Consider the following 144,146-nt stretch of genomic DNA (forward strand, 5'->3'; position numbering starts at 1 on the left):
CCAAGAACAGCTTTGTCCTGATGTTGGCTGCAAAAGCAACAAGCCTCCAGGTTCTTTTGAGATGGGAACAATCTTGCATGGGACAAGGAGAAGCAGGGGAAAGCAGTGGTTACAAATGAGGCGAGGGAGCCTGAAAAGTGGTTGCAAAGGAGAGAATATCTGATACACTTTGGGGAATCAGAGCTGCTGGAAGGGAAACCCAGCAGCAAATGTGTCACTGATGGCATGTGTTTGGCTTGGTATGATCACTTTGGAATATCCAGCTAGAATGTAATATCTGGTGTATGGTATGTGCATTTCAGTGTCAACATTTGTGTGTGTGTTGGGGTGGGTTGTCTGCCTGTTAGTTTGTGCTAAGCTGTCACATCCGCACAGGTGTTTATTGTTGTCAGGCTGTAATGATTGCATGAATGTTTGTGTCTGGCTTTCATGTTGGTGTGTGGGCCTGTCATGAGGTGTCATGTCGGCATGTGGTTGTGTTGTGTCTGCATGTGAATTTGTCTTGGGGTGTTGACTGTGCATATAGATTTAAGGAGGGATGTTGTACTGGTTGTTGGGTATGTGAATATGCATGCACTGGGTGTCATCAGGCCTGTTAGTTTGCCTGTTGTGCATGCATGTAGCTTTGTGTTGGTTAGTGGTGTGTGCCTATATTTTTGTTTCTGGCTGTTAAATCTGCCTGGGAGGTTGTGACAGACTGTCACCTCTGCATGTGTTTGTACTGGGCCATTGTGTCTGTGGCTGCGTTTCTGTCTTTGTGCATCCCTGTCAGGTGTCATATCTGGCTGGGGTAGGGTTGCCAATCCCCCATGATTGTCTTGGAGTCTCCAGGAATTTAAGATTAATCTGTAATTAAAGATTATGTCATGTGAGGAAATCTCCAGGAATACATCCAACCAAAATTGGCAACCCTACTCCAGGGGTGTGTACTGGAGCACTATGTGTGTGCATAGGGGTGCCCTGTGTTGGGGTGTCTGGTCTGTATTTACCTTTGTGATGGGGGTGTTGTGTCTATCCATGGGTTGGTGTCTTTCTGTGGGTTGGTGTTGTTTTTGTGCATGTGTGGGCTGTGTGTGTTTGTGTGTGGCCTGGTCCACAGTTATAATTTAGATCAACCTAGCTACATTGAAAAATTCACACCCCTGAGCAACATAGTTAAGCCAATCTAGCCTCCAGCGTAGATGCGCATAGGTCAACAGAAGCATTCTTTCATCAATTTAGCTGCTGCTGCTCAAAGATTCCTACAGGAATACAAAAACTCCTTTCGTTGATATAGGAAGCATCTACATGCTGTGTTACAATGGGACAGTTGTAGTACCGTAGCTGTGCCGCTGTAACGCCTGTAGTGTAGATATAGCCTGTCATAAATATAAAGGGAAGGGTAACCACCTTTCTGTATACAGAATTATAAAATCCCTCCTGGCCAGAGGCAAAACCCTTTCACCCGTAAAGGGTTAAGAAGCTAGGATAACCTCGCTGGCACCTGACCACAATGACCAATGAGGAGAAAAGTTACTTTCAAAGCTAGAGGGGCGGAAACAAAGGGTCTATCTGTCTGTGTAATGCTTTTGCCGGGAACAGAAAAGGAATGGAGTCTTAGAACTTAGTAAGTAATCTAGCTAGATATGCATTAGATTCTGTTTTGTTTAAATGGCTGGTAAAATAGCTGTGCTGAATGGAATGTATATTCCTGTTTTTGTGTCTTTTTGTAACTTAAGGTTTTGCCTACGGGGATTCTCTGTTTTGAATCTGATTACCCTGTAAGGTATTTACCATCCTGATTTTACAGAGGTGATTCTTTTACCTTTTCTTTAATTAAAATTCTTCTTTTAAGAACCTGATTGCTTTTTCATTGTTCTTAAGATCCAAGGGTTTGGGTCTGTGTTCACCTATGCAAATTGGTGAGGATTTTTATCAAGCCTTCCCCAGGAAAGGGGGTGTAGGGCTTGGGAGGATATTTTGGGAAAAGACGTCTCCAAGTGGGCTCTTTCCCCGTTCTTTGTTTAACACACTTGGTGGTAGCAGCATACTGTTCAAGGACAAGGCAAAGTTTGTACCTTGGGGAAGTTTTTAACCTAAGCTGGTAAGAATAAGCTTAGGGAGTCTTTCATGCAGGTCCCCACATCTGTACCCTAGAGTTCAGAGTGGGGAAGGAACCTTGACACAGCCTGGTGTGGAAGGTTTGCTGAGGTGGAGGAGAGGCACAAGAATCCAGCCCAGCTGTTACAAATAGGTGGCCCGCTGGCTTACAGGTCCGGCTTTTGCTTACCGTGCCGAAGGGCCAGGTGCTGAGGTCTCAGTGGTGGAAGTGGGAATTATGGGACTTCTCTTATTTGTATATAGAACCTCCAGCCTAGCACATACACAGGTTCTGGGCTCCATGCAAGAGCCCTTGGGTACAGCCTGCGATATACAAGACAGACGAATTGCTCAAAATGGGCCCTTCTGGCCTTAACTTCTGTGAAGCTTTCAAACCTGTGAGGAGCCCAGCTGAAAAGCATTTAGAGAGAGGGCCTCTCCCCCATGTCTCAGGCACAGAATGCCCCACTCCATCCATGGCCGTGACAGAGGGACCAGTCCTGTCCGCTCCCCACTGCACCTGAGCCAGATGCCATATGATCATGGGCCTCTCTGGCATCACAGGGTTACCACCTTGCAAATGGTCATCCCAGAGCCTCCCCTTGTCCCTTGCCAGGAGATATAGCCTGTGGGTGGGCAAATGCCAGCTGGCTGCAGCTATGACTGCCCCGGTTCAGTCCCCAGCCGCAATGAGGGGTGAGCCGGGCTTCCCCTCATCACCCAGGAGCAGACTGCTGAATTTGGAAATCTGCGCCAGCCCCAGGTAGCCTGCATGGACAAGCATTACCTGGCCTTTCCAAAGCCCAACACTGCCCCCATACCACGCCTGGGAAGTCCCACAGGCAAGCATGGACCTCAATCACCCTAATGTTGGGAGCCCCGGGTCTCAAACGCCAGTCCGCTGAGGAGCCTGTGTGTTCCAACCTGCCACCGAGGGGCCTGCTAGCAGCCACCCGAACTCGAAGCTCAGCTTTGGCAGAAGAGATCAGTCCTGGGATCTGATTAGTAAAACTCCAAGGGCCCTTATTGGGCCCCTGCTTCTATTTAAGCCAGGCAGAGGCATAGGGAGTTGCCTGTGTCACTAGGGTTTCCCTGGCTTAGGATTGTTTTACCGGCACTAGCTGCTTCTGCCGCTTGACTCTGACATCCTGGTGTCCAGACCCAGCCTGCACCTGGATCCTGGCTCCCGGTCTGCCCTTGTCTGCTGGGGATGGGATGCCCATTTTTCCGGGGCCCCTTAATTGGCTGGGGCCCATTGGCTAATCCGCCACTGCCCCTAACCAGGGCCGGATTTACACCTTACGTGCCCCTAAGCATCTTCAGCGCCTACAGCTGACCTTTGTGTTGCACACAGTTTGAGAGAGGTAAGGCGCCCCTAGAACACCGGTGCCCTATGGCATGTGCCTACTGTGTCTAATTGGAAATCTGGCCCTGCCCCTAATAAAGCCATAGAAATGTAGGGCTGGAAGGGGCTTCGAGAGGTCACCCAGTCCAGCCCCTGTGCTCAGCTCTTAAAGGCCCTGTCCTCAATACCACACTGGCTCCCTGCCCTCATTCCCGGATCTGCCAGCACTCTTGGTTCAGGTAGGACAGTCCTGGGTTCTGCGTTCCCAGTCCATGTTTGCCGAGGCAGATGCAGCCATGTCATGCTCAGAGCACAGCGGCTTGTCCTCTGGCTGCTCAGCAGCACCAGCTCCACACTGACTGCTTCTCTGCAATGCTCAGCAGGAGGCTGCAATTGAAGCTACCAGGCAGTGGGAGGAGAGAGTGGGCTCCAGATCCCATGCTGTGCCTGGCTGAACAGCAGCTGTCAGTCCCTGGGGAGAACTGGGAGGAAGAGGAGGAGATAACGCAGAAGAGATGCAGGGGGAGCCCCTTTGGCTTTGAAAGGGAGGATCTAATGTACATTCTGGGTGGTTTTTCAAATCTGAAGTTCCACTGAATACGCACACGGGACCGCCTGGCAGTTCCCAGGCCTGCCACGAATTGCAAGAATTGTCCCTGCTTCAAATGTGCCCTTCTGGCAGTGATCACGCACACAGAGCTAGAAGCATGCAAGACGCAGAAGTTGTGGGCCCCCCTCTGTGCACTGCTTATCAGTCTGTTATTTTGAATCTGTGGATTCCACCATGTGTGATGCTCCAGTGCCACCTGCTGGGCCATTGGATGAACAGCAGTAGGGAATCCATCTGTGGGAGTTCCCTGCGTAGGTGTACCCCTGTAGGAATCCGTTTCCTCTGCAGTGCAATGCAATGCAAGGATTACAGCAAAAAAGGCTGCACAGCTGAAAAGATCGGCTGGGAGAGGATGCAGAGTGGTGTGATTATGGCTCCAGATTGGCATGCAGGAAATTGGTTTCAGTTCCCAGCCTGGGTCATAGTCTCACAGTGACTTTGGGTACAGTGGGAATAATAATCCTGCCTTTGTCCGCCTTGTGTGGAACCAAGTTCTTTGGGACAGGGAGTGTCTCTTACTGCACGTGCAGCACCTGGCACAATGGGGCCCTGATCTTAGGTGAGGCCTCTACGTGCTACCTTTATTATGTGCAATAAACTGTATTGTGAGGCCACTTGTGCAAAGAAGGCCTAAGAAGGTTAGACCAAGTTCCTCCAGCAGGGGTGCTGGAACTAGGGGTGCTGGAGATGCAGCAGCACCCCCTGGCTTGAAGTAGTAATAACAACCAAATACATGTTTTCCATCATGTACAGTGTTTACATTTTTGTTCACTGGCTTTCAGCACTCTCACTATAAAAAATGTTCCAATGCCCCTATACTCCAGCCATACACCAAGTGATCCAATAGCTGACTCCCTCTGCGTGGGTTCTTATACTGTTAATTCACAACCGGCAGTAATTTATTGCGGTTATATGTCACCATCTACTAGTGCTGGGGAGATTTCCGTAATGTGTCCTTCCACTAGGAAAAGTAGTTCATATTGAAAGGGGAAGTTAAAAAAATCAGAGAAATGGGGTATAAACGTCCTGTGAAAGCAGCTCTGATTTTATTTATTATAACACTTTTCTTTCTTGGCATCGTCATAGAAAATAGCTGCTCAATGTGCTGCAGCAGTCAAAAAAGGCAACAGAATGTTTGGAAGCATTAGGAAAGGGATAGATAATAAAACAGACAATATCATATTGCCGCTATATAAATCCATGGTGTACTCACACCTCGAATGCTGCGTGCAGTTCTGGTCGCCCCATCTCAAAAAAGATACATTAGCATTGGAAAAGGTGCAGAGAAGGGCAACAAAAGTGATTGAGGGTCTGGAACAGCTGCCATATGAGGAGAGGTTAAAAAGACCTGGGTCTGTTTCAGCTTGGAAAAGAGGCGACTAAGGGGGGACATGATAGAGGTCTGTGAAATCATGACCGACGTGGAGAAAGTGAATAAGGACATGTTATATACACACATAGCACAAGAACCAGCGGTCACCCAGTGAAATTAATTGGCAGCAGGTTTAAAACAAACAAAAGGAAGCATTTCTTCACACAGCACACAGTCAACCTGTGGAACTCTTTGCCAGGGGATGCTGTGAAGGTCAAAACTGTAACTGGATTAAAAAAAGAATTAAATAAGTTCATGGAGGGTAGGTCCATCAGTGGATATTAGCCACAATGGTCAGCGGTGCAATCCCATGCTCTGGGTGTCTTTAATCCTCTGTTTGCCAGATCCTGGGACTGGATGGCAGGAGATGGATCACTTAATGGTTGCCCTGTTCTGTTCATTCTCTTTGAGGCATCTGGCATTGGCCACTGTCAAAAGACAGGATACTGGGCTAAATGGACCATTGGTCTGACCCAGTGTGGCCGTTCTTATGTTCCCTTATTTCAGGACCCTGAATGTCTGGGACCCCTTCAGCCTTCTCCCATCCCGCCCCCCCCCGCCCACCATGAGCATAGCTGTCTTAAGATGCAGCTTCTGGCCCAGGGTCCAATTTTCTATTGAAAACACTGAGCTTGAGTAATAATAATAATGCCTAGCTCTTGTGCCACTTCCCTTCTTACACCCAGAGGATCATAGCTACAACTCCAAAGCAGCTCATGAGATGAGGCCTGTTTCATCAGTAGATCTCAAAGTGCTTTCCAAAGGAGGTCAGTATCATTACACCCATTTTACAGATGGGGAAACTGAGGCACAAAAAGGAGAAGCCCAGAAAAAGGACTAGAAACCAGGTCTCCAGAGTTCTAGTCCCAAGCACTAGCCTGTAGGCCATACTGTTTCCAAGACATATGTATTAAGTATCAATAATCTAAATAATAATTTATCAATATGATATAGTAATTCCAGTATTGTATCTACATGGAAATGGCAGGAGACTAAAACGCAATGATGGTTATGGGGTATAAGAGTTGGGAAATGCCATTTCAATCCTCTGTTTTGCCATAGGCTTCCTGGGTGACTTTGGGCAATGAGACAATTTAAAGTCGCCCATTCCCTTGTGTTATCCTCCCCCTTAACTTCTCTCCCCTCTTTGCATTCCCTTGAGCTCCCATCTCTCACCTAAATTTGGCCGTTTCATTCAGGAAAATGAACTGGGAAGCCTCAACACCTGGGGCCAATTCAAAACATGCCTGGCATTATTGAATTTCAAAAGGGAGCTATGGTTTCACTCGTGAAGCAGAAGTGGACCTCTCCACCCCAGGGCTAGGGTTCAGTATCCTGTGGGAAGAGGTTGGACAGCAATTTAATCTGATCTGGTATCCCATCCATTGCAATGCAGCGTCAGGGTCTAGGATTTGAGAGAACTAGGTTCAATCTCCTGCTCTGAAATAGACTTCCTGAGTGACCTTGAGCCAGTTGTGTAACCACTCTGAGTCTCAGTTTCCACTTTTGTGAAATGGGGATGATAGCAATAAATTACAGGGCTGTTGTTAGGATGAATGCATTAAAGATTGGGAAGCGCTTTGAGATCTACTGATGTAAAGTGCTATACAAGAGCTAGTTATTATTATTATCTGTTCATTATTGCATAGCATCATCATTTAGACTAGATTCTGCAGGCATAACATGAACAAAAAATGTTAACCTTTGCTTTCTTTCCAAAATTGCATCCCTTTCTATTGATAGCAGGGCACTGTTGGGTATGGCACAGACATCTAAAAAGATAGATGTATTGGTTTATTAGTCTTATGTCCAGATGTGATGTGGCAGCATAATATCATGTCCACAAATCAGTGTTTTTAATTTCCATCACTTTCTCTAGGGCGTCTTTCACCTTTTGCTCATGAGGTTGTAGTTCAGGGGGGCTCAGCATGAGGACCACTACACCATAAAACTCAGAGAACACTTTGTCTTGGTCCAGAGGGTGGCTAGAGCTGTAAATACTTGAAGGACAGTGTCCCATAGAACATGGTGACGGCCATCAGGTGGGTGGCATAGATGAAGAAGGCTTTGGGCTTGCCCTCAGTAGAGCAGATCCTCAGGACAGAGGACAGGATTACATATAGGAGATGAGGACGGTCAGGAAGGTGCTTATCACAATGAAGCCAACAAGTACAAAGAGCAGCATCTCACTGACATGGGTGTCTAAGCGGAAGAGTGCTAGTACTGGAGAGATGTCACCACAAAAGTGGTCAGTGATGTTGGAGCTGCAGAAAGACAGTCTAAAATGCTTCCTGTGTGTATCACAGAGTTGATGGTCCCAGCCCGGTATGACAGAGAGGCTGTTCCCAGCTAGTAGCTCTGGGACATAATGGGCATATAGAGCAGGGGATCTATGCCATCATGGCCAGGAGGAAACCCTGTGTGGTGCCAAATACATTGTAAAAGTAAACCTGTGTGGCACACCCAGCAAAAGAAATGCCTTTCCTTTCTGCTAAAGAGGGTCCGACAGCATCTTGGAGGTGATGGAGGAGGAACAGCAAATATCTATGAAGGACAAGTTGCAGAGGAAGAAGTACATGGGGGTGTGGAGGCAGGAGTCAACCCTGATTAACATGATCATCCCAAGATTCCCCACCAGGGTAATAAGATAAATGACCAGGAACACCATGAAGAGAGGGACCTGCAGCTCTGAATGATCTGAAAATCCTAGAAGGATGAACTCAGACACCGTGCTTCCATTTACCTTAGACATAATTGTCACACAGGACACCTGTTGGGAGGAGAGAGAGAGAGACAGGGTCACAGAAAAAAGGGGTGATAATTGAAACCATCGCACAGAAATATCAGAATCATAGATACACATGGCCTGATGCTCCGCTCGCTTACACCAGTTTTACGCTTGTGTAACTAACACCATTGACTTCAGGGAGGAAAGGAAGAGTGGCAATTAATGAGATCTTTAAAACGAACAAACAACAAAACAGAAACCCCCCTCCCTCTGGCAAAAATTTGACCCCAAAAAGAGACTCCATAAGGTCTCCTAAGTACTTGGCTATTGCTATTGTTTCTGAGTGGAAGGTGCTCACTTACTAGGGTGATGGCTGGCTGTTTAAAACCCTTGACAGATAGATACACCTGATTTATAGCACTTTAAATTGGGTCCTCTGAATGTGGAGTTTTACTGCCTATTTTAAAAAAAGGAGTCCAGAGGCCATGATCTCATTCTCTGCAGAAATCAACTAAATGGAATTATAGGAGTAAAGGCAAAGGGATTATTCAGGGGGCACAGAAATGGATAAGAGGAAGAGCCAATGACTTGGAATAAGGCATGAAAGGACTTGTCTAGCATTAGGAAACATTCTTTAACAGCCAAAGCACCTGGCTAGAGGCAGAAATCTGGTCAGCTGGTCAGAGCCCCAGTGGTGCAGAGGTTCAAGATCAGTTAAGAGGAGAGGTGAAGAAGAAAGATGTAGGGAAAAGCCTCATAAATGCAGGAGGCCCCCTCCTCCCCCCATGAGACCTGATTCTATAGACAGACCTTCGCCTTGGAATTGCAGCCGTCCAAAGGAATGACATGTTACTTCTATCCCTGGACAATACAATCTGTAAGTCTGTCTGTCTGTACCTGAGGAAGAAGCTCAGTTCTGGTGGCCAGACGGTACCTGAAAATAGCACTAAAATATTAATACTCCCAGCCCCAGACAGTTTCTGGGCATGATTAATCATGTGAAAAGGAAACTAATGAAGGGACCTGAAAACAGTCTTCAAATATGTTAAAGACTATTATAGAGAGGACGGTGATCAATTGTTCTCCAGGTCCGCTGAAGGTCTACCTCCATATCCATGGAAGGCTTAATCTGTAGCAAGGGAAATATAGGTTAGATATTAGGAAAGGCTTTCTAACTATAGGGATATTTAAGCTCTGGACCAGGTTACCAAGGGAGACTGTGGAATTGAGATCACTGGAGGTGTTTACGAACAGGTTCAACACAAACACTTGTCAGGGATGGTCTAGGTTTACTTGGTCCTGCCTTAGATCAGGGGACTAGACTAGATGACCTTTCGCGGTGCCTTCCAGCCCTACATTTCTATGATTGTATGTCACAATCACAAGATGAAGTCTGTTCAAGCAACCATTCATTCCCTACCTCCCCTCAGATCCTTTCTTCTCATCTTACCAATGATCATTCCCACCCCTCTCCCATTAAAGCTGTTATTGCTGTTGTGATGTTGCACTCCATAATGTTTTATGGAAATATGCTTTTGAGTGTGAACATAACGTAACTGGAATATGCTTTATGCAAAAGGTCTCTTGTAAGGTATCATTATAAAGCTTATACTCTACTGAGTGTGTTCATCCTATTTGTATGAATGTATCATTCTTGTATCTGAAACTAGGAATATGAAGTATAACTCTGAGGTCCTATTGTGATTATGCAAAGTGTGGGCCATTAATGGTGGTTTGGAATCTTGATGGCTCCCATTGACTAGGACAATTGGTTGTAAATGGTCTGTTTACTTGCAAACATTCCTGGGTGCGTGCAGGCCCTGGAAGAATGGAGGCTGGGGACGTGTCACCTGATACTGGAATCCATCTTAAACCTGGTGCTTTTCCATTTAGAGGGAGGGGTGGGGACCCAGAGGGACAAAAGATTCCCACCTTGTGCCAAAGATATAAAAGGGAGTTGAACAGAACAGGGGGGACTGCTAGTCATGAGAAAACCCCTAGTTTTCACCTAAGATGTCTCCTGAACTAGCAAGGACTGTAACCGGGGAAAGGATTGAGCCCAGGACTAGGAAGGAGTCTAGTCTGTGAAAGAAGCTTATTGGAACATCTCTGAGGGTGAGATATTACCTGTACTCAGTTTCTTAATGTATTAGGCTTAGACTTGCATGATTTTGCTTTATTTTGCTTGGTGACTTACTTTGTTCTGTGTGTTATTACTTGAAACCATTTAAATCAGCAGGAGTTTGCCTGGGACTGGTAAGTATCCGAGTGTGTGTGTTTGCTTGCTGAGGAAGTATCCGAGCGTGTGTTTGCTGGGAGGGCAGGGGGAGAGCCTGAGTGAGTGTCTGATTGGCTGCTAGCCTGCAGGGGGCGGGCATTAGGGTGTCTGTGTGTTTGCGTCAGGGAAGCCTGGCTGTTTAAAAATAGCCAGAGCCTCGCGAACCAGCTGAGCGGCAGCGAACCAGCTGAGCAGCGGGGACAGCAGAGCAGCTCACAGCAGGAGTTTGCCTGGGAGTTCGCCTGGAGTGAGCCCAGTGAGGCTTACATCTTGCCAACGTCTCTGAGGAAGCTCATAGTAGGTAGGTGATATGGAAGGGGGGGGGTTCAGCTGTTGTGACCTGCACTGGATGTGCCATGTTTGTCTTTCTTCCACAGGACAGAAGCGACTTTGTCTGTACAAAGTGCAAGCTGGTCTCCATATTGGAAGAGAAGATTGAAGGTCTGGAGCAACAGGTAACGACCCTGCGTTGTATACGAGAGACTGAGGATTTTCTGGACGAAACTCAGGGTAGGCTCCTAGGGGCACAAAGCTCTAAAGATATAGAGCAGGTTGCACAGAGGAGCCAAGAGGCCAGTGAAGAAGCTTGGCAACATGTGACCTCCAGAAGAGGTAAGCGGAATGTCCGGGTTCCAGTAACACAAACACAGGTAACTAACCGCTTTCATGTTCTCTCCACAGGTACCATTGCGGAGAGTGGACCAGATGATATGTCTGGGGGGAGAAAGCAGAAGGAGACTCCGCTGGTTGGAAGGCATGAGATGCGATGTCCTGAGGTTGGGGGTTCCCCGACCACCACTCCCAGAGGAGAAGGCGGGGTGGTGGTGGTCGGGGACTCTCTCCTCCGGGGACTGAGTCATCTATCTGCCGCCCTGACCGGGGAAAACCGAGAAGTCTGCTGCTTGCCGGGGGCTAAGATTCGCGATGTGACGGAGAGACTGCCGAGACTCATCAAGCCCTCGGATCGCTACCCCTTCCTGCTTCTCCACGTGGGCACCAATGATACTGCCAAGAATGACCTTGAGCGGATCACTGCGGACTACGTGGCTCTGGGAAGAAGGATAAAGGAGTTGGAGGCGCAAGTGGTGTTCTCGTCCATCCTCCCCGTGGAAGGAAAAGGCCTGGGTAGGGACCGTCGAATCGTGGAAGTCAACGAATGGCTACGCAGGTGGTGTCGGAGAGAAGGCTTTGGATTCTTTGACCATGGGATGGTGTTCCATGAAGGAGGAGTGCTGGGCAGAGACGGGCTCCATCTTACGAAGAGAGGGAAGAGCATCTTTGCCAGCAGGCTGGCTACCTAGTGAGGAGGGCTTTAAACTAGGTTCACCGGGGGACGGAGACCAAAGCCCTGAGGTAAGTGGAAAGCGGGATTCCGGGAGGAAGCACAGGCAGGAATGTCTGTGAGGGGAGGGCTCCTGCCTCATACTGGGAATGAGGGGGCGATCAACAGGTTATCTCAAGTGCTTATATACAAATGCACAAAGCCTTGGAAACAAGCAGGGAGAACTGGAGGTCCTGGTGATGTCAAGGAACTATGACGTGATTGGAGTAACAGAGACTTGGTGGGATAACTCACATGACTGGAGTACAGTCATGGATGGTTATAAACTGTTTAGGAAGGACAGGCAGGGCAGAAAAGGTGGGGGAGTAGCACTGTATGTAAGGGAGCAGTATGACTGCTCAGAGCTCCGGTACGAAACTGTGGAAAAACCTGAGTGTCTCTGGATTAAGTTTAGAAGTGTGTGCAACAAGAGTGATGTAGTGGTGGGAGTCTGCTATAGACCACCGGACCAGGGGGATGAGGTGGATGAGGCTTTCTTCCGGCAACTCACGGAAGCTACTAGATCGCATGCCCTGATTCTCATGGGTGACTTTAATTTTCCTGATATCTGCTGGGAGAGCAATACAGCGGTGCATAGACAATCCAGGAAGTTTTTGGAAAGCGTAGGGGACAATTTCCTGGTGCAAGTGCTAGGGGAGCCAACTAGGGGGGGGCGCTTTTCTTGACCTGCTGCTCACAAACCAGGTAGAATTAGTGGGGGAAGCAAAAGTGGATGGGAATCTGGGAGGCAGTGACCATGAGTTGGTTGAGTTCAGGATCCTGACGCAGGGAAGGAAGGTAAGCAGCAGGATACGGACCCTGGACTTCAGGAAAGCAGACTTCGACTCCCTCAGGGAACAGATGGCCAGGATCCCCTGGGGGACTAACATGAAGGGGAAGGGAGTCCAGGAGAGCTGGCTGTATTTCAAGGAATCCCTGTTGAGGTTACAGGGACAAACCATCCCGATGAGTCGAAAGAATAGTAAATATGGCAGGCGACCAGCTTGGCTTAATGGTGAAATCCTAGCGGATCTTAAACATAAAAAAGAAGCTTACAAGAAGTGGAAGGTTGGACATATGACCAGGGAAGGAGTATAAAATATTGCTCGGGCATGTAGGAAAGATATCAGGAGGGCCAAATCGCACCTGGAGCTGCAGCTAGCAAGAGATGTCAAGAGTAACAAGAAGGGTTTCTTCAGGTATGTTGGCAACAAGAAGAAAGCCAAGGAAAGTGTGGGCCCCTTACTGAATGAGGGAGGCAACCTAGTGACAGAGGATGTGGAAAAAGCTAATGTACTCAATGCTTTTTTTTGCCTCTGTTTTCACTAACAAGGTCAGCTCCCAGACTGCTGCGCTGGGCATCACAAAATGGGGAAGAGATGGCCAGCCCTCTGTAGAGATAGAGGTGGTTAGGGACTATTTAGAAAAGCTGGACGTGCACAAGTCCATGGGGCCGGACGAATTGCATCCGAGAGTGCTGAAGGAATTGGCGGCTGTGATTGCAGAGCCCTTTGGCCATTATCTTTGAAAACTCGTGGCGAACGGGGGAAGTCCCGGATGACTGGAAAAAGGCTAATGTAGTGCCCATCTTTAAAAAAGGGAAGAAGGAGGATCCTGGGAACTACAGGCCAGTCAGCCTCACCTCAGTCCCTGGAAAAATCATGGAGCAGGTCCTCAAAGAATCAATCCTGAAGCACTTAGAGGAGAGGAAAGTGATCAGGAACAGTCAGCATGGATTCACCAAGGGAAGGTCATGCCTGACTAATCTAATCGCCTTTTATGATGAGATTACTGGTTCTGTGGATGAAGGGAAAGCAGTGGATGTATTGTTTCTTGACTTTAGCAAAGCTTTTGACACGGTCTCCCACAGCATTCTTGTCAGCAAGTTAAGGAAGTATGGGCTGGATGAATGCACTATAAGGTGGGTAGAAAGCTGGCTAGATTGTCGGGCTCAACGGGTAGTGATCAATGGCTCCATGTCTAGTTGGCAGCCGGTGTCAAGTGGAGTTCCCCAGGGGTCGGTCCTGGGGCCGGTTTTGTTCAATATCTTCATAAATGATCTGGAGGATGGTGTGGATTGCACTCTGAGCAAATTTTTGCGGATGATACTAAACTGGGAGGAGTGGTAGATACGCTGGAGGGGAGGGATAGGATACAGAAGGACCTAGACAAATTGGAGGATTGGGCCAAAAGAAATCTGATGAGGTTCAATAGGATAAGTGCAGGGTCCTGCACTTAGGACGGAAGAACCAATGCACCGCTACAGACTAGGGACCGAATGGCTAGGCAGCAGTTCTGCGGAAAAGGACCTAGGGGTGACAGTGGACGAGAAGCTGGATATGAGTCAGCAGTGTGCCCTTGTTGCCAAGAAGGCCAATGGCATTTTGGGATGTATAAGTAGGGGCATAGCGAGCAGATCGAGGGACGTGATCGTTCCCCTCTATTCGAACACTGGTGAGGCATCATCTGGAGTACTGTGTCCAGTTTTGGGCCCCACACTACAAGAAGGATGTGGATAAATTGGAAAGAGTCAGCGAAGGGCAACAAAAATGATTAGGGGTCTAGAGCACATGACTTATGAGGAGAGGCTGAGGGAGCTGGGATTGTTTAGTCTGCAGAAGAGAAGAATGAGGGGGGATTTGATAGCTGCTTTCAACTACCTGAAAGGGGGTTCCAAAGAGGATGGCTCTAGACTGTTCTCAATGGTAGCAGATGACAGAACGAGGAGTAATGGTCTCAAGTTGCAATGGGGGAGGTTTAGATTGGATATTAGGAAAAACTTTTTCACTAAGAGGGTGGTGAAACACTGGAATGCGTTACCTAGGGAGGTGGTAGAATCTCCTTCCTTAGAGGTTTTTAAGGTCAGGCTTGACAAAGCCCTGGCTGGGATGATTTAACTGGGACTTGGTCCTGCTTTGAGCAGGGGGTTGGACTAGATGACCTTCTGGGGTCCCTTCCAACCCTGATATTCTATGATTCTATGATTCTATGAAATCCTACTTTTTATACTTAATAAAATCACTTTTGTTTATTAATTAGCCCAGAGTAAGTGATTAGTACCTGGGGGGGGGGGAAACAGCTGTGCATATTGTGATGGGTCAGAGACTCTCTTGGGAGAGACCTGATGTGCTGAGACAACCTCTTAGCCCGTTTTCCTTGCCAACTTGGGACTTCAGTACCCTGCCTTGTTGAGCCAGACACACTAGCCTGCTGTAAACACAGACGCAGGTCTGAACCACGTCCCCCAAAAGCTGCAGGCTTAACTGAAAACAGCTTAGGAAATGCTCCAGTCTCCAGGACCCAGACACCCAGGTCCCAATGGGGTTCAAACCCCAAATAAATGTGTTTTACAAACAAATACGTAGACGATATTCATAACTTCAAATACAAACATGATACACAACTACAGACAGCATAATCATAACCAGCAAACTACAACCTTTCTATAGACACCCCACTTGACATCCTCTGTACAAGAACTGGTGCAATCATAGGACCCTGGTTGTAACAATGATCTATACAGTCACAGTTTATGTCAATAATGTAACACATATCTCTTGATCAGTGTTATAGCGGGTGGACAATTTATGAGTTTACCCTATATAAGGTTTATACAGAGTAAAACAGATTTATTTGGGGTTCGGATCCCATTGGTAACTGGGTGTCTGGGTGCTGGAGATAGGTGACATGGTGAGCGGTTTTTGGTTAAAGTCTACAGCTTTGGGGGCATGGACCAGACCTGCATCTGTGTTGCAGCAGGCTAGCATGTCAGGCTCAACAAGGCAGGGTTCTGGAGTCCCAAGCTTTGGCAGGGAAAATGGGCTCAGAGGTAATCTCAGCATGTCAGGCGACAGTCCCAAGGGAGTTTCTGTGACCGAACCCATCATAGCTGTAACATTTCTCACCAGGCCCTAATCTTCTTTACACTTCAGCAACAGAATTCCCTGGCTGAGCTCTGACTGTGGGGTCTTTATAGTGAGTTACGGTGCACAAAGCAGCCAGGACCTAAATTCCCTCTAAGCCACGCAACTGCCTATTAAGCCTCTCCCGCAGGACAGACCTGCCCCAGACTTTCCATGGCTGGGGGAGAGATGCCACCATAGCCCTCGGGCAGCCTGCACCCCAAACCCCTCATCCTTGGCCCCACCCCAGAGCCTGCACCCCCAGCCAGAGCCCTCACCCACCTGCACCTCAACTCTCTGCCCCAGCCCTGAGCCCCTCATCTCCGGCCCCACCCTGGAGCCCTCACCCCGCACACACACACCAATCCTCTGCCCCAGCCCTGAGTCCCCTTCCCACACTCCAAAACCCTCAGTCCCACCCCCACCACATGCATTTTGTTACGTGCACCAGTATGGTATGCATGGGAAAAATTAGAGGGAACAGTGGCCAGGACTGAACTGGCTTTCTAGAGACTTGGCTGAGCTTTGTTAGGTTTGTAAATGGAAAAGGTCTGATCCTGAGGGCACCAAGAAGATTAAATATTAGAAATTGTTAAAAAGGGACAAATCCTCAATGAGATTATTTTCTCAAATTAAAAGCACCAAGAGAGGTCTACCATAATTTTTGGTCATATTATTCCTTATTCATGAGTATTCAATTTGCTTTCTTCAATCTAGGTTTTTACTCCATGCCCATCACCATAGAACCTGACCTCTTGTTTCATGAATCAAGCTGCACAAGGCAGTAAAAACCAAAGTCCACTGGCTACTTTGGTTTCTTCCATCTACTGCTTATTTTGAGACAGGCAGTGGCCCAGCTGCCTCTGCTCTGATGCCTAAAGATGGGATTGGCCAATGATCCTCTTTGTCTTCTATTTCCCTCTGAAATGGGAGCCTTTGCCCTACTGATTAGCTGGAGATGAGCTGGGATTGAGTCAGTTTCTATCAGCTCCCCCACATCCTGCAATTAGCTCAAAGAGCCGAGTAGCAGAGAGATTCCAGGGTTGTATCACACGGAAGTTTATATGTGATTTTGGGATCTGAGCCCTGAAGTATCTCACACCACAAGGGGCAATGTTTGCACAGAAAAAGCAATTACCAAGTATGTTGATATTTTTCTTAGAGACACATTAATTGCACTCATGTGGTTTCATTTAAAATTAAATGATGCAAGTAGTAGAGTTATATGGGAATTCGTTGAAGGAAATTCCAATGAGCTGGAAATCCCAAATTTTGGTGAATTCTAGTGAGTTGCACCAGAAGGCATTTGTTACACAAAAGCCCCTTGGCAAAAGGCCCCCCCTGTTCTTTGCAAACAACTCTTGTCTCAAACCTGACAAACTCACTCCATCAAATACATTGCTTACCATAGAGGGTAATTTAAAATCCAGAACCTTAACACACAAGAACCAAAACCATCGAGAGACAAAAACAGGCTGCTCTGTAAAAACAAAGAGGCACAACTCACCCTGTTGCCCTGGATTTGAGGGGTGTGTGTACCCCAGAATGTGGTTAAGCTTATTGAAACCATGTTATGTGCAGTCAGCCACCATGAATTAATAAAACAGAACACATAGTATAGGGTTAATTTGAAAGCATTGTTCCAGATTTTAGATAAATATTTGGGATGTCCTAACCCTATTGCTTATGTCAGTGTGTGCTTAAATCTAATAAACTGCAGTTTTAGATAAATGCAAGTAAGCGTGCTCTAGCTCTTATCAGACAGAATTGCTGTGTTCCCATTGATTTATTCCTGACACCACCTGGAGTGAAACAGTGAAGTTACCATTGCTGTGGGTTCTGAGAACCCCGGGTAACAACCCCACCTTTCTCTAAGATGGCTCGCTTTTGCAAATTGACTGGAAACTAAAAGGAACAGTCACAAAAGTGAAATGAGTGAAAGCTTCATGGAAACATTTTAAAAACACTATAATAGAGACTCAAAGTATATGTATAAGACCCCCCCAGCCGACCAACCCCCCAAAAAGGTAAGATGACCAAAAATATGCTACCATGGCTAAACAACAGAGTAAAAGAAGCAGTGAGAGACAAAAAGACATCTTTTAAAAATTGAAAGTCATATCCTACTGAGGAAAATAGGAAGCAACATAAATGCTGGCAAGTTAAGTGTAACAGTATAATTAGGCAGGCCAAAAAAAAAAAAGAATTTGAAGAGCAACAAGCAAAAGACACAGAAAATAACAGATTTTTTTTTTTTAAGTTCATCAGAAGCAGGAAACTTGCCAAACAATCAGTGGAGCCACTGGATGATTGGAGTGCTAAAGGAGCACTCAAGGAAGACAAGGCCATTGTAGACAAGCTTGTTTGCATTGATCTTCACCACGGAGGATGTGAGGGAAATTCCCACACCTGAACCAGTCTTTTTAGCTGGCAGATTTGAGAAAATCTCTCAAATTGAGGTATCACCAGAGGCGATTTTGGAAAAAATTGATTAATTACACAGTAATAAGTCACCAGGACCACATAGTATTCACGCAAGAATTCTGAAGGAACTCAAATATGAAATTGCAGAACTGCTAACTGTGGTATGTAACCTATTGCATAAATTGTCCTCTTTACCAGATGACTGGCAGATAGCTAATGTAATGCTCGTTACATTTAAAACATTGTCCAGCTGACGGGTCACTGGGGTGAAATGGGTTGCTGGAGAATGGTGTAGTGGGTGTTCCGTGGTGTGTAGTTGGGGCCTTGGGCTGCCCCCAGTAGTAGGGTGTGGTCTGAGGGTGTCCCTTCTGGTATCTGCTCCAACTGCGACCAGGGTTGTTTCTCTCTCCTCCCTCCACCCATTTTGTTCCGGTTTGCCCCGCCTGCTCATATTGATCAGCATAAGAAGCAAGACTTTCTGCTGAGTCCATTTTCTTATCCCATAAACACTGTTTTATATCCTCTTTGGACATATTCAGGAATTGCTCCTGAGTCATCAAATCACACATTCCGTCAAAGCTAGTTACACCCCTTCCTTTGACACATTTATCTAACAGATCCTTCATCTGGTTTATATAAGCCACATTACTTAGTCCAGGTCCTCTCTTAAGGGCTCTAAATTTTACTCTGTAAATTTCAGGTATAACTTGAAATTGCTTTAAAACCAAATCCTTGAATGTATTAAAGTCAGAAGCCTCATCAATAGGCATCTTATTGAATATGTCCAGCGTTCTTCCAGTCAATTTTGCGACCAATAAGGTCATCTTGCGAGCTTCAGGAATTTGATGGAGTGTGCACAGTCTCTCAAAGGTGAGAAAATATTCAGTAATATCACTGGATTCATCATACGGTGGACATAATCACTCCCATTTGTGGATTGTTGGGGAAAGATTGTTAGGGTTATTTGAGCCTTTGCCTTCTCCATCTCCAGTGCATACTTCCTCTCTTTTTCCTTCTCCTTCTATTCTTTTTCCTTTGCCTCCATTTCTCTCCTGTGGGCAGCCTCCATTTCTTTTTCTTTTGCCTCCATTCCCATCTTTATGAGTTCTACCTGTCTTTCATGTTCCTTTTGTTTTTCCTCAGCTTCAAATCTGGCTAATTCCAACTTCTGTTGAACAGTGCAGTCTGTCATCCTAACCTCTCTGTTTTTAACTAACTTTACACCTGAGAGTTAGAAAGAAAAACAAACAAACAAACAAAAGCTGGCTTGTAAAATTTTGCTGTGCTGTAACCTGATACCCTTATTTTCCCCGATAGCTGTTCTCAGCCTACAGAAAAATCCTTTTGTTATGCCTGCTGCTCTGTCCCGCAGGCAGAGAGACATAATCTACAGCTGCAATCACCTTTTACAAAACCTTTTAAAATCCTGCTGTGCTTCTGGTTCAAAATTCTGGTTCAGCAGAATACGGACCCTGGACTTCAGGAAAGCAGACTTCAACTCCCTCAGGGAACTGATGGGTAGGATCCCCTGGGGGAATAACATAAGGGGGAAAGGAGTCCAGGAGAGCTGGCTGTATTTCAAAGAATCCCTACTGAGGTTACAGGGACAAACCATCCCAATGTGTTGAAAGAATAGTAAATATGGCAGGCGACCAGCTTGGCTTAACAGTGAAATCCTTGCGGATCTTAAACATAAAAAAGAAGCTTACAAGAAATAGAAGATTGGACAAATGACCAGGGAAGAGTATAAAAATATTGCTCGGGCATGTAGGAATGAAATCAGGAGGGCCAAATCGCACCTGGAGCTGCAGCTAGCAAGAGATGTCAAGAGTAACAAGAAGGGTTTCTTCAGGTATGTTGGCAACAAGAAGAAAGCCAAGGAAACTGTGGGCCCCTTACTGAATGAGGGAGGCAACCTAGTGACAGAGGATGTGGAAAAAGCTAATGTGCTCAATGCTTTTTTTGCCTCTGTCTTCACTAACAAGGACAGCTCCCAGACTGCTGCGCTGGGCATCGCAACATGGGGAGGAGATGGCCAGTCCTCTGTGAAGAAAGAGGTGGTTAGGGACTATTTAGAAAAGCTGGACGGGCACAAGTCCATGGGGCAGGACGAGTTGCATCCGAGAGTGCTAAAGGAATTGGCGAATGTGATTGCAGCGCCATTGGCCATTATCTTTGAAAACTCGTGGTGAATGGGGGAAGTCCCAGATGACTGGAAAAAGGCTAATGTAGTGCCAATCTTTAAAAAAGAGAAGAAGGAGGATCCTGGGAACTACAGGCCAGTCAGCCTCACCTCAGTCCCTGGAAAAATCATGGAGCAGGTCCTCAAGGAATCAATCCTGAAGCACTTACACGAGAGGAAAGTGATCAGCATGGATTCACCAAGGGAAGGTCATGCCTGACGAATCTAATCACCTTCTATGATGAGATTACTGGTTCTGTGGATGAAGGGAAAGCAGTGGATGTATTGTTTCTTGACTTTAGCAAAGCTTTTGACACGGTCTCCCACAGTATTCTTGTCAGCAAGTTAAAGAAGTATGGGCTGGGTGAATGCACTATAAGGTGAATAGAAAGCTGGCTAGATTGTCGGGCTCAACGGGTAGTGATCAATGGCTCCATGTCTAGTTGGCAGCTGGTATCAAGTGGAGTCCCCCAAGGGTCGGTCCTGGGGCCAGTTTTGTTCAATATCTTCATAAATGATCTGGAGGATGGTGTGGATTGCACTCTCAGCAAATTTGCGGATGATACTAAACTAGGAGGAGTGGTAGATACAGTGGCAGGTAGGGATAGGATACAGAGGGACCTAGACAAATTGGAGGATTGGGCCAAAAGAAACCTGATGAGGTTCAACAAGGATAAGTGCAGAGTCCTGCACTTAGGATGGAAGAATCCAATGCACCGCTACAGACTAGGGACCGAATGGCTCGGCAGCAGTTCTGCTGAAAAGGACCTAGGGGTTACAGTGGACGAGAAGCTAAATATGAGTCAACAGTGTGCCCTTGTTGCCAAGAAGGCCAATGGCATTTTGGGATGAATACGTAGGGGCATTGCCAGCAGATCGAGGGACCTGATCGTTCCCCTCTCTTCGACATTGGTGAGGCCTCATCTGGAGTACTGTGTCCAGTTTTGGGCCCCACAATACAAGAAGGATGTGGAAAAATTGGAAAACGTCCAGCGGAGGGCAACAAAAATGATTAGGGGACTGGAACACATGACTTATGAGGAGAGGCTGAGGGAACTGGGATTGTTTAGTCTGCAGAAGAGAAGAATGAGGGGGGATTTGATAGCTGTTTTCAACTACCTGAGAGGTGCTTCCAAAGAGGATGGTTCTAGACTATTCTCAGTGGTAGAAGATGACAGGACAAGGAGTAATGGTCTCAAGTTGCAGTGGGGGAGGTTTAGGTTGGATATTAGGAAAAACTTTTTCACTAGGAGGGTGGTGAAACACTGGAATGCGTTACCTAGGGAGGTGATAGAATCTCCTTCCTTAGAAGTTTTTAAGGTCAGGCTTGACAAAGCCCTGGCTGGGATGATTTAATTGGGGATTGGTCCTGCCTTCAGCAAGGGGTTGGACTAGATGACCTCCTGAGGTCCCTTCCAACCCTGATATTCTATGATTCTATGAAAATGATCTCAAAATGATCCCACTGCTCTGCCACCATGTCAAAGTTCCTTCCCCACTCTGAATTCTAGGGTACAGATGTGGGGACCTGCATGAAAGACCCCCTTAAGATTATTCTTCCCAGCTTAGGTTAAAAACTTCCCCAAGGTACAAACTTTGCCTGGTCCTTGAACCGTATGCTGCCACCATCAAGCATTTTAAACAAAGAACAGGGAAAGAGACCACTTGGAGATGTCTTCCCCCAAAATATCCCCCCAAGCCCTACACCGCCTTTCCTGGGGAAGGCTTGATAAGAATCCTCACCAAATTGTACAGGTGAACACAGACCCAAACCCTTGGATCTTAAGAACAATGAAAAATCAATCAGGTTCTTAAAAGAAGAATTTTAATTAAAGAAAAGGTAAAAGAATCACCTCTGTAAAATCAGGATGGTAAATACCTTACAGGGTAATCAGATTGAAAACATAGAGAATCCCTCTAGGCAAAACCTTAGTTACAAAAAGACACAAAAAACGGGAATATTCATTCCATCCAGTACAGCTTATTTTACCAGCCATTAAACAACTGAAAATCTAACGCATTTCTAGCTAGATTACTTACTAACTTAACAGGAGAACAACAAACAAGAAAGAACAAAAGTATAGTCTCCATGAACGAGCACAGTGTGTGTGCCTCCAGGGCAACAGTCTAGAAATAAACATCAGCCATTTCTGCAGGATGGAAGGGGTCATCTAACCATTTAAAGCTGCAGTATGCAGAAAAGAAGTCTTAACAGAGATTAGATAGATATACTGTGTCACCAAGAAGTTTTTGATGTTAGGATTATTGGAAAATGGTAAACATTGTTAAGAGCAGGAATTCTGGAAACTCAGGGGACTGTGAATGGGATACAAAACCCTTTTGTGTCTAGGTCAACTTTCTAATGTTAATGATGAGTAAAATACAGTAGAACCTCAGAGTTAAAAACACCTTGGGAATGGAGGTTTTTCATACCTTTGAAATAATAGACTCATAGAAGATTAGGGTTGGAAGAGATCTCCCCCACTGCAACTTGAGACTATTGCTCCTTGTTCTGTTATCTGCCATCACTGAGAACAGCCGAGCTCCATCTTCTTTGGAACCCCCCCCCCCCCTTCAGGTAGTTGAAGGCTGCTATCAAATCCCCCCTCACTCTTCTCTTCTGCAGAATAAACAAGCCCAGTTCCCTCAGCCTCTCCTTGTAAATCATGTGCCCCAGCCCCCTGATCATTTTCGTTGCCCTCTGCTGGACTTTCTCCAATTCATCCACTTCCTTTCTGTAGTGGGGGTCTGTAACGATGCTGGTTCTGGCGGGACCCAACTGAGCGTGCCAATTCAGGACAAATTGCTTAAAGCAGAGCAGTTACAGCCCAAGGCTGGGGTTTCTATGCACACCAAGGCAAACCAAACAAGCCAAACAGAGAAGACTTTGGTTTTACCCCACTGGCTAACCACAAGTCACACAAGCAATTCCCTTAGAAACTCCACTTTCCCAGTATCACCACCAGTGCCACTTGTTATGGGGACAAATGGTTATGAAAACCAATACCCCCGTAAAAGAAAAAAGGTTCTTTTGATCCCAAAGGACGAAGCCCCAGACCCAGGTCAATATACAAATCAGATCTTACCCACAAATCACGCTGTTGCCAATCCTTTAGAATCTAAAATCTAAAGGTTTCTTCATGAAAGGAAAGAAATATAGATGAGCGCTAGAACTGGTTAAATGGAATCAATTACATATAGTAATGGCAAAGTTCTTGGTTCAGGCTTGCAGCAGTGATAGAATAAACTACAGGTTCATATCAAGTTTCTGTAATACATCCACAGCTGGGATGGGTCTTTCCGTACTTCGTTCAAAGCTTCAGTGTAGCAAAGTCCCTCCAGAGGTAAGAAGCAGGATTGAAGACCAGCTGGAGGAGCTGCAGCAGCTTTTTATAGTCTCTTGCCATGTGGTCTCTCTTTCTTTGTTCCAAAGACCAGCTGTCCATCACACGGCCTGGAAACACCTCAGAGTTCTGTCCATAGGCAGGTCCCTGCGTACCTTGCTGAGTCGCAAGGCGTGTCTGCCTTCTCTCAATGGGTCAGTTGTATAGTTGATGGTCCTTAACAGGCCATCAAGCAGGCTAGGCAGAGCTGACACCAATTTGTCTGGGGTGTCACCCAGAAACATAGCATAAGGTTGAAATACAGACAGTATAGAGCCAATACTTATATCTTTAAATACAAAAATGGTACATGCAAACAAATAGCATAATCATAACCAGCAAACCATAACCTCATCTTAGACACTTTATTTGACCCCCTTTATACAAGATTCGGTGCCACTACAGGACCTTGGTTGCAACAATGTTCTATATGGGCCCAGTTCAAGTCAATAACGTCACAGGGGCCCAAAACTGGATGCAATACTCCAGATGTGGCCTCAGCAGTGCCGAATAGAGGGGAATAATCATTTCCCTCGATCTGCTGGAAATGCTCCTACTAATGCAACCCAAAATGCCGTTAGCCTTTTTGGCAACAAGGGCACACTGCTGACTCATATCCAGCTTCTCATCCACTGTAATCCCCAGGTCCTTTTCTGCAGAACTGCCACGTGGCCAGTCAGTCCCCGGCCTGTAGCAGTGCATGGGATTCTTCCATCCTAAGTGCAGGACTCTGCACTTGTCCTTGTTTGAACTTCATCAGATTTCTTTTGGCCCAATTCTTCAATTTGTCTAGGTCATTCTGGACCCTATCCCTACCCTCCAGCATATCTACCTCTCCCCCCAGCTCATCCGCAAACTTGCTGAGGGTGCACTCTATCCATCATTTAGATCATTAATAAAGATGTTGAACAAAACTGGCCCCAGGACTGAACCTTGGGGCACTCCGCATGATACCGGCTGCGAACTAGACATCGAGCCATTGATCACTACAATCTAAACAGCTTTCTATCCGCCTTATGTTTGTAACTCTGAACAAAATATTATGGTTGTTCCTTTAAAAGTTTACAACTGAACATTGACTTAATACAGATTTGAAACTTTACTATGCAGAAGAAAAATGCTGCTTTCCTTTTTTTTTTTTTTTAGTAGTTTATGTTTAACACAGCACTGTGCTGTATTTGCTGCTTTGTGTGGTTCTTTCTTTCTTTCTTTCTTTCTTTCTTTCTTTCTTTCTTTCTTTCTTTGGTCTCTGATGCTGCCTGATGGCGTACTTCAGGTTCCAAATGGGGTGTGTGCTTGACCAGTCAATTTGTAACTCTGGTGCTCATAACTCGGAGGATCTACTGTACATTAATGAGCCTTTGTACTTCAAGGTTATTGATGCATCTTGATGCTACCGGTCTAAGGAAGCAGGCCCTCACAATGTTCAGCCTCGTTGATCTCAGCCTCAGTAGGCAATGTTAAAGAATTCATAAGGTGCTCTGATATGTTGTGATGTACACAATAGAAATATATAGACTGATAGATGAGCACATAAGGGAATAGAAAATAACTTGAACATTTCCTTTTCAGATAAATTCATTCATATTTAAAGGGACATAGTTATTTTTTGAAGCAGGCAATCAACAAAGCAAAAAAAAAGTCCCTAATGCAAACTGTCACTTTTCGTTTGATATATACAGTAGCTGGAATGATGCATGAGCCCTGGAGTGAGGAATCATCCATCCATGTATGTCATTCTGTATACAGTTTAGCTGCCCCTTTGCCTTCAGCATAGTGGAGGCATCACATTCAAATGTGTCCACTCATTTTGGGTGCTTGTGCACAGTTTGAAAATATGGTCCATGACCACCATTTGCCTTAGTTTATCCTTCCTTAACAGAGGGGTAGTCCTACTGCCAGCTTTACAGGCAGTGGTGGTTTGGCACTGAGCTGCTCAGCCATGTGGGGACTCCTGTGAATTCTTTTTAATATGATTCTAGAATGAGGGGAATGTATTCCACTTCATTTGTTGGTCACCTCTCCAAAAGTCTTTGTACGTAAGTTCCTAGCGTTGGTCTATACACATTCCAGATACCCTGGGCCAGACTCTTCTCTCAGTTACCCTGGCATAACTGCAGAGGAAAGCCGATAATTTCAGTAGAGTTCATCTGGATTCAGAATCACACCATCCCACAACATATTTCCGGTGTAATGCATACCAGACTCTTGTACATAAGATTTGGGTTCCACTCTCAACATTGCTCATCCCCAACTGGGCAACTTCGGGCAAATCCCTTAAACACCTTGTATCCCAGGTACTCTACTTTGAAAATGGATTATATGAAATGAACACGCCTCTGTAAAGTGTGTTGAGAGCTATATCGTATAAATGATGTATGCTACTCTTACTATTTCTCATTTTCAGTTCTGCAGCAATTGTATAAACTTTTATCCACAGTTTATTTTTCTCTTCACTGGATTAATCCTAGTTTTGGGCTTTGGGCTAGTCATCAAGGCTATATAAAAAACACACACCTAAGGCTCTGGGCTCTACCTCTGGCAGCTTCATGAACAAGAGAATCATATGCTGCTTTTCAACATGACAGCACAGAGTACTAACCTCTAGGTCACAGGGCCTAGTGATGCCGAATGGAATGTGCATCTTGTACTGTCCAGTGTCCTCCTGGAAAATACAAGCTCATATAAAGTCTGTCATTTTATTAATAGAAAATGATATGCACAAACCCTGTTCTCAGAGGTTTCCAAACATTTTGATACAAAAACACACTGGCTTAGATAAAACAATAAAACACATTTATTAACTACAGAAAGAAAGATTTTCAGTCATTAAAAGTAATGAGGCATAAAAGTCATAATTAGTTACAAAGAAATAAAAGGTAAAATATAGGGCTGTCAAGGGATTAAAAATTAATCACGATTAATCGTGCAATTAATCACACTGTTAAAGAATAGAATACCATTTATTTAAATATTTTTGGATGTTTTTACATTTTCAAATATATGGATTTCAATTACATCCCGGAATACAAAGTGTACAGTGCTCACTTTATATTATTATTGTTTTTATTACAAATATTTGCACAGTAAAAAACAAAAGAAATAGTATTTTCAATTCACCTAATACAAATAATGTAGTGCAATCTCTTTATCATGAAAGTTGAACTTACAAATGTAGAATTATGTACAAAAAAAATCTGCACTCAAAAATAAAATAATGTAAAACTTTAGAGCTTACAAGTCCACTCAGTCCTAATTCTTGTTCAGCCAATCCCTCAGACAAACAAGTGTGTTTACATTTGCAGGAGATAATGCTGCCCGCTTCTTGTTTACAATGTCACCTGAAAGTGAGAACAGGTGTTTGCATGGCACTGTTGTAGCCAGCGTCGCAAGATATTTACATGCCAGATGTGCTAAAGATATCCCTTCATGCTTCAAGCACCCTTCCAGAGGACGTGCATCCATGCCGATAACAGGTTCTGCTCGATAATGAGCCAAATCAGTGCAGATCGACGCATGTTCATTTTCATCATCTTAGTCAGATGCCATCAGCAGAAGGCTGATTTTCTTTTTTGGTGGTGCAGTTCTGTAGTTTCCTCATCGGAGTGTTGCTCTTTTAAGACTTCTGAAAGCATGCGCCACACCTCATCCCTCTCAGATTTTGAAAAGCACTTCAGCTTCTTAAACCTTGGGTCAAATTCTGTACCTATCTTTAGAAATCTCACATTGGTACCGTCTTCGCATTTTGTCAAATCTGAAGTGAAGGTGTTCTTAAAACGAACAACGTACTGGGTTATCATCTGAGTTTTCTATGACATGAAATATATGGCAGAATGCAGGTAAAACAGAGCAGGAGCCATAATTCTCCCCCAAGGAGTTCAGTTACAAGTTTAATTAACACATTTTTTTTAACGAGTGTCATCAGCATGGAGGCATGTCCTCTGGAATGGTGGCTGAAGCATGAAGGGACATATGAATGTATAGCATATCTGGCATGTAAATACCTTGCAATGCCACTTACAAAAGTGCCATGAAAACGACTGTTCTCACTTTCAGGTAATATTGTAAATAAGAAGTGGGCAGCATTATGTCCCGTAAATGTAAACAAACTTGTTTGTCTTAGCGATTGGCTGAACTGGAAGTAGGACTGAGTGGACTTGTAGGCTCTAAAATTTCACTTTTTTTTTTTTTTTTGAGTGCAGTTATGTAACCAAAAAAAATCTACATTTGTAAGTTGCACTTTCACCATAAAGAGATTGCACTTCAGTACTTGTATGAGGTGAATTGAAAAATACTATTTATTTATCATTTTTACAGGGCAAATATTTGTAATAAAAATAATATAAATGGAGCACTGTACACTTTGTATTCTCCGTTGTAATTGAAATCAATATATTTGAAAATGTAGAAAAACATCCAAATATTTAATAAATTTCAATTGGTATTCTATTTTTTAACAGTGCAATTAATCATGGTAAATTTTTTAAATTGTGATTAATTTTTTGGAGTTAATCCCATCAGTTAACTGAGATTAATTGACAGACCTAGTAAAATGCAATTAATACCTACCTTAAAAAGCTAAATGAATTTAAATCAAAGATTTCTCTCACCACATGCTTTTGCAGTCTTACTAGCTGGATGCCTTTCAGCCAGAACCCTTCCCCAGTCCAATGCTCCTTTCCTTTTCGTTCAGATGGTGTTGGTGCTATGAGCAGAGAGAAAGGGAGGAAGAGTACCTTTGGGGAATTTGTCTTCTCCTCTTCTAGTCATTTCTTTTTTGAAAGAATCATCTCCAGATGAAGTTCAGAAGACAAAGTCTGAGAGGACAGAAAACCCCAGTTGTTTGTTCGTCAAAATGTAGATTTCTAGCTCACACCCTTCTTCCTGCACAAGAATGGCCTCTTAACCAGGTGATAGTCCATTTGATTTTGTTGACACCTGACTGAGGCATCAATTTACCTTTTGACTCTGAGGAACTGGTTTGTGCCTGCTTTTGTAAACTTGGAACATCTCAATAATGTTATACAGTAGAATCTTATAACTTTACATACAATGTTGCCACACACATTTTACCAGGACAATGATGATCAGAAGATTATGAGCTTTCAGATTATACCTCACAAGGCATACTGTGTACAAAATTTATCATAGTCTTGGAAAAGCTGTGAACATGAGGGTACAAACTGTCACACTGTGTAAATTATTTATTTTCCATCATATTATCTTGTGATGGCTGTCTTTAATTTACGAAGCAGAAACTGGGCTGACAGTACAGCTTGACATCTGACGCTATTTCAGGAAGACAGGCCTCAGGTTTTATGTGCTCGTAAAATATGGGATAATCTGATGGCAGCACATGTAACTTGTAGTGTACCTTCAAAAAGGGAATCCACCAAATTCCCTCAAACAGCTAAAAAGTCAGTTTTAGAGGCTACCAGAGACATTCTTAGCTCAGTTGTGAAACATACATGGTGAATCTAAAGAACGATGCATTACTGTATAGAATGAGGGGCTGAGTTGCCACTCTCTTGCATATAGGTTTTATGCCACTGTTACGCTATTGCCATGAGAAGGAAAGATTGTGTAGCAGCTAGAGCATTAGCCTAGCACCCTGTAATCTGGGGCTTAGTTCACAGCTCAACTGCAGACATCTTGTGTGACCCTGAAGGATCACATTTATTTTCTCTGTGCCTCAGCTCTTCATCTGTAAAATTGAGCTAATACTGTGCTACCTAACATGGAAGTTGTGATGATAAAACCAATGAAGATTGTGAGGTGCTCAGAGGTACTATGTAATATAAGGACCTACAAACGTTTATGAATCCTGTTATAAGGCAGGCATGTGTAGTTACTCCCATTCATAGATGGACAAAGGGAGGCAGGAAGAGTTTAAGGAACACATTTTCATATTTATCCACAGTATATCCACTGAATTAGTGAATGCTTTTGAAAATATAGTGTACCTTCTAAAATGTAGTGTACCTCCTCTAAATAGTTGGAATGAGACGAGGCAACTACATAGTATACAGCCTGACAGATTATTTTATTTCAAGCAATTCCTACTTTCCTAAAGGAATATCTTTGATTGCTCAGCATTGAATCTGCAAAGTGAAAATAAAGTTGCTAACACAAATGGTCATTTTTTTTCCATTTTGTATTTATAGTAATTGGAATTATATGGGAGCCCTGGAGTGACGTATCTTATCTACCTTTCCTGTAAGCATCAGCAACTACTGGAGCATCTTATCAAATGATTCCCCACAGCAACTAAGGCGAACTCAGATTAACCTCGAGCTGACCTGAGACAAAACGCTTCAATTCTGGTCAACAAACCAAAATATTTAGATTATGTTCGACCCAACCTAAAATGAAATATTTTGTTTCTGTTTCCTCAATGGAAAATCAAAAAAATAGACAAAATCACAATTATAATAGTTTCATTATTGTTCTTTCTTTTTTTAATTACTGCTGCACATGGAGCGGGGGGTCTTCCTTGAGCAGTCCACAATGATGCTCAAGTCATTGTCCTGGGTTTTCACACTCATAGAATTCAGCCATGTAGATTAATAGTTCATCGTTCCCCCACACTTCCCTGCTTCCCAGTGTGCTTACTGTGTGTTAATGCAGTGAAACGCATCTGCCATCATGTTCCATTAGCTGCTGGGCAGGGCTACACACACAGTTCTGCCCATGCCACTCCATCCCAACTTGCATCCCCCTGCCATCGCAGTCCTGAGCTTTCCAACACACAGCTCTGTCAATACCCCTCAATCCCAACCAGCGGGCCCTAGTCCTGGGTTCCTCGTACACACAGCTCTGACAATGCCCCTTCATCAGGACACACAACCCCCTCTGCTAGCCCATACGCTACCCTGGGCTCCCCACACATAGTGTTCTGCTAATGTCCCTTAGTTCTGACCTGCAGCCCCACTGCTATGCCAGTCCTGAGCTCCCTTCCCTGCCCCCTTAGCTCTTCTGATGCCCCTCAATCCTAACCAGCTCCAAATAATTCCTTTCTCTTCCACATGGTTTTGTGCCTAATTTGTACAATCAACTCCACTTCTGTGGCACACATGAACTTCAGGGCCTACAATTTCAAAAGCCTTCTCTCATTTTGGGCACCTCCATTTTTGTGTCCAGCTTAAGATACTGAAGGCCTTGTTTCCCAGAAGCATTGAGAACACTCAGTTCCCATTGTTTTGAAACTACATCATAGGTATGGAACAGCTTCTGTATGAGGAGAGATTAATAAGATTGGGACTTTTCAGCTTGGAAAAGAGACAACTAAGGGTGATATGATAGAGGTTTATAAAATCATGACGGGTGCAGAGAAAGTAAATAAGGAAGTTTTATTTACTCCTCATAATACAAGAACTAGAGGTCACTGAAATAAGTTACTAAGCAGCAGGTTTAAAACACATAAAAGGAAGTATTTCTTCACACAATGCACAGTCAATCTGTGGAACTCCTTGCCAGAGGATGTTGTGAAGGCCAAGACGATAACAGGGTTCAAAAAAGAACTAGATAAATTCATGGAGGATAGATCCATCAATGGCTATTAGCCAGGATGGGCAGGGATGGTGTCCCTAGACTCTGTTTGCCAGAAGCTGGGAATAGGCGATGGGATGGATCACTTGATGATTACCTGTTCTGTTCATTCCCTCTGGGGCACCTGACATTGGCCAAGGTCAGCAGACAGGATACTGGGCTAGATGGACCTTTCGACTGGGCTAGTCTGACCCACTGTGGCCGTTTTTATGTTCTTATGGCGTGCTCAGCACCTCCAAAAATCAGACCTTCAGGGTCTAGAATTGGGCACCTAAAAAATGGAGGCATATAAAATTAGAGGCTCTTTTGAAAAGCCTTTCAGATCTGGGTTCAGTGCTCCAGGATGAGGAGTGCACATTTCCCCCGCTGTGTAGCATTGATGTGCTAGATTCTTGGCTGATGTAAATCAATATTGCCCCACTGAAGCCAAGAGTTACAGTTATTCATTCCAACTGGCCCATCAATGGTTACTCCCTTATACAGTGGATATGTTAGAACAAAGAAATTCCCTGAAATTAATGGAGGTACCAGCAGCCCTATGGAGCAAGCGAGACTTATTCTTTATTGATTCTCCACATATCACATCAAATGAGGCCATATTTTCCTCCCAATCATTCTCCTCAGGGCTTCCTTCACCTCTGCATTTCTCAGGCTGTAGACAAGTGGATTCAACATGGGGATCACCACTGTATAGAACACAGACACCACCATGTCCTGGTTGAGGGCATAGCTGGAACTGGGACTTAAATATATAAAGCTAAGAGTCCCATATAACATAGTGACTACAGTCAAGTGGGAGGTGCAGGTGGAGAAGGCTTTTCTTCTCCCCTTGGTGGGACGGATCCGCAGGATGGCAGCCAAGGATGATCAGGAGAGAAATGGTTGCTTCCATGCTTCCCAAGATGAAGAGCAGCATCTCGTTGATGCTGGTGTCAGAGCAGGAGAGTGCTAAGAGCGGGGGGATGTCACAGAAGAAATGACTGGTGACACTGGAGCCAGAAAAGGACAAGCTAAAAGTAAAACTCGTGTGCATCATAGAACTTACAGCGCTGCACGCATACGATCCAGCCACCAGCTGGGCACAGACTCTGTGTGACATGACAGCTATTTAGAGTAGCGCGTTACAGACAGCCACATACCAGTCATATGCCATCGCTGACAGAAGCAAGAGATCAGCAGTGGCGAAGATAACAAAAAAATACATTTGTGCAGCACAGCTGATATAGGAGATGGCTTTGCTTTCCGCTAAGAAGTTCACCAACATCTTGGGTATGACAACTGAGCTGTTACAGGCATCTACCAGGGACAAGTGGCTGAGGAAAAAATGCATGGGTGTGTGAAGCTGGGAATCCATTCTGATTAATGTGATCATCACAAGATTCCCCATGAGGGTGATAAGGTAGATTAAAAGGAACAACACAAAGAAGGTGACCTGCAGCTCTGGACAATCTGGGAATCCCAAGAGAATGAACTCAATCACTGTGGTATAATTGGCCATGCTCTGATATTCATCCTATGATATCTGTGGAGAGACATGCAGCAGAAGATCATTTGCAAGTAGAGTCCTTCCCTAAAACTGACTTTGACTTTAGGAGCAAATGCACCAAGTACAGTCAGAAGAAGGTTGGTTTGTCCAGGCAGAAATGTGTCTGATACTAACCCTACAGTGCAGACTGGGAATCAGTAGCCCCTAGAAGTAGAACCCTGCACGGGACTACTTTTAATCCCCCTCCATCCCATCCTGCTATTATAGCTGCACGTCCTGTGGGAAACGCGGGATCCCAGTTCCGCTTCAGGGCTCTACACTAGTCCTGCGCAGGGCTCTCCCTGGAAGGCAACACTGGCCTGGATGATACCAGTTTCTTTGTGTAGGGCCTGATTCTGCAAGGTGCTGGTGGCCCGGTCTAGCTGTCACAGAAACCAGTGGAAAGGTTCGCAACGGGAGACAGATCAAGTCCAGTGTTCTTCCTGAGGGTCCTGAGCACCACCACCTCCCAGTAAATTTAATGGAAGACAAGGGTGCTGATCTCCATTCAGGATAAGGCTCTTTCATTCATCCATTGTCTAATATATTTTGCCATCAGGAGATTTCGCCTGACATTCAACCTAAACTCTCCTTTTCTCCATTACATCCTCGGACTCCCACTTAGAACCTTTGTGGTACTTACACCATTCCTTCTGGGCCAGATTTTCAAAGAGCACAGAACAACCCCTATTTAGGCACCTAAAGAAAGTAGTTCTTTATTTTCCTAGATGCTGCATTCCTTTCATTTACTCATTTCCCCATTTCATCTTGAAAAGCATTCACGTTGTCCGGCCCAATTGATTGTTTATAAACCTCACTGCTGCCTGTTGCTTTTATTTCTCTTCCCCAAACCATTGTTCTTGACTTGTTGTCCACTTAATATGTGCTACATAGTGTTTTAGGGATAGACGCTAGACTTCAGGGACAGTATTCCCCAGGATTGCTTTTCTTTCCTTTATCAAAATCTGCATCATATTTGCTCTTCTCTGTCTTTTTGTTCTGTGTTTGTACAGTACCTAGCACAGTGATGGAGATCCGGGACTGCAGCTCCTAGGTGTTACTGCAATACATATAAATTCATTAAGAATAATCAACGTCATCATCGTCAATAGCTTAATAAAGACAAATATTTATGCACTGTTGTAAAGATAAAGAATGGCCGGAATTGTTCTATAAATATATCTGTTCTGTATTTGAAACAAAGCTGTATGATACGAATATCATATAATGATCATGAAATACTTTCTCTTCCAATTCTAATCTAAGGAGCATGTTAAATATCACTTTTACAGTCAGCATTTTTAAATCAGCAGACCTGGATAACTTACACCCCAAGACTTTCAAAAGTGTTGGCCAAAGAGCTCTCTGGACCTCTGCTGATCATTTTTAAGAGGTCTTGGACAAATGGGGAAGATCTGGAAGAAAGTTGATGATGTGCCAATGTTTAGAATATTTAACTTCAATCTGAGGCAAAATGAAAGAATGGATGATATGGGAGTTAATCAATGAAGACTCGAGGGACGTGATCGTTCCCCTCTATTTGACATTGGTGAGGCCTCATCTGGAGTACTGTGTCCAGTTTTGGGCCCCACACTACAAGAAGGATGTGGATAAATTGGAAAACGTCCAGCGGAGGGCAACAAAAATGATTAGGGGACTGGAACACATGACTTATGAGGAGAGGCTGAGGGAACTGGGATTGTTTAGTCTGCGGAAGAGAAGAATGAGGGGGGATTTGATAATTGCTTTCAACTACCTGAAAGGGGGTTCCAAAGAGGATGGCTCTAGACTGTTCTCAGTGGTAGCGGATGACAGAACAAGGAGTAATGGTCTCAAGTTGCAGTGGGGGAGGTTTAGGTTGGATATTAGGAAAAACTTTTCCACTAGGAGGGTGGTGAAACACTGGAATGCGTTACCTAGGGAGGTGATGGAATCGCCTTCCTCAGATATTTTTAAGGTCAGGCTTGACAAAGCCCTGGCTGGAATGATTTAGTTGGGATTGGTCCGGCTTTGAGCAGGGGGGTTGGACTAGATGACCTCCTGAGGTCCCTTCCAACCCTGATATTCTATGATTCTATGAAGAATAAAAAGATGATAATGTAATTAATCCTGACCAACATGGTTTCATGGACAATAGATCTTGTGAATCAAATTTAATATACCTTTTTGCAGAGATTACAACGCTGGCTGGTAAACTGTTTGAAGTAAAATTTACTTAGAATTCTGGGAGGTATTTTCCTTAGCCTCACACGACATCATAAACCAGGGCTGTGAAGAGGATTTGGAGGTAATTATAGATAACCAATTTAATATGTGCTCCCAGTGTGATGCTATGGCTAAAAGGGCTACTGACATACCTGACTGCATGCGCTGCATGAAGAGTGAAACATTGAATGAGAGTAGGGAGGTGACATTTCCTCTCAATAACATTGGTGACACATTGCTGGGAAATTGTATCTTGTTCTGGTACCAGTTTACAGAGAGAGAGAGAGAGAGAGAGAGAGCTCTGCCAATATCCTTCAGTCCTGAACTGCAGTGCTCCTTGGTATTCCAAGCCTGAGGCCCGATCATACTTCTGCCGATACCTTTGAATCCTAACCTTCAACTACCCCCTTGCTATTCGAGCCACAGGCTACACACTCAGAGAGAGAGAGAGAGAGAGAGCTCTGCTGATGCCCCTCAATCCTTACTCACAGGACCCCAGTTATTCCAGCCCTGGACTCACCATTCATTGCTCTGACCCACAGTCAGACCCACAGTCTCTCTGCCGGTCCAATACTGTGATCTACTACATATCTCATTTTACCGCAGTGCATCGCTTTCCGTTTAATATGAACATTCGCACAGTTTGTTGAAAAAGTCTATGATTTTAAAAAATAGTTCTCATGGGTATCAGTACAGACATGATTAAAATAATGGAATTTCAATTAGTGTTTGATTTTTAAATATATATAAATATATATGTTAGTCTTTATGAGTGCACTCAGTCAAAAAGACACAGGTTTTATGTTTGAAAAGAGGTTAAAATAATTCAGTTATTTGACACCTTCATATATTCTGAAAGAAATGAGCAACCAATAGCATGCAATGATATAAATATAGATAATGTCATATTTTGTGTCATTTCTACAAATTGTGGCATATCTAGCTAAGAGATTAGCAACCCAATTCACTCTCATTATATGCAGCCCAGATATGTCAAGGTCTCCAGTTCAGGAACGTACTAAAGTACAATCCCAACTTTAAAGCCTGTGTCTCCATTCAGTTTATGATTTTTAGCATCTAGCAAAGTGATGAATTTAAGCTCGCAGGCTCATTTTAGAATCACAGAATCATCGAAGATTAGGATTGGAAGAGACCGCGGGAGGTCATCTAGTCCAACCCCCTGCTCAAAGCAGGACCAACACCAACTAAATCATCCCAGCCAGGGCTTTGTCAAGCCTGACCTTAAAAATATCTGAAGAAGGAGATTCCGCCACCTCCCTAGGGAACCCATTCCAGTGCTTCACCACGCTCCTGGTGAACTAGCTGCTATCAAATCCCCCCTCACTCTTCTCTTCTGCAGACTAAATAAGCCCAGTTCCCTCAGCCTGTCCTTGTAAATCATGTGCCCCAGCCCCCTAATCATTTTCATTGCCCTCCACTGGACTCTCTCCAATTTGTCGACATCCTTTCTGTAGTGGGAGGCCCAAAATTGGTTGCAATACTCCAGATGTGGCCTCACCAGTGCTCAATAAAGGGGAATAATCTAATAATGTAGAAGTGGAGATATGTCTGCATCTGTTGTCCTGGCAGGGTCTGGTGCCACTTTGAGTTGGTGGGTCCTGGTCTGTCAAGAACTAGCTTCTGAGAGATTGGAGGGGTGTTTGAAGGCCAGAAGAGGGGGTTCAGTAAAGATTGCTTTCAGAATGGGGTCCCCATTGAGTATGGGTTGTAGTTGTTTGATATCCCATATGGGTTCCAGTGTGGGGTGATAGATGACAACTAGAGGTGTGCAGTCAGAGGGGGTTTTATTTCTGTATTGAAGCAGGGTCCTTCAACTATGTGAGTGAAATCGGACAATCACTACACTCTTAAACGAAAATGATAAAAGACCAAAACACCACCTGTGAGTGAACACTTTTCACAAAGTGATCACTCTATACGTGACCTCGTAGTCCTCATCCTCAAAGGAAACCTGCACAACATTTTCAAAAGATGAGCCTGGGAGCTTAAATTCGTAAGTTTTCTAGACACTAAAAATCAGGGACTGAATAGAGACACTGGATTTATGGCTCATTACTACAATCTGTAATCCACTAACAACCCCACCCCCCGCTTCTTTCCTCCCTCCTCGCTTCTTGTCCTCCCTATGACAGGAGGGGTGTTAATGGGCCACTTCACCTTGAATGGTCCCTTGAAATATGTGTTAACTAGTTATGCTAAACAATCTGTTCCACTTTGTATTTAGCTGTGACACTCTGACTTATCTTCCCAGACCTGAAGAAGAGCTTTGTGTAAGCTCCAAAGCTGGTCTTTCTTGCCAACAGATGTTGGTCCAAGAAAAGATATGACTTCACCTTGTCTCTCTAATGTCCTGGGCCCAACATGGGTACAACAACACTGCCTACAACAATGGTTAATTTAGTAAGGCTTTTGAGACAGCCCCATGTGACATTCTCATAAGCAAATAGTGAAATGCAGTCTCGGTTAAATTACTGTAAAGTGATCATAAGAACGGCCATACTGGGTCAGACCACTGGTCCATCTAACCCAGTATCCTATCTTCCCACAGTATCAGAGGGGTAGCCATGTTAGTCTGAATCCACAAAAAACAATGAGGAGTCCGGTGGCACCTTAAAGACTAACAGATTTATTTGGGCATAAGCTTTTGTGGGTAAAAAAGCCCATTCCTTCAGATGCATGAATCCTATCCTATCTTCCCACAGTGGCCAGTGTCAGATGTTTCAGAGGAAATGAACAGAATGGGGCAATCAACAAGTGGGTGAACAACTGATTGAAAAACCATACTCCAAGAGTAGTTAGCTATGGTTCATTGTCAAACTAGGAAGATATATCTAATGGATATAATGAAGGGGTAAGTCCTGGGTCTGATACTATTCAATATTTTCGTTAATGATTTGGATAATGAATTCAGTAAAGACAAATGCAAAGTACTTCATTAAGGAAGAAAAAATCAAATATACAACTACAAAATGGGGAATAACTGCTGAATAGGTGGTAGTACTGCTGAAAAGTACCTAAGGGTTAGAGCAGGTCACAAATTGAGTATGTTGACAATGTGATGCAATTGTGAAAAAGGTTAATTCCATTCTGGGGTGCATTATCAGAAGTGTTGTATGTAAGACACGGGAGGCAACTGTTATGCTCTTCTTGGCACCAGCCAGGCTTGGCTGGGGTACTGTGTCAAATTCTGGGATCCACATTTTAGGAAAGATGTGGATAAATTGAAGAGTCCAGAGGAGAGCAACAAACAATTGATCAAAAAAAAATTTGCCCAACTTTAGACCTCACCAAAGCCAAAATAAACAATTCTACATCAAAACATCTGGGAAGTTGGGTGGACACAGAAAAGGACAGACGGAAGAGAAGAGAAGAAAGAAAATGACACAAAAAAGACAATAGATTAGAAGTGGTTTTGTTTTTTAAAAATGGCGTAATTTAAAAAGTTGTACCCGTATTGTTTAGTTCTCCAACTATTTTTAATGCTACATTTTCAAATGAAACTTTTCGTTTTAGATACTGAATAGTTCTGATTTCTTATTTCCATTCATCACACATGAGTAAGTAAAGAGAAAGTCCCACCTTTAAATTTCATTTACTGTCCCTTTGCTCTTGTGTTATGAGACAGGGAGAACAGAATCATAGAATCATAGAATATCAGGGTTGGAAGGGACCTCAGGAGGTCATCTAGTCCAACCCCCTGCTCAAAGCAGGACCGATCCCCGACTAAATCATCCCCGACTAAATCATTGTCAAGCCTGACCTTAAAAACTTCTAGGGAAGGAGATTCCACCACTTCCCTAGGTAACGCATTCCAGTGTTTCACCACCCTCCTAGTGGAAAAGTTTTTCCTAATATCCAACCTAAACCTCCCCCACTGCAACTTGAGACCATTACTCCTTGTTCTGTCATCTGCTACCACTGAGAACAGTCTAGAGCCATCCCCTTTGGAACCCCCTTTCAGGTAGTTGAAAGCAGCTATCAAATCCCCCCTCATTCTTCTTTTCTGAAGACTAAACATCCCTAGTTCCGTCAGCCTCTCCTCATAAGTCATGTGTTCCAATCCCCTAATCATTTTTGATGCCCTCCGCTGGACTCTTTCCAATTTTTCCACATCCTTCTTGTAGTGTGGGGCCCAAAACTGGACACAGTACTCCAGATGAGGCCTCACCAATGTCGACTAGAGGGGAACGATCACGTCCCTCGATCTGCTGGCAATGCCCCTACGTATACATCCCAAAATGCCATTGGCCTTCTTGGCAACAAGGGCACACATATGTTGACTCATATCCAACTTCTCGTCCACTGTAACCCCTAGGTCCTTTTCTGCAGAACTGCTGCCGAGCCATTCGGTCCCTCATCTGTAGCGGTGCATGGGATTCTTCCGTCCTAAGTGCAGGACTGCACTTGTCCTTGTTGAACCTCATCAGATTTCTTTTGGCCCAATCCTCTAATTTGTCTAGGGCCCTCTGTATCCTATCCCTACCCTCCAGCGTATCTACCTCTCCTCCCAGTTTAGTGTCATCTGCAAACTTGCTGAGGGCGCAATCCACACCATCCTCCAGATCATTTATGAAGATATTGAACAAAACTGGCCCCAGGACCGACCCTTGTGGCACTCCACTTGATACCGGCTGCCAACTAGACATGGAGCCATTGATCACTACCCGTTGAGCCCGACAATCTAGCCAGCTTTCTATCCACCTTATACTCCATTCATCCAGCCCATACTTCTTTAACTTGCTGGCAAGAATACTGTGGGAGACTGTGTCAAAAGCTTTCCTAAAGTCAAGGAACAACACGTCCACTGCTTTCCCTTCATCCACAGAGCCAGTTATCTCGTCATAGAAGGCAATTAGATTAGTCAGGCATTGCTTGCCCTTGGTGAATCCATGCTGACTGTTCCTGATCACTTTCCTCTCCTCTAAGTGCTTCAGAATTGATTCCTTCAGGACCTGCTCCATGATTTTTCCAGGGACTGAGGTGAGGTTGACTGGCCTGTAGTTCCCAGGATCCTCCTTCTTCCCTTTTTTAAAGATGGGCACTACATTAGCCTTTTTCCAGTCATCTGGGACCTCCCCCGATCGCCATGAGTTTTCAAAGATAATGGCCAATGGCTCTGCAATCCCATCCTCCAACTCCTTTTGCACTCTCGGAGGCAACGCATCTGGCCCCATGGACTTGTGCTCGTCCAGCTTTTCTAAATAGTCCCGAACCACTTCTTTCTCCACAGAGGGCTGGTCACCTCCTCCCCATGCTGTGCTGCCCAGTGCAGTAGTCTGGGAGCTGACTTTGTTTGTGAAGACAGAGGCAAAAAAAGCATTGAGTACATTAGCTTTTTCCATATCCTCTGTCACGAGGTTGCCTCCCTCATTCAGTAAGGGGCCCACACTTTCCTTGACTTTCTTCTTGTTGCTAACATACCTGTCAATCTTCTCTATGCCATTTATTACTTTATATTCTTTTATCACATCCCATTTATTCATCTCTTTTCTAAGGTAAACAGTCCCTATCTGTTCAATCTCCCTTTATATGAAAGTTATCCGTGGCCTATATCTATGACGAGCTAAAAGACTAACTCCAGTAATAAACCTCTTCCGTGGCCTAGCTACCAGAGGGAGAGGTAGTTACCTAAACTCTACCAGAGTTGAATCCATATTTCCCCTATGCTGAGAAGTTTGTCCCAAGCATCTGAAGTCTCCCCAAATTCAAGCCTCAGATTTAAGCTCCATACTTATAACCAACCTATCTTGGGCAACAGTGGGGTTTGAAGCAGACACCTTCAGTACTAGAAATAAGAACCTGTGGTATCTGAACTAAGCCCCGCTAGCTACCACTGTGAGTTATGAGAACATTATGTAACCCACACACTTCCTGGGTGTGGTGTTCTGTCCCATCTAAGTGGCCACTTAGAGAGAGACTCCTCCGGCTAGGAGGAAACTGAGCTTTGGGGGGAGGGATAGGTCAGTGGTTTGAGCATTGGCCTGCTAAACCCAGGGTTGTGAGTTCACTCCTTGAGGGGGCCATTTAGGGATCTGAGACAAAAATGGGAGATTGGTCCTGCTTTGAGCAGGGGTTTGGACTAGGTGACCTCCTGAGGTCCCTTCGAGCCCTGATGTTCTATGATTCTATGACATTAATGAGTCTGCTGTACAGCCTGAGCTAAGATCCATATGGCATTTAGCTCATGCGGTAGAGGCTCATGCACTAAGCGCCAGAGGACCCACATTCAATCCCGCCCACTGACAACCTGGTCTGTCAGTGTTACAAATTGGGGCCCGAACAGACAGGGACTTGAGGATTGCTCAGAGCTCACCTCTGAATTCTTTTGAGGAATATTACAGTTAGTTATAAAATAATGTAGTGTTATTGGATATTATTGAATTTGTGCACAGTATTAATATTATTAAGATAATGAATCTTTAGTCATGTGACTAATATGAGAAGGATGAAGGGAGAACAAAAAGATATGATTCTTTGTGAATTTGAAGATGCTGTTCCTGTGATACACATAGGAAGGAAATGTGTGTTGCAGAAGCTAGGGCAGAAATGGGATGTGACTGCTATTCATTTTGACATGTTGTCATAAATATAAAGGGAAGGGTAAACCCCTTTAAAATCCCTCCTGGCCAGAGGAAAAATCCTCTCACCTGTACAGGGTTAAGAAGCTAAAGGTAACCTCGCTGGCACCTGACCAAAATGACCAATGAGGAGACAAGATATTTTTCAAAAGCTGGGAGGAGGGAGAAAAACAAAGGGTCTGTGTCTGTGTGAAGCTGTTGCCGGAGACAGAACAGGAATGGAGTCTTAGAACTTAGTAAGTAATCTAGCTAGATATGAGTTAGATTATGATTTCTTTAAATGGCTGAGAAAATAGCTGTGCTAAATAGAATGAATATTCCTCTCTGTATGTCTTTTTTGTAACTTAAGGTTTTGCCTAGAGGGATTCTCTATGTTTTGAATCTAATTACCCTGTAAGGTATTCACCATCCTGATTTTACAGAGGTGATTCTTTTTTTACTTCTATTAAAAGTCTTCTTGTAAGGAAACTGAATACTTTTTCATTGTTCCAAGATCCAAGGGTTTGGGTCTGTGGTCACCTATGCAAATTGGTGAGGATTTTTACCAAACCTTCCCCAGGAAGTGGGGTGCAAGCGTTGGGAGGATTTTGGGGGGAAAGATGTTTCCAAGCAATGTTTTTTCAGAACCCAGATAAAGTTTGGTGGTGGCAGTGGAAGTCCAAGGGTAAAATAGTTTGTACCTTGAGGAAGTTTTAACCTAAGCTGGTAAAAGTAAGCTTAGGAGGTTTTCATGCAGGTCCCCACATCTTTACCCTAGAGTTCAGAGTGAGGACGGAACCTTGACACATGTTGACGTTTATATCCACTGGCTCTGTGCCCAGAGTACCTCAGTGCAGGGATCAGGGATATTCTGTGTATCCTGACAGAGGGTTCAAGACTGAGACATGGGCTGTGGTTACACCTGTGGGTGAAAGGCAGACTAGGTGGTAAACAGATGCTACACCAGTTATAGACTGAGGTCCAGTAGAAGCCTTTACTCCTGCTGTGAGTCTCCCTCCTGATATGCAACATCTTTTCTTAGAGAAGGTGCTGAAACCTACCAGTGAAACTGTGACTGATGTGAAATTTAAACTGAAATGTTTTTTGGGTAATTCACCCAGCCCCAATGGAGAAGTAGATTCTCCTACTTGGAGAGCAAAAGGCAAAGAGATGATGGAAAACAGCGAGATTTCTGACAAAGTCAAAAGAAGGAAGATTATTGCAAGTTTATTACCCCCAGCATTGAAGGTAGCCTTAGGAGCTGGTAGCAAGGCACCCACTGTAGAATGCTTTGATATTTTAGAGAAGGCATATAGAAGTATCATAAACGCATCTGAGCTTAAGGTTCAATTTTCTGAGACACACCAACACCCTAGAGAACCACCTTCTGCATACCTGCCTAGACTGCATGCGTTAGCCCAAGAAATTCTGGACGCTGGTGGGGTAAAAGGTACTGAATTGGACTTTTATATACAAGATCAATTTTTCCATGGTTGTTGGCATGAATCCTTATTAAATACACTCTTAATAAAAGGGATTAATTGTCGTTTTATTAATTGTATTATCGGCTGATAATAGCCAACCTTAATTGATTTGTCTCATTAGAATTGGTATGGCAACCCCCGCATCTTTTCATGTTCTCTTTATATATATATATATATATATATATATCTTCCTACTGGATTTTCCACTCCGTGCATCTGATGACATGGGTTTTAGCCCACGAAAGCTTATGCCCAAATAAATTTGTTAGTCTCTAAGGTGCCACAAGTACTCATTGTTATTACACCACACTTCTTTTTGAGGTAAGATCCACTGAAAGGGAGCACTCTGATAAACAAAAGAGAAAACTTCTACAAGAACTAGAAGAAAAAGGAATGCCATTGAGTAGGAGCAGTTTGCAGTTGCTAAAGGCATCTGAAAATACTTCCAGTGCCCATGAAGAAGTCACTGCAATAGACTGGAAGGAGAAATGTCTGCAGGCTGAACAGCAGTTGGTAGAACTGCAGTTGACCCAGCCAAGTTCTGAAATGTTCATTTCAGATACACGATTTACTCCTCAAAGACGCAAAGAATTTAATAAAGAACCAATACCGAGATTTAACAGAAGAAATCCTGTATGTTTTAACTGTGGGCAAATAGGACATTTTCAAAATGAATTTCAGAATTATCCTAACCCCAACTTAATACATCAGCAACTGACTTATGTAACCCACAGACCTCTTGGGTGTGGTGTTCTGTCTCATCTAGTGGCACCGAGACCACTTAGAGAAAGTCGGCTCTACAGCCTTAACTAAGCACCATATGGCTTTTAGCTCTCGCAGTAGAAGCTCATGCACAGGTCCCAGATTCAATTCCGCCTGCTGACAACTGGGGTCTGTCAGTGTTACAATTAGAAGCATCTTTTCTATTCTGCAGTAAGAAAATCTCACCAAATGCTCCTAGATTTAGTTCTCTGTGGATAACTTGTGGCGGCTCCATAAGCTGCGCATGGAATCCTTCACTCAGGGTGTAGATCAGAGGGTTCACCACTGGGGTGAGGATTGTGTAAATGACAGAGATGTTCTTGTCAGCTGAGAAATTGGAAAAGAGCCGTAGATAGATGAATATGCAGGGCCCGAAGAACAAGGTGACAACTGTGATATGAGACGCACAGGTGGACAAAGCCTTCCACGTCCCATCTCTGAGGCAAAGCCCGACTGTGACTAGGATGACTGTGTAGGAGGCAAGCAGCACCAGGAAGCAAGCCAGGGAGATCCGGCCACTGTTGGAGACCATGAGCAACTCAATGACATAGATATTGGTGTAGGCGAGTCTGATGACAGGGGGCACATCACAGAAGTAGTTGTCAATCTTATTGGGACCCCAGAATGGGAGGTGGATGGTAATAATGGTCTGCACAATGGAATGGACAAAGCCCCCCACCCAACAAGTGGCCACCAGCATGCAGCATGTGAGCCTGCTCATGACGGACATGTAGTGCACTGGCTTGCAGATGGTGACGTAGCGGTCATAAGCCGTCACCGTCAGCAGGAACATTTCTTTTGCTGCCATGAAGTGCAGGAGGAAGAGCTGGGCCATGCAGCCATTGAAGGAAATGGTCTTCCCCTGGGAAAGCAGGTCAGCCAACATCCTAGGGGAAGTGACAGAGGCATAGCAGAGATCAATGAAGGACAGGTTGCAGAGGAGGAAGTACATGGGTGAGGTCGGACAGGAATCGGTCTTTATGGTGACAATGATGAGGAGGAGATTGCCCAGAACAATTGCCACATAGGACAGTAAGAACAGGACAAAAAATACAAGCTGCATCTGTCTAGAGTGGGAAAGTCCAAGGAGAACAAATTCCGTCACCACCATGTGATTCCTCTGCTCCATGGTTTCAGTTCATGCCTTTATAGAAAAGCTGTGGGGGGAGGAGAAGGACGTTACAGCCACACTCATGACTGGTGAATAATGAAGTCCATGGTACAACATCAAGACTCATACTTATAAATAAACAAGCAAAGACATTTATATAGTTGTGTGAATAACAGAAATTTTTGTTTCATTGCAATTCCAAAAAACTGGGGCGACAAACTTGTTTTGAGTTGAACCGAAAACATTTTTTTTCAAAATTTTCAATGTCAAAATAAAAAAATAAAAATAAAAACATGTCAAAGAAACATTTTGTTTACCCTGAAACAAAATATTTGTTTTGATTTCAAGCATTTTTAATGGTTCTAATTTAAAAAAAAATAAATAAAAGTACAGGACATTTTGAAATGAAATGTCATTTCAAGCCAAAAACATGTATGTTGATTTTTGCAGAATTATTTTGTGTGAGATTTTTTTCCTGAACAACACAGTACAGCAAATCTGACATGAATTTGTGAAGCACTAACTGTGTTGCTGAATCTGTATATTTTACCCTGAAAATCTTCAACTGAAAAATTTCACCCCACTCTACATTCTGGGTATGGTAGAGAGATCAATTGTGCCAGAAAATTGCACGATAAACAATGAGACGCCACGATGAATTGTGTTTTATCTGCACTCTGCCCACTAATCCATCCCTACTGAGCTGATCCTAATGTTCTAAACCTCTGAACACTTTTCATATAGACATTTGTTTTGTGTGTGTGTGTTTGTTTGTTTGTTTGTTTGTTTGTTTGTTTGTTTGTTCGGAATCACCAGTTACAAAATGTTTCTTGCCGTTCCCTAAAATAATAGCAATGCCTAGCTCTTGCATAGCATGTTTCATCACTAAATCTCAAAGCATTTTACAAAGGAGAAACTGAAGTGCAGAGAGGTGTAGTGACTTGACCAAAGCTTACAGGTCTCCCCTGAGTCCCAAGCCAATCTACTACATAGTAGTCCAGTGGGAAATTCCCTCTACCTTCTTCCCATCATCTCTTAATTACACTTTTCTGAATTTCAGAGCTAGTAACATTTAGACCAAAACTAAAGACAGCTCTAAGATCCAGTTAGAAATGTGTATCTTTTAGCCCTGTGATGAAGCTGGGAATTTATCCTTTCCAGTGATAAAAGCTTTTGCATCCCAGCTCACAAGCTATATCACAAGGAATCTCTGGGAAAAGTTGTCTGTCCTTTGTTACGCAGGAGTTTCAGGCTATGTCAGGGTTTCCTCGCCACTCTGAACTCTGGGGTACAGATGTGGGGACCCGCATGAAAGACCCCCTAACCTTAGAAGTTCCAGCTTAAGTTAAAACCTTCCCCAAGGCACAAATCCTTTTCTTGTCCTTGGACGGTATTGCTGCCACCACCAAGTGATTTAGACAAGATTTAGGAAAAGGACCACTTGGAGTCCCTGTTTCCCCAAAATATCCCTCCAAGCTCCTTCACCCCCTTTCCTGGGGAGGCTTGAGAATAATATGCTAACCAATAGGTTAACCAAGTGAGCACAGACCAAACCCTTGGGCTTTTAGGACACTAAAAACCAATCAGGTTCTTAAAAGAAGAACTTTATTATAAAGAAAAAAGTAAAAGAAGCACCTCTGTAAAATCAGGATGGAAGGTAATTTTACAGGGTAATAAAAAGATTTAAAACACAGAGGATTTCCCTCTAGGCTTAACTTTAAAGTTACAAAACAGGAATAACCCTCCCTCTTAGCACAGGGAAAATTCACAAGCTAAAACAAAAGATAATGTAATGCTTTTTCTTGCTATTACTTACAAATTTTGTAATTTTAGATGTATTATTTTAGTAGAAGCTGGGTTACCTGCTTGGTCTTTCTCTTTGTCTCGAGAGGACAAAGAGAGCTCAAACAAAACCTCCCCCCACCGATAAGAAAGATTGGTCCTTTTGGTCAGGTGCCTACCAGGTTATTTGAGCTTCTTAACCCTTTACAAGTAAAGGAGTGATTTTATGCTACCCTTAGCTGTATGTTTATGACACGCTCCTCCAAGTCACAGATGGTGCTGGACAGCCTGTTCCACACTGGCTGTGATTTCTTCCTGGAGCTTTAGGGGAAAACAGGGAGCACATTAAATTTATGCAGCCCTACATGGGTGATGAAGGCTGACCGTTTCTTGGCAGATTTATTTAGCTGTACTTGCCAGTACCCCTTGGTTAAGTCTGAGGTAGAGATGAACTGAGCACATTTTAGTTTTTTTAATAGCTTATTTGTGCGTGGCACTGGATAGTTGTCTGGGTGAGTTACAGCATTTAGCTTACAGTAGTTTACACAAAAGCGTATTTTCCCATTTGGTTTGGGAACTAGAACCACTGAAGATGCCCAGGCACTTTTAGAGGGTTGGATTACCCCCATTTGTAGCATGTTTTGGATTTTTTGTTTTATAGCAGTTTTGACTTGAGGAGCCACCTGGTAAGTTTGGTTTTAATTCAGCAAGCAGTACCTGTGCTAATGGAGTGGTATGCCTGTTTGGTCCGTCCTGGGGTGACTGAGAACATTGGGGCGAAGCTAGTGCACAGCTTCCTGATTTGCTGTTGCTGCACACGTGCGAGGGTTATTGAGAGGTTTACCTTTTTTCGCCAGCGTGGAAGGAAAAAATCATGGAGCAGGTCCTCAAGGAATCAATTCTGAAGCACTTAGAGGAGAGGAAAGTGATCAGGAACAGTCAGCATGGATTCACCAAGGGAAGGTCATGCCTGACTAATCTAATCGCCTTCTATGATGAGATTACTGGTTCTGTGGATGAAGGGAAAGCAGTGGATGTATTGTTTCTTGACTTTAGCAAAGCTTTTGACACAGTCTCCCACAGTATTCTTGTCAGCAAGTTAAAGAAGTATGGGCTGGATGAATGCACTATAAGGTGGTATAGATTGTCGGGCTAAATGGGGAGGAAAGGTAGGTACGCTGGAGGGTAGGGATAGGATACAGAGGGCCCTATACAAATTAGAGGATTGGGCCAAAAGAAATCTGATGAGGTTCAACAAGGGCAAGTGCAGAGTCCTGCACTTAGGACGGAAGAATCCCATGCACCGCTACAGACTAGGGACCGAATGGCTCAGCAGCAGTTCTGCAGAAAAGGACCTAGGGGTTACAGTGGACGAGAAGCTGGATATGAGTCAACAGTGTGCCCTTGTTGCCAAGAAGGCCAATGGCATTTTGGGATGTATACGTAGGGGCATTGCCAGCAGATCGAGGGACGTGATCGTTCCCTCTATTCAACACTCATCGGGAGTACTGTGTCCAGTTTTGGGCCCCCACACTACAAGAAGGATGTGGAAAAATTGGAAAGAGTCCAGCGGAGGGCAACAAAAATGATTAGGGGACTGGAACACATGACTTATGAGGAGAGACTGAGGGAACTAGGATTGTTTAGTCCGCAGAAGAGAAGAATGAGGGAGGAGGATTTGATAGCGGCTTTCAACTACCTGAAAGGGGGTTCCAAAGGGGATCGATCTAGACTGTTCTCAGTGGTAGCAGATGACAGAACAAGGAGTCAGATTTCAGAGTAACAGCCATGTTAGTCTGTATTCGCAAAGAGAAAAGAAGTACTTGTGGCACCTTAGAGACTACCCAATTTATTTGAGCATAAGCTTTCGTGAGCTACAGCTCACTTCATCGGAAGCTTATGCTCAAATAAATTGGTTAGAACAAGGAGTAATGGTCTCAAGTTGCAGTGGGGGAGGTTTAGGTTGGATATTAGGAAAAACTTTTTCACTAGGAGGGTGGTGAAATAATGGAATGCGTTACCTAGGGAGGTGGTGGAATCTCCTTCCTTAGAAGTTTTTAAGGTCAGGCTTGACAAAGCCCTGGCTGGGATGATTTAGTTGCGGATTGGTCCTGCTTTGAGCAGGGGGTTGGACTAGATGACCTCCTGAGCTCCCTTCCAACCCTGATACTCTATGATTCTATGACTTCCCCAAACGGTCTGTAGTAGTAGACACCTTACATTTAAAACATCGCCCAGCTGACTGGTCACTGGAGTGAGGTGGGTTGCTGGAGACTGGTGCTGTGGGACGATAATCATAAATATAAAGGGAAGCACTGTATACAGTGCTATAAAATCCCTCCTGGCCAGAGGTAACATCCGATTACCTGTAAAGGGTTAAGAAGCTCAGTTAACCTGGCTGGCACCTGAACCAAAGGACCAATAAGGGAACAAGATACTTTCAAATCTTGGGGGTAGGGGAAGGCTTTTCTTTGTGCTCTTTGTTTACGTGTTTGCTCTCTCTTGGGACTGAGAGAGGCCAGACAGAAATCCATCTTCTCCAACCCATCCTAATCCAAGTCTCCAATATTGCAACCACTATAGGTAAGCCAGGCAAGGCGGTTTAGTTTATCTTTTGTTTTATGTGAATTTTCCCTGTGTTAAGAGGGCGATTTATTCCTGTTTTCTGTAACGTTAAGGTTTTGCCCAGAGGGGGATCCTCTCTGTTTTGAATCTGAATACCCTGTAAAGTATTTTCCATCCCGATTTTACAGAGGTGATTCTTTTACCTTTTCTTTAGTTAAAATTCTTCTTTTAAGAACCTGATTGATTTTTCGTTGTTCTTAAGATCCAAAGGTTTGGGTCTGTGTTCACCTGTACAAATTGGTGACCTAATCTGTTTAAGACGTCTTTTAGGATTAGGATGAAGAAAATGGTTGTGGTTGCAACCATGATGGTGTAGCTCACTCCTTCCCCTCTCTTGTCTTTCAGCCAGCCAGTGTTCCCCTTTTCTTTGCCTCTGCCCAAAGTCTCTTTCTGAGGACTTCAAAGGGGATTATGGGCAGAATAGACCATTCTCTCATTGTTTTGTCCATCAATGACACCTAATTTTCATCACACCAATTTTGGTTCATTGATTTATGGTCCTACACTTCTTTTTTTTACAGGCATGATCTTAAAATAGTCCTTGAATTATATCAAGCAGGCCTTTTCATTTAGACTAATTCAGTCTTTAATATGTCTACACTGCATTTGGGAGCAAGTGTCCCAGCCCAGGTCAACAGATTTGTGTGAGCAGGGCTTGCATGAGCATGCTAAAATTAGCTGGGTAGACATGGCTTTGACACTGTTGTTCGGGCTGGAACTTGGGCTCTCAAGTGTATCCATTGCCCAGGCTTAAAAGTCAGCTCACCAAGACATACCCTTTCTGTCTCCGTTTTGCATCTTTCCCCATCAACATTTGTTGTTATGGGTCAGGGACCGGGAACCTTTGGCACGTGGCCCATCAGGAAAATCTGCTGGCAGGCCGGGATGGTTTGTTTTCTTGCAGCGTCTGCAGGTTCAGCTGATCGCAGATTCCACTGGCCACGGTTCGCTGTTCCAGGGTTGCGGTCCCGTAATGAGGGTTGCGGGAAGTGGAGGCCAGCACATCCCTCAGCCTGTGCCGCTTCCTGCGGCCCACATTGGCGTGGAACAGCAAACCGTGGCCATTGATAGCTGTGATCGGCTGAACCTGCAGACGCTGCAAGAAAACAAACCATCCTGGCCTGCCAGCAGATTTTCCTGATGGGCCACGTGCCAAAGGTTGTCGGTCCCTGTTACAGGTTATTGTGACTTTTTATGAACTTTTACTCACTTTTTACAGTTGAGTTTTCAGTTAGGGTAAATTTGTAGACTCAATTATCACAACAGTACTCATATCTATGGAAGCCAGGCCATTTTCACATTGATGCCTAAATATGGATTTAGGTGCCTCACTTTAAGAAACCAAGAGTTCAAAGTGTCTGTCTTGTGTTATATGTTCCAGGGCAATACAACGAATCAAGACAGAGGCCATTTTGCATCTTTATTTTTTTTAAACTTTATTATTATTTATTAAGAATGGAATAAAATAAATACCTAGCTCATATATAACACTTTTTATCCATAGAGCTCAAAATGCTTTACAAAGGAGGCAAATAGTATTATCCCTATTTTACAGATGGGGAAACCAAGGCACAGAGAGCCAAAGTGACTTGCCCAAGGTCATCCAACAAGCCAGCGGCAGATCTGAGAGGCACTAGGAAACTCAAAAATACCAGTCAATACTTCTGTCTCTAATGACCACAGTGACATCTAGACTTTCTGCCAACTTCTTCATTAGGGCACAGAAACATGTATTTCATCAACCACTTCCCTTTACAGGATCAATATGCAGAAAGAATTTCTCTCTGTAATTTCTATGAGTTTTCAATTTTTCTGAGGACAGAGGACTGTTGCCTACATGCAGTGAAAGGTTTGCATAAGCCAGATGAACACCATTTCCTTCCCAACATCCTTCTTTATTAATTTATTCAAATCCACCACAAATGGTATGTTGCCACACATTTATTTATTGCCATAACTTGTTTCATTTCCTTCTTTCAATCCTCTGGGGAACAGCCATAATATTTTATAATAGAGCTACATGCAAATAAACACTCATCTTTCTTATGTTCTCTCCCACTTTCTAGAGGAATGAAAAAGCTCTGGAAAGAGGTGCAGGCAGTTAAAATGGATCTCAGCACCTGCCCTGATGCTGAGATAATGTCATTGGCTTTGCCTGTGGTGCTGTTTGCGTACATAGAATGTTGGTTCCATCCACTGAACATTTAAAAATGTGAAAAAAAGATCTGTGACCTAGAGCTGAAGACAATTGTATCCCATTGCAAGACCCAACATCTGTCTAGGCTCACTAACCTTGAGCTGGATTAGAAAATCCTGCTTTCCAAGGTATGTCCTGCTTTGAAATCCCCTCCTCCCTGGATTGGAACTGGTGATGTAAAGGGGAAAGGCACCATGTGTCAGCCTCAAAACCTTGAGCCATTTCCTTTCCCCAAAACTGTCTTCCTTAAAATCCTTACTCTTGATCCCCCGCCCCCATTGCTCAGCAATTAACTCATTGCTTTAATTCTGCAGAGCAGACTACAAAACACCAGAGGGAGCAGAGAGACTTCTTTGACTTGATAGCACTGTAAAGGGTGTACTGACCTACAGGGCAGTTTAAGTGACTTGTTCAGTTTGTGGCCGAGAAGAAGAATGAACCTAGCTCTGTTGAGTCCCTGTCCAGTAAACCATCTGCTCTCCATGAGTCAGGGAGAGATGGATTAAATGATTCCTTTCCACCCCAAAAGAATCTGTGATTCTGTGACCCTAAATCTTTAAATAAATACACATCAGGCCAAATTCAGTACCCAAAAACAAAACACCTGCATGTCCCATTATCCCTTACATCAGTTATGTCTATTGCTATAGGACATTATATCTCATTCGCTTAGCTAGTCCCCTTAGAATCATAGAATATCAGAGTTGGAAGGGACCTCAGGAGGTCATCTAGTCCAACCCCCTGCTCAAAGCAGGACCAATCCCCAATTTTTGCCCCAGATCCCTAAATGGCTCCCCCCAAGGATTAAACTCACAACCCTGGGTTTAGCAGGCAAATGCTCAAACCACTGACCTATCCCTCCCCCCTTCTTGTGCTGCACTTCCTCACTTATTATTCTTTACCAGGTTAACCAAGAAATTCACTGAGCAAGGACTCTGGTGTTTATGGCTGTTCTCAGAGCATTTTTCACATCCTTGTTCCTCCGACTGTAGATCGGGGGTTCAGCATGGGGATCATTATGGTGTAGAACACAGAAGTATTTGTCTGAATTGGGTGAATACCAGGAGCTGGGGCGGGAGTAGATGAACTGCAAAGTCCCCTCATAGATGATGACAGACGTCAGGTGGGAGGCACAGGTGGAGAAGGTTTTGCGTCTGGCTGCCGCGGAGCGGATCCTCAGGACAGAGATGACAATGAAAATGTAGGAGATGAGGATAAAAATGACAGAGATGACTTCCACGGAACTGTCATAGGTGTAGAGCAGGAGCTCATTGAGGGTGGTGTCGGAGCACAAGAGCTTGAGAAGGAGAGAGAGGTCAGAGAAGAAGTGATTGATGATGTTCGGGCCACAGTAAAACTTAAACATATCTGTGGCTGTGATCAACATTCCTTCCCTGACTCCAGAAGCTGCTGCTGTTAGCAAGGAGATGAGGAATGTTGATCAGGGCACCTGGGTTTAAGAAGGAGCTCACTTCAGTTTGTGGCGTGTGTGAGGAGCTGGAAGCAAGAGGTGCTAGGAGCTGAGAGTGAGAATGAGGACTGTTGGAGGACTGAGGAGTACAAGCATTATCAGATACCAGGAGGAAGGTCCTATGGTGAGAATAAAGAAGGTGTTGGGAAGAGGCCATGGGGAAGTAGCCCAGGGAGCAAGTGATCAACATTCCTTCCCTGACTCCAGAAGCTGCTGCTGTTAGCAAGGATATATATATATATATATATATATATATATACACCACACGTGACAAAGTTCCTCCTCTACCTTGGTGGGTCTTGTGCTTATTGACGGATTTGCTCACCTCAGAGATTCACGACAGCCCTCAGTTTGGCCATTTTCATGAACCCACAATCCAGGTCAACTCCTCCTGTGTCTGACCAGGAGTTGGGAGGAATTCGGGCCCACCCTCTACTCTGTGTTCCAGCCCAGGGCCCTGTGAATTGCAGCTGTCTAGAGTGCCTCCTGGAACAGCTGTGCGACAGCCATAACTCCCTGGGCTACTTCCCCATGGCCTCTTCCCAACACCTTCTTTATTCTCACCATAGGACCTTCGTCCTGGTGTCTGATAATGCTTGTACTCCTCAGTCCTCCAACAGTGCGCGTTCTCAGCTCCTAGCACCTCTTGCTCCCAGCTCCTCACACATGCCACAAACTGAAGTGAGCTCCTTCTTAAACCCAGGTGCTCTGATTAGCCTGCCTTAATTGATTCTAGCAGCTTCTTGATTGGCTGCAGGTGTTCTAATCAGCCTGTCTGTCTTAATTGTTTCCAGAAGGTTCCTAATTGTTCTGGAACCTTCCCTGTTGGAGGACGGGACCGTTTCCTAGCTCGCTCCTTAACTATCTGCTTTCTATTCTTTCCTAAAGCCCCCTGGCCTGGATTTTTCTTACTTTTGGACCCTGCCTTAGTTTACCCCCGAACGGGCCGGATGCTTTTTGTGTTTTTCTTTTGTTTTGGTTTGATTTTCTGCCGCTTTTTGCTTTTGTCTGAGTGCTGACAGGCTGCCATCTTACAGCCGGCACCACTCGCCCCCCTCGCCTGCTTTCGGGCGCAGCTATTTGTTTTTGCTGAGACCCCCGGAGGAGGGGGGGAAGATTGCTGATTTTGCTATCCAGAGGGGAGAGTGGAAGCCCCCAGACCCAGCCGCTTTGCTGGCAGCTCGGACTATCTCTACAACATTCTTCGCATGCCGGAAGCCTTGGAACACAGCCAACATGGCCGGAGAAGAAGGATTTCAGAAGACAGGAGAAATAATTTACGAAGCTATCAATCACCGTGAAGGGGGCCGTACGATTGACTAATTTTTCGAATTCTACTCTCGTGGGGGGGAGTTTGACTGTGTTTTAATCGCGTTTGTGGCGGCACAGGGGGTGTGGCAACAAGCTGCCCCCTGATCCATCGGTGCCCCCCTCACCCCCCCCCCCCACTACTACAACTGTCACGGCCCCCGCTGCTTCGTCCCTGCTGGCAATCTGCCATCTGCCTTCGGATCCGGCTGTTTGCTTTGGACTTTGCCTTTCGGACCGGACATAACAGCTGACCAAACGAGACTCTTTGGACAAACGTGCGTGGGTTTATACCGCCCCCCCCCCTTTCGGACTGCTTATTTTACAGCCTGCCCCTATTATTGAATTCCCCCCCCCCCTCCTTGTCCACCCCATTTGGTATTTTTCCTCCTTTCCCCCGCCTGTAGCCTAGTAGGGAGGAGTGGTTAACTCACCTCCCCCTCTCCCCCCCTTCTCCTTCCGGTTGTCTCCCCGTCTCTCCCTGCTCACGATGGCAGGGAATGGGAGGGGCGAGGCCCCTTTGGCAAATTTAGTTGTTTTTCCCCCACCCCCCCCCGCCCAACCCCCAACCTCCCCCCCCCCACCACAATTGTCAAAATACTTGCCACCGCCCCCGCTGGGGCACCGGCAGCAGGAAGTACCGGAGTGCTTACTGCTGCTGCTACGCCCCCTGCCCCCTCAGGTTCTAAGCACCCCCTGCCAGCTGGCCGCAAAAACCAGGGCGGGCCGAAAGGAAAGGGCCCCGCTAAAACATCTGGGCCCTCCATGGCAGGGGCTGCCCCCACAGCCGTAGCCTCGTCATCGACCGCGACGCCCCTCCCCGCGGTTCCCTCCACCAGCTCTGCGAGTGCCCCTCCCCCGGGCCCCAGGACGTATGCCCGGGCGGTGGCAGGTTCCCCCTTGCCTGCCGCCTCGTCATCTCGCCCACCCACTGCCTCCGCTACCATCACCAGCAGCCGGGGCCCTTTTTCCACCTTGACCAGGAGGCACGGTGTCCGTTGCCTCCTGGTGCCCACCTCACCCCACGTGGAGACATACGTGCAGGCGTTGGCGAAGGTGGAAGGCCCCACGGCTATTGTGGCGGCCTCCAAGATGTATGGGAAGGTCGTTTTTTTCTTAGCTACGGAGGCTGCCGCCCAAGAGGCGGTGGAGAGGGGCCTGGTGGTGGTGGGGGTGTTCGTCTCCCTAGAGCCGCTAGAAGACCTGGGCGTTCGCCTCGTCCTCACCTCCGTTCCTCCCTTTTTACCCAATGCTGCCCTGTTACCCGCTCTCTCCGCCCTGGGGAAACTTACATCTGTCATCAGCCCTCTCCCTTTGGGCTGCAAGGACCCCACCCTCCGTCACGTCCTTTCTTTCCGCCGGCAAGTGCAGCTTCTACCGCCGGCGGGGGTGCGTGACGGGGAGGCGCTCGAGGGGTCCTTCCTAGTCCCCTACCAGGGAGCCCGCTATCGGGTCTTTTACTCCACCGGAGAGGCCCGGTGCTACCTCTGCCGCTCGGCCGGGCATGTCCGCAGAGACTGCCCTTTGGCCCAGAGGGGAGGGGCACCCGAGACCCCCGAGACCCGGCAGGATATCGGCCCCGTTGTTGCCGACACCCCTGGCTGCCCGGCACCTGAAATCAACCCTCCTCCTACTCAATCCATCGCTGCTCCCGCCCGGGCCCCGGAGACTTCTTCCCTACTATGCCCAGGCGAGCAAGGGAGTCCCACCCTTGCTATTGCCACTTCAGCAGAGCCTATGGAGGAGGGTGTGACAAAGATATTATCGGGCATAGGAGAGGGCCCACCCCAAGGAGAACCCCCTCCCCCTCCTCATGCTGCCTCACCGCTACCCCCCCGAACCCCTGAACCATCGCCTCCGCCCCCCGACACGACCCCTGCTAACCAGCCCCCTGACGACGCTATGGAGGGCTGGAACCTAGTCCAGGGGAAACGGAGCAAGCGGAAGGCTCGAGCTCCGCTGCATCCATCCAACGCGGAAGCCCCCCGGAAGACCAGGAAGGGAGGCACTGACATCGAGCCCTCCGCTGCGACCGCGAGTGAGATCCATCCGCTGGTGTCGGGAGGGGAAGACAGACTGGCTTTGGAGGGCAGGACCCCCCCTCCACGGGAGACCCTCCCCTCCGAGGCCCCTGAGGATGCCCCTTCTGCCCGGATACCATCTGAACCCCCCGTGAATCCCGAGGCGACTGCTGAAGCGGGCCCTAGAGGAGAGGCCCCCGGGGTAGCAGGCATTGGCCTCTCCTCCATGTACGCGGAGATTGAGGCCCTAGATTTGACCCCGGTCACCCAGGGAGAGGATGATCTACTCCCAGCTGGCCTCGGGATGGGCAATTTCACCCCAGCCCCTTTTTCCCCAGGCTCCCTCCCCCTGCTTGCCTTCCCGGGCGAGCATCATGCAGAAGATGGTCTACCACCTGATGCCACGGCCGCCAAGACCACCACGGAGTCAATGCCTAGCATTACTGGGAGCCCCCTCCCTTACCCCTTAACCCTCGTTTCTGCTCAGGAGGCACCTTCCTTTAGCTGCTTGCCTCCTGAATTTCAGAGCCTTACCTCTGCCCCTGCCCCCTCCCCTGCCCCCACCCAGTTTACCCCCTCCTGCAATGCTCCTGCCGCCCCTGGGGTTGCAGATTTCCCCCAGGGAGCAGTTTCTGCACTTTTTAGTTGCGACCCATTAGGAGCTGGAATTTTTCCCCCGCCATCCCCTTCCACCCCAAGGCATGAAATGGATTTAACAACCCCAGCCTGTCAGACGCCCCGTCGGTGGTCCGCACCTTGCCTACCCGCCTTAGTGGACCTCGCGGCTGTATTAAGAATCCCACCGGGGAGTACCCCGGGAACCGTAACCCCATCCCCCCATGAGCTGCGGCATGCACTACGGAAGTTCTTAGAACACACCCGTGGTGCCCGCAATAAAGTACAGCTAGCTCTTCAGCTCTGGGGGGACTTTGAACAAGTTTTTCAGGCCACAAGGGCCCTTATAAAGGAGGGCAGAGGGCACGGCAGGCGCGGTGCTACGGCCTACGAGCGGGCCCGCAGCTTCCAAAGCGATCTACTCATCTATGAGATGGGTCACGGGTTGCTGCGCAACCCGCCGAGGGCCACGAACACTCCCGCCACTGAGAAACCCCCACCCCCCCAGCCCTCCGCATGATGCCCTTTATTATTGCAACCTTGAATACCAGGGGCTGTAGGATGGCTCTCCGCAGGTCCCAGGTGCTCTCTTACCTTCGGGAAGGGGGGTACTCTGTAGTTTTCCTGCAGGAGACCCATACGGACCCGACCTTTGAGGACAGGTGGCGGCTGGAGTGGGGGGACGGGGTCTACTTTAGCCACTTCGCGACTTGGCAAGCTGGAGTGGCGACCCTGTTCTCCCCCACCCTACAGCCCGAGGTGCTAGGGGTCACTGAGGTCGTGCCGGGCCACCTGCTGCACCTTCGAGTCCGTATGGAGGGGCTCGTGGTCAACCTTGTTAATATCTATGCCCCGCAAATGAGCCCAAAGCGGCCACAATTTTACCAGCGGGTGTCCGACTTTCTCGGCACCCTAGATTCGCACGAGTGCCTGGTCCTGGGAGGGGACTTCAACACCACCCTCGAGGAACAGGACCGCTCAGGGGCCGAGCCGAGCCCAACTGCTGCGAACATCCTCCGGGGAATAGTTGAGTATCGCTCCCTAGTGGATGTCTGGCGTGACCATCACCCAGATGACACCTCCACGTTTACTTTTGTCCGGGTGGAGGCCCATCGGTCACACCACTCTCGGTTGGACCGTATTTATTTATCCCGTTTCCACCTTTCACAGGCTCACTCCTCCACCATTCGGCCGGCCCCTTTTTCCGACCATCATTTAGTTACTATAACAGTCTCCCTCCGGGCAGAGAGACCGGGGCCGGCCTATTGGCACTTTAATAATAGCCTGTTGGAGGACGAGAACTTTGTGACGTCCTTCCGGGAGGTTTGGCTGGCCTGGCGAGAGCAGTGGCGTGCCTTTCCCTCGGTGCGGCGCTGGTGGGATTTAGGGAAGGTACGCGCCAAGCTCTTCTGCCGCGACTACACTCGGGGCACCAGCCGGCGGAGAAATGCGGCGATAGAGCAGTTGGAACGGGAGGTCTTGGAGCTGGAGAGGCGCCTGGCCGCTGACCCCAAGGATCCGTCCCTCTGCGGAGCGTGCCGGGAGAAGCGGGAGGAGCTTCGGGCCCTCGAGGACTACCGGGCCCGAGGTGCCTTCGTCCGGTCCCGCATCCGCCTCCTTCGGGAGATGGACCGCGGCTCCCGCTTCTTCTATGCCCTGGAGAAAACGAGGGGGGCCAAGAAACACGTCACCTGCCTTCTAGCGGAAGACGGCACCCCCCTCACAGATCCGGAGGAGATGTGTGGGAGGGCCCGCGACTTCTACACAAGCCTTTTCTCCCCGGATCCGACCGATCCTGACGCTTGCGAGGTGCTCTGGGAGGAACTCCCCACGGTCAGCGTAGGCGACCGAGACCGGCTGGAGCTGCCTCTCACCCTGGCCGAGTTCTCGGAAGCCCTCCGCCGCATGCCCACCAATAAATCTCCGGGCATGGACGGGCTGACCGTGGAGTTTTACCGCGCGTTCTGGGACATCCTCGGCCCAGACCTAGTCACCGTCTGGGCTGAGTCTTTGCAGGGCGGGGTCCTCCCTCTGTCGTGCAGGCGAGCGGTGCTCGCCTTGCTGCCAAAGAAGGGGGACCTCCGCGACTTACGAAACTGGCGTCCCCTCTCACTCCTTAGCACGGATTACAAAATCGTAGCGAAAGCAATTTCGCTCCGGCTAGGGTCCGTGATGGCGGACGTGATCCACCCAGACCAGACCTATACTGTCCCGGGTCGCAGCATTTTTGACAACCTCTTTCTAGTCCGAGACCTTTTGGAACTCGGGCGGAGAGACGGTCTGTCGTTCGCCCTCCTGTCTCTCGATCAGGAGAAGGCGTTCGATAGAGTAGATCATGGGTACCTCCTGAGCACCCTGCGGGCGTTTGGATTCGGACCTCAGTTTGCGAGTTTTCTCCGGGTGCTGTACGCCTCCGCGGAGTGTTTGGTTAGGCTCAACTGGACCCTGACCGAACCGGTCAGCTTCGGGCGAGGGGTGCGGCAGGGGTGCCCCCTCTCAGGCCAGCTGTACGCTCTGGCGATCGAGCCTTTCCTCTGTCTCCTCCGCAGGAGGTTGACGGGGTTGGTGCTGCGGGAGCCGGAGCTGCGGCTGGTCCTGTCGGCGTACGCCGATGACGTGCTCCTTGTGGTCCAGGACCCGGGCGACTTGGCGCGAGTGGAGGCATGCCAGGCCATCTATTCGGCAGCCTCCTCCGCCCGAGTCAACTGGGTCAAGAGCTCTGGCTTGGCAGTGGGGGGCTGGCGGCAGGTAAGCTCCCTCCCACCCGCGCTTCAGGCCATCCGGTGGAGTGCCGGCCCTCTGCTCTATCTCGGCGTTTACCTTTCTGCCACGCACCCTTCTCCGCCGGAGAACTGGCAAAATTTGGAAGGCGGAGTGATTGAGCGGATCAGGAAATGGACGTGGCTACTCCGATGTCTCTCCCTTCGGGGGAGAGCACTGGTGCTTAACCAACTAGTCCTGTCCACGCTCTGGTACCGGCTCAACACCCTAGCCCCGGCGCCGGGTTTCCTGTCCCACCTCCGGAGATTGATTCTAGAGTTCTTTTGGTCAGGATTGCACTGGGCCCCTGTTGGAGTTCTTCATTTACCCCTGAAGGAAGGAGGGCAGGGCCTGAAGTGTCTGTACACTCAGGTCCGCGTTTTCCGCCTCCAGGCCCTGCAGAGGCTCCTTTACAGTGCAGGTAGTTCGACGTGGAGCATACTGGCGCACGCCTTCCTGCGCCGCTTCCGCGGGCTCCGATACGACTGGCAGCTCTTTTATCTTTGTCCGAGAGGTTTTCCGCGAGACCTCTCCGGGCTGCCGGTCTTCTACCAGGACCTCCTCCGGACCTGGAAACTGTTTCTCACGACCAGGTCCGTGGCGGCCACCGTGGGAGCAGATCTCCTCACGGAGCCCCTGCTACACAACCCCCAACTCCGTGTGCAGGTGGCAGAGTCCCGCTCGGTGCGCCAGAGGTTGGTCCTGGCGGAAGTCACGAGGGTCGGAGACCTCCTGGACTGCGACCGGAGAGACTGGCTGGATCCCCTGACGCTCGCTCGGCGCATGGGGCTCTCCAGCCCCCGTACTCCCCGGCGTGTACTTCGGGAGGTGAGGGCCGCCTTGACCCCCGCTGCTCGGGCTTATGTCAACCGCGCCTTGCGTGAGGGTGTACCCCGCCCATCCTCTACCCCAGGCCCACCGGACCTTTCCATTGGGCCCCTACCCTGCCGATCCCGACAAACCCCTCACCCTTTCACAGCGAGACGGCTGCATGAACTGCAGCCGGTCAGTTTTCAACTTGCATCACGGAAATATCTGTATACACTCACGCTTCACACCCTTCACGCCCACACCCTGGTGTCCCGCCCCGATACAAAGTGGCGGGACCTCCTGCTACCTTTGGAGGGTGAGCAACCTCGGTGGGCCAGCCTGTACTCCACCCTGGTCCCGAGGCCCGTCGGGGACATCAGTTGGCGGCTCCTTCACGGAGCTGTGAGCACGGGCGTGTTTTTGACACGGTTTACTTCCATCCCGGATACTTGTCCTTTTTGTAATGTGAGGGAAACCCTGGCGCATGTCTATTTAGAGTGTGCCAGATTGCAGCCCCTTTTTCGGCTCCTCACAAATCTTCTATTGCGCTTCTGGCTTCATTTTTCTCCCCACCTCTTTATCTATACACTCCCCATCCGTGGCCCCACAAAATCGTGGGATCTCCTGGTTAACCTCCTCCTAGCCTTGGCTAAAACAGCCATTTACAAAACCAGAGAGAAGAGGTTGGCCCATGAAACATCCTGCGATTGTAGGGCCTTTTTCCGATCCTCAGTACATTCACGTATCTGAGCGGAGTTTCTCTGGGCGGCGTCCACCGACTCCCTTGACACCTTCGAAGAGTGGTGGGCGCTGTCCAGGGCTCTCTGCTCGGTGACCCCGTCCGGTTCCCTCCGTCTGACCTTTTGATGGAGGGGAAGAGCGAGAGACACCAGCCCCAGCCATTGCTGCTGTGGACACCATCGTCACTGTCATCTAGGAGGGGTCCTATAATACGTGGGTGTCCCCCCCACCCCCAAATCACCCACCCCGCAGCCGTGCCCATCTTGCCGGGCACTCTCAGGGGGGGATAATCGGTGATACCGGGCGCGGCACTGGGTAACTCGAGGGGGTGGAAGACCACGAGTGTCGAGGAAGCCCCCCTGCTCTGGACCCAGGCTAGCCTGAACACTTTCTCCCTCCTGAAAGCTGCTGTGTTATACCTTCTGTTTGCGTTGTTTTGTTGCATACTTTGATTTGGTTCTTTGGTAATTTTTGTAATTGTCACAATAAAATTTTTTTTCTGTTTCAAAAAAAAAAAAAAAACACAAAAAACCTTCCCTGTTGGAGGACGCGACCGTCCCTCGCTTGCTCCTCAGCTATTTGCTTTCTTTTCTTTCCTAAAGCCCCCTGGCCTGGATTTTTCTTACTTTTGGACCTTGCATAGTTCCCCCCAGAACGGGCCAGATGCTTTTTTGCGGTTTTTTTTTTTTTGGTTTGATTTCTGCCGCTTCTTGCTGAGTGCTGGTCGGTTACCAGCTTGCAGCCAGCACCCGCCCCCACCCGCCTGCTTTCGGGCGCAGCTATTTGTTTCAGCTCTAACCCCCGGAGGAGCGGGGGAAGATTGCCGATTTTGCCATCCGGAGGGGGGAGTGGAAGCCCCCAGACCCAGCCGTTTTGCTGGCAGCTCGGACTTTATTTCTTATCTTTAACATTCTTAGCATGCCGGAAGCCTTGGAACACAGCCAACATGGCCGGAGAAGAAGATTTCAGAAGACAGGAGAAATAATTTACGGAAGTTACAAATCATCGGGAAGGGGCCGTAAGACTGAGTAATTTTTCGAATTCTATTCTCGTGGGGGTTTTTTGACTGTGTTTTAATTGCGTTTGTGGTGGCACAGGGAGTGTGGCACAGAGCCGCCTTCCGATCTATCGGTGCCCCCCCACTCCCCCCACCGTTACTACAACTGTCACGGCCCCCCGTCATTCGTCCCTGCTGGCAATCTGCCACCTGCATTCGGATCCAGCTGTTTGCTTTGGACTTTGCCTTTCGGACCGGACATAACAGCCGACCAAACGAGACTCTTTGGACAAACGTGCGTGGGTCTACACGCCCCCCCCGCCCCGGATTGCTTACTTTACGGCTTGCCCCTATTATAGGATTCCTTTCTGTTTTTCCCCCCCTCCCTGTCCAACCCTTTTGGTATTCCCCCCTCCCGCCTGCAGCCTAGCAGGGAGGAGTGGTTAATTCGTTTTCCCCTCCCCCTTCCTCCTTCCGGTGTCTCCCCGTCTCTCCCTGCTCACAATGGCGAGGCCCCTTTAGCAAATTTAGTTGTTTCTCCCCCACCCCGCCCCGCCCAACCCCCAACCTCCCCCCCCCACGATTGTTAAAATACTTGCCACCGCTCCCGCTGGGGCATCGGCAGCAGGAGGCACCAGAGTGATTACTGCCGCTGCCCCGCCCACTGCCCCTTCAGGTTCTAAGAACCCCCCGCCAGCTGGCCGCAAAGGCCAGGGTGGGCAGAAAGGAAAGGGCCCCGCTAAAACATCTGGGCCCTCCATGGCAGGGGCTGCCCCCACAGCCGTGGCCTCGTCATCGACCGCGGCGCCCCTCCCCGCAGTTCCCTCCACCAGCTCTGCGAGTGCCCCTCCCCCGGGCCCCAGGACGTATGCCCGGGCGGTGGCAGGCTCCCCCTTGCCTGCCGCCTTGTCATCTCGCCCACCCACTGCCTCCGCTACCATCACCAGCAGCCGGGGCCCTTTCCCTGCCTTGACCAGGAAGCATGGTGTCCGTTGCCTCCTGGTGCCCGCCTCGCCCCATGTGGAGACATACGTGCAGGTGTTGGCGAAGGTGGTAGGACCCACGGCTATTGTGGCGGCCTCCAAGATGTATGGGAAGGTCGTTTTTTTCTTAGCTACGGAGGCTGCCGCCCAGGAGGCGGTGGAGAGGGGCCTGGCGGTGGGGGGGTTTTTCGTCCCCCTAGAACCGCTAGAAGACCTGGGCGTTCGCCTCGTCCTCACCTCCGTTCCTCCCTTTTTACCCAATGCTGCCCTGTTACCCGCTCTCTCCGCCCTGGGGAAACTTACATCTGTCATCAGCCCTCTCCCTTTGGGCTGCAAGGACCCCACCCTCCGTCACGTCCTTTCGTTCCGCCGGCAAGTGCAGCTTCTACCGCCGGCGGGGGTGCGTGACGGGGAGGCGCTCGAGGGGTCCTTCCTAGTCCCCTACCAGGGAGCCCGCTATCGGGTCTTTTACTCCACCGGAGAGGCCCGGTGCTACCTCTGCCGCTCGGCCGGGCATGTCCGCAGAGACTGCCCTTTGGCCCGGAGGGGAGGGGCACCCGAGACCCCCGAGACCCGGCAGGATATCGGCCCCGTTGTTGCCGACACCCCTGGCTGCCCAGCACCTGAAACCAACCCTCCTCCTACTCAATCCATCGCTGCTCCCGCCCGGGCCCCGGAGACTTCTTCCCTACTACGCCCGGGCGAGCAAGGGAGTCCCACCCTTGCCATTTCCATTTCAGCAGAACCTATGGAGGAGGGTGCGACAAAGATATTATCAGGCATAGGAGAGGGCCCACCCCAAGGAGAACCCCCCCCTCCTCATGCTGCCTCACCGTTGCCCCCCCGAACCCCTGAACCATCGCCTCCGCCCCCCGACACGACCCCTGCTAACCAGCCCCCTGACGACGCTATGGAGGGCTGGAACCTAGTCCAGGGGAAACGGAGCAAGCGGAAGGCTCGAGCTCCGCTGCATCCATCCAACGCGGAAGCCCCCCGGAAGACCAGGAAGGGAGGCACTGACATCGAGCCCTCCGCTGCGACCGCGAGTGAGATCCATCCGCTGGTGTCGGGAGGGGAAGACAGACTGGCTTTGGAGGGCAGGACCCCCCCTCCACGGGAGACCCTCCCCTCCGAGGCCCCTGAGGATGCCCCTTCTGCCCGGATACCATCTGAACCCCCCGCGAATCCCGAGGCGACTGCTGAAGCGGGCCCTAGAGGAGAGGCCCCCGGGGTAGCAGGCATTGGCCTCTCCTCCGTGTACGCGGAGATTGAGGCCCTAGATTTGACCCCGGTCACCCAGGGAGAGGATGATCTACTCCCAGCTGGCCTCGGGATGGGCAATTTCACCCCAGCCCCTTTTTCCCCAGGCTCCCTCCCCCTGCTTGCCTTCTCGGGCGAGCACCATGCAGAAGGTGGTCCACCACCTGATGCCACGGCCGCCAAGACCACCGCGGAGTCAATGCCTAGCATTACTGGGAGCCCCCTCCCTTACCCCTTAACCCTCGTTTCTGCTCAGGAGGCACCTTCCTTTAGCTGCTTGCCTCCTGAATTTCAGAGCCTTACCTCTGCCCCTGCCCCCTCCCCTGCCCCCACCCAGTTTACCCCCTCCTGCAATGCTCCTGCCGCCTCTGGGGTCGCAGATTCCCCCCAGGGAGCAGTTTCTGCACTTTTTAGTTGCGACCCATTAGGAGCTGCAATTTTTCCCCCGCCATCCCCTTCCACCCCAAGGCATGAAATGGATTTAACAACCCCAGCCTGTCAGACGCCCCGTCGGTGGTCCGCACCCTGCCTACCCGCCTTAGCGGACCTCGAGGCTGTATTAAGAATCCCACCGGGGAGTACCCCCGGAACCGTAACCCCATCCCCCCATGAGCTGCGGCATGCACTACGGAAGTTCTTAGAACACACCCGTGGTGCCCGCAATAAAGTACAGCTAGCTCTTCAGCTCTGGGGGGACTTTGAACAAGTTTTTCAGGCCACAAGGGCCCTTATAAAGGAGGGCAGAGGGCACGGCAGGCGCGGTGCTACGGCCTACGAGCGGGCCCGCAACTTCCAAAGCGATCTACTCATCTATGAGATGGGTCACGGGTTGCTGCGCAACCCGCCGAGGGCCACGAACACTCCCGCCACTGAGAAACCCCCACCCCCCCAGCCCTCCACATGATGCCCTTTATTATTGCAACCTTGAATACCAGAGGCTGTAGGATGGCTCTCCGCAGGTCCCAGGTGCTCTCTTACCTTCGGGAAGGGGGGTACTCTGTAGTTTTCCTGCAGGAGACCCATACGGACCCGACCTTTGAGGACAGGTGGCGGCTGGAGTGGAGGGACGGGGTCTACTTTAGCCACTTCGCGACTTGGCAAGCTGGAGTGGCGACCCTGTTCTCCCCCACCCTACAGCCCGAGGTGCTGGGAGTCACTGAGGTCGTGCCGGGCCACCTGCTGCACCTTCGAGTCCGTATGGAGGGGCTCGTAGTCAACCTTGTTAATATCTATGCCCCGCAAATGAGCCCAAAGCGGCCACAATTTTACCAGCGGGTGTCCGACTTTCTCGGCACCCTAGATTCGCACGAGTGCCTGGTCCTGGGAGGGGACTTTAACACCACCCTCGAGGAACAGGACCGCTCAGGGGCTGAGCTGAACCCAACTGCCGCGAACATCCTCCGGGGAATAGTTGAATATCACTCCCTATGGACGTCTGGCGTGACCATCACCCAGATGACACCTCCACGTTCACTTTTGTCCGGGTGGAGGCCCAACGGTCACACCACTCTCGGTTGGACCGTATTTACTTATCCCGTTTCCATCTTTCACAGGCTCACTCCTCCACCATTCGGCCGGCCCCTTTTTCCGACCATCATTTAGTTACTATAACGGTCTCCCTCCAGGCAGAGAGACCGGGGCCGGCCTATTGGCACTTTAATAATAGCCTGTTGGAGGACGAGAGCTTTGTGACGTCCTTCCGGGAGTTTTGGCTGGCCTGGCGAGAGCAGTGGCGTGCCTTTCCCTCGGTGCGGCGATGGTGGGATCTAGGGAAGGTACGCGCCAAGCTCTTCTGCCGCGACTACACTCGGGGCACCAGCCGACGGAGAAATGCGGCGATAGAGCAGTTGAAACGGGAGGTCTTGGAGCTGGAGAGGTGCCTGGTCGCCGACCCCAAGGATCCGTCCCTCTGAGGAGCGTGCCGGGAGAAGCGGGAGGAGCTTTGGGCCCTCAAGGACCACCGGGCCCGAGGTGCCTTCGTCCGGTCCCGCATCCGCCTCCTTCGGGAGATGGACCGCGGCTCCCGCTTCTTCTATGCCCTGGACAAAACGAGGGGGGCCAAGAAACACGTCACCTGCCTTCTAGCGGAAGACGGCACCCCCCTCACAGATCCGGAGGAGATGTGTGGGAGGGCCCGTGACTTCTACACAAGCCTTTTCTCCCCAGATCCGACCGATCCTGGCGCTTGCAGGGTGCTCTGGGAGGAACTCCCCACGGTCAGCGTAGGCGACCGAGACCGGCTGGAGCTGCCTCTCACCCTGGCCGAGTTCTCGGAAGCCCTCCGCCGCATGCCCACCAATAAATCTCCGGGCATGGACGGGCTGACCGTGGAGTTCTACCGCGCGTTCTGGGACATCCTCGGCCCAGACCTAGTCACTGTCTGGGCTGAGTCCTTGCAGGGCGGGGTCCTCCCTCTGTCGTGCAGGCGAGCGGTGCTCGCCTTGCTGCCGAAGAAGGGGGACCTCCGCGATTTACGAAACTGGCGTCCCCTCTCACTCCTTAGCACGGATTACAAAATCGTAGCGAAAGCAATTTCGCTCCGGCTAGGGTCCGTGATGGCGGACGTGATCCACCCAGACCAGACCTATACTGTCCCAGGTCGCTGCATTTTTGACAACCTATTTCTAGTCCGAGACCTTTTGGAACTCGGGCGGAGAGACGGTCTGTCGTTCGCCCTCCTGTCTCTTGATCAGGAGAAGGCGTTCGATAGAGTAGACCATGGGTACCTCCTGAGCACTCTGCAGGCGTTTGGATTCGGACCTCAGTTTGTGAGTTTTCTCCGGGTGCTGTATGCCTCCGCGGAGTGTTTGGTTAGGCTCAACGGGACCCTGACCGAACCAGTCAGCTTCGGGCGAGGAGTGCGACAGGGGTGCCCCCTCTCGGGCCAGCTTTACGCTCTTGCGATCGAGCCTTTCCTCTGTCTCCTCCGCAGGAGGTTGACGGGGTTGGTGCTGCGGGAGCCGGAGCTTCGGCTGGTCCTGTCGGCGTACGCCGATGACGTACTTCTCGTGGTCCAGGACCCGGGCGACCTGGCGCGAGTGGAGGCATGCCAGGCCATCTATTCGGCAGCCTCCTCCGCCCGAGTCAACTGGGTCAAGAGCTCTGGCTTGGCGGTGGGGGACTGGCGGCAGGCAAGCTCCCTCCCACCCGCGCTCCAGACCATCCGGTGGAGCGCGGGTCCTCTGCTCTATCTCGGCGTTTACCTTTCCGCCACGCACCCTTCCCTGCCGGAGAACTGGCAAAATTTAGAGGGCGGGGTGATAGAGCGGATCCGGAAATGGACGAGGCTACTCCGATGTCTCTCCCTCCGAGGGAGAGCACTGGTGCTTAACCAACTAGTCCTGTCCACGCTCTGGTACCGGCTCAACACCCTGGCCCCGGCCCCGGGTTTCCTGTCCCACCTCCGGAGATTGATTCTAGAGTTCTTTTGGTCAGGAACGCACTGGGCCCCTGTCGGAGTTCTTCATTTACCCCTGAAGGAAGGAGGGCAGGGCCTGAAGTGTCTGTACACTCAGGTCCGCGTTTTCCGCCTCCAGGCCCTGCAGAGGCTCCTTTACAGTGCAGGTAGTTCGACGTGGAGCATACTGGCGCACGCCTTCCTGCGCCGCTTCCGCGGGCTCCGATACGACCGGCAGCTCTTTTATCTTTGTCCGAGAGGTTTTCCGCGAGACCTCTCCGGGCTGCCGGTCTTCTACCAGGACCTCCTCCGGACCTGGAAACTGTTTCTCACGACCAGGTCCGTGGCGGCCACCGTGGGAGCAGATCTCCTCACGGAGCCCCTGCTACACAACCCCCAACTCCGTGTGCAGGTGGCGGAGTCCCGCTCGGTGCGCCAGAGGTTGGTCCTGGCGGAAGTCACGAGGGTCGGAGACCTCCTGGACTACGACCGGAGAGACTGGCTGGATCCCCTGACGCTCGCTCGGCGCATGGGGCTCTCCAGCCCCCGTACTCCCCGGCGCGTACTTCGGGAGGTGAGGGCCGCCTTGACCCCCGCTGCTCGGGCTTATGTCAACCGCGCCTTGCGTGAGGGTGTACCCCGCCCATCCTCTACCCCAGGCCCACCGGACCTTTCCATTGGGCCCCTACCCTGCCGATCCCGACAAACCCCTCACCCTTTCACTGCGAGCCGGCTGCATGAACTGCAGCCGGTCAGTTTTCAACTTGCATCACGGAAATATTTGTATACACTCACGCTTCACACCCTTCACGCCCACAACCTGGTGTCCCGCCCCGACACAAAGTGGCGGGACCTCCTGCTACCTTTGGAGGGTGAGCAACCTCGGTGGGCCAGCCTGTACTCCACCTTGGTCCCGAGGCCCGTCGGGGACATCAGTTGGTGGCTCCTTCACGGAGCTGTGAGCACGGGCGTGTTTTTGACACGGTTTACTTCCATCCTGGATACTTGCCCTTTTTGTAATGTGAGGGAAACCCTGGCGCATGTCTATTTAGAGTGTGCCAGATTGCAGCCCCTTTTTCAGCTCCTCACAAATCTTCTATTGCGCTTCTGGCTTCATTTTTCTCCCCACCTCTTTATCTATACACTCCCCATCCGTGGCACCACAAAATCGCGGGATCTCCTGGTTAACCTCCTCCTAGCCTTGGCTAAAACAGCCATTTATAAAACCAGAGAGAAGAGGTTGGCCCATGAAACGTCCTGCGATTGTAGGGCCTTTTTCCGATCCTCAGTACATTCACGTATCTGAGCGGAGTTTCTCTGGGCGGCGTCCACCGACTTCCTTGACACCTTCGAAGAGCGGTGGGCGCTGTCCGGTGTTCTCTGCTCGGTTACCCCGTCCGGTTCCCTCCGTCTGACCCTTTGATTGAGGGGAAGAGCGAGAGACACCAGCCCCAGCCATTGCCGCTATGGATACCATCGTCACTGTCATCTAGGAGGGGTCCTATAATACGTGGGTGTCCCCCCCCTCCCCAAACCGCCCACCCCGCAGCCGTGCCCATCTTGCCGGGCACTCTCGGGGGGGGATAATCGGTGACACTGGGCGCGGCACTAGGTAACTCAAGGGGGTGGAAGACCACGCGTGTCGAGGAAGCCCCCCCGCTCTAGGCCACCAGGTAACTCAGGAGGGTGGAAGACCACGAGTGTCGAGGAAGCCCCCCTGCTCTGGGCCCAGGCTAGCCTGAACACTTCTCCCTCCTGAAAGCTGCTGTGTTATACCTTCTGGTTGCGTTGTTTTGTTGCATACTTTGATTTGGTTCTTTGGTAATTCTTGTAATTGTCACAATAAAATTTTTTTCTGTTTCAAAAAAAAAAACAAACACCTTCCCTGTTGGAGGACGGGACCGTCCCTAGCTTGCTCCTCAGCTATCTGCTTTCTTTTCTTTCCTAAAGCCCCCTGGCCTGGATTTTTCTTACTTTTGGACCCTGCCTTAGTTTACCCCCCCGAACGGGCCCGAAGCTTTTTTGATTTGGTTTGATCTTTGCCACTTTTTTTTGCTTTTTTCAGTGCTGACAGGCTGCCATTTTGCAGCCAGCACCACCCCCCCCGTCTGCTTTCAGGCGCAGCTATTTGTCTTAGCTGAAACCCCCGGAGGAGGGCGGGGGGAGATTGCCGACTTTGCTATCCGGAGGGGGGAGTGGAAGCCCCCAGACCCAGCCGTTTTGCTGTTTTGTTTGGACATTCCAGCCCTATCTTTATAACATTCTTGGCTGCCGGAAGCCTTGGAACACAGCCAACACAGTTGGAGAAGAAGATTTTCAGAGACATCACCCCGGGAAGATACAAATCATCGTGGGAGGGGCCGTAAGACTGAGTAACTTTTTGACTTATACTCTTGTGGGGGGAGTTTGACTGTGTTTTAATTGCATTTGTGGCGGCACAGGGGGTGTGGCAATAAGCTGCCCCCTGATCCATCGGTGCCCCCCCCACCATTACTACAACTGTCACGGCCCCCCGCCATTCGTCCCTGCTGGCAACCTGCCACCTGCCTTCGGATCCAGCTGTTTGCTTTGAACTTTGCCTTTTGGACCGGACATAACAGCCGACCAAACGAGACTCTTTGGACAAACGTGCGTGGGGCTACACCCCGCCCCCCTCGGACTGCTTATCCCACAGGCTTGCCCCTATTACCGGACCCCAATTCCTGTTATTTCCCCCCTCCCTGTCCAACCCATTTGGCATTTCCCCCTCCCCCTCCCCCCGCCTGCAGCCTAGCAGGGAGGAGTGGTTAATTTGCTTCCCCCTCCCCCCTCCTCCTTCCGGTGTCTCCCCGTCTCTCCCTGCTCACAATGGCGGGGAATGAGAAGGGCGAGGCCCCTTTAACAAATTTAGCTGTTTCTCCCCCACCCCCCCGCTCAACCCCTAACCTCCCCCCCGCCACGATTGTCAAAATACTTGCCACCGCCCCCGCTGGGGCACCGGCAGCAGGAGGCACCAGAGTGATTACTGCCACTGCTGCGCCCACCCCCTGCCCAGGTTCTAGGAACCCCCCACCAGCTGGCCGCAAAGGCCAGGGCAGGAAGAAAGGAAAGGGCCCCGCTAAAACATCTGGGCCCTCCATGGCAGAGGCTGCCCCCACAGCCGTGGCCTCGTCATGGACCGCGGCACCCCTCCCCGCAGTTCCCTCCACCAGCTCTGCGAATGCCCCTCCCCCGGGCCCCAGGACGTATGCCCGGGCGGTGGCAGGCTCCCCCCTGCCTGCTGCCTCGTCATCTCGCCCAGCCACTGCCTCCGCTACCATGACCAGCAGCCAGGGCCCTTTCCCCACCTTGACCAGGAAGCACGGTGTCCGTTGCCTCCTGCTGCCCGCCTCGCCCCACATGGAGACCTACATGTGGGCGTTGGCGAGGGTGATGGGGCCCATGGCCATTGTGGCAGCCTCCAAAATGTACGGGAATGTGGTCTTCTTAGCATCAGAGGCCATTGCCTAGGAGGCGGTGGAAAAGGGCCTGGCAGTGGGGGGGGGGTGTTCGTCCCCCTGGAGCCGCTAGAGGACCTGGGCATCTGTCTGGTCCTGACCTCCGTTGTTCCCTTTCTTCCCAATGCTGCCCTATTACCCACCCTCTCTATCCTGGGGAAACCCATCTCTGTCATCAGCCCTCTCCCGTTGGGCTGCAAAGACCCCGCCGTCCTTCACGTCCTCTCTTTTTGTCGGCAAGTGCAGCTTCAACTGCCGCTGGTGGCACATAACGGAGAGGCGCTCGAAGGGTCCTTCCTGGTCCCCTATCAGGGGGCTTATTACTGGGTGCATTACTGTACGGGGGAAGACCGGTGCTACCTCTGCCAGGCGATGGGGCACATCCGGAGGGACTGCCCCTTCGCCCGGCAAGGAGGGGCATCCGGGACCCCCGAGCCCCGGCAGGGCACCGTCCCCGTCATCGCCTGCGCCCCTAGCTGCCCGGCCCCCGAAACCACCCCTCCTCCTTCCCAGTCCACCACTGCTCCCGCTCGGGCCCAAGGGGCACCTCCCCCACTATGCCCAGACGAGAAGGAGAGCCCTGCCCCCGCTTCTTGCAATCTGGCGGGGCCTGTGGAGGAGGGTGCAGCAGGGACACCGCCGGGCATGGCAGAGGGACCACCCACAAGGGGAATCCTCCCTCCCTCATGCTGCCCCCCATTACCCCCCCCGAGGCTCTGAGCCATCGCCTCTGCCCCCTGACATGCCTGCTAGCCAGCCCCCGGATGATGCCATGGAGGGCTGGGCCCTAGTACAGGGGAAGCGGGGCAAGCGGAAGGCTTGAGCTCCTCTCTTCCCATCTGATGCAGAGGCCCCCCGGAAGACCAGGAATGGGGGCACCGATGCCAAGCCTTCTGTCTTGCCCATGGGTGCATTCCATCCACTGGTGCTGGCTGGGGAAGACGTGGCAGCACCGGAAGGCAGTATCTCCCCTTCACGGGGGTCCCTCCCCTCCAAGACCCCCGAGGGAGCCCCTTCTGCCCTGGTACCATCTGAAGCCTCTGTAAGCCCCGAGGCGACCGACGCGTCAAGTGCCAGCAGGGAGAACCCCGGGGTGGTGGAGGGCGATCTCCCCTCCATATATGAAGAGACCGAGGCCCTGGGTCTGACCCCGGTCACCCAGGGGGAGGACAACCCTATGCCAGCGGGCCTCGATCTGGGTGACCTCACTCCAGCCCCCTTTTCCCATGCTCCCTTCCCCTAACCGCTATTTCCGCTCCCACCTCCAAGGAGCCCCTGGACTCCTCCATCAACCCGGCCGCAGATGGCACCCCGCTGACAGCCACCGAGCCTGTTCAGGTGACAGCCAGTGCCACGCGGCCAGGACCCGAGCCACCAGGGGCACCCCTCATTGGTGTGGAGCAATCGACTTCCTTCCCGGGCAGGGGCCCTACAGAAGATAGTCCACCTCCTGATGCCGTGGCTGCCAAACCCACCATAGAGCCTGCACCCGGCATCGCTGAGAGCCCCTCCCCACCCCCTTAACCCTTGAGCCTGATCGGGAGGCGCCACCATCCAGCTCCTTGGCTTTTGAAGCCCAGAATCTCGCCTCTGCCCCTGACCCTGATGCTGTCCCTATCCCGTCCACCTCCCGTGATGTTATTGCCGCCCCTGGGGCTGTCTCCTTCCCTTTTCCAATAGATGACCCCCAGGGAGCGGCCTTTGTGTTTCCCTGTCCCTACCAACTAGGGGCTGCTATCCTCCCTCCACTGCCCCCTATTGCCCCGAGGTTCGAGGCGGGCCAAATGGCGCCAGTCCATCAGGCGCCTCGTCAGGGGTCCGCACCATATCTGTTCGTCTCGGTGGGCCACGGGGCTGTACCAAGGGACCTGTCGGGGAATAACCAGGAGACCGTAACCCCACCCCCCCATGCGCTGCGAGAGGAGTTGCGGGAGTTTTTAGAAGATGTCCGTGGCTCCCACAACAAGGTACAGCTTGCTCTCCAGTGATGGGGGGACTTTCATCAAATCCTCCAGGCCGTGAGGGCCCTCATGGAGGAGGATAAAAGGACCAGGAAGCAGGGCGCCGTGGCCTACCAGCGGGTCCGCCTCTTCCATGACTCCTTACTCACCTACAGCGTAGGTCACGGACTGTTGCACGGGCCGTCGGGAGCCGTGAGTGTCCCTGCTGGCAAGGATCCCCCCCAGCCCTCCTCATGGCACCTCTCACCATCGCAACGTTGAACACCCGGGGCTCTAGGATGGGTCTCCGCAGGTCCCAGATGCTCTCCTTCCTTCGGGAGGGGGGTACTCTGTGGTTTTCCTGAGGAGACCCATGATCTGGCTGCCGAAGACAGCTGGTGGCTGGATTGTGGGGACAGGGTCTACTTTAGCCATCTCACAGTTCGTACGGCTGGAATGTTGGCCCGAAGTGCTGGGGGGTCACCGAGGCTGTGCCGGGCCACCTGCTGCACCTCCGGGTCTGAATGAAGGGGCTCATGGTCAATCTCATTAATGTCTATGCCCTGGCATTGAGCCCGGAGCGGCTGCAATTCTATCAGCAGGCATCCGCCTTCCCCGGCACCTTGGATCCTCATGAATGCCTGGTCCTGGGTGGGGGCTTTAACACCACCCTCGAGGAGTGGGACTGCTCGGGGACCGAGCAGTGCCCGGCCACAGCGGACATCCTCCGGAAGATAGTTGACCATCACTCCCTGGTGGATATCTGGCGCGACCACCACCCGGCTGACATTTCCACGTTCACCTTTGTCCGGGTGGAGGCCCATCGGTTGCACCACTCCCGGTTGGATCGCATTTATTTATCACGTTTCCACCTTTCACGAGCCCACTCCTCCAGCATCCGGCCGGCCCCATTTTCTGACTATCATTTAGCCACCGTGACAGCCTCCCTCTGCGTGGAGAGGCCGGGGCCGGCCTATTGGCATTTTAACAACAGCCTGTTGGAGGATGTGGGCTTTGTGACGTCCTTCCGGGAGTTCTGGCTGGCCTGGCGAGGGCAGCGGCGTGCCTTTCCCTTGGCACAGCGGTGGTGGGACCTGGGAAAGGTGCGCACCTGGATCTTCTGCCGTGACTACACATGGGGCGCCAGCTGACGGAGGGGTGCGGCGATAGAGCAGTTGGAATGGGAGGTCTTAGAGCTGGAGAGGCATCTGGCCGCCAGCCCCGAGAATCCACCCCTCTGTGGAGCATGCCGGGAGAAGAAGGAGGAGCTCCGGGCCCTCGAGGACCTTCGGGCCCGGGGTGCCTTTGTTCGATCCCGCATCCACCTCCTTCGGGAGATGGATCGCGGCTCCCGCTTCTTCTACGCCCTGGAGAAAATGAGGGGGGCCAAGAAACACATCACCTGCCTTCTGGCGGAAGACGGCACCCTCCTCACGGATCCGGTGGAGATTTGCGTAGAAGGCTCTCGCCCTCCCGCACTTCTTTTCTCCCCGGATCCGACAGATCCTAACGCTTGCAGAGTGCTCTGGGAGGAGCTCCCTACAGTCAGCGCCGGCGACCGAGACCAACTCGAGCTGCCTCTCACTCTGGCCGAGTTCTCGGAAGCCCTCCATCGCATGCCCACCAATAAATCTCCGGGCATGGACGGGCTGACTGTGGATTTCTACCGCATGTTCTGGGATGTCCTCAGCCCAGACCTGGTCACCGTCTGGGCCGAGTCTTTGCAGAGCGGGGTCCTCCCTCTTTCATGCAGGCGAGCCATGCTCGCCTTATTGCTGAAGAAGGGGGACCTCCGCGATTTATGAAATTGGCGTCCTATCTCGCTCCTCAGCACGGACTACAAAATCGTGGCAAAAGCAATCTCGCCGCGGCTAGGGTCTGCGCTGGTGGATGTGGTCCACCCAGACCAGACGTACACCGTCCCGGGCCGCAGTATTTTTGATAACCTATATCTGGTCCAGGACCTTTTGGAACTCAGGTGTAGGGATGGTCTGTCATTCGCCCTCCTGTCTTTGGATCAGGATAAGGCATTTGACAGGGTGGACCATGGGTATCTCCTGAGCACTCTGCAAGCGTTTGGCTTCAGACCCCAGTTTTTGGGTTTTCTCCGGGTGCTGTATGCCTCCGCAGAGTGTCTGGTCAGGCTCAACTGGACCCTGACCGAATCGGTCAGCTTCGGGAGAGGAGTACAGCAGGGGTGCCCCCTCTTGGGCCAGCTGTACACTCCGGTGATCAAGCCCTTCCTCTGTCTCCTCCACAGGAGGTTGACAGTGTTGGTGCTGCGGGAGCCGGAGCTGCGGCTGGTCTTGTCGGTGTACGCCGACGACGTGCTCCTCGTGGTCCAGGACCCAGGCGACTTGGCGCGGGTGGAAGCTTGCCAGGTCATCTATTCGGCAGCCTCCTCTACCCGGGTCAACTGGGTCAAGAGCTCTGGCCTGGTGTTCGGGGACGGCTGGCAGGCGAGCTCCCTCCCAGCCGTGCTTCAGGCCATCCGGTGGAGCGTTGGTCCGCTGCTCTATCTCGGCATTTACCTTTCTGCCACGCATCCCTCTCTGCTGGAGAACTGGCACAATTTAGAGGGCAGGGTGGTAGAGCAGCTCCGGAAATGGACAGGACTACTCCGGTGCCTCTCCCTTCGAGGGAGACCGCTGGTGCTTAATCAACTAGTCCTGTCCATGCTCTAGTACCAGCTCAACACCCTGGTCCCAGCCCCGGGTTTCCTGGCCACTCTCCGGACATCGATTCTGGAGTTCTTTTGGTCAGGACTGCACTGGGTCCCTGCAGGGGTTCTCCATCTACCCATGGAGGAGGAAGGGCAGGACCTGAAATGTCTGCACACTCAGGTCCATGTCTTCCGCCTCCGGGCCCGCAGAGGCTCCTTTATGGTGCAGGTAGTCCAGCGTGGAGCATATTGGCACATGCTTTCCTGCACCATTTCCGAGGGCTCCGATACGACCGGCAGCTCCTTCATCTCCATCCGAGAGGTCTTCCGTGAGACCTCTCCGGGCTGCCGGTTTTCTACCAGGACCTCCTCCAGACCTGGAAACTGTTTTCAACGACCAGGTCCGTGGCAGCCACCGAGGGGGCAGATCTCCTCGCGGAGCCCCTGCTACACAACCCCCAGCTTCGCGTGCAGCTGGTGGAGTCCCCCTCGGTGCACCAGAGGTTGGTCCTGGCAGAAGTCACAAGGGTCGGAGACCTCCTGGACTACGACTGGGGAGACTGGCTGGATCCCCTGACGCTCGCTCAGCGCTTGGGGCTCTCCAGACCTCGTACTCCCTGGCATGTACTTCAGGAGGTGAAGGCCGCTTTGCCGCCCGCTGCTCAGGTTTACCTCGACTGGGTCCTGCACGAGGGGGCGCCCCACCCACCCTCTACCCCAGGCCCCGCCGGACCTTTTAATTGGGCCCCTGCCCTGTGGACCCAACCAACCCCCTCACCCCTTCACTGTGAGCTGGCTGCATGAGCTGCAGCCGGTCTGTTTCCAAACCGCACCAAGGAAGCATACATGCTCGTGCTCCACACGCTACATGCCCTCACCCTGGTGTCCCGCCCCGATACAAAATGGCAGGACCTCCTGCCACCTTTGGAGGGTGAGGAGCCCCGGTGGGCCAGCCTATATTCCACCTTGGTCCCGAGGCCCACAGGGGATGTCAGTTGGTGGCTCCTTCATGGAGACGTGAGCACAGGCATGTTCTTGGCATGGTTCACCTCTATCCCAGACACCTGTCCCTTTCGCGGCGTGAGGGAAACCCTGGCACACATATATCTGGAGTGTGCCAGGCTGCAGCCCCTATTCTGGCTCATCACAAAAATTTTATTACGTTTTTGGTGGCACTTCTCCCCTCACCTTCTTATTTATGCAGTTCCAATCCGTGGCCCCACAAAATCACGGGATCTCCTGGTCAACCTTCTCCTGGCCCTAGGTAAAATGGCCATCTACAAAACCAGAGTGAGGAGGTTGGCCGATGGAGTCTCCTGTGACTGTGGGGCCTATTTCTGATCCTCGGTCCGTTCATGTACCCGGGCACAGTTCCTCTGGGTGGCATCCACTGACTCCCTTGACGCCTTTGACTAGCAGTGGGCGCTGTCCGGGGTTCTCTGCTCGGTGTCCCCATCCGGTTCCCTTCATTTGACCCTTTGACCACACTCCTGCCCCTGTTATTTCATTAGTTGTCCCCTGGATTTATTTGGTGTCCAGGTCCTGTGGATCCCCCTCTTAGGCTGGGGGGGATCCTTTAGTAGTGGGCAGGTGGATTACTCGCCTGGAGCCAATAGGATTACTCTCCTGTAGCCATCTGGCCCGACCCTGTCACACACATACACACATTATATTATTTATATATTTACATACACACACATACACACACACGTAACTCTTCAGGGCATTTGGGACATATCTCTCAGGGGTTATGACAGCACTTGATCTCAGGGGTACATATTGCAAGCAATTAAACTGCCATCAGTGTTGTTTGTGGTTTTTATTTTTTTCATGATTATTTTTAATCCACCTATTACCATAATTTCCTGGGCACAGGACAGACATAAAAAGCAGCCCAGAAAATTAAACTGCCCCAGTAGGCAACACAAACTGTTCTTCATATTAGAATGATGCAATTTGCATGATACAATATGATACATTTTACATGGGCTTGGAAGGTTTAGATTTTAACTGATAAATGTCAATAAACATCCATTTCCCCAAACACACACTCAACCAATGGGGAAAAAAAATTTCCATTGATGATTGAAATTCACAGGTAAGCAAAATATTGCCTTGTCTGACTCCCCCAATAATTTCCTACATCTGTGAAAGATTAAATAAATAAAATTAGAAAAAAATGCTGAAAAATAAACTGGTATTATCCCTCAAAATTATATATAACAAAATTGAATTCTGCCAAGCCTAATTGTACAGATTTAGGGAAATTTGCATTCTTGTTTTCCTAAGAAGTGTTCTGTGCCCTCTAGGAGCTGCTCTGCACCATGCAAGATCAGGACCCTTTAAATGGTGCCGTTGCAAGTCCTGTTCCTGATGCTAATCAATGGCTGCTATTCTCCGTATTATTGGCCAATGCTGAAAATTTTGGGACTGGTTCTTATTTCCACTAAAGCCACTTTATACCACCTGATGCACACTTTATACCAGCATTAATGGAAATGAGAATCAGGCCCTTTGTCCTTAATGTGTTAAGAATTAAGACACACAGGCAGATTCTCTGCTGGTGTGAATAGGTGCAGCTGCATTGACTTCCCAGCCATGAGGAGGTGGGCATAAAGAGCAGCAGACAGATAACCCATTTGGTTTGGGTGCTTGAACTCAGCTGTGTTTGGCTGGAGTACTGAAAGCAGTTACTTGCATGTGAAGTTCGCTAGTGCTTCTTTTTCTCTCTGACCCACCTTAGTTCAAAGAGCTGTGGCTGAGGTTTGCAAAGCCATCTAGGTAGGGGAATTACAGCTTACCCAAATTCCACCCATATGAATGACAGTCACATGTGCCAGCTGAAAAGCCACTCCTCAGCAGGGTTGCAAAGAACTGAGCTAGGTTTCTCCTTCAAATACTCCTGGGATGTATGAGCAGGCAGCTGCTGAATTACTTCCTTCCTCCTCTCCCTCTCCCTCCCCTTTCACAGCTCATCCTGCCAGCTCCTCTCCATGCATCACAGTGAGGAGGCATAAATAGCCAGTGCTGCTGCTCCCTGATCCCTACCCACAACACAAAACAGTCCCAGCAGGTGGCCATAGTGTGTGGGGCCATAGAGAGTGACAGTCAGAGAGGAAGATTGGACCATTGAAGGAAGAAAGTGGGATGAGGTAGTGGGAAAGGGCCTAACTGGGGGGCAAAGATAGAGAATGAGGAAGGAAAAGAGAGACTGAGAGAAGGCAAGAGGAAGGGAATAATAGAGGGGCAAGCAGGGTTAAGGATAGCCTTGTGGGTAATGGAAGGGGACTCCAGGTGCTGCTGATTTGTCTTTTGACCTTGAGGGAGTCCCATGACATCTGTGTCTCAGGTTGCACACCTGTAAAGTGGGGATAATGATATTGACCTACTTTCTAGGTGCATGAAAGCCCCTTAAAGACCCTCAGATGGAACTAATAGCATTAATAGATTTTTATTAGACACAAGGACACAGACTGAGACCACAGAATAACGCTGACTCAAGGAGCTCATTAGAACTTGCCAGCTCTGGATTTAGACACTGGTGCTGAGACTTGAGATGCTGCCTAAGTCACTTGGAAATCCAACGCAATTACATTTAAAATATTCAACGGGGGCATAATATTTCCCAAACAAAAGAGCAAACCACATACTTGCAGTTGGCATGACTTTTATTATAGATTAACATGCAAAATCCTCCTGAGGCCTGAAAAGCCTAATGTGCCTGGCTTGTATTGGAAGATCTTCCCTCTTGAATTGACCCACGGCCATGCCCACCAGCAAATAGACATAATGCTGTGGCAGACACAAAAACATGGTCATGATGACAGAAAAGCTGTTGTGTAGGTGTAACACCAACTTATCCCAGTCGTTGGAAGGCAGGATCAAACCTCTGGAGCTAAATGCAATATGGCCCTTAGCTAAGGCTGTAGAGCAGACTCATTAATGTCTCCCTCTAAGTGGTCTCAGTGCCACTAGATGGGGCAGAACACCACACCCAGGAGCATGTGGGTTACATAGACACAAACTGAATTGCATACCCTGTATCTGACTAAGATCACTGCACCGCTAACCAGTTACAAAATCAGAATTCTAGCTGTTGTGTGGACGGGATGTTAAGTGTGATCTCACTCATATTTACAAAACTGCATATATTCTAGAACAGAATGACATCCTGACCTCCCCATGGGATCACTCTTATGACTTGAAGCACAAGGATATCCTTGTAATTTTTACCACAGCACATGCTGATCCTGTTCCTGATCTTGTTCAGATAGGGACTCAATGCATTGCTTTGAATTTTACCCAAATGCTGAAGGTCAGTTAGACCTTCGTAGAGGCATATGTCTTGACCTCAGCCCAGTGAACCAGAGGTGCTGAGCCTGTGACCTCACAGGTATGTTTACACGGCAGTGAAATGCCCACAGCTAGCCCATGTCAACTGATTCAGGGTCCAACTGGATCCCACGCTCTGGGATCCAGTGAGATGGGAGGATCCCAGAGTCCCAGCTCCAGTCCAACCCTGGATGTCTACAGTGCAGTTTTATAGCCCTGCAAACCCAAGTTAGCTGACATGGGCCAGCTGCAGGGGTTTAATTGCAGTGTAGACATATCAAGGGACAGGCCCCTGTGAGTATTAGCCCAGCAAGCTAGGCTTGGTGCTGGTGCAGCAAGCTAGGTGCTGAATAGGTAATCTCAGAGACACCCCTGTCATGATATGAGCCCAGCCAGATAATGAATGCCATCACAAAGGCCTGTGCCTTGACATCAACCCAGTTAGCTGGAGGTGCTGAACTAGTGACTTCACAGAGACCTGAGCCTTGACATCCGTTCTGCCAGTTAGAGGAGATGATGGGTTATCTTTGCCAGCATTCCCATATTTTGAGATATGGCCTGCTAAAAATGGGTCAAACTGAGCCACAATACATGACATAATCTGATTTCCTTGCATTATTTCGACCTACGTTAGTAGGATGCCCCCCTGTTTTAGGTGGGGATAAGTAATAAAAAGAGAACAGAAAAACAGGGGAAGAATGTTTAGTGGAGTATAAGGAAGTCTAACAAAGTTCTGATTTTTCCCATGCTGACTACTTCGATGCTTTTTTTAAAAAATCAAATATCAAATTTTTTCCAAAAAAAAAAAAATCTCCTCATTTTTTGGTGCCCCCTGCTTTGCTGGTGCCCTAAGCACATGCTTAGTCTGCCTATTGGGTAATTCAGCCCTGGAGATAGGCAGAGCTTGTAGGAGAAATCCAGCATGATCTATCAGGAAAAGGAAATTGGTCAATATCTTTTTCTGTATATCAGTCATTTATTACTTTAGTAGTAAATATAATTGTGGTATACTTGAGAGGATGACTTTCCTCCATCTGTGACTCTTTCAAAGCAGCTGCTCTACACATGAATGCTATGAACAGATTGCTCAGAGACATACAGTTCCCAGCAGGTGGCTCCAGGAGCAGTGCATCCTGAGCAGTAGGCATTGCTTGTGGATCGCTTCAAGTGATCATACTGAACCCAAGTATGTCTACATGACAAAATGCAAAAACTATTTCTTTGCAAAACAATTCCAGCAGCAATGAACTGGAATCTTTCCTATTGGCCAGATAATTATTATGAGGGGAAAACAGAAAAAGATCCTGATTCTTCCTAAACTGGTATCATCCATCTGGAATTGACCTCAGCTAGTGTCTACCACCCCTTAAAGGAAGCAATATTTTTTAAAGATATTCAGTGTAAAGTTAGATAGAATCATAGAATATCAGGGTTGGAAGGGACCTCAGGAGGTCATCTAGTCCAACCCCCTGCTCAAAGCAGGACCAATCCCCAATTAAATCATCCCAGCCAGGGCTTTGTCAAGCCTGACCTTAAAAACTTCTAAGGAAGGAGATTCTACCACCTCCCTAGGTAACGCATTCCAGTGTTTCACCACCCTCCTAGTGAAAAAGTTTTTCCTAATATCCAACCTAAACCTCCCCCACTGCAACTTGACCCCATTACTCCTTGTCCTGTCCTCTTCTACCACGGAGAATAGTCTAGAACCATCCTCTCTGGAACCACCTCTCAGGTAGTTGAAAGCAGCTATCAAATCCTCCCTCATTCTTCTCTTCTGCAGACTAAACAATCCCAGTTCCCTCAGCCTCTCCTCATAAGTCATGTGTTCCAGACCCCTAATCATTTTTGTTGCCCTTCGCTGGACTCTCTCCAATTTATCCACGTCCATAAATCTACAATCTACAAAAAGATAAATCTACAATTTATCTTGTAGTGTGGGGCCCAAAACTGGACACAGTACTCCAGATGAGGCCTCACCAATGTCGAATAGAGGGGAACGATCACGTCCCTCGATCTGCTCGCTATGCCCCTACTTATACATCCCAAAATGCCATTGGCCTTCTTGGCAACAAGGGCACACTGCTGACTCATATCCAGCTTCTCGTCCACTGTAACCCCTAGGTCCTTTTCCGCAGAACTGCTGCCTAGCCATTCGGTTCCTAGTCTGTAGCTGTGCATTGGGTTCTTCCGTCCTAAGTGCAGGACCCTGCACTTATCCTTATTGAACCTCATCAGGTTTCTTTTGGCCCAATCCTCCAATTTGTCTAGGTCCCTCTGTATCCTATCCCTACCTGCCACTGTATCTACCACTCCTCCTAGTTTAGTATCATCCGCAAATTTGCTGAGAGTGGAATCCACACCATCCTCCAGATCATTTATGAAGATATTGAACAAAACTGGCCCCAGGACCGACCCTTGGGGGACTCCACTTGATACCAGCTGCCAACTAGACATGGAGCCATTGATCACTACCCGTTGAGCCCGACAATCTAGCCAGCTTTCTATTCACCTTATAGTGCATTCACCCAGCCCATACTTCTTTAACTTGCTGACAAGAATACTGTGGGAGACCGTGTCAAAAGCTTTGCTAAAGTCAAGAAACAATACATCCACTGCTTTCCCTTCATCCACAGAACCAGTAATCTCATCATAGAAGGTGATTAGATTAGTCAGGCATGACCTTCCCTTGGTGAATCCATGCTGATCACTTTCCTCTCGTGTAAGCGCTTCAGGATTGATTCCTTGAGGACCTGCTCCATGATTTTTCCGGGGACTGAGGTGAGGCTGACTGGCCTGTAGTTCCCAGGATCCTCCTTCTTCTCTTTTTTAAAGATTGGCACTACATTAGCCTTTTTCCAGTCATCTGGGACTTCCCCCGTTCACCACAAGTTTTCAAAGATAATGGCCAATGGCACTGCAATCACATTCGCCAACTCCTTTAGCACTCTCGGATGCAACTCGTCCGGCCCCATGGACTTGTGCACGTCCAGCTTTTCTAAATAGTCCCTAACCACCTCTTTCTCCATAGAGGGCTGGCCATCTCCTCCCCATGTTGCGATGCCCAGCGCAGCAGTCTGGGAGCTGTCCTTGTTAGTGAAGACAGAGGCAAAAAAAGCATTGAGCACATTAGCTTTTTCCACATCCTCTGTCACTAGGTTGCCTCCCTCATTCAGTAAGGGGCCCACACTTTCCTTGGCTTTCTTCTTGTTGCCAACATACCTGAAGAAACCCTTCTTGTTACTCTTAACATCTCTTGCTAGCTGCAGCTCCAGGTGCGATTTGGCCCTCCTGATTTCATTCCTACATGCCCGAGCAATATTTTTATACTCTTCCCTGGTCATATGTCCAACCTTCCACTTCTTGTAAACTTCTTTTTTATGTTTAAGATCCGCTAGGATTTCACCGTTAAGCCAAGCTGGTCGCCTGCCATATTTACTATTCTTTCGACTCATCGGGATGGTTTGTCCCTGTAACCTCAACAGGGATTCCTTGAAATACAGCCAGCTCTCCTGGACTCCTTTCCCCTTCATGTTAGTCCCCCAGGGGATCCTACCCATCCGCTCCCTGAGGGAGTCGAAGTCTGCTTTCCTGAAGTCCAGGGTCCGTATTCTGCTGCTTACCTTTCTTCCCTGCGTCAGGATCCTGAACAAAACCAACTCATGGTCACTGCCTCCCAGATTCCCATCCACTTTTGCTTCCCCTACTAATTCTTCCCAGTTTGTGAGCAGCAGGTCAAGCAAAGCTCCCCCCCTAGTTGGCTCCTCTAGCACTTACACCAGGAAATTGTCCCCTACGCTTTCCAAAAACTTCCTGGATTGTCTATGCACCGCTGTATTGCTCTCCCAGCAAATATCAGGAAAATTAAAGTCACCCATGAGAACCAGGGCGTGCGGTCTAGTAGCTTCTGCGAGTTGCCGGAAGAAAGCCTCATCCACCTCATCCCCCTGGTCCGGTGGTCTATAGCAGACTCCCACCACTACATCACTCTTGTTGCTCACACTTCTAAACTTAATCCATAGACACTCAGGTTTTTCTGCAGTTTCGTACCGGAGCTCTGAGCAGTCATACTGCTCCCTTACATACAGTGCCACTCCACCACCTTTTCTGCCCTGCCTGTCCTTCCTGAACAGTTTATAACCATCCATGACAGTACTCCAGTCATGTGAGTTATCCCACCAAGTCTCTGTTATTTCAATCACGTCATAATTCCTTGACATCACCAGGACCTCCAGTTCTCCCTGCTTGTTTCCAAGGCTTTGTGCATTTGTATATAAGCACTTGAGATAACCTCCTGATCGCCCCTCATTCTCAGTATGAGGCAACTCGGAGCCCCGCCCCTCACAGACGTTCCTGCCTGTGTTTCCTCCCGGTATCCCGCTTTCCCACTTACCTCAGGGCTTTGGTCTCCTTCCCCTGGTGAACCTAGTTTAAAGCCCTCCTCACTAGGTTAACCAGCCTGCTCACAAAGATGCTCTTCCCTCTCTTCGTAAGATGGAGCCCGTCTCTGCCCAGCACTCCTCCTTCATGGAACACCATCCCATGGTCAAAGAATCCAAAGCCTTCTCTCCGACACCACCTGCGTAGCCATTCGTTGACTTCCACGATTCGACGGTCCCTGCCCCGTCCTTTTCCTTCCACGGGGAGGATGGACGAGAACACCACTTGAGCCTCAAACTCCTTTATTCTTCTTCCCAGAGCTACGTAGTCCGCAGTGATCTGTTCAAGGTCATTCTTGGCAGTATCATTGGTGCCCACGTGGAGAAGCAGGAAGGGGTAGCGATCCGAGGGCTTGATGAGTCTCGGCAGTCTCTCCGTCACATGAATCTTAGCCCCTGGCAAGCAGCAGACTTCTCGGTTTTCCTGGTCAGGGTGGCAGATAGATGACTCAGTCCCCCGGAGGAGAGAGTCCCCGACCACCACCACCCGCCTCCTTCTCTTGGGAGTGCTGGTCGGATTGACAATTACTTGAGCCAGAGGGTCTTTGGTTACCTCAGGCAGGGGGACCAGCAGTCAGAACTCCTGAGTTCTATTCCAAGCTCTGGGAAGTGAGTGGTCAGAACTGGGGTGGGGTTAGAAGAGACACTGGGAGTCAAATATTAGGTTCAAGACCTGTCTGTGGTAGGAAGTGATTAGAGCAGGAAGGGATGGGAGTGGGTTTCAGGACTCCCAAATCCTATTTTCAGCTCAGAGACATGCTGGCCAATCCAAGTCCAGGACTAGGAGTCAGGACATTGGTACCTCTATCCTGTTTTCTACTCTAACTCCCTATTTGACATCAGAAAAGTCCCTTCCAACACCCCCCACCCCCACCCATATCTCCATTTCTCCCTCTGTAGAGCACTTTGAGATCTGCAGATGGAAAGAGGTGTATAAAGGGCAAACACGTTAACTCATCCCTTAGCTTCTCCTATACCAAACAAGGAAGGCCCTCTCTTGCTTCAGTAAAGAGGAATTGCTTTTATGTGCTTACTAATATAATGCCCATGACACAGGTAAGCATCTATTCAGTAGAGGGTAAGTGAAGCAATGAAATGACTATCGAGACAAACATTACAGGACCATCATGCAACAAGGAAGTCTAACCTGTGGGTCTCAACCAACTAGGACAGGACAGTCACAACTCCCTGTGTTGCTACATAGAAGTGTGTGGGTGGTTTCCAAGTGTGGAAGAGGTTGAGAATTACTGATCTACAGCACTGAAACCCCAAAGAACAGCTCAACCAATTAAGGCAGAGATGTCTGTTTCCAAACCCAAAATAATTTATTGCAAAACCATCAGACAAAACAGATCTCAGTGCAACAGACAATGAGCACCAGTTATAACTAGACTTAAATTACAAATGGACAGAAAAAGAAAACAGGCTGGAGCACAGGAGATAAGAGCTCAGAACCCATCTCACAACCTTGATCACTTGAGTCCAAACCAAAGTGTTACCTCCAACAGTTACTGATCTCCCCTCCCCCCAATTGCTGGTTAACTTGCACAGTGCTTGAGATAGGTCTTGGAGGAAATAATATACCACGGGGGAGAGAGAGGAATGGCCTATGTAGCAGAGTTTCTGCTAAAGCACAAATGAGATACTCTTGAAAAAAAATCTTGGTTTTTGTGATCAGTGGTATCGGAAAGCAGGTGCAACTTGGGTAGCTGGGTCAGCTTCGATTTGCCAACAAGGAGGGGAACACAAAAAAGATTGAACGTGCCCATCAAAGCAAGGTCAGCATCCCTGCCCCTGGGGGTCTGATTACAGCACTGTAGGGGGCCAGAGACAAAAAGAGTTTAGGGCACGAGGGTCAGAAGTGGGATAAGAAAAGACTGTCAAATCGGGGTCTGGCTGCTGTCACTGGTGACAGTCACTTCCAGGCCAACAGCTGGAGAGGACACAGCTTACTCCCAGTCCAAGGGCTGGCAGATTACAAGGGGGGCAGCATTAACATGTCCGAAGCAGATCCCTGGGTAGAAGAGAGGGCAGATGGGCTCAGCAAACTCAACGCTGAAGGTGTAGATGTGAGAATCGTCTGTCACATTATAGAAGGAGACCTTCCCTGCCTCATAGTCCAGGAACACCCCAACCCGCTTGGGTTTGACTCACGGGCACAGCAGCGTGAAGGGAGTAGTGGTGGCCGCATACTTCCCATTCCACAGCCGCACTCGCCAGTAGCCAGTGTCCAGCTTGGCATCGATCTTGGCCTTGCGGCTGACTGACTCATAACAGACACCCAGGGCCCACTGGGTCTTGTTGCCCACATCCACCTCCCAGTAGTGCCGGCCTGAGATGTAGGAGGCTGAGCCCAGCACACAGGGGTAGATGACGAAGCACCGCGGGGTGTCGGGAAGCACCTGGGAGACATTGATGAAGTGCACACTCTTGAGGTTCTTTGAGAGCACCAGGTTGGGGTGAGCAGTCTCAGGATCCAGAGTCATGTCCCCTAGACAGAAGAGATTGGGAAAATAACCGTTGCTCATCTACCCCCACCTAAAAGTGAGGGGCCAACAGGTGCCTAGCAATCTCCCTGCCCTCACAGTAACCTCAGAAAAAAAACGGGGGGGGGGGGAGAGCATGAGACATGCACATTTAGAATAGAGTCATAGGAGCAACAAGAGGTAGATCAGTTGGGGACTAGAGACATTTAGTCTCCAGAGGCTCCCCCATACACACGAGCAGCAATCGTGCCTCAGCAATCCACCTGCAGAGAACATCCTATAAGAGGCAGAGAAAGACTGCTTCCATGGCTCAGTCAGCCCTGGCCCCCTTGCGGAGGGTGCACCAGCGAGGGGGACAATTAATGCCAGTGGGAACATGCCTGACCCACAAGAAGCTGGAGCCACATGTAGTCACCCTACAGGATAAACGCAGTGACTGAGTCACCCCTGTATCCCCATGGCCAGCACAAAACACCTAGTATGCAGCATCCTACTTCCCAGAGCTATAAATAGAATCCAGGAGTCCTGACTCTCAGCCCCCCTACTCTAACTCACGAGACCCCACTCCCCTCCTAGAGATGGGAATAGAACTCATGAATCCTAACGTCCAGGGCTGAATATATTTTATTTATTTATCTACCACTCTATTTCCTCAGCAATTTAGTAAGTATGAAGAACTGCCGTGGGAAAAATTCCATTGTCTTTTTTAGCTCAAGAGAAATCGAAGGCAGCTCTAGGGTCTTAGATATTTCATACCTGAGGAAAATGAATGTCATTATTACAGCAGTGAACTTTACAGCCTATGTTTAACAGAAATTATTCACCCAGAGCTGACATGCAACTGCTTCTGGGGTGGAGCCTGGCAGCTGATTAACATCAGCAGAGCAATTGCTGCAGAACTGGCCACAAAGTGAAGGGGAATCCCATATAGAATTGAAACCGCAGAGGGCATTTGAGGGGAGGAAGGACAGAATTACCAGAGTAGGAATTGAACCAGGACACCACGATCAATGCCCCGAATCTGGGGGCTGGAGGGGAAGAGGCAGGGGTTCTCCAGTGACCATGAGGAGTAAGATCCTCCAATTTTAGAATCCTTTCATAACATCTATCTCCAGTGCTGTGCTGGGCCATTGGGGTCTGTATTGATCCATGGACTCCAATGGAAAAGTGATCCCTGCTGAATCACTCTAGAATCACAGCATCTTTAAACACCACTTCACAGCCAGGAGAGGATGGAACTCACCTCTGCATGATGCTCCGCACATTCTAGAAGGAAGGAGAGGAGATGTACATTTAAAGCAAGTTCTATGGTTTAGTCCCACAACATCCCTGAATCCACACAGCTGGAGTCCCAGCTTGTTCTCTCTTCTCTATCATGAGCCACAACTCATACGGATCCCTAGGCAGAGAGCAACAGCTAGTGGCTGAATAATCTGCAAATGAACAGTGTACATGTTTCTCTCCAAAATATAGTGACTGATTATTCCTGATAAATACATCGAGTCCTGCCCTAAACACCCCCTGTGCATTCCTTGGGGTTAATACACTTGGACTTAGGAAGGGAAGTATAATCCAGTGGTTAGGGCACTTCCCATTGCAAGCAGCAGATTTCTTAATTCCCTAGAGTGTGCTTCTTATCTTCCAGTGTTTCTCTTTAGGTACTTCCATGGCCCCCGCACTATAATATGAGCACCACACAATCTTTATTATATTTATCCTCACAACACTCCAATGAGGAAGGGCAATGCTATTAACTCCATTTAACAGATGAGAAGTGGAGGCAGAGGGGCCAGGTGAGTTGCCCAAGATCAGATAGTAAAACTGCAGTGGAGCAGGGATTTGATCTGCAGTTTCTGAAATCCTAAGGTAATGACTCAAGTACAGAGCCACCTTTCTTCTCCTCAGTAACCACGCCCCCTTTAGTATGGTCAACCTCAAATTCCTCTCTGCTGCGTTTGAGGATGCAGACATGACAAAGGCTAATGCAACCCTAGGATGCATCAGGTGCAACATTTCCAGTAGAGACAGGGAAGTGTTAGTACCTTTGAGCAAGACAATAGCGAGACCTCATCTGGAATACCATGTGCAATTCTGGTCTCCCATGTTTAAAAAAGATTAATTCAAACTGGGACAGGTGCAGAGAAGTGCTACTAGGGATGACCAGAGGAATGGAGAATCTGCCTTACAAGAGGAGGAGATGCAAGGAGCTTGGCTTATTTAGCCTAACCAAATGAAGGCTGAGGGGAGATAGAATTGCTCTTTATAAATACATTATAGGGATATTACATCATAGAGAAGGAGAGGAGTTATTTAAGTTAAGCGCCAGTGTGAACACATGAACAAATGGATATGAACTGGCCATCAACAAGTTTAGGCCTGAAATTAGACAAACGATTCTAACAATCAGAGGAGTGAAGTTCTGGAACAGCTGTCTAAGGGGAATAGCAGGGGCAAAAATGCTAATTTGACTCAAGACTGAGCTTGATCAGTTTATGAAGGGGATGGTATGGTGAGGCTGCCTACGATGGCATATGGCTTATCTGCCACTGCTATTAGCAAATATCTCCCATGGCCAGAGATGGGACACTAGATTGGGAGGGCTCTGAATTACTACAGAGAATTCTTTCCCAGGTGTCTGGCTGGTGGGTCTCACCCACCTGCTCGGGTCTGATTAACATATTTGGGGTTGAACAGGAATTTCCCTCCAGGTCATATTGGCAGTGACCCAGGTGGTGGGGAGGGGAAAAAAAAAAAAAAAGAGTGCGGAGAGGAAGTTCACTTTCCTCTGCAGCATGGGTCACTTGCTCATTTCAGCTAGAGTAGACTGTGGATTCTCTAGAACTTGAAGTTTTTAAAGCATGATTTGAGGATGTCAGTAACTCAGCCAGAGGTTTTGGGTCTGTCATAGGATGGGGTGGGTGAGATTCTGTGGCCTGTAATGTGCAGGAGGTCAGACTAGATGATCATGATGGTCCCTTCTAGCCTTAAAATCTATGAGGAATTCCTGGCTGGCTGGTCCTAAGCCATCAAGTAAGAAGGTTAATTCTTAGGTATATTATGGTAGGACCTAGAGAACTCAACTGAGAACGGGTCCCATTATGCTGGGTGCTGCATTTATACATAGAGATGTGGTCCCTGCCCTGAAGAGCTCACAATCTAAATAGGTACATAATGAATTATTATTTTATTTAACACACAGGGAACGGAGGCACAGAGGCCAAGGTCACAGAGGGAGCCTGTGGCAGAACTGAGACTTGAACTCAGCTCTTTCCAGGCCCATTTTCATGCATTAACTACAAGACCAGCCACACAGGGTGGAAGTTCCCTCTGAATGATATCCAGTAGTGTCCCACATGAACTTTGGAACCTCTCCAGCAGTCCTGTATTAACACAGGATTTTCAAGGCCCATCTAGCCCCCAGTGCTGGCCTGCACCAGCTGCTTCACAGAAAGAGACTAACTACCCTCTACTGGTTCAATTCCATAATTAACCATAGGGAGAAGTTACTCCTTAGGGCTTGTCTACACTACAGTGCTCACAGCAGCACACCTACGCCACTGTAACCCTGTGGTGTAGACATGCTACAGCAATGGAATAGGTTCTTCCTTCACTGTAGTAACTCCAACTGAAGAATGCTAGGTCAAACAGAAGAATGCTTCCATTGATCTAACCGTGTCTACACTGTGAGTCTAGGTCAGCATAGCTGTGGTGCTCCAGGATGTGGATTTTTTCCATACCCCTGAGGCCATAGTTAAGTCAATTTCAGTTTTAAGTATAGACCAGCCCTCAGCCTCATGCAGTTCAAGGTTGGCTTCTGGCCTGAAACAAAAGGGTTAAAAAGAATGCAGGAGTCCCAACTACCTGCTCTAACCCATTAGACCCCATTGCCCTGCCAGAGCCAGGGATAGAACTACGGAGTCCAGACTCCTAGCCCCCTTGCTCTAACCTCCAGGCTCCGCTCTCCTCCCAGAGCTGGGAGAGAAGCCTTGAATTGTGACTGTCTGCCCCCTGCTCTAACTGCTAGGCTCCACTGACCTTCAGCATATCTGGACCCAATTCCAGACACTTCTCCTCCATGTCAGTGATGAGTTTGCTGAGGGAGAGGCGCTTTTCTGAGAGCAGGGCCATATGGTCCTTCAACTTCTCCAGATTCTCTTCCTCCTCTGCTTTCAGTCGCCACAGCTGCATCTCCTTCTCCTCCTCCAGCAGGGGGAGCTCCTCGAACTCAGAGACAATGTGCTGGTGGCAGCTCTTCACCAACTCCTATCGGCAGGGGAGACAAATAGCATGAGATTAGTGGAGACCATCCCTTGACCTGGGTCTGCATTGGAGCCATGCCCTAGTGAGAGCAATTACCCACCCACCCCTTAAGCCAACCAGTCTCCCAGCCAGGGGGCAGATTGGAGCCAGCACCCCCCAAGGTGAAAGGTCTCCTATCCCACTCCTAGGGATTCTCTGAGCCAACTCACCCTCAGTTCCCTGGGCCTTTTCTCCTTGGCAGAGATGTAATTATTCACCTTCTGCAATTTCACATCCAGCTGCAGCTGGCAATCCTGCAGTTTGGACTGTGGGGGGGAGAAACACAAGAAACATCTTCTCTTTACGCAGAATAGCCAGTGGTTTTGGCACTGGAACAAGACTCAGGAGACCTGGGACCTGTTCCTGGTGGCTTCCGGCAAGTCACTTTCACCTTAGTGTGCATCTCTTTCCACTTCCACCCTTTATCTATTTAGACAGTGAGCTCTTTGGGGCAGGTGCTATCTTTCACGATGTGTGTGTACAGTGCATAGTGCACCTGAGCCCTGATCTTGGCTGGACGATCTAGATGCTACCATAGGACAAAGAATCTCAAGTAACTTTCCTCCATGGACAAGATTTATACTCTGAATGCACAGGAATGCTAAGGGCCAAGAGCCAAACCTAGATATATTCAGGATAGAAATAAGGGGCACATTTTTGAAAGGGAGGGTAATAAAACACTGGAAAAACTTCCAGGGGATAGAGTGGCTTCTCCATCACGGGCAGGCTTTAAATCAAGCCCGTGCATGTCCTTCTTAAAGATCTGCTCTAGTTCAAGCACCAGATAGGGGCTGGATGCAGGAGTCACTAGGGGAGGTTCTCTGGCTTGCGTTACACTGCTGCAGGGGCTCAGACTAGATGATCACAACAGTATCTTCTGGCCTTCAAAGCTACTGAACATGTTCTCACAACCAAACAAAAACCTGGAAACATATCCAGGTGCTAACTCTCATGGAATCACTGTGGAACCAGCGCTAGCAAAGTGTAGGGATCTTTATTTCCCCCTCTCGTGGCTGATCCACCTGAGACGATAAATGTCTACCCCACGGGCCAGCTAATGGAGTTATTTCCTTTAGCTTAAGCAGCACAGGCACATGCTTACAACAATGAAGTTAGGGCATTCAAATCCCACTGATGACCCAAGCATCCTGCTTCATCAGCCCACCCCCTGCCACCGCTGCCTATCTTACCCTAAGCAAAAAGGCCAGGAGAGGGTCAATTTCCCTTCCAGAGGGCGAGGGGATGAATCCATTGTGATTCAGTGTTTCACACCTAAATGATCTGCATTATGGCAGAACCCTAATCAAGATCAAGGCCCTGTTGAGCCCAAGGCTGTACAAACACTGTGAGAGAGTCCCTGCACTGAGGAGTTTACAGTCCGAGATAAAGGAAGAATGATCATTCCTTTTTACAGATGCGGAATGGCAGCACAGACAGATTCAGTGACTTGTTCAAGGGGGATTCAGAGAGACTGATGGCTCTGGGAGGGAAGTGGGGTCTAGTGACTGGATAAGGGCAGAGAGAATTTCTGTGTTTAAGTCTTAGGTTGGGGAGAGGGTTCTAATGATTAGACCAAGGAGCTGGAAGGACAGGACTTCTGAGTTTTATCCCAGCTCTAGGAGGGCACCGGGTTAAAGCAGGAAGGGTGGGGAGGGCAGGATTCCTGGGTCCCATGCCCAGCTCTGGGAAAGGAGGGGGTCAGAGCAGGGAGGCTAGGACTCTTGAGTTCTACCCTCACCTCTGGGAGGGGAGAAGGGTCTAGTGGGTTAAAGTAGGAAGGGCAAGGAGGCCAGGAACCCAGGATTCTCCCTAAGCTCTAAGAGGGGATTGGGGTCTAGCAGTTCTTGCAGGGGGATAGCAGTCCAGTACCTTGTATTCTTTGACGGCATCCTCCAGGGGTCCCACACTGTGGCCACGGTTGCCATGGGAGACTGCACACACCAGGCACATGGCCTCCTGGTCCTCTTTGCAGAAGAAGTGGAGCCCCTCATGGGGCCGGGGGCAAAGGGGCTCATCCTTCACCTCACACTTGCCCGAGTGCAGCTGCTTGGTGATCTCCACCACACTGGCTAGTTGCCGGTTGGGCACCACGACATGCTGGGCACAGAGCTTCCGGCATACAGGGCAGAGGTGATCCTGTGTCCCAGGCTCCCAACAGTGGCTGATGCAGGCCCTGCAGAAGCTATGGCCACAACTAATCGTGACTGGGTCCATCAGGTACTCCAGGCAGATGGAGCAAGTGGTGTCCATGCGCAGGGTCTCCAAGGGGTCAAGGGAGGCCGTGGCTTGGATCACTTTAGAATGGGGTGGGAGGGCCTCTCAGACAGGGAGAGGCAGTGGGAAGAAACAACCCAAAGGCAGGCTATGGGGAAAAGCAATACATTATTCACTATGTGAGATTGCACTGATGCAAGGGCGGGTGTCTGGGAGTCAGGACTCCTGGGTTCTATCCCTGGCTCTGGATGGACCAAGGAGTCTATAGGACAGAAATAGGAGAAACTGGGGTTGGAAAAGCCAGACGTTCTGACTCCCAGTTTATTTATTTGGTTTGTTTTAAAAACTGTAACATCCTGGTGTTTGTGCATCAAGACAGCCAGGAAACAAACAAAACCAAAACACACTTGAATCACTACAGAGGAAAGCCTCCATCTCACATTCCCCCAAGCCCCCTCAGCTTGCCAGTGCACCCTGGTCGAGTCAGACTAGGATCAACACGAGAGGGGAACAGCCCCATTCTCCATACCTGCTCCCCCTTCCTTTCCCCAAGCCAACCCTTTCTTCTGAACTGTGCCTAGAGCCCCTAGAGGGGAAAGTCCCCAACTCTCATTTCTCACTCCCCTGAGCCAGCCACCCAGTCCCCCTGCCCTCACCTGGCTCTGATCCAGCCTCCCATTGGAAAGAAAAGGCCCTGTAACCCATTCTGCACCCTCCTGAGCCAACCAGTGCCCTCCACCCTGTGGCTGGATCAGAGGCCGTGCCCCATAGAGGAGAAAAGCCCCATATCACAGAATATTAGGGTTGGAAGGGACCTCAGGAGTTCCTCTAGTCCAACCCCCTGCTCAAAGCAGGACCAATCCCCAATTAAGTAAACCCAGCCAGGATTTTGTCAAGCTGGGCCTTAAAAACCTCTAAGGAAGGAGATTCCACCACCGACTTAGGTAATGCATTCCAGTGCTTCACCACCCTTCTAGTGAAATAGTTTTTCCCTAATATTCAACCTAGACCTCCCCCACTGCAACTTGAGACCATTACTCCTTGTTCTGTCATCTGCTACCACTGAGAACAGTCTAGATTCATCCTCTTTGGAACCCCCTTTCAGGTAGCTGAAAGCAGCTATCAAATCACCCCTCATTCTTCTCTTCTGCAGACTAAATCCCAGTTCCCTCAGCCTCTCCTCATAAATCATGTGCTCTGGCCCTGTCAAGGTTCCTTCCCCACTCTGAACTCTAGGGTACAGATGTGGGGACCTGCATGAAAACCTGCTAAGCTTACTTTTACCAGCTTAGGTTAAAACTTCCCCAAGGTACAAACTGTTTTACCTTGGACTTCCACTGCCACCAAACTTTCTTTGCACAAGTCTTTCCCCCCAAAATCCTCCCAACCCTTGCACCCCACTTCCTGGGGAAGGTTTGGTAAAAATCCTCACCCATTTGCATAGGTGACCACAGACCCAAAACCTTGGATCTTAGAACAATGAAAAAGCATTCAGTTTCCTTACAAGACAACTTTTAATAGAAGTAAAAAAAGAATCACCTCTGTAAAATCAGGATGGTGAATACCTTACAGGGTAATTAGATTCAAAACATAGAGAATCCCTCTAGGCAAAACCTTAAGTTACAAAAAAGACACACAGACAGGAATAGTCATTCTATTTAGCACAGCTATTTTCTCAGCCATTTAAAGAAATCATAATCTAACACATACCTAGCTAGATTTACTAAATTCTAAGACTCCATTCCTGTTCTGTCCCCGGCAAAAGCATCAGACAGACAGACACAGACCCTTTGTTTCTCCCCCCCTCCAGCTTTGAAAGTATCTTGTCTCCTCATTGGTCATTTTGGTCAGGTGCCAGCGAGGTTACCTTTAGCTTCTTAACCCTTTACAGGTGAGAGGATTTTTCCTCTGGCCAGGAGGGATTTTAAAGGGGTTTACCCTTCCCTTTATATTTATGACACGCCCCCTAATCATTTTTGTTGCTCTCCACTGCTATCCCAGAACCTGAACCCATTCCTGTATGCCATGCAGCTTTCCCCAAACCCACAAACCCATGCATGGCACCTTATTCTTCAGCACCCCAAGCATAACCCCTTATAGTCCAAAAGCACCCCTCCTCCCAGGGATTAAACATGCTCCCAATTGGGGAGGGGGATGGGACAAGACAGATTTTAACCCTTCATGCCCTGCCCTGAAATCCCCAGCTCTCCCACCCCAGCTATATGCTGCACACAGTGCACAGAGCAAAATGACTCAGGGCCTCCAGCCTGCGGAGCCCAGGCCTGGATGGGTGAATCACCCTGGTTCCTGTTCAGCCCACTACAAAGCCCCACTTGCTGGACCCTCTCTCAGGGATGCCAGTACCGAGCAGCCCAGACTGCAGGGCTCAGAACCTGACCATCAGAAGAAACAATGCTCTTGTGTGATTCAGTTCCTGCCCCGCCCCCAAGGTCAGGAGAAAACCCCAGGCATTGAGCCACTTAGAGCTCATTCTTCATCTCTCTGCAGCATAGGGGGAGAGATAGCTCAGTGCTTTGAGCATTAGCCTGCTAAACCCAGGGTTGTGAGTGGGCCATTTAGGGATCTGGGGCAGAAAAAAATTGGGGATTGGTCCTGCTTTGAGCAGCAGCTTGGGCTAGGTGACCTCCTGAGGTCCCTTCCAGCCCTGATATTCTATGAGAAGCACAGAAAAAGCTCCCTATAGGGTTTGCATGACAATCAACCATTCAATACTGGCTCAGCAGTGTGGAAATGCAGACACCTCTAGATTCCCCTCCCAGACCTGGGAACGGAACCCAGGAGTCCCAACAACTGGGTTACCCCAACCACTAGACCCCATTACCTCCCAGAGCCACAAATAGAACCCAGGAGTCCTGGCTCCCAGCCCTGCCCCACCCCTGCTCTAACCCAGAAGGCCCCACTCTCCTCTCAGAGCTGGGACTAGAACCCAGGAGTCCTATATGAAGCTCAATCTCCCCACATTTCCTAACAGAGATTTCAAATCTCAGACCCTAAACATTGCATCAAGACAACATATTTAATCTATGATTAGTTATAACAATAGCAATAATATCTGCAGTAGCTCAGCAGATCTGGTGAACTCTCACTCCTCCAAAGCCTAGCATAGCTGAGCACTAGTCTATTAACACCACTAAATGAGCACAGCTGCTCTTATATCCTCAGGGATGTGGTCAGATGCCCTCCAGGCCCTTAAAGCGACACAGGTTTCCTTACACAGCCCTGCTGATTCTGGTGACCGGGAAAAGGAGTTTGGAGGCCTCTCTGTAATCCCCAGAGCTGGAGCAGAGGGCAGCTCAGTCTCTGTGGTCTGTTCAGCCCTCAGCCTCCCTGCTGAGGTCACAAGCGAATAGGGTGACCAGGTTTTTTAAAAGGGATCCTGGCAGCTCCAGTCAGCAGCGCTGTCCAGTTGACTGTCCACGCAGTGGTGCCACGTAGCGTGACTGGCAGGCTCCCTGCTAGCCTCTGGGCTGTGTTGCTCCCGGGAAGCAGCTGGCCTGCCCCCCTTCCGGCTCCTATGCACAGGGGAAGCCAGGGGGCTCCACATGCTGCCCCCCCCAAGCACTGCCCCCGCACAGATCCCATTGGCCAGGAACTGCAGCCAATGGGAGCTGTGGGGGAGGTGCCTGCTGCGGGTCAGCTCACAGAGCTGCCTGGCCATGCCTCTGCATAGGAGCCGGAGGTTGGACATGCTGCTGCTTCTGGGAGCTGCTTGAGGTAAGTGCTCCAGAGTCTGCACCCTGACCCCCCTCCTTGTGCCCCAACCCTCTGCCCCAGCCTTGAGCCCCCTCCTGCACTCTGACCTCCTCATTTCTGGCCCCACCCGCAGCTGGAGCCTTCAACCCCCGTGTCCCAACCCCCTTCCCCAGCCCTGATCCCCCTCCTGCCCTCCGAAACCCTTGGTCCCAGCCCAGGGAACGCTCCTATACCCTAAACCCCTCATTCCCAGCCCCACCCAAGTCTGCAATCCCAGCGAGAGCCTTCACACTCCCCTGCACCTTAACCCCCTGATTTAGCCTGGAGCCCCCTCCCATACTCCAAACCCTTTGGCTCTACCCCTCAGCCCAGATCGCCCTCCTGCACCCCAAACCGCTCATCCCTAGCCCCACCACAGAGCTCACACCCCCAGCTGGAGCCCTCTCCCATCTCAACCCACTGCCTCAGCCTGGAGCCCCCTCCTGCACTCTGAACTGCTCTTTTCTGGCCCCACCCTGGCACCTGCTCCCCCAGCCAGAAGCCTCACCCCCTCCTGCACCCCAGCCCCCTGAGTCAGTGAAAATGTCCGGTGAAAATGAGTGAGTGAGGGTGGGGAGAGCAAGTGACAGAGGGAGAGGGGGATGGAGTGAGTGAGGGCGGGGCCTCAGATAAGGGGTGGGGGCATGGGCGGAGCCTCAGAGGAGAGGTGGGACAGCAGGCAGGGCAAGGGTGTTCGGTTTTGTGTGAGTAGAAAGTTGGCAACCCTATGAGCAAGGGGGCCAGCTGGTGCTAGCTGTGGTGAATTTTGGGATGTGGACACATTCCCCCTCCAAATTTGGGCTCAGAACCCACCAACTTATTAAACACAATGTAACAGATTTGGGGGCCTAGAGGGGAAAGACCCTGTATGCCATTCCCAGACACACACACAACCCAAGGCCAGCTAGTCCCCCTGGTCTGGGCCCAGATTGGAGCCAGCGTCCATGGGAAGGGGAAGGTTCCATACCCTGTTCCTAACATCCCATTGTCAGAAGGAAGTACCTCCCCACCTCCTGTCTGTAGACACCCCACTCCGACATGCCCTTCTCATGTAGGGTTGCCAACAGTCCCTTATTTTTTCATCTCTGTACAACAAGATCAGGAATTGTTGAGTGCTGTGAAAAGCAGCAAGAAATATCCCTGGTGAATGTAGGCGAGTACTGCTCATTATTAGTATTATTACTACTAATAATGATAATATCAGGAGGAGGGATGGGGCAGGGGTGCTAAGAAAACAGTCCCTTATATTTTAAATGCAATGTTAGCAGCCCTATACTGACACTTCTCTCCTGCCAGCTTTTGATAGGACCATCAACAGCAAGAGAAAGTGACAGGCAGAGACAGGCTGGCCAAGGAAACATGTCCCAGGGTGGGGCTGGGGCAGGAACAGAGTTGAATGTTGGCTCCAATACAGAGAGAATCCTTTGTGACTGAGAGAAATCAGCTGGTGAGAGTGAATCAGTCCAGAAACGTTGAGAGAACAGGATGTGTGAACCACAGGAGTGGAGGGTCAATATCCTGAAGTGGGAAGTTCCACAGGTTAATAATGTACCCAAGAAAAGAGAAACCTGCTCTTTCATATCAACTGCATTCAGGTCCCAATGTGTTATCCTCCCAAGGGAATGTCTAGGTGAGATCCTGGGGTCACAGCCCCAGTGGATGAATCCTCAATCAAACACTCCCCCCCCCCACATCTTGTAGGGCCAGGGATTTAGGGCATGAGATTAGGGCATTGTATTCTCTCAGATGCCTTCCCTCTAAAGGATAGGTGTTTTCTGGAGTGCCCTTGATATAGGAGAGCCCTGAAGTGGAGCGAAGGCCCTCTAGCCCCACCCGCAAATATCCTGACTCTGCTTCTCCTTATAAAGGACCATTCTCAGGCAGCAGTGGTTTCCTTTAGAGCAAGCGTTTGAGTTTGTTTGTAAGATAGGACTGTGTTTGTAGGTGGTCCCAAGGAGAAGTATCCAGTGTGACTTAAGATGATCCTATATCTATGCTCCAGCGGGCTTTTGTAGGGGAGGGATGAGAGTAAGGGCTCCTGTGTTCTGTTCCCAGCTCTGGCTGGAGCAGGGAGGTCTGGGAGCTAGAATTCCTGTTTTCTGTCTCCTATGAAGAGAATTTTAGGAGAGTGTGTTCTCGCTCACAGCAGGGAGATTCAGGAACAGAATGGGTGTGAGATCTGTCTTCTCTAACCCCCTAGACCCCACTCAGACTTGGGTATAGAACCCAGGAATCCTGGCTCCCAGTGTCCTCCTTCTCTGCCCCATAGACTCTTTCCCAGACCTGAAGAAGGGCTCTGTACAGCTCAAAAGCTTGTCTCACCAACAGAAGATGGTCCAATAAGATATTACCTCACCTATCTTGTCTACCCATCGACCCTGTGATGGCAATTTCCTTGAATATCCTGCACAAACCTTATTGAATTAAGTTTATTTATCGTGTGCTAGGGACTGTATTTAATTCCATGCAATGGGAGGACCACAGCCCTCCAAAAATTAAGAATTGGTTGGAGAGGCAAATTCACTCCTATTGTAACACCTCCAGAGAGCTACCGCCACCTGGAGAGAGGATCACATATATCGGTTCAAACTGGTTTTGTCAAGGGCCAATGGACAAAAAAAGGACTTTTGGTTGAATAGCTCTAGTTAAAACTGATTCAGAGCCTTCTTTCTAGTCCTCCAAACAGATAGGATTTTCTATCCAAGGGCTGCCCCAATCCTTCCTGGGAAGGTTTGGAAGGACGTGGCCCAGTCTGTATTTTTGTTCTGAGCAAAAGTTGTTATGAGCTTGTAAGCATAGAAAAACCTCTTGATGGCAGGGTTCAAAGGACTGTTCAGCATCCAGAGGCCTTGTTGGAGTTGGGGTGATCTCTGGTGAGTTTATTAGCATGCATGTAGGTTCTTTTATTGTTTTTAATATGTTTTTTCTATAATGCTTTCCCCTTAAGAATAAATTTGCTTGCTTAGAAAGAGCTGTGTGGTAACGTACAACTATGGAAATTACACCATTTTGTATCTTTGAGGGGAAAAGTAAAGCAGGTTGGCTTAGGCAGGCTTGCTAGGGAATTCACAGTGTAGGTAGCGAACTGTGAAGCCTGGAAAAACCCCAATCAAGAAGTAGAGAGATGTGCATCTCTGCCCAAAAGAAGTGGCTGAGGAGCCATAAAACTAAAAGCAGGTGTCCTTGCTGGAAAATACAGGGGGAATATAGGTTCAATTGCCCTGAATGAGACAGACTCCCCTTGGAATTTCTCTGGAGTTTAGTCTCAGTGAGTTGCCTTAATCACCCCCTGCCACAGGTTTTAGTTCCTGAAGGAGCTGTGGGAAACCTCTCCCATGGAGTAGAAGACAGTCATACATAAACCAGTCATAAAATACAATTTAATACAATGGTCCCCAAAGATACTGCATGGGGTTTCAATATCTGTCACACCAGATCTCCTGAGTGTCCTATCTGTTGGACAATACCTCCTCTCTAAAACATTCTTAAAACTTAAACACACTAAAATTTTTATTTTTATTATAAAATTACATAGAATGGAAGGGAATGCAAAGAATAGTCACCAGTTAGTTCAAAACATGATAAAATTATTTATCGAAGTCGCTAAGAGAACTTTCTTCTCTCTATCCCTCTCCCCAGGGCATCCTTCACCTCCTTGTTTCTCAGGCTGTAGATCAGGGGATTCAGCATGGAGATCACCTGGTCTTGCTCCACTGAGGAGATGGAACTGGGTCGTAAGTAGATAAAGAACATCGTCCCGTAGAATATAGCCACAGCCGTCAGGTGGGAGGCACAGGTGGAAAAGGCTTTGTGCCTGCCCTCAGAGGAGCGGATCCTTAGTATGGCAGCAGTAATATACAGATAAGAAAAGAGGATGGTCAGCATGGTAGTCAGTTGTTTGGAACCAGCAAAGGTAGAAAGCAGCATTTCATTGGTGTGGGTGTCAGTGCAGGAGAGCCGCAAGAGTAGCAGGACATCACAAAAGTAATGATTGATTACACTGGGCCCACAGATGGACACCTGAAAGGTACAGCTGGTAAGCATGGTTGCATTCACAACCCCAGCCATGTAGGAGCTAGCCAAAAGCCAGACACAGGATCTCTTGCATATGATGTCCCTATAGCGCAGTGGATTTTTTCTGGACTTCAGAAAAGCAGACTTTGACTCCCTCTGGGAACTGATGGGCAGGATCTCCTGGGAGAATAACATGAGGGGGAAAGGAGTCCAGGAGAGCTGGCTGTATTTTAAAGATTCCTTATTGAGGTTACAGGGACAAACCATCCCGATGTGTAGAAAGAATAGTAAATATGGCAGGCGACCAGCTTGGCTTAACAGTGAAATCCTTGCTGATCTTGAACACAAAAAAGAAGCTTACAAGAAGTGGAAGATTGGACAAATGACCAGGGAAGAGTATAAAAATATTGCTCGGGGATGCAGCAGTGAAATCAGGAAGGCCAAATCACACCTGGAGTTGCAGCTAGCAAGAGATGTTAGAAGTAACAAGAAGGGTTTCTTCAGGTATGTTAGCAACAAGAAGAAAGTCAAGGAAAGTGTGGGCCTCTTACTGAATGAGGGAGGCAACCTAGTGAGAGAGGATGTGGAAAAAGCTAATGTACTCAATGCTTTTTTTGCCTCTGTCTTCACGAACAAGGTCAGCTCCCAGACTACTGCACTGGGCAGCACAGCATGGGGAGGAGGTGACCAGCCCTCTGTGGAGAAAGAAGTGGTTCGGGACTATTTAGAAAAGCTGGACAAGCACAAGTCCATGGGGCCGGATGCGCTGCGTCCGAGATTGCTAAAGGAGTTGGCGGATGTGATTGCAGAGCCATTGGCCATTATCTTTGAAAACTCATGGCGATCAGGGGAAGTCCCGGACGACTGGAAAGAGGCTAATGTAGTGCCCATCTTTAAAAAAGGGAAGAAGGAGGATCCTGGGAACTACAGGCCAGTCAACCTCACCTCAGTCCCTGGAAAAATCATGGAGCAGGTCCTCAAGGAATCAATTCTGAAGCACTTAGAGGAGAGGAAAGTGATCAGGAATAGTCAGCATGGATTCACCAGGGGCAAGTCATGCCTGACTAATCTAATTGCCTTCTATGACGAGATAACTGGCTCTGTGGATGAGGGGAAAGCGGTGGACGTGTTGTTCCTTGACTTTAGCAAAGCTTTCGACATGGTCTTCCACAGTATTCTTGCCAGCAAGTTAAAGAAGTATGGGCTGGATGAATGGACTATAAGGTGGATAGAAAGCTGGCTAGATTGTCGGGCTCAACGGGTAGTGATCAATGGCTCCATGTCTAGTTGGCAGCCGCTATCAAGTGGAGTGCCCCAAGGGTCGGTCCTGGGGCCAGTTTTGTTCAATATCTTCATAAATGATCTGGAGGATGGTGTGGATTGCACCCTCAGCAAGTTTGCAGATGACACTAAACTGGGAGGAGAGGTAGATAGGATACAGGGGGCCCTATACAAATTAGAGGATTGGGCCAAAAGAAATCTGATGAGGTTCAACAAGGACAAGTGCAGAGTCCTGCACTTAGGACGGAAGAATCCCATGCACCGCTACAGACTAGGGACCAAATGACTAGGCAGCAGTTCTGCAGAAAAGGACCTAGGGGTTACAGTGGACGAGAAGCTGGATATGAGTCAACAGTGTGCCCTTGTTGCCAAGAAGACCAATGGCATTTTGGGATGTATACGTAGGGGCATTGCCAGCAGATCGAGGGACGTGATCGTTCCCCTCTATTCGACATTGGTGAGGCCTCATCTGGAGTACTGTGTCCAGTTTTGGGCCCCACACTACAAGAAGGATGTGGAAAAATTGGAAAACATCCAGCGGAGGGCAACAAAAATGATTAGGGGACTGGAACACATGACTTATGAGGAGAGGCTGAGGGAACTGGGATTGTTTAGTCTGCGGAAGAGAAGAATGAGGGGGGATTTGATAGCTGCTTTCAACTACGTGAAAGGGGGTTCCAAAGAGGATGGATCTAGACTGTTCTCAGTGGTAGCGGATGACAGAACAAGGAGCAGTGGAGGAGGTTTAGGTTGGATATTAGGAAACACTATTTCACTAGGAGGGTGTTGAAATACTGGAATGCGTTACCTAGGGAGGTAGTGGAATCTCCATCCTTAGAGGTTTTTAAGGCCCGGCATGACAAAGCCATGGCTGGGATTGGTCCTGCTTTGAGCAGGGGGTTGGACTAGATGACCTGCTGAGGTCCCTTCCAACCCTGATATTCTATGATTCCAGATGGCCACATAATGGTCATAGGCCATCACCGCAAGGAGGAAAGACACAGTGGTGGCAAAGGCAGGAAAAAAATACAGCTGTGCAGCACATCCAGCGTAGGAAATGGCCTTACTCTCCCTTGAGAGGCTCACCAGCACCCTGGGGGTGATGGATGAGGAGTAGTCAAAGTCAACAAGTGACAAGTTGCTGAGCAAGAGATACATGGGGGTGTGAAGTCCCTCCAGATTAGGGCAATCATCCCAAGATTCCCCAGCAGGGTGAGAACATAGATCACCAGAAGTATGAGGATGAGGGCAACCTGCAGTTCTGGATGATCAGTGAATCCTGCAAGGATGAATTCAGTCACAGTAGTGTCATTTCCCTGGGCCATTGCTTCACCCAGGCTTTGAGGACAGACATGCACAGAGGGAACTTCTGTATAAAAAAAACCCCAGTGTGAGGACCTGGAATTCCGTATGATCAGTGACAACAGTTTAGACCATTTGAGACCCTTGTTTGCCCATTTGTGCATATTTCATTCTTTTCCATTTGATCTGGACAATCTGCAAAGAGCAACTATCGGCATGAAACTATAACATAGTGCCTACTGGATTGCAGGAGGGTGAAGTTCATTATTAGCTCAGTTGAAAAACCTTTCCACCCCCAGCAGAAATCAAGAGAGTTTACATTAGAGCTGGGTGAATAATTAACGTTTTTTTTATTCGATGGCTGACCTAAGAAATCCAAAAATAACAGCAACTTGCTCCCCCACCCCCACAAAAAGCAAAATCATGTTCTTATCAGGTTTTTTTTTACTCTCCACCCCCTTTTTAAAGTTAAATCTAACAAAACTTTTGAAGCAAAATGTCATTTCAAAACAGAACCTTGAAACACGTTGTTTCAAAAATGTCAAAATGAAATGTTTCACCTTTTTATTCCCCCTCCCCCCAGGAAACTATTCACTGAATTCAACACAAGTCTGCCAGCAGCTTTGGTTGATGCAAAACTTCATTTTTCTGTGAATAAATTATTCAAAGCAATCCACTCAGCTCTAGTTTGCATCCCAGCAATGGGAAATGCACACAGTTTGCCTAATCACCAGATGTGGGTGAATTTGTTAACTCATCTTGCTATGCTTAGAGCATCTGTCCCGAGAGCAAGCAGGGGATTACAATCTACTCAAGGTATTTTTATCACAAATGAGACTAAAGACAAACTTGTTTAAAATGCTAAATTCTTCTGTGACACTTGCCAGGGGTATCAAGGGTTGTGAGGCACCTCACCACCAGCTACTCTTAGCATGAGGAAGTCTTGTCTGTGCCAGCTCTAGATCAGCTACCTGAAGCCACCAGCCTCTGGCAACACAAGCACTGCCTTCCAGGCCTCGCTGTCTCTGTACAGATTACCAATAGGCACATACCAACCCCTGAGTCTTCGGTGCCTCTCTCTGGTGTACTCGGCCCCTGTTCCACTGAACATGCCCAGAACTCTCAGCCACACTACTCCCAAAGGAATAGTACACAGCAGCTTGCAAGATTCAACTCAGGATCACGACTCTACTTAATACACCACACTTAGATAGATATAACATAAGAATGGCCCTACTGGGTCAGACCAAAGGTCCATCTAGTCCAGTATCCTGTCTTCCGACAGTGGCCAGTGCCAGGTGCCCCAGAGGGAATGAATAGAACAGGTAATCATCAAGTGATCCATCCCCTGTCGCTCATTCCCAGCTTCTGGCAAACAGAGGCTAGGGACACCGTTCCTGCCCATCCTGGCTAATAGCCATTGATGGACCTATCATCCATGAATTTATCTAGCTCTTTTTTGAACCTAGTTATGGTCTTCGCCTTCACAACATCTTCTGGCAAGGAGTTCTACAGGTTGACTGTGAGTTGTGTGAAGAAATACTTCCTTTTATTTGGTTTAAACTTGCTGCCTATTAATTTCATTTGGTGACCCCTAGTTCTTGTGTTATGAGAAGTAGTAAACAACACTTCCTTATCTACTTTCTCTTCACCAGTCATGATTTTATTGACCTCAATCATAAGCTGTCTCTTTTCCAAGATGAAAAGTCCCAGTCTTATTAATCTCTCCTCGTTCCATACCCTTAATAATTTTTGTTGCCCTTTTCTGAACCTTTTCCAATTCCAGTATATCTTTTTTGAGATTGGGCGACTACATCTGCACACAGCATTCAAGATGTGGACATACCATACATTTATATAGAGGCAACATGATATTTTCTGTCCTATTTTCTATCCCCTTCTTAACTATTCCCAGAATTCTGTTTACTTTTTTGACTGCCGCTGCACATTGAGTGGATGTTTTCAGAGAACTATCCACAATAACTCCAAAATCTCTTTCTTGAGTGGTAACAGCTAATTTAGACCCCATCATTTTATATGTATAGTTGGGATTATGCTTTCCAACAACAAGAATAAGATATGATAATAAGATAGAAAACAAGAATAAGTTTATTATCAAAGAACAGAGATTCAAGTGATAGAAAGTAAGATAACTGGAAACAGTTACTTATAAAACAAAATCATAACATTCTTTCTAGAGCCTAAATTTAACTAATACGACACAACACCTTCAAAAGACAAGCCTGGGAGCTTGAATTCATAACGTTGTTAGATGCTAAAAATCATGGTTTTAATAAATATTTTGGATTTATGGTTTATTACAACAATCTGTAACCCACTAATTCCCCTGTTTTGTCCTTTTCACAGAGGTGTTAACAGGCCACTTCACCTTGAATGGTCTCTTAGCCTTGGTCTACACTAGGAGTTGAGGTCGAATTTAGCAGCGTTAAATCGATTTAACCCTGCACCCGTCCACACGACGAAGCCCTTTTTTTTTTACTTAAAGGGTTCTTAAAATCAATTTCCTTACTCCACCCCTGACAAGTGGATTAGTGCTGAAGTCGGCCTTGCTGGGTCAAATTTGGGGTACTATGGACACAATTAGATGGTATTGGCCTCCGGGAGCTATCCCAGAGTGCTCCATTGTGACCGCTCTGGACAGCACTCTCAACTCAGATGTACTGGCCAGGTAGACAGGAAAAGGCCCGCGAACTTTTGAATTTCAATTTCCTGTTTGGCCAGCGTGGCAAGCTGCAGATGACCATGCAGAGCTCATCAGCAGAGGTGACCATGATGGAGTCCCAGAATCGCAAAAGAGTTCCAGCATGGACCAAACGGGAATCTGATTGCTGTATGGGGAGAGGAATCCATGATATCAGAACTACGTTCCAGTTTTTGAAATGCCAAAACATTTGTCAAAATCTCCCAGGCCATGAAGGACAGAGGCCATAACAGGGACCCGAAGCAGTGCCGCATGAAACTTAAGGGGCTGAGGCAAGCCTACCAGAAAACGAGAGAGGTGAACGGCCGCTCCGGGACAGAGCCCCAAACATGCTGCTTCTATGATGAGCTGCATGCCATTTTAGGGGGTTCAGCCACCACTACCCCAGCCGTGTTGTTTGACTCCTTCAATGGAGATGGAGGCAACACGGAAGCAGGTTTTGGGGACGAGGAAGATGATAGCTCACAGCAAGCAAGCGGAGAAACCAGTTTTCCCGACAGCCAGGAACTGTTTCTCACCCTAGACCTGGAGCCAGTACCCCCGAACCCACCCAAGGCTGCCTCCCGGACCCGCCAGGCGGAGAAGGGACCTCTGGTGAGTGTACCTTTTAAAATACTGGAAATGATTTAAAAGCAAGCATGTTTAATGATTAATTTGCCCTGGCATTAGTGGCTCTCCTGGATGTACTCCCAAAGCCTTTGCAAAAGGTTTCTGGGGAGGGCAGCCTTATTCCGTCCACCATGGTAGGACACTTTACCACTCCAGGCCAGTAGCATGTACTCAGAAATCATTGTAGAACAAAGCATTGCAGTGTATGTTTGCTGGCATTCAAACAACATCAGTTCTTTATCTCTCTGTGTTATCCTCAGGAGAGTGATATCATTCATGGTCACCTGGTTGAAATAGGGTGCTTTTCTTAAGGGGACATTCAGAGGTGCTCGTTCCTGCTGGGCTGTTTGCCTGTGGCTGAACAGAAATGTTCCCCGCTGTTAGCCACAGGGAGGGATGAGGGGCTAGCCACGCACTGGGGGGAGGCAAAATGCAACCTTGGAACGAAAGCACATGTGCTGTGTATGTAATGTTAACAGCAAGGTTTACCGTGAAAGAGTGTACCCATTGTTCTATAAAAGATGTCTTTTTAAATACCACTGTCCCTTTTTTTTCTCCACCAGCTGCATGTGTTTCAGAGATCACAGGATCTTCTCCTTCCCAGAGGCTAGCGAAGATTAGAAGGTGAAAAAAACGCACTTGTGATGAAATGTTCTCTGACCTCATGCTGTCCTCCCACACTGACAGAGCACAGACGAATGCATGGAGGCAGACAATGTCAGAGTGCAGGAAAGCACAAAATGAGGAGAGATGGCGGGCTGAAGAGAGGGCTGAAGCTGAAAGGTGGAGGCAGCGGGATGAGATGAGGCAGGATTCAATGCTGAGGCTGCTGGAGGGTCAAACTAATATGCTCCAGCATATGGTTGAGCTGCAGAAAAAGCAGCAGGAGCACAGACCGCCGCTACAGCCCCTGTGTAACCAACCACCCTCCTCCCCAAGGTCCACAGCCTCCTCACCCAGATGCCCAAGAACGTGGGTGGGGGAGGGCCCTCTGGCCACCCAGCCACTCCGCCCCAGAGGATTGCCCAAGCAACAGAAGGCTGGCATTCAATAAGTTTTAAAGTGCTATGTGGCCTTGTTCTTCCCTCCTCCACCACCCCTCCTGGGCTACCTTGGTAGTTATCCCCCTATTTGTGAGATGAATGAATAAAGAATGCATGAATGTGAAGCAACAATGACTTTATTGTGTCTGCAAGCGGTGATCGAAGGGAGGAGGGGAGGGTGGTTAGCTTACAGGGAAGTAGAGTGAACCAAGGGGCGGGTGGTTTCATCAAGGAGAAACAAACAAAACTTTCACACCGTAGCCTGGCCAGTCATGAAACTGGTTTTCAAAGCTTCTCTGATGCGCACCGCACACTCCTGTGCTCTTCTAACAGCCCTGGTGTCCGGCAGTGCGTAACCAGCAGCCAGGTGATTTGCCTCAACCTCCCACCCCACCATAAACGTCTCCCCCTTACTCTCACAGATATTGTGGAGCGCACAGCAAGCAGTAATAACAGTGGAAATATTGGTTTTGCTGAGGTCTAACCGAGTCAGTAAACTGCGCCAACGCACTTTTAAATGTCCAAATGCACATTCTACCACCATTCTGCACTTGCTCAGCCTGTAGTTGAACAGCTCCTGACTACTGTCCAGGCTGCCTGTGTATGGCTTCATGAGCCATGGCATTAAGGGGTAGGCTGGGTCCCCAAGGAGAACTATAGGCATTTCTACATCCCCAATGGTTATTTTCTGGTCTGGGAAGAAAGTCCCTTCCTGCAGCTTTTGAAACAGACCAGAGTTCCTGAAGATGCAAGTGTCATGTACCTTTCCCGGCCATCCCACGTTGATGTTGGTGAAATGTCCCTTGTGATCCACCAGTGCTTGCAGCACTATTGAAAAGTACCCCTTGCAGTTTATGTACTCACCGGCTTGGTGCTCCTGGTGCCAACATAGGGATATGCGTTCCGTCTATGGCCCCACCACAGTTAGGGAATCCCATTGCAGCAAAGCCATCCACTATGACCTGCACATTTCCCAGGGTCACTACGCTTGATATCAGCAGATCTTTGATTGCATTGGCTACTTGCATCACAGCAGCCCCCACAGTAGATTTGCCCACTCCAAATTGATTCCCGACTGACTGGTAGCTGTCTGGCATTGCAAGCTTCCACAGGGCTATTGCCACTCGCTTCTCAACTGTGAGGGCTGCTCTCATCTTGGTATTCTTGCACCTCAGGGCAGGGGAAAGCAAGTCACAAAGTTCCATGAGAGTGCCCTTACACATGCGAAAGTTTCACAGGCACTGGGAATCATCCCAGACCTGCAACACTAGGCGGTCCCACCAGTCTGTGCTTGTTTCCCGAGTCCAGAATCAGTATTCCACCACATGAACCTGCCCCATTAGCACCATGATACCCACATTGCCAGGGCCCATGCTTTGAGAGAAATCTGTGTCCTTGTCCTCATCACTCTCGTCACCGCGCTGACATCGCCTACTTGCCCGGTTTCGCTTTGCCAGGTTCTGGTGCTGCATATACTGATGGATAATGCGTGTGGTGTTTAATGTGCTCCTAATTGCCAAAGTGATCTGAGCAGCCTCCATGCTTGCCATGGTATGGCCTCTGCACAGAAAAAAGGCACACAACAATTGTCTGCCGTTGCTCTGACGGAGGGAGGGGCGACTGACGACACGGTTTACAGGGTTGGCTTACAGGGAATTAAAATCAACCAAGGGGGTGGCTTTGCAAGAAACAGAATGGCCCTCTCAAGGATAGAAATCAAAACCTCAAGGATAGAACTCAAAACTGGGTTTAGCAGGCAGTTGATTTCATGGAGGGAGGGAGGGGAAAAGGAATACAAAACAAATCTGGTCTATTTCTTGTTTTGATCCACTTCGTCTATCTTTATACATCTTGCTGGCAGCAGACTGTGCAGTACGACCGCTAGCCATCGTCATCTCCTGGGTGCTTGGCAGAAGATGGTGCAGTATGACTGCTGGCCATCATCTTCTGCTGGCTGCTGATTAAAAGACAGTGCACTGCCGGTAGGACTGAATTGCCATGAGACGAAACTTAAAAGGGAAATGACTTGGCTGAGTCACTCCCATGTTTGCCCAGGTACCCCTGACCTCATCGAGGTCAGTTAAAAGAGCACCCAGGACTACATTGACAAAGCCTACCAGTCATACTGCACTGTCTGCTGCCAAAGGGCAATAAACTGCTGCTGTGTAGCAATGCAGTACCACGTCTGCCAGCACCCAGGAGACATACGGTGACGGTTAGCTGAGTGGGCTCCATGCTTGCTGTGGTATGGCTCCTGCACAGGTAACTCAAGAAAAAAGGTGCAAAACGATTGTCTGCCCTTGCTTTCACGGAAGGAAGGAGGGAAGGGGGGCCTGACGATATGTACCCAGAACCACCAACGACCAGCAGGAAAGAGAGAAAAAAGGAAAAAAAAGCTTTTGTAGTGATAATCAAGGTGGGCCATTTCCAGCAGTTGACAAGAACGTGTGAGGAACAGTGGGGGGGGAATAAACATGGGGAATTTATCCCCCCCCCACTGTTCCTCACACGTTCTTGTCAACTGCTGGAAATGGCCCACCTCGATTATCACTACAAAAGATTTTTTCTCTCCTGCTGGTAATAGCTCACCTTACCTGATCACTCTGGTTACAGTGTGTATGGTAACACTCATTGTTTCATGTTCTCTGTGTATATAAAATCTCCCAACTGTATTTTCCACTGCATGCCATCCGATGAAGTGAGCTGTAGCTCATGAAAGCTTATGCTCAAATAAATTTGTTAGTCTCTAAGGTGCCACAAGTACTCCTTTTCTTTTTACAATCTGTAACTATTTATGCTAAACAATCTGTCCCACCTTGTATTTACCTATGAGACACTGATCTGTCCCTTCCCCAGATCTGAAGAACTCAAACGCTTCTCTCTTTCACCAACAGAAATTGGTTCAATAAAAGATGTTACTTCACCCACCTTGTCTCTCAAGGTGAGTTCCCCTGTCTCCTACAAGATAGCTTACTCTAGGTCTTCCCCAGCATTTTCAACCAGTTTGGCTGAGATCCCTTCCCATAAAATCAAGCCCGCTAGCAGCTTGTCCTCACAGGTTGAAGCAATAACTGGGGGTTTATCTGCACTTCAGATATAGTTTCAAAAGTTCATTGTCTTACCCCTACACAGGTTACCCCTGCTGTTTTTCCCCCTGCAGCCCCCGTAATCTATTGATTAGCATTTTGCTCAGACTGTAAATGATGTCCATTGTGAACCATACAGTACTTAATTTGCACATGACCAGTTAGAATGAGGTAAGCATCTCTTCTTCCCTGACTGCCAGGAATATGTGGATTATTTTTTGGTGACCTGCGTTAACTCACAGACCTAGGGAATTTATTTATATATATTTTGGTATATACACATAAGTCTTCACATATTTTACATACATACATCTCCCAATGGGACATACATATACATACATATATATATACACATAAGTCTTCACATATTTTACATACATACATCTCACCAGTGGGACACAGGCTTTCATTAGGGACCTTACATGACAGTCTTTGATGGACTAGTGTGTAGATATCTGACTCAGAGTGTTCCTGTAATCCTTGTGTACGTCTGTGCCCTCTGTTAGTTGGCATCAAGAGGTCCTTGGGTAACATCTCGCTCTTGGCCAAGTCTAGTAACTCCATAATAACTCATTTGGAAGATGATTTCTGTATGTAGCTGTGACCCTTACACTCACGGTATTGTGTTACCGTGGTTAATGCTGTTGCATTGGTGTGAATGATCCTTGGGTTCAATTCTGGTACCTCCTCTTGGAAATATCATAGGAATTACTGATATCTACCCAATGCAGGGTAGTTACAGAACCAGTAAAACTCAACAGGTAAACTGAGATTTATACACTACCCATTGGGATCCCACGAGGTGACCTTTTACAAGGAAAGCAAGGGGGCTAGAGGAGAAAGGACTCAGTGTTTGAGAGGATGGATAATAACTACAGCACATGAAATAAACCAAAAACACTTTGCTGTAATCTGCAGCACCATCCCTCCCCCCACACCCAGGGTATAGTCTAGCTACACAGCGATTTGCCCGCTGTGTACAGATGGAAGGTCTGCACCCAGGGCTGCTCCTGAGATTCTGGATGTAGCCACTTCAGCTACAGCTGAAGGAACAGTTTTCTACATAAGTAGCTTTCAGATCAGTTAGTAGGACTTTATAAGTCAAAACTGCACCTTCAAACCAATTTTCCAGTGGATCTATCTATCTATCTATCTACCTATCTATCTGTGTGTGCTACACCTGGTCAAAGCAAACCTATCTGTGTAAGGATGAGCAATTTATGTGATGACTCCAAGAGATTTCTGTCTGGATGAAGGGCAGGGCGATCATTTATATTCTCTTACAAGCCTCTGGGACCTGATCCCTTAAGTCTCTCCAAGCTCAGGCAGGTGGATAGAAGAAGGAGCTTCAGCTATCTTCATATAGCTGGGGCCAAGTATATTTGTGGAGAAGTGATTGTATAACTCTGTGCAAGGATGCTGTCATGCATATTGGTAATTAGTCCCAGGTTGTCCATAGGTCACTGAGACTGAATGATTCAAAGCATTGGGAGTGGAATATGGAGATTTTCACTGCTAGAGTTCTGTCTCCAATCTGGCCACAGGTTTTGCAGATAGGATGGCTCAAGAGATGTGGAATTATCTAAAGGTTCAGGGCTATATTGTGCTTTGATCACCAGCTCTGTGTAAGGGGCAATGCTTAACTATACCACCCCAGCAGGAGTTCAGGGATTGAATTGTGACAGGTACCACAGCAGATATCATCTGTTCATTGAGACAGAGGGGAAGAGCCAATTCTCTGCCAACTTTCCACCCACCTGTGTATCAGTCGTGCAGCCCCAGCTTTCCCCATTAGCGTCCCCTACATAGGGTCATGTCTGTGGGGACTTACTCTTCCTTATGTGTGAATGGCCCCATAGAGCCAGGTCAGGCTCTGGCTCTCAGACCGTATGTCTGTTTTGTTTAAGCATCCAAAGCTTTTCTGTGCAAAGCAAACATCTGGAATCAATAACACTGGGCTAGCAATGAGCAAAAAGCGGGTGGCAAATACCCACTTTCTCATGAGAGTCCCAGCACCTCTACTCCTGGTCTCAGTTGGACACTGAAAACACTAAGGCATGAAAATATATGCAAGTGTTTCAGAATCTTAAACCAACTCATGTCTGAATTGGGGGCTAGAAGAAGAGGATGGGTCTATGGGGGAGCAATCATTTGTTCTTTGGGGGCATGGGGGGTTGGAACTAGTTCATTCATCCCCAGTGCAGAATATATATTTACCATAAACATGAAGGAACCAAATGTCTAAATGACTTTCATGTTAGATTAAGGAAAATAACAGAAGAAAGAACAAATGTAAGTCCTCGGGAGAAAGTACAATGTGTGCATGTGTTGTGTCCTCAGTCACATGACACATCATCTCTGTCTTACAAAATAGCAGCTGCCGCTGCAGACAGCAGATTTCTTGATAAAGAAATCATCAGGAGAGAGAACGAGGGGGAGTTCATTCTTCCACTCTTCAGCATCTGTGCCCAGGCTGCCAAAGAGGGTCCGAGCCAGTGCCAGTTATCACTATATGGTTTCTTCAATGGATGGGGTGGAGATATAAATACCTGAACATTAGGAATTTCTGGGATTTTCAAAGAAGCTTGAGGGAGTTAGGAGCCCAAATCTCCATTAAAATTCAATGGAAGTTGGGTTTCTTAGTCTCTTAGCTGACAGCAATTGGGACCAGCAACTCCATTTTCAAGAAAACGTGTTAGTGGGAGAGGGGGAATTAACCGTTCATAGATTCTGCAGAGGGGCTTTGCTTGAGGGTTAGCAGGCCTAGTGGTCAGGCTGCAGCCAAACCATCTCTCTGAGTTTTGGGATGGATTTTTTGCTCAGCCTGGGGGGAACCAGCAGCCAAGTCACAGTTCATCACTGCTCCCCACCCCTAGAGCCCTCTGGGATCTCTCAGATGGCTGGAGGAGAAGGAAAGGGTAGGGAGACCCAGGCTCTTCCTCTCCATCAGGTCTTGGCCCAGGGCCCAAGGGGGTAGAGGAGAGAGATGGCTCAGTCCCTTCTGGCTCCTACTTCAGATCAGCCTCTCCTGGGCACCTTCCTACCTTTCCTGTTTTCCCTTCAGTTTGGGGCATGGCACCAACCCTCTCGTTACAGTCTCAGAAATTCAAAGCCTCAGCTTGGGGCAGTGGAGGCTTCCCTGCTCACTCTCAGAACCCAGTTGTTTCCCCTGGTCAGAACGCTGGTCGCCCTGGTCAGGCCCCTGGCCAGGCCCCTGGCCTCCCAGCTGAATCATACTCCCAGTCCTGGTTCTTCCCCTGTAGATTTCTGCAGCCGGTCTTGTATTCTCTTTTCCCACCCAGCCAGCAGAGCTCCCTTTTAAGCAGGTCCTTTGCAGGGAGCATGCCTGGCAGCTGTTGAGGGGCAGTGCCTTCTTGGCCCAATATTCCTCCAATGCTCCTTTAACCGTAGTGTGTGGGCTGTAAACCTCCTCACAGATTCATAGATTCTAAGGCCAGAAAGGACTACCATCATTATCTTGTCTGGCCTCCTGTATACACATGCTGCAAAATTACTCCCAGAAACTGGATTAAAACCCGTTTTTCAGAAAGAAAGCTAATCTCATTGTAAAAATTCCAAGGGATGGTAAATCCACCACCTCCTCAGGGAAGCTGTTCCAGTGTGTCCTTACCCTCACTTCTACATACTTACATCTTATTTCAAACTTGAATTTGTTTAACTTCAACTTCCAGCCATTGGAATGTGTTATGAATTTGTCAGCAAGGAATCCTCTCCACAGTCAGATACCTTATCTATATGTCTGTTGGACATGCACAAGTCCATAGGGCCGGATGCAATGCATCCAAGGGTGCTGAGGGAGCTGGCTGATGTGATTTCAGAGCCATTAGCCATTATCTTTGAAAACTCATGGCAATTGGGGGAGGTCCCGAATGATTGGAAAAAGGCAAATATAGTGCCCATCTTTTAAAAAGGGAAGGAGGAGAATCCGGGGAACTACAGCCTCACCTCAGTCCCTGGAAAAATCATGGAGCAGGTCCTCAAGGAATCCATTTTGAAGCACTTGGAGGAGAGGAAGGTGATCAGGAACAATCAACATGGATTCAGCAAGCACAAGTAATGCCTGACCAACCTGATTGCCTTCTATGATGAGATAACTGGGTCTATGGATATGGGGAAAGTGGTGGACATGATATACCTTGACTTTAGCAAACCTTTTGATATGGTCTCCCCCAATATTCTTGCCAGCAAGTTAAAAAAGTATGGATTGGATGAATGGACTATAAGGTGGACAGAAAGCTGGCTAGATCGTTGGGCTCAACAGGTAGTGATCAACGGCTCAATGTTTAGTTGGCAGCTGGTATCAAGTGGAGTGCCCCAGGGGTCGGTCCTGGGGCTGGTTTTGTTCAACGTCTTCATTAATGATCTGGATGATGGGATGGATTGCACCCTCAGCAAGTTCGCGGATGACACTAAGATGGGGGGAGAGGTAGATACGCTGGAGGGTAGGGATAGGGTCCAGAGTGACCTAGACAAATTGGAGGATTGGGCCAAAATAAATCTGATGAGGTTCAACAAGAACAAGTGCAGAGTCCTGCATTTAGGACAGAAGAATCCCATGCACTGCTACAGGCTGGGGACTGACTGGCTAAGCAGCAGTTCTGCAGAAAAGGACCTGGGGATTACAGGTGATGAGAAGCTGGATATGAGTCAGCAGTGTGCCCTTGTTGCCAAGAAGGCTAATGGCATATTGGGTTGCATTAGTAGGAGCATTGCCAGCGGATCAAGGGAAGTGATTATTCCCCTCTATTTGGCACTGGTGAGGCCACACCTGGAGTATTGTGTCCAGTTTTGGGCCCCCCACTACAGAAAGGATGGGGGCAAATTGGAGAGAGTTCAGCAGAGGGCAACGAAAATGTTTAGGGGGCTGGGGCACATGACTTACTTGGAGAGGCTGAGGGACCTGGGCTGGTATAGGCAGGGAACTGTGAAGCCTGGGAATACCCTTGTCAGAAGGGAGAGGGACACGTATCTCCACCCAGTCACAGAATCACAGAAGATTAGGGTTGGAAGAGACCTCAGAGCCAGTCAGTCCCCAGCCCCCAGACATCTAGTCCAAGCCCCCTCTCAAAGCAGGACCAACCCCAACTAAATCATCCCAGCCAGAGCTTTGTCAAGCCTGACCTTAAAAACCTCTAAGGATAGATTTCAGAGTAACAGCCGTGTTAGTCTGTATTCGTAAAAAGAAAAGGAGTACTTGTGCCACCTTAGAGACTAACCAGTTTATTTGAGCATGAGCTTTCGTGAGCTACAGCTCACTTCATCGGATGCATAGCATATCGTGGAAACTGCAGAAGACATTATATACACACAGAGACCATGAAACAAAACTTCCTCCCACCCCACTCTCCTGCTGGTAACAGCTTATCTAAAGTGATCATCAAGTAGAGCCATTTCCAGCACAAATCCAGGTTTTCTCACCCTTCCCCCCCCCCCCCCCCCCACATACAAACTCACTCTCCTGCTGGTAATAGCCCATCCCTCTTTGAAACCTCTCTTTATAATGCGCATGATAATCAAGGTGGGTCATTTCCAGCACTAATCCAGGTTTTCTCACCCCCCCCCCCCACACACCCCCCTCCAAAAACCACACACACAAACTCACTCTCCTGCTGGCAATAGCTCATCTTACAATGTGCACAGCAATAATCCAAGTTTAACCAGAACGTCTTGGGGGGGGGGTTGTAGGAAAAAAACAAGGGGAGATAGGCTACCTTGCATAATGACTTAGCCACTCCCAGTCTCTATTCAAGCCCAAATTAATAGTATCCAATTTGCAAATGAATTCCAATTCAGCAGTTTCTCGCTGGAGTCTGGATTTGAAGTTTTTTTGCTTTAAGATAGCGACCCTCATGTCTGTGATTGCGTGACCAGAGAGATTGAAGTGTTCTCCGACTGGTTTATGAATGTTATAATTCTTGACATCTGATTTGTGTCCATTTATTCTTTTACGTAGAGACTGTCCAGTTTGACCAATGTACATGGCAGAGGGGCATTGCTGGCACATGATGGCATATATCACATTGGTGGATGTGCAGGTGAACGAGCCTCTGATAGTGTGGCTGATGTTGTTAGGCCTTGTGATGGTGTCCCCTGAATAGATATGTGGGCACAGTTGGCAACGGGCTTTGTTGCAAGGATAGGTTCCTGGGTTAGTGGTTCTGTTGTGTGGTATGTGGTTGTTGGTGAGTATTCGCTTCAGGTTGGGGGGCTGTCTGTAGGCAAGGACTGGCCTTTCTCCCAAGATTTGTGAGAGTGTTGGGTCATCCTTCAGGATAGGTTGTAGATCCTTAATTTCCATAACAATTTCCATCCCAATGTCACGGCTAACCTGGTGGCTGAACTTTGTGACTTTGTCCTTACCCATAACTATTTTACATTTGGGGACAATGTATACCTTCAGATCAGCGGCACTGCTATGGGTACCCGCATGGCCCCACAGTATGCCAACATTTTTATGGCTGATTTAGAACAACGCTTCCTCAGCTCTCGTCCCCTAACGCCCCTACTTTGTTTGTATGTGTGTGTGTGTGTGGGGGGGGGGGGGGAGGGTGAGAAAACCTGGATTTGTGCTGGAAATGGCTCTACTTGATGATCACTTTAGATAAGCTGTTACCAGCAGGAGAGTGGGGTAGGAGGAAGTTTTGTTTCATGGTCTCTGTGTGTATATAATGTCTTCTGCAGTTTCCACGATATGCTATGCATCCGATGAAGTGAGCTGTAGCTCACGAAAGCTCATGCTCAAATAAACTGGTTAGTCTCTAAGGTGCCACAAGTACTCCTTTTCTTTTTTCTAAGGATAGAGATTCCACCACCTCCCTAGGGAACCCATTCCAGTGTTTCATGACTTGATGATCTTATTGTCCCTTCTAGCCTTAAAATATATCATAGAATCATGGAATATCAGGGTTGGAAGGGACCTCAGGAGGTTATCTAGTCCAACCCCTGCTCAAAGCAGGATCAATCCCAACTAAATCATCCCAGCCAGGGCTTTGTCAAGCCGGGCCTTAAAAACCTCTATGGATTCCACCACTTCTCTAGGTAACCCATTCCAGTGCTTCACCACGCTCCTAAGGAAATAGTTTTTCCTAATATCCAACCTAGACCTTCCCCACTACAACTTGAGACCATTACTCCTTGTTCTGTCATTTGCCACCACTGAAAACAGCCTTGTTCCCTCCTCTTTAGAACCCCCTGCAGGTAGTTGAAGACTGCTATCAAATCTCCCCTCACTCTTCTCTTCTGTAGACTAAATAACCCCAGTTATTTAGTGGATTAAGTACCAGGCTAGGGGCCAGGAGACCTGGATGTTCACCTTCTCAGCATAGAGAAAGAAGAACTGAGGGGGATTGAGACCAAAGCTGTTTGTCAAAATCAAAACATTTTGTGGAAATACATCAAGGATAAATATTCCTGATCCCAGCAGCTGCCCTCTACATTCACCAGTTTCAACAAAATTTCCATTGGGAAGGTTTCTTAGAGCCAGGATAGAATTTCTGGTGAGAGGGATACTGATCCCCAGAATAGCCAATAACCCAACGGTTAGGACATGCATCTGGGCAGTAAGAGACCACGTTTGGTGGCCAGAAGTAACCACTATGATCATCTAATTTGACCTCCTATATAACACAGAACTTCACTGCATCAATTCCTCTTTAAGCTAGAGCATATCTTGTAAAAAAACATCCAATTTTGATTTAAAACTCAGGAGCAGAAACTGATTCAGAACAAGGAGTTGAACCCTGGTCTCCTACATTCCTAATAAGGTTCCTAACCACTAGTTTATAGAATCAAGTTTTCTAAATCTCTCGTGTTGGAGCTCTTACACTTTTAAACATACGGCAACATTTTTAAAGGCTCCTTGTAAATTTTGTTTTTAAGGAGATGGATATTTAAAAGCACACAATGTCTGGAAATATTACTTAGCTTACCTGATTGTTGCATGAAGATTTCAAAGGGACTGATGAAGGTCATTAGGCTTTTTCAGGATCCTCAGTATAAAGTGGCACAATATTTCTCCTTAATGGCTGCTCTGGGTTGGAGTGACTTGCTTCTGCTCCATTGCTAAGGCAGAATTGTTATATTGTACTTGTGTCAAAACTCGAACAAACCTGTGGGACACAGGGCCATTTCATCGATTCCAGTGGATTGTGGTTGTGTGTTGTGCAGCAGTTTTTCACTGGGACCTGATCCCTGAAGCTTTTCAGTGCTCAAAATCGCAGGTGCACAGAAGAACAACTAGAGAGATCACAGAGTCTGGGACAGGGCTGGATTACCCAATAGGCACGTGCTTAGGGCACCAGCAAAGCAGGGAGCATCAAAAAAAAAATGAGATTTTTTTTTTGAAAAAATTTGATATTTGATATTTTTAAAAAAGCATCGAAGTAGTCATCATGGGAAAAATCAGAACTTTGTTAGACTTCCTTACACTCCACTAAACACTCTTCCCCCATTTTTCTGTTCTCTTTTTATTACTTATCCCCACCTAAATCAGGGGAGCAACCTACTAATGTAGATCGAAATAATGCAAGGAAATCAGATCCTGTCATGTATTGTGGCTCAGTTTAACCCATTTTTAGCAGGCCATATGTCAAAATATGGGAATGCTGGCACAGGTAACCCATCATACTTAAACAAGACAATATGTGATGAACTCATTGGTCTAATGAGTAACAAAGTTCGTTCAGCTATTGTGGATGAAATAACTACTGCTGAGTACTTCAGTTTATCTGTTGACTCTACACCTGATCTTTCACATATTGATTAATTGAGTATTGTTCTAAGATATGTGTCAATTTGAAAAGCCACACTGGTGAAGAAATGGCAAATCAAGTACTGCATTATCTGTGCCAAGTTTGCAAAATAGATTTCTCAAAGTGCAGAGGTCAATCTTATGAGAATGCTGACAACATGTCAGGGCATTATCAAGGAATGCAGAAGAAGCTTTTAGAACAGAACAAATATGCCATATTCATACCATGTCCTGCACACACTCTCAGTCTTGTTGGCCGCAGTGCTGTTGATTTTTCTCAACAGTCCAGATACTTTATACATTTTTCTCTGCCTCAACACACCGATGGGCAGTTCTTAAAACATATTTGGGCAATGATCATGTGTTGAAATCTCTTTCTAATACTCGCTGGGAGGCACATGCAGTGGCAACAAGTGCAATTCTGGAGTCTTACTCAAAGATTGTGGATGCATTAGAAAGTAGAGCTGAAGACCAATCACAAAAGGGAGAAACTATATGAGAGTCAGAAAACATTGCAAACAAGATGCAAGAACTAGAGTTTGTATTCATATTGACCATGTGGAATGAAATTTTACAACACTTTTACCACACAAGTCGAGCTCTCCAAGAAAAAGAATTGGATTTGAAAACATGTGCAGACCTCTGCCAATCATTAGCAGACCACTTACACACTTTGAGGAATGATTTTGAAAGATTTGAAGACATATCAAAAGATATCTTGCGTGATACTAACTACAAAGAAGCCCAGTCCCGCAAGCGAATCAGGAAAAAACAAGCAAATGATAGCAGTGCAACAGAAACAGCACTGAATCCTAGAGACAAATTTTGCATATCTACTTACCACACTATAATTGATACACTTGAAGCTCATATGAAGAGGAGAGGTGAAGTGTACAAAGAAGTATCAAGTAGATTTTCTTTTCTAAACAATATGGACTTATCTGATGAACAATATTGACAAGGTTCCCAAAAGCTAGTTGACTCATACCCTGTTGACTTGAACATGAATCTCTGTGGAGAAGTACGGCAGTTCCACTGTTATATGCGTGCAAAGTTTAATGAAACAGGAAAAATGAAATTCAGTCACATTGATCTTCATGACACAATATTGAAAGAGGGAATACAATGTGTATTTCCAAATGTAGAGATCGCATGACGTATTTTTCTAACATTGATGATTACTAACTGCTCCGCAGAACGCTCTTTTTTTCAGCTGAAAAGAATAAAAAACCCTCAGAGAACAACAATGTGTCAGGACAGACTTGATTCACTTTCCCTATTGTGTATGGAAGCGGACATGCTTCGTCGCGTCAGCGTTGATGAATTTATCCAGAATTTTGCTATCAGAAAATCTAGAAAGAAGCTATTTTAATTTCAGCATACATGTAAGTTTTGTGTCATTTCGAAAAATAAAATTTTATTTTACAGTATAGTATTGTTTTTATTTTGAATTACATATTGGGGTGCACCATAATCTTTTCAGTTCTTAGGGCCTCTAAAGATCTTAATCCGGCCCTGGTCTGGGATTATTTAGCCCAGACAAAAGAAGCATTAGTTTGCTTTGAATGACAGTACACAAGAGACATGCTGAAGCATTAATTTTAATCATATTAATTTTCTTCTAAGGGGATATTTACAAAATGTAGTGTTTGACTGGGACCAAGGAGACCTAAGATCTATTTCAGGTTCAGCCAGGAGCCTGCTGGGACTTGGGCACGTCACTTCTCCTCTCTGTGCCTCATTTTCCCCAGTTGTATAACTCCATTTGCCCGTTTATGCCTCAGTTCAACGATCCCTTCCTATTCAGTAAAGCATTTAAGAATTTCCTTGCGTTAGGCATGTATTTAAGTCCCATTAAACATGTTCTTACACATAACACTCTTTAAATATGTTTAGGGCTGTTATAAAGAGAACAGTGATTGTCATAAACACACAGCTAAGGGTAGCATAAAATCCCTCCTGGGTAGCTGTACTGAATCTTTACCTGTAAGGGGTAAGAAGCTCAAATAACCTAGTTGGCACCTGACCAAAAGGGCCAATGAGAAAAGAAGATACTTTTCAATCACGGGGGGGGGGGGCAGGGAGGAGGTTTTATTTGGCTCTCTTTGTTTGTTCCCTCTCTGGACGGAGAAAGAGACCAGGCAGGAAAAACATCTGAAAACATACCTGAATGAGCATCTAAGATTACAAAAATTGTAAGTAATGGCAAGGAAATGTGTTAGATTATCTTTTGTTTTAGCTTGTGAATTTTCCCTATGCTGAGTGAGTTTTATTCCTGGGTTTTTTTGTAACTTTGAAGCTGAGCCTAGAGGGGAATCCTCTGTGTTTTAAATCTTTTTATTACCCTGTAAAAAGTATCTTCCATCCTGATTTTTGCAGGTGTGATTTTTACTTTTTTTTTTTTTAAATTTTCTTTTAAGAACCTGATTGATTTTCAGTGTCCTAAAAACCAAGGAATTTGGTCTGTGCTCACACTGTAACCAATTGGTTAGGATATTATTCTCAAGCCTCCCCAGGAAAGGGGGTGAAGGGGCTTCAGGGAATATTTTGGGGAAATAGGGACTCCAAGTGGCCCTTTTCCTGAATTTTTGTCTAAATCATTTGGTGGTGGCATCAATACGGCCCAAGGACAAGGAAAGGATTTGTGCCTTAGCGAAGTTTTTAACCTAAGCTGGTAGAAATAAGCTTAGGGGGATCTTTCATGCATTTCCCCACATCTGTACCCCAGAGTTCAGAGTGGGGAGGGAACCCTGACAGTAATAAATTGTCTTCCATGTCCACTGAAGGTAGGGCAAGAAGTAATCTACAGCAAGGGAGATACAGGTTAGACACAAGGAAAACCTTTAGCTATAAGGTCAGTTAAGTACTGGAATAGGCTTCCAAGGAAGGTTGTGGAATCCCCATCACTGGAGGTCTCTAAGAACAGGTGGGACAAACACCTGTCAGAGATGGTCTAGGTTTACTTGGTCCTGACTCAGCACAGCAGGATGGACTAGATAACCTCTCGCGCTCCTTTTCAGCCCTGCATTTGTATGATTTTATAAAGACCGTGTGCAAGCGCTTTGCTGAATAGGAACTGACTTAACCATATCCTTAAATGCTTCACTGAACTGGAGCTAAAGTTGGAAGAGTCAAAATTAAATGGATAAATCCTTACAAACTGGAAGAACTCCTGATTTAGTCCAGTTCACTCTGTATGCAACTATGAGGGAGAGTAATTCAATTTAGAGATTGTGGCACTGGAATCAGAGACTTTCAGTTTAGGTATATGTTCTGGACTCCAGACCACAATACTGGAGTGGGCTTGTATTGCTATAACTTCCTTTCCCATAGCGGCATCAAATACTCAGAGGAAGAGGGAGCAGCCCCATCTTGTTCCACAATTGAATAAACAGGGCTTGGCTAACCAGGGGCCGCTAACAGGGAGTTTCGAGAGGGAGTTCTCCAGGTGAGGGAGGAGCAAATACGGGACCCTTGGGGTAAGTGGCTGTCTGTAGTGTGTGTTTGTGTTTGGGGGTTACGAGGTGTGCGCTGAGTTTGTGTTTGTTTGTTTGTTTTGTTTGAAGGACCATGTGCTGTGGCCGGCAGTTGGAAGCTATGAGCTTCTAAACAAGGTTTGAAATCTAGAAGCCTCTGTTCATTGGCTGAGCCTTAGGCAGGGGGCGGGGCTATCAAGGAGGCCAGGGCTTTATAAAGCAGTGAGCAAGCAACCAGGGAGCTTTGTGACCAAGGGCCGCTAACAGGGAGTTTCGAGAGGGAGTTTGGAAGGGGAGTGGGAAGGGGGCAAGGTACACTTACACTAATCTATAATCAAAACGTCTTGATTTAAACAAAAACCCTATCATTAACCTAGGTAATTGTAACTTATCACTTTAAATTTCAAGAGTTTTCCTGGTCCCACCTGCATGCTAGGAGGCTCTGCAAGGAAACTTATGATCCGAGTCATTCTGCAGAGAGCTAACTTAGAACAAGGTGGGGTGAGTTGGGCTTCTCTGCCTTATAGTATGTTTACTCTGTACACCACCGGTGGTGGTGTGTAGGGTATTTGTAGCTACACATGACAGTGAAAAGCAGACTTTGTCCACACTACAGTGCGTAGTTACATGTGGCAGTGAGGAGGCAGTGGAGAAAGGTTTTAGCAGCAGTGACATAGTGGGACACTACATTGCTAAAATAGTGGTGTAGATGGAAGAGTCACTGGTTGGGCATGTAGATGACCATGAAGGGTACATACTTTAAGGGTTCAGGTGTGTCTTTACTCACCTAAGCAATGCCTCATCATGTGCACTGCTATTTACACTGGTGCTAGGAGGCATGTTAGGTTACCTACTCTACACACCACCCTAAAGATTGTGCAGTGTAGATATAGCCTTAGAGAGAAGCCTGCTTTGTCTCTCTCTGTTTTGAGGTTCTTGCTTGTTATTATTTTGAATTCTAAAGAAATAAGTGGTATGTTGCAACCTTCCAGAAAGTGTATTTCAGGCTTTCATCTAACTTCTCTGTCTGTGTGATGTGAACATAACATTGTTTCCACCCTGTAGGGGTCAGGAGTATGTCCGTATTGGCATACCATCCAGTTCATTATGAGACTGGGGTGAGCACTTAGGGAGATGGGGGTTGGATGAAAGGTGTTTTATTTACTTAGAATAAAAATAGAACAGAATAATATAATGCTATTCTACTAAGGATCTGATATGATAGAACTTTAAGTGACATAAATTCATTAAAGCCAGCTATATCATGCAATGCAAATTGTGTGTTTTTGATACACACCTTAAACATTTGTGACATGAAAGAACCTTTGCACTATTTCTGGCAATGCTGCTGACACGGAATTCCTGATTTCACACCACAACAGACCCCTTTTTCCTACCACCCCTCCCCATTAGTTACTCTGAAGGATGTTTTGCTAGACTTTCACTGAGTAATCATCACTTTTCTTACAGCACATTTCACATCCCTGTTCCTCAGGCTGTAGAACTGGGAGTTCAACATTACAATAAGCAATCACAGTAAGAATGTACGAGATGATGATGAGAAATGTGCTCATTTCAAACACACACAGCCAAAGGTAAAAAGTAGTATCTCGTTGACACAGACATTACTGCAGGAGAGGGTGAGATCACAGTAAAAGTGATTGATGACATTGGAATCACAAAAGGATAATCTCAGCAAACTACTTCTGTTTATCAAAGACTTCACAAAGCCCCAGAAATACGACCCAACCACTAGCATTATGCAGACCCTCTTGGTCATGGTGACTGTGTAGAGCAGTAGGTTGCAGGTGGCCACATAGTGATCATACATCATCACAGGCAGAAGGAAAATCTCAGTGGTGACAAATACAACAAAAAAGCCATATTGCATAATGCACCCACTATATGAAATGACTTTGCTTTCCACTAAGAAATTGAACAGCATATTGGGAGCAATATTCCAGTCCCTGGAAAAGTCATGGAGCTGGTCCTCAAGGAAACCATTTTGAAGCACTTGGAAGAGAGGAAGGTGATCAGGAACAGTCAACATGGATTCACCAAGGGCAAGTCATGCCTGGCCTACCTGATTGCCTTCTATGATGAGATAACTGGCTCTGTGGATATGGGGAAAGCGGTGGATGTGATATATCTTGACTTTAGCAAAGGTTTTGATACAGTCTCCTACAGTATTCTTGCCAGCAAGTTAAAAAAGTATGGATTGGATGAATGGATAGAAAGCTGGCTAGATTGTCGGGCTCATCAGGTAGTGATCAATGGCTCAATGTCTAGTTGGCAGCTGGTATCAAACGGAGTGCCCTAGGGGTCAGTCCTGGGGACGGTTTTGTTCAACATCTTTATTAATGATTTAAACAATGGGATAGATTGCACCCTCAGCAAGTTCGCGGATGGCACTAAGCTGCAGGGAGAGGTAGATATGCTGGAGGGTAGGAATAGGGTCCAGAGTGACCTAGACAAATTGGAGGATTGGGCCAAAAGAAATCTGATGAGGTTCAACAAGGACAAGTGCAGAGTTCTGCACTTAGGACAGAAGAATCCCATGCACTGCTATAGGCTGGGGACCGACTGGCTAAGCAGCAGTTCTCCAGAAAAGGACCTGGGGATTACAGTGGATGAGAAGCTGAATATGAATCAGCAGTGTGCCCATGTTGCCAAGAAGGCTAACGGCATATTGGGCTGCACTAGTAGGAGCATTGCCAGCAAATCGAGGGAAGTGATTATTTCCCTCTATTCTGCACTGGTGAGGCTACATCTAGAGTATTATGTCCAATTTTGCCCCCCGCCCCCCCATTACAGAAAGGACGGGGACAAATTGGAGAGAGTCCAGTGGAGGGCAACAAAAATGATCAGGGGACTGGGGCACATGACTTACACGGAGAGACTGAGGGAACTGGGCTTGTTTAGTCTGCAAAAGAGAAGAGTGAGGGGAATTTGATAGCAGCCTTCAGCTACCTGAAGGGGGGTTCCAAAGAGAATGGAGCTCAGCTGTTCTCAGTGGTGGATGATGACAGAACAAGGAGCAATGGTCTCCAGTTGCAGTGGGGGAGGTCTAGGTTGGACATTAGGAAACACTATTTCTCTAGGAGGGTGGTGAAGCACTGGAATGGGTTACCTAGGGAAGTGGTGGAATCTCCATCCTTAGAGGTTTTTAAGGCCCGGCATGACAAAGCCCCGGCTGGGATGATTTAGTTGGTGTTGGTCCTGTTTTGAGCAGGGGGTTGGACTAGATGGCCTCCTGAGGTCTCTTCCAACCCTAATCTTCTATGAATAGCAGGCATCTAGGAATGACAAGTACTTCTGCCTCAGCAACAGTACATGGGCATGTGGAGTTGGGGAATTTAGGGATGATTTTGTTAATCCAGATTGACCCCCAGCAGGGTGATGAGATAGATGAGAAAAAATATGATGAAGAGTGGGACCTGCACCTCTGGACGATCTGTTAATCCAATGAGAATTAATTTGGTCACTGTCGTGTGATTGTCTCCAATCATTCATCTAACTTTTGTTATCTGCAGAAAAAAATAATTAATCATAAAACTTATAGGAACTGATTTACATTTACAGTGTGCTATGGGCAGACTCTGGGCTTTTCAGTGCCCCATCTTCCTGTAGGTGCTGGCAATAGTTGCAAGACCTCCACAGAGTAGGCAGCAGACAAATTAAAACAGTCTGGAATGCATAGCAAAATATGACCTTAACATACATTGTGCATATGTAACCCACTGTTTAGTATGTGTTGTGTCCCATTCACTGCCTGCTGTACAGGGGATGTGATCCTGTTATAGGCCATTGCTTCAATGGCTGGTTCTTTAGCCAAGCTGTAGCTACTCATGCTTTGCATTCTAGAGATTCCCAGTTCAGTCCCTGCTGTTGGCTAACATGGTAACCATCACACATATGCATTACTATGACATCAATTATATGATCATGTTGTATATCTGAAATAGTATATTCTTGTAAAAAAATCTAAATCCTTAGATCGACAGGTTGTTAGACTCCATTGTGACTACACTGTAGTTAATGCACTTACTCTCAAAATAATCCAGTGGTAGAGGGCACAGAATTTGGCTTAGTGTCCCTTAACACCATTTACATTACAATCATAAAAACACTTCATATGTAGACAATATTGAACACATAAAAAACACCACAGTATTAGTGAAAATGAGCTGGCATTTACAGTGGTTTAGAAATAAAGTACAATGTGAATTGTTTCAAAGACTATGACACTATCAATAGTATTTTGTTAATACATCTTACTGTGAAGGGGACATTTTTGATTAAGTAGAATAGCAGGGAAAAAGACCAAAAAAAGTTCTTTTCAAAAACCACCCACTGCCCCAGATCCACCCAATTCTTTGGTAATTTCCATTTAAATAGGCAGGGCCTCAGCTGGGTTATTTAGGGAGAAATAAATGATTTGACACTGTGTGTTAAATTTTTAAAGGACATATTTTAAATTAATTCACAGATGTACTAGTACATTTTCAGAAAATTAATTCTTTAGTCAGAGAGTAGTGCGGTAAGTTTTTGGAGGAGATGATGATGATGATGATGGGTGATCACTCATTACCAAGTATGGTCATCTTCCATGGGAGTTATGGGTTCTCAGGTGGCTAATAAGGCCAATCCTTAAACCACAAGTTCTATTACAATGAGGGCAGATGTTTTCAAGCTCAGCAGGAGGCTGATGACCATGACTGGAGGAGACCAAACTCTCCTTCCTCCAGAGCCGCTTGTCCTCTTCAGCTTGTCAGCGAGCAAGTTCAAAATGCAAGGGACCATCACGTAGGACTTCACTCCATTTTAAGTGATCCTGGCAAGTGTCTCCCAAGTATCAATTACATTTTTTTAGGTTGTCCTTCAGCAAGTCCTTATAACACTTCCATCGTCCACCCATGTTACGGTACCCTTCTTTCAGCTGAGAGAACAGGACCTGTTTTGGGAGGCGATGGTCTGGCATCCGGACAACATGACCAGTCCAGCAGAATTGCTGATGGATGATCATTGCCTCGATACTGGTGGTTTTTGCCTCTTCCAGAACACTAATATTGGTGCACCTGTCTTCCCATTTGATCTTCAGAATCTTACGAAGGTAGCATTGATGCTGCCTCTCAAGCACTTTCAAGTGGTGTCTATAGGTTGTCCAAGTTTCAGACCCATACAACAGTTTTGGGAGAATAACGTCTTGATAAACAAGAAGCTTGGTTCTGTTCGAACGTCGTGATCTTCAATAACCCCCTGCCGCAAATGAGAAAAACCTACACTGGCACAGCTCAGGCGATGTTGAATTTCTGTATCAATATCTGCCTTGGATGAAAGATGACTTCCAAGGCAGAGGAAGTGATCGACATTCTCCAGTGCCACTCCATTGACTTTGATAGATGGGGTAAGACAGACCTCATTTGGAGAGGGCTGATAGTATCAAGAAGACTAAAGTGCTCTAAGAGTGAGACCAAGACATGCGTAAGCATCAGCAAACACATTCAAGATAGTTTGAAGATCTTTCTCGGAGTGGGCAAAGATTGCGTTGTCATCAGCATACTGAAGTTCTACAATAGATGTTGTGGAAATCTTACTTTTGGCTTTCAGCCTGCTACGCCTGAAAAGCTTTCCATCCATTCTGTAAGTGATTTCAATGCCAGCTGTAAACTTCCCAGCAATTAGGTAAAGAATGACAGCAATAAAAACCGTAAACATGGTTGAAGCAATGATACATCCCTGTTTGACTCCTCATTGTACTTTGAAAGGTTCACTCTGGGAGCCAATGCTGCTCAGAACAGTTGCTTTCATGTTATCATGAAGCAATTTTAGGACACTGATGTATTTATCAGGACATCCAATCTTAGAAAGTACAGTACAGAGGTCACAGCCTTTCACTGAGTCAAAGGCTTTAGTTAGTTCAATAAAAGCCATGTACAGTGGTCAGTTTTGCTCCTGACATTTTTCTTGCAGCTGCTGTGCTGTGAAGATCATATCTGCAGTTCCACGATATGGTTGGAAACCACTGACACTCTGGTAAAATTTCTTCTGACAGGGGCAGAAGGCGGGTTGCAAGAAGGGATAGTCCAGTGGTTTGAGCATTGGCCTGATAAACCCAGGGTTGTGAGTTCAATCCTTGAGGGGGCCATTTAGGGATCTGGGGCAAAAATTGGGGATTGGTCCTGCTTTGAGCAGGGTGTTGGACAAGATGATCTCCTGAGGTCCCTTCTAACCCTGATATTCTAAGGATCCGCACCAGAACTTTGCTTGCAGTGGCTATGAGGGAGATACCATGATAATTTCCACAATCCACTTTATCCCCTTTCTTGAAGAGGGTGACAATCTCCTCCTTTATCCAGATTTTAAGGCTAAGGAGTTAAAGCTGCCTTATTAGCTCTGGTCCACCATTTTTGAAGATTTCAGCAGGGATCCCATCTAGACCTGCTGCCTTGTTGTTCTTCATCTGCACAGTGGCATTGTGTACCTCATACAAATTGGGAGGGTCTCCGAGCTCATCCCTAAATGGTCGTTGTGGGATTTGCTCAAGGACTTCATCTACAACCATAGAATTATGGTTAAGGAGATCTTCAAAATGTTCTTTCCAGTGAGAATTGACAGCTTCGTTGTCCTTCAGAAGTGTGGTTCCATCCTTAGAGTGAAGAGGATTCATATCATGACAAATTGGCCCATAAACAGCCTTGGTGGCACTAAAGAAGCCACATGTATTGTGGATGTCCATGTGATGTTGGAGTTCTTGCGCTTTCTCAGTCCACCATTTGTTCTTAAGTTCTCTGGTTTTACATTGTACTTCTGTTCTCGCCTTCTCTCTTTATATTACAATTTATCTCATTCTTCCAAGCACGAAATGGCACTCTCATTGATGAGTTGCTCAATTTCAGCATCATTCTTGTTAAACCAGTCCTGATGTTTTCTGGTGTGGTAGCCTATAGTTTCCTCACAGGCATTGATGATTACTGCTTTCAACTGGCTCCAATGTTCCTCAATTTCTTCTGGAAACTCTGATGGGAGCTTTTCTTCTAAGACTGCTTGGGAGTGGTCACGCTTCATAGGGTCCTTCAAATCTTGAACCTTCAGCTTGTGCCTGACCTTCTTTTGCAGCTTCCATTTGGGAGCGATTTTAATTTTTATTGTGGATTGAATAAGGCGATGATCAGTCCAACAGTCCTCAGCACTTGTCATTGCTCTTGTGAAAAGTACATCACTACAATCTCGGGTACGAACTATGACGTAGTCGAGGAGATGCCAGTGCTTTGACTATCGGTGTCTCCAAGATCTTTTGAACTTTTCCTTTTGTCAGAAAAGGGTGTTCATAATAATAAGTTCATGTTGAGCACACTTGGTCAGGAGCAGAATTCCATTTGAATTGCTTTTGCCAACTCCTTCTTTCCCGATTGTTCCTTTCTACAGGTCTGAGTCTCATCCAACACATGCATTGAAATCCCCCAGAAGGATGATCTTGTCTTCTGAAGGGGGTCTCTGATAAAATGGTTTCCAACTGAGAATAAAAATCTTCTTTTACATTCTCATCGGCATCCAGTGTTGGTGCATAGGTGCTCACAATAGTTGCCTGTTGATTTTTGGTGAGCCTCAGTCAGTGTCATAAACCGCTCATTGATGCCAACTGGTACCTCAGAGAGGCACCTTACGAGCTTGTTCTTTACAGCAAAGCCCACTCCATACAATCAGGGTTCATCTATAGATTTTTCCCTTCTAGAAGTAGGTGCATCCTCCTTTCTCCTCTCTCACCTGTCCATCAGCTCTTCTAATTTCAGACAAAGCAGCAATATCGATGTTAAACCAACTCAATTCACGATCAATAATGGCTGTCTGTCACTCTGGTCAGTCGCTGTTTGAGTTGTCCATCAGGGTACGTATGTTCCAAGTTCCAAAGCTGAAAAGTTTTACATTTTTGACTGCTGAAGCAGCTATCCAGCCAGGAGAAACAGAGGCAAGACTATTTTAGGGTACCTTTTCTAACCCCCTCCCCATGCGGGGTGAGCAGAGTGGATCCTAAAAAGGACTGCTCCGTCATGGGTGCAGCTGCCAAGATGCTCGACTCGCCTCAATCCTCGAGCAAGACAACTTTATCACACACCCACCACCTGTGTGTCAGTCTGTGACTAGGAACTTCCAGTTTTCACTGTCCTGTTCCCATCACCACTCACCGATCACCACTGGACTTTTGACTTGTGCAAATGTTATTTGCCCAAAAACTGGAAGATGCCTGTGCGGGACTTTTTAAAGTGGGGAAACTGTTGCACAACAGTCACCACACTACCCTTCACAGATAGAGGACTTGAAAACAATGGCATGGACATCATGATGTTTGGAAATCCTCTATTTGCTGCAGCCTTCATCCACCTTCACAGCCGTTGTAACATTATACAACAGTTTCACCTCCATTGTGCAGTTATCCTCTGTCTGCTCTGCTGTTAGGGACTTCTTGGATCACACTTTGTCTGGAACCTCGCCCTTGACCATTCTGCCATGGATGACCCTAAGGGAGTACATGACTCCAGTCAGCATCGCTCTCGGGGTCATTGAGACATGCAAGTCTCTCCACCACTACAAAGTGGTGATCCATGGAGGGCATATTTTAAATATGTCAAGAGGCAACAGATGGACACAGACAGATTGATGGGGGAGTACAAGGAAACAATGAGTTAATATGGTCAGCAGGAAAGGCAGTGATCCCAACGCACCACAGTTAATCTCTGCTTAAGTGGAAGCAAACTCAGCCTTATCTGTTGGCACTACCTCCATAATATACAGTAATTATTTTGTACCTAGGAGTACATGTAAATTTTTTCAGTGTTGCTGAAAAGTTAGTCTGTCATTTATTTCTGTTTTATCAGTAAGAAATATATTGATAATTTTCATGTCAGTAGCATATATTGAATTTATGCTACTGACATTTACATATTTTGCATTAAACTCTGATCTCATTAAAAACAAGTGGCAAAACTCCAATTTACTTCAAACTATCTGCATTCTAATAATACATATGCAGAAGGGGAAAGAGTTAAGATTGCATGGGCACCTTTAACTTTGGTATTTCCTAACTCTTGTGTAATACTGGTAAAACTGTTTGTCATCTATGTAGCCCCATTTTTGTTGAAGAACAGAATGTGATCTATTGGTACCCATATTTTTATTTTAAAAATCATATTTTTATTAAATCATTTTATTAAAAATGCATTTTGACCAAGATGAACATTTTTGCTGAAAATTTTCATTGCAGACAAACTTCTGATGTTTTTTGGGCGGGGGGGGGGGGGGGGGGGGGGGGGGGGGGGGGGGGGAAGGAATCCAAACCCCAAATATTTGGGTGGGAAATGTTCAATTTATGGTGAAATTTGGAACCTAAATCCTACAGATTTTAATAAAAATAGTTTTTCAAACCCAAAATATCTACATAGAGAGGAGGGGGCTGTTTTGTTTTTCTAAAATCTGGGGGGAAATCCATGAAATTTCCCACAAAAATATAATTTACATTTTTCATCCAGCTTTAATGCTGCCCAATTCTTGATTTCATGACTAATCAATTTAAATGAATGGTGCAATCTGAGGATTAAGTTACCTCTCAACAAGAGTAAATATATCAGAATCTTGTCCATAATGAATAATTTCTGCACTGTTTACTTCCTATTATTATTTCAACTTTCTGGCCTGCTAACTACATTTCACTTTGCCTTATCGATAAATAAGATAAACTAGAGTTACATTAAAAAGAAGATGCTTCCATCTCAGGAAAATACAGTGGTTTGCTCCATTATTTTTCCCAGCTTGGTTCAAATATAGCCTTATGAAACCTACCTGCAGGTGAAAGCTGGCATTTATTGAGAGAATTCAAAGGATTTACATCAACAAAAGGAAGGCGTTTTAAGATGAAGTGCTTATTGATAGCTTATAAAGCCAAGCCAGGTTCTCTGGAGTTTTCAGAAGAGCTCTGTTGGCAGAATTGCATGATTAAGTAATTAAGACTCATGTGGCAGACACATATTTTGGGTGCAGAATAATTTTCCTCAAACACATTGTTCTGTTGGGGGCGGGGGCGGGGGGGAGGGAGAATGGGAGAAGAGATTTTTATTCCTATGCCCACTATTTTTATTCCTGTTTTCTTTAACAAGGATAATTGCTTTTCCAACCCAGCCCTCTGGCCAAGTCACACACACAGTCCCCCCTTCCACAGTATGCACTCTCTAGCCATAGGTGCCAACTTTTCCTGGCACTGGTGGGTGCTGGCCCCTTCCCCCCCCTCCTGCCCTGCCCCATTCCAACCCCTTCCCCAAAGTCCCCACCCCAACTCTGCCCCCTCCCTGCCCCATTGGACTCCTTCCCCAAATCCCCATCCCGGCCCCGCCTCTTCCCCCCTCCCTCCCAGCGCTTGCCGCCACGGAACAGCTATTTGGCAGCAGCAAGCTCTGGGAGGGAGGGGGAGAAGTGTCACACTCAGGGGAGGAGGTGGCGGAGCAGAGGTGAGCTGCCAGTGGGTGCAGAGCACCCACCAATTGTTCCCTGTGGGTGCTCCAGACCCTCTGGTATGGAGCTGTAGCACCAAGGCTTCCTTCCCAGAGACACTGCCTTTTCTAACACTCCAACCGGGGCCATCTCGGTACTCCCAGTTGGTATGTCCTTTTTGGCAGCCCTTCCTGGGCTCAGTCTTCAGCCAGACCAGCAGGGCCCATCATGGTACCCTTGCCCAGTCTGGCTAGGTTCTGGGATCAGTCTCCTGGGCCCAGTCCTGCCTGCAGTGAGCTGCCCATGGTCCTGCTGCTCTGCCTGCCAGGCACCTGGTGCTTCCTCTTCAAGCTCCAGGCAGCAACTGACTGCTCTGCTTCTGCTGCTTCCTTTTATATAGCCCTTCTGGCCCCTGATTGGTTGCTCCAGTAGCCCCTCTGATTGGCTGCTACCCTGAAGCCACTCTAGACTGCCTGGAGGACTTCTCCTCTGCTCTTTTCTCGGGCAGGGTGAGGCAGAGCCATGCGGCCTCCAGCGGACCTAGTCCACCCTGTCACACAGCTTGAATCAATTTCACTAGTGGGACAAAGGCAAATAGCCCAAAGTTTGGGTTGTTTAGATCTGGTCAAATCAATTTTGGTCCATTATGGAGATACTGTAGTCCAGTTGTCATTATAAAGCAACTTGCAGGAAAATATAGTAATAAGCAGGGCATGTCACATGCATTCACTGTCCTCCATTCCAGAAAATATTGCAATTCAGTGGTGCTGCATTTATACTCTGGCATTGGTTAAGTAGTCCCAAAAGATAGGTGTTGTGTACTGTAAACTAAACCTGGTCATAAAATAGTAAGTATTTCCCATGAAAATTTGTGAAGTGTTACTCCCCCCCCGCCACACACACTTTTTTTTCTTTTTGTTTCCACTACCTTTTTTCACTGATTTTAATGAAAACTTAAGATAGTTGGCTTTTGGAAACCAAAACCAAACAAAATCAGTTTTCAAAATTTGGAAAAAAATCTTTATACCAAAAAGTAGACTTTTTTTTTTAAAGTAAATTTTAATCAGTTCTACTGTAAAAAAAAAAGTTTTGAAATTCTTTCCTGTTGTCTTTCAAGGGCTGGTTCTTTCTTTCACTGTCTCTCACACATGTAGACTCACACACAAATACATTTTAGATCCCCTGCTGGAAGTACTTTAAGGGTATGTCTTCACTGCAATTAGACACCTCCGGCTCCTGGGGCTTGCCCTTGCAGGGCTGCAGCCTGAAGTCTGGGATCCTCCCACTTGGCAGGGTCCTAGAACCCAGGCTCCAGCCCAAACCTGAACATCTAACCTGTAATTAAATATCCCCTTAGCCCAAGCCCTGCGAGCCCAAGTCAGCTGGCCATAGGTTTTTAATTACAGTGTAGACATATCCTAAGAGTGCATCCAAAAGCATCCCCTGTTTGTTCTCTCTAACTCTGAATAATAGAAATGGTGACTGGAATATTTACTCCCACCTTGCAATATTCTTGAGTTTACAGTTAGTGATAATGACAAGATGCACTGGTGATATTTCAGAAATTTAGAGCCCCGTATCTAAAGGCATGACTTCAATGGAAAGGAAAACAGACAAAGTTAGGCACCTGCTTAAATGCTATGTTGAACAAGGATCTGATGAATCGGGATTTTAGTAACATGACTGACATCTAGGAACTTACATAATTCAATGTACTGAGGGCACTGAATAGGGACACCTACAAAATATATACCCTGGGTGATATTTTTCACCTCTTTATGGAAATGCCCTGGCTTCACATTCCATAACTATGGTAGGATTCCTCTTTCCTACCACCCTTCCCCATTGGTTACTCTGAATTACACTATGATAGGAATTCATGGAGTAAACATTTTTCTCTCTATCATTTTCCTTACAGCACATTTCACATCTTTGTTTCTCAGGCTGTAGGTCAGGGGGCTCAGCATGGGGATCACCACTGTGTAGAACACTGAGGCCATTTTATCTGTATCCAGCGAGTAGCTGGAACTGGGTCGGAAATACATGAAGAGAATCATCCCGTGGAATATGGTGACAACTGTCAGGTGGGAGGTGCAGGTGGAGAAGGTTTTGCGCCTGCCCTCGGCATAGCAGATCCTCAGCATGGCTAGGATGATGAGAATGTATGAGACAATGATGATCAGAAAAGTGCTTATTTCAAACAAACTGCCAAAGATGAAAACTAGCATCACATTCATATGGATGTTGCTGCAGGAAAGTTTCAGGAGAGGGGTGAGATCACAGAAAAAGTGATTGATGACATTGGAGTCACAAAAGGATAATCTCAACAACCCACTTGTGTGTATCAAAGAGTTCACAAAGCCCAGAAATACGACTCAATGACCAGCCTCAGGCAGACCTTCTTGGTCATAGTGACTGTGTAGAGTAGTGGGTTACAGATGGCCACATAGCGATCATATGCCATGGCTAGGAGGAACATCTCAGTGGTGGCAAATACAGCAAAAAAGCCATATTGTGTAATACACCTACTATAAGAAATGGCTTTGCTTTCCACTAAGAAATTAACCAGCATATTGGGAGCAATGGTGGAGGAATAGCAGACATCTAAGAAGGACAAGTTGCTGAGGAAGAAGTACATGGGCGTGTGGAGTTGGGGATTGATCTGAATGACCAAGATGATCCCTCAATTCCCCAGCAGAGTGATAAAATAGATTAGTAAAAACACTACAAAAAGCGGGACCTGAAACTCTGGATGATCTGTTAGTCCAATGAGAATGAACCTAGTCACCATTGTGTCATTGTTTCCAGACATTGGCTTAGCTTGATTCTTAGCTGCCTGGATAATAAATATTATTATATATTATTTGTATTGCATTAGCACCTAGGACCAGATGGTGCTAGGCACTGTACAAAAACAGAACAAAAGGACGGTCCCTATCCTGAAGAGCTTACAATGTATTTATAAGATAAGAGACAACAAATGTTTACAGAAAGATAGATCAGGGGAGCACAAGCAAACAATGAGATTATATTGGTCTGCATGATAGGCAGTGGACACAGTATGTCACCCTCCTAACAAACTGATGTTTGTTTACATACTATCATGGGCTGGTGGCAAACTCCATTCAGCTGGTGACCTCTCTCTAGGAGTTGGCAATGCCTTCATAATTTAGTCAGAAGCTGCACAGAGTGTAGAATAACTTCCGGGCATTTATTAAAGGAACAAAATAAAGATTAAAACTGGTGTCTGTCTTTTTAAATTCCATGCACCCAACCCTAACCCTAACCTACATCATCTGTAAACAACCCAGGTGTCCTTCAGCTGTGACCGTTTGTTAGATGACATTTTATTTACACCTGTGGAGTTATGCAGAGCTCCATTTACTTGAACTTGTCCAACCAGAATTATACTGATTGCTTTCAAAACAGCAGACTGCAAGGGTCAATTCTGTGTACAAGCTCCCCCAGTGTAACAGTCGAAATTAAGTCCATTAATCAGGAAACATAAGCGACAAAAGTTATGCAGCCTGAAAAATAAAGGATAGTGTTTTCCGCATTGGGGCCTGATCCAAAGTATATTTAAGTCAATAGATAGACTCCAACTGACTTTAGGAGGTTTTGAATCAAGCACCTTCAACTCTCATTGTGCTCAATGGGTCAATAATGTTAATGGTTAGAGCTGCTCAGGCATTTTTCAGCAAACCATTTTTCTTCAAAAAATACCAATTTGTCAAAACCAAAACTGTTCACAGAACAGTGTCAAGTTCAACACATTTCCTGATTCAAAAACACAGAGACAGAAAAGTTTAGACATTGTTCAAACATTTGGCTTTGACTTTTTCAGAATGAAAAATTCTGATTTTTCTGGTTTGAAATGACATTTTGTTTCAAAATCAGACTGAATAACAGTTATTTTTTAAGGTTAAAATCAAAATGAAATGCTTTGAAATTATTGTTCTGAAATGAAATAAAAAGAAACAAATTTAAAAAAGGGGGGGGGTTCCAGTTCATGAATAGTTTCAAGATTTCTACTTTTTATCGTGAGTTGAGATGGGAAAACATTTAAAACTCTCAAAAATATTCACATATTATGGGGTTAATCCTTCCCCATCCGGCATTATAGCAGTGCCATTGACCCTCAAATTATATTAGTCCATTACAGGAACATGATTTCGTGTGCATGCGTATAAAGAAGGGGCTGAACATGGCTGTAGAAAGTGGTGTGATATTCATACAATAAAACATCAATCTAGTATTACAGAATATGGGGGTTTTTTGAGAAAGAGCAATGTTGACACAAGAACAGATGGACATAAACTGGCCATCAACAAGTTTAGTTTTGAAATTAGATGAAGGTTTCTAACCATCAGAGAAGTGAAGTTCTGGAACAGCCTTCCAAAGGGAGTAGTGGGGGCCAAAAACCTAACTAGCTTCAAGGCTGCACTTGATAAGTTTAGAGAGGAGATGGTACGATAGGACTGCCTACAATGGCATGTAGCCAGTCTGATTGCTAGCAACAAATATCTCCAACAGCCAGTGATAGGACATTAGATAGGGAGGACTCTGGGTTACCACAGAATTATTTCTTAGGTGTCTGGCTGGTGGGTATTGCTGGCATGCTCAGGGTCCAATTGATTGCCATATTTGGGGTCAGATTGGCAAAGACCCTGGGGTTTTTTGCCTTCCTTTGCAGCGTGGGGTCACTTGCTGGTTTAAACTAGTGTAAGTGGTGGATTCTCTGTAACTTGAATTCCTTAAATATTGATTTGAGGACTTCAGTAACTCAGCCAGAGGTTAAGGGTCTATTACAGGAGTGGATGTGGGGAGGTTCTGCGGTCTGTGGTGTCCAGGAGGTCAGACTAACTAGGTGATCATGATGGTCCCTTCTGGCCTTAAAATCTATGAGTCTATGAATTAAAAATGTTATTGTAATGCTCTTGAGAAAAGAGGCAGAGTTAAGGTTGGGTGTGCAACCTAGCATTGGCATTTCCTGACAACTGAGTATTTAACTATGCCCAAAATTAATATTCTTTTTAAAATTCTAGGAAGTTTCATTTAAAAAAAACATAGCAAAAGAAAAAAAAGGGAGGGGAAGGAATCCATCCAATTCCATGCTATCTATGAAGGCCTCTAGTCTTCCATGCACCTTAATTGCTAGACCTTCTGTTTTTTTCTCTCTTTTGGTTTTCTTGTTGCATCCTGCCAGTTACATTTTTATCTTCTTCCCCCCCACCCCCATTCTTCCTATAGCTATCTGTCCTTGCCCTGAGATGCAGTGACCATTATCCAAGCAGAGTTGAATGGAATGCCCACGAAAACCTGCTGACACTAAGCTTTTGTTTGGTCATTCCAGGGAAAGGTGGCCATGGCTTTCAAAACTGACGGTTTAGGTGCCTTGACTTTTACATGCAACTTTAACTTGTGACAATTTAAAAGGGAGTGATATTCAGAAAGTGCCGAGCATCTGCACTTTGAATATCAGATTTCTTTAAAGAGCTTCAAGGTGTGCACCCAAAAATAGAGGCATTTAAAATGGATACATTAATCAAGAGCTAATGTTGTGATGTGTCTCTTATGATCACACTATATCATCAAAACATACACAGCTCTCACAGTATTCAGAAGAAAGTGGTGTGACAGACTCAGACCAGAAGGATATAAGAGAGTAGTAGAAAGCAGGTAGATCAGCCTCAGTCTGTTGGGATCCTGGAGATGGGCAGGCAGAGCCCGCCCACTACTAAAGTACCTCCCCCTGTCTAAGGGGAGGATCCACAAGGTCCGGGATCTCAATTAAGTACGGGGGACAACTAAAGATATAACAGGGACAGGAGTGAGGTCACAGGGCTAAACAAAGGGAACTGGACAGGGACACCGAGCAGATAACCCCAGACAGGGCCCACTGCTCCTTGAAGACATCAAGGGAGCCAGCGGACGCTGCCCAGAGGAACTCTGCCCAGATGCGTGAGACCAGGGAGGAGCAGAAGTAGGCCCCACAGACACAGAGCACCCCCTTGTCTACCATCCTCTTCCTGGTGGTGTAAATGGCTACTTTGGCTAGTGCCAGGAGGAGGTTGATGAGAAGGTGCGACATTATTGACATGAACTGGGACCGTACAGATCATTGTTGCAACCAAAGTCCTGTAGTGGTACCAAATGTTGTATAAGGGGGTCAAATAAGGTGTCTAAGACAAGGTTATGGTTTGCTGGTTATGATTATGCTTTCTGTATATGTGTATCGATTTTGTATTTCAAGTTATAAGTATTGGCTCTATGCTGTCTGTAGTTCAAACTTATGCTATGCTTTTGGATGACACCCCAGACAAGTTGGTGTCAGCTCTGCCAAGCCTGCTTGATGGCCCATTAAGGACCATCAGCCATACAATTGACCCATTGAGAGAAGGCAGATACCCCTTGTGACTCAGCAAGGCATGACGGGATCTGCCTATGGACAGAACTCTGAGGTTTTTCCATGCCTTGTGATGGACAGCTTGTCTCTGGGACAAAGAAAGCAGAGACCACATGGCAAGAGACTATAAAAAGCTGCTGCAGCTCCTCCATCTTGTCTTCAGTCCTGCTTCTTACCTCTAGAGGAACCTTACTACAAACGGAAGCTCTACACAAAGGACTGATGACCCATCCTAGCTGTGGATGTACTCCAGAGGCTTCATTTGAACCTCCAGTTTATTCTATCACTGCTACAAGCCTGAACCAAGAACTTTGCCATCACTGTATGTAATTGATTCCAGTTAACCGATTCTTGCTCTCATCTATATCTTTTTCCTTTTATGAATAAACCTTTAGATTTTAGATTCTAAAGGATTGGCGACAGCATGTTTTGTGGGTAAGATCTGATTTGTATATTGACTTGGGTCTGGGGCTTGGTCCTTTAGGATTGAGAGAACCTCTTTTCTTTTACTGGGGTATTGGTTTTCATAACCATTTGTCCCCATAACGAGTGGCACTGGTGGTGATACTGGGAAACTGAAGTGTCTAAGGGAATTGCTTGTGTGACTTATGGTTAGCCAGTGGGGTAAAACTAAAGTCTTCTCTGTTTGGCTGGTTTGGTTTGCCTTGGTGTGCACAGAAACCCCAGCCTTGGGTGGTAACTGCCCTGCTTTAAGCAATTTGTCCTGAATTGGCACTCTTAGTTGGGTCCCACCAGAACCAGCATTGTTACAGGAGGTCTCGCAACTTATTGGGGCCATGGTTAGGGTGTGCAAAGATGAACAAGTGTGGGGAGACGTGCAGGCAGAACCACAGCAGGAGGTTCTGGAGGAGCCGGAATAGGGGCTGCAACCTGGTGCACTCCAGGGGCATGTGCGCCAGGGTCTCCCTCACACTGCAGAAGGGGCAGGTGTCCAGGATGGGGGTGAACCACGCCAGGAACATGCCTGTGCTCACAGCCCTGTGAGGGAGCCGCCAACTGACATCCCCGGCAGGCCCCAGGACCAGGATGGAGTATAGGCAGGGTGCCTCACCCTCCAGAGGCGGTAGGAGGTCCTGCCACTTTCTGTGTGTGAGGACATGAAGGGTGTGGAGCACGAACGTGTACAGATGTTTCCTTGGCACGGTCTGAAAGCAAGCCAGCTGCAAGTCGTGCAGCCAGCTCATGGTGAAGGGGTTGGGTGGCTGGGTGGATCCCAGGGGCAGGGGCCAGATGAAAAGTCCAGAGGGCCCGGGGTGCAGGGTGGGCAGGGGCAACCTCTCACAGGACTTGGTCGAGGTAGGCCCAAGCAGCAGGCAGTAAAGCGGCCTTCACCTCCTGAAGTACGCGCCGGGGAGTACGAGGGCCGGAGAGCCCCATGCGCTGAGCGAGCATCAGGGGATCCTGTCAGTCTCCTCAGTCATATTCCAGGAGGTCTCTGACTCTGGTGACTTCTGCCAGGACCAGCCTCTGTCGCACTGAGCGGGACTCTGCCACCTGCACACGGAGCTGGGGCTTGTGTATCAGGGGCTCCACGAGGAGATCTGCCCCCTCAGCGGCCACCATGGACCTGGTCACTGAGACCAGTTTCCAGGTCCAGAGGAGGTCCTGATAGAAGACCAGCAGCCCAGAGAGGTCTCGCGGAAGACCTCTCGGATGGAGATAAAGAAGCTGCCAGTTGTATCGGAACCCTCGGAAGCAGCGTAGGAAGGCGTGCGCCAGTGTGCTCCACACCAGACTACCTGCACCAAAAAGGAGCCTCTGCAGAGCCTGGAGGCAAAAGACGTGGACCTGAGTGCACAGGCACTTCAGGCCCTGTCCTCCCTCCTCCAGGGGCAGGTGGAGGACCCCTGCAGAGACCCAGTGCAGTCCTGGCCAAAGGAACCCCAGAACCAGCCTCTGGAGATCAGCCAGGAAACCCAGAGCTGGGACCAGGGTGTTGAGCCAGTGCCAGAGCATGGACAGGACTAGCTGGTTCAGCACCAGTACCCTCCCTCACAGGGAGAGGCACCGGAGTAGTCCTGTCCATCTCCGGAGCTGCTCTGCCAACCTGCCCCCTAAACCTTGCCAGTTCTCTGGCGGAGACGGATGCATGGCAGAAAGGTAAATGCTGAGATAGAGCAGTGGAGCATGGGTCCACCGGATGGCTTGAAGAGTGGGTGGGAGGGAGTTCACCTGCCACCCGTCCCTGACCACCAGGCCAGAGCTCTTGACCCAGTTGACCAGGGCAGAGGAGGCCGCCAAGTAGATGGCCTGGCAAGCCTCCACCCGCACCAGGTGGCCTGGGTCCTGGACCATGAGGAGTATGTCATTGGCATATGCCGATAGGACCAACCGCAGCTCCGGCTCCTGGAGCGCCAATCCCATCAAGCTCCAGCAGAGGAGACAGAGGAAGGGCTCAATCGCCAAAGAGTACAACTGGCCTGACAGTGGACGGCCCTGATGCACCCCACGGCCGAAGCTGACCGGTTCAATTAGGGTCCAGTTGAGTCTGACCAGACACTCTGCCGAGGTGTATAGCGCCTGGAGAAAACCCACGAACTGGGGCCCGAAGCCGAACACCAGCAGAGTGCCTACGAGATACCCATGATCCACCCTGTTGAACGCCTTCTCCTGATCCAAGGACAGAAGGGCAAACGACAGACCGTCCCTACACCTGAGCTCCAAGAGATCCCAGACCAAGTACAGATTATCAAAGATAGTCCGGCCCAGGACGCTGTAGGTCTGGTCAAGGTGGACCACGTCCGCCAGCACAAACCCCAGCCACAGCGAGATGGCCTTCACTATGACCTTATACTCCATGCTGAGGAGTGAGACGAGACGCCAATTCCGAGGTCATGGTGGTCCCCCTTCTTTGGGAGCAAGGCGAGCATGGCTCGCCTGCACAACAGGGGGAGGACTCCAAGGACTCGCCCTCCAAGGACTCGGCCCAGATGGTGACAAGATCTGGGCCAAGGACATCCCAGAACACGTGGTAGAAGTCCACGGTCAGCCCATCCATGCTCGGGGATTTATTGGTGGGCTAGCAGCAGAGGACTTCCGAGAGCTCAGCCAGAGTGAGAGGCAGCTTCAGCCAGTCCCGGTCGCCCACACTGACCATCAGGAGCCCGTCCCAAAGCACTCTACAAGCGTCAGGATCGGTCAGATCCGGGGAGAAAAGGCTCGCGTAGAAGGCCCTGGCCCTCCCACGCATCTCCTCCAGATCCGTGAGGGAGGTGCCGTCCTCTGCCAGAAGGCAGATGACGTGCTTCTTAGCCCCCACTTTTTTCTCCAGGGCATAGAAGAAGCGGGAGTCGTGGTCCATCTCCCGAAGGAGGCAAGTGCAGGATTGAACAAAGGCTCCCCGGGCCCAGTGGTCCTTGAGGGCCCGGAGCTCCTCCCGCTTCTCCCAGCATGCTCTGCAGAGGGATGGATCCTCAGGGCTGGTGGCCAGATGCCTCTCCAGCTTCACGACCTCCCGTTCCAGCTGCTCTATAGCCACATCCCTCTGCTAGCTAGCGCCCTGGGTGTAGTCATGGCAGAAGAGCCAGGCGTG

General features: G+C 47.9%; 3 protein-coding genes and 2 pseudogenes across 4 annotated transcripts; all 5 read right to left on the bottom strand.

The window, feature by feature from the left end:
- Positions 1-31,751: 31,751 nt before the first annotated feature.
- LOC114020709 lies at positions 31,752-32,670 on the bottom strand (annotated as a pseudogene).
- Positions 32,671-36,820: 4,150 nt separating this feature from the next.
- Positions 36,821-45,712, bottom strand: LOC119566272 (olfactory receptor 4Q2-like). The gene is given in 4 exon segments (XM_037898706.2): positions 36,821-36,874; positions 42,443-42,495; positions 43,954-43,985; positions 43,987-45,712. Coding segments are annotated over 4 exon segments (1,008 nt in total). The 5' UTR covers positions 44,856-45,712.
- Positions 45,713-52,360: 6,648 nt separating this feature from the next.
- Positions 52,361-104,022, bottom strand: LOC102930464 (olfactory receptor 5I1). The gene is given in 6 exon segments (XM_043548449.1): positions 52,361-52,437; positions 52,440-52,480; positions 52,482-52,809; positions 101,434-101,545; positions 103,658-103,875; positions 103,878-104,022. Coding segments are annotated over 6 exon segments (921 nt in total).
- On the bottom strand, positions 85,957-97,206 carry LOC102930681 (E3 ubiquitin-protein ligase TRIM39-like). 2 transcript variants are annotated; one of them, XM_043549765.1, is made up of 6 exons: positions 96,884-97,206; positions 93,305-93,797; positions 91,606-91,701; positions 91,172-91,399; positions 88,380-88,402; positions 85,957-87,141 (listed from the first exon to the last, which is right to left on the bottom strand). In XM_043549765.1, the coding sequence occupies exons 2-6, from the start codon at positions 93,683-93,685 to the stop codon at positions 87,120-87,122; spliced, it is 750 nt and encodes a 249-aa protein (XP_043405700.1). In that variant the 5' UTR covers positions 93,686-93,797; positions 96,884-97,206; the 3' UTR covers positions 85,957-87,119. The 2 variants fall into 2 exon arrangements, with proteins under 2 accessions (XP_043405700.1, XP_043405701.1); XM_043549766.1 differs by lacking the exon at positions 96,884-97,206 and adding an exon at positions 95,360-95,491.
- A 32,042-nt stretch (positions 104,023-136,064) lies between the features above and the next one.
- LOC102930244 lies at positions 136,065-136,999 on the bottom strand (annotated as a pseudogene).
- Positions 137,000-144,146: the final 7,147 nt, after the last annotated feature.

This window comes from Chelonia mydas, chromosome 6 (assembly GCF_015237465.2).
Source record: "Chelonia mydas isolate rCheMyd1 chromosome 6, rCheMyd1.pri.v2, whole genome shotgun sequence".
In the NCBI taxonomy this organism is placed as follows: domain Eukaryota; kingdom Metazoa; phylum Chordata; order Testudines; family Cheloniidae; genus Chelonia; species Chelonia mydas.

Bases quoted from the DNA above. Each gene is read 5' to 3' on its own strand.
- LOC102930681 (XM_043549765.1), bottom strand. From the start codon at position 93,685: ATGGACACCACTTGCTCCATCTGCCTGGAGTACCTGATGGACCCAGTC. The intron at 91,400-91,605 runs GTGAGTTGGCTC...CCCTGCCGATAG, and splicing joins AAAGGCCCAGGGAACTGAGG to GAGTTGGTGAAGAGCTGCCA. The intron at 87,142-88,379 runs GTGAGTTCCATC...TCTTCTGTCTAG, and splicing joins GTGCGGAGCATCATGCAGAG to GGGACATGACTCTGGATCCT.